Genomic DNA, 144,179 nt, shown 5'->3' on the forward strand with positions numbered 1-144,179 from the left:
GGATGAATTCCATGATGATTCCCTAGAGGAATTCTAGGAGGACTCTCTGGAGAAATTTCAGAAGAAACCTTTTGGGAAATTCCTGAAGGAATCCTTAGAGATATTTCTACAGAAATTCTTGGAAGAATCCCTTTGGGAACCCCCGTTGGGAAAAATCCCTGAAGAAATTTTTTGGAGGAACCTTAGAAGAAATGCCTGTCGGAACTTCTGGACAAATTCCTGTCGGAAACCCAGGAAGAATTCCTGAATACATTCCTGGAGGAATTCTTGTGGAAATTCCTGGAGGAATTGCTGTAGGCATTTCCCAAGAAATTCCTGAATCAATACCTGAAGGAATTCCTGGAGGCATTTCTAAAAGAATTCCTGGGCTAATTCTGAAAAAAAAACCTCTTTATGAATTTCTGGAGGAAACCTTAGAGAAATCTCTAGAGAAACTCTTGGAAAAATCCCTGGAGGAAACCCTGGAGCAATTTCAAGAGAATCGTCAGGATGAATGCCTGGAGGAACTTCTGGACAAATTCCTGTTGAAAACCTAGGAAGAATTCCTGGAGAAATCCCTAGAGGAATCATTGGAGAAACATCTGTGTAATAATTACTGGATGAATCCCTTTGGGAGAAATTCTTGGATTAATTCCTGAAGGAAACCATGGAAGAATTACCGGAGGAACCCCTAAACAAATCCTGGAGGAATTCCTGCAGAAATTCCCGAAACAATTTCTGAAGGAATCTTTGGAGGATTTCCTGCAGAAATTCCCGGATGCATTGCTGTAGGAATTTCTGAAAAAAAAATCGCAGAGGAATTCCTGGACCAATTCCTGAAGGAATTCTTGGTGGGATTTCTGGAGAAGTTCCTCGAGAAATGCCTGGAGGAATAATTGAAATTATTCCAGGATAAATTCCAGGAGAAATTTCTGGGGTATTTCCTGACGAAATCCCTGGAGGATTTCCTGGAGGATTTCTAAGGAAATCATTGAAGTAAATCCTAGAGGAATCTCAAGAGGAGTTCATGCTGGAATCCCTTAAGGAATTCTTGGAGTAATTCCTGGAATCCGGGAGGAATTTCTGGGGTATTTTTTGAAGGAAATTGCAGTAATTTCTGTGGACATTCCAGGAGGATCTCTAACATCAATGTCTGGAGGAATTTTTAAAGGAATTCCTGGGGTAATGCTGAAGAAACCTCCTGATGAGTTCCAGGAGGCATCTTCAGAGAAATTTCTAGAGAAACTCTTGAAGAATCCCTGTAGGAATTCTAGGAAAAAAAAAACCCTGGAGGAATCCCTTATGCAATTTTTGAAGAAACCTCAGGAGGAATGCCTGGAGCAACTTCTGGACAGATTTCTGTCGGAAACCCAATAGGAATTCCTGGAGGAACTTTAAAAAAAGACACGGACAACGTCTTCAGCTTTCGGCTGTACAGACTGTTTTAAACTTAACATTAGACAACGGATAACGGAGCATGCACCAGTGGAAACGGGGAAGAAACTATTCTCACGAAAAGTTTCAACGCCCGAAGCGGGAATCAAACCCTCACCCCATAGCATGGTGCGATTATAAGCTTGGTGACCCTAACCGCACGGCTACGAGGCTCCACTAACAACTTCTGGACAAAATCATGATGGAATCTTAGGAGGAATTCCTGGAGAAATCCATAGAGGAATTCTTGGGGCAATTCCGTGGAACTATCCCTGGGAAAATTCCTAGAGGAACACTTGAATTAATTCCAGGAGAAATCTCTAAAGGAGTTTTGGAAGGAATCCCTGGAAAAATTTCTGAAGAAATTCCTAGAGGAATTTTCAGATGAATATCCAGGAGGAATTTCCCGAGGAATTCCAGGAGGAATTGCTAGAGCAATTTCTGGAGGAATTCCAGGAGGAATTCTTGGAGGAATTTCTGGAGGAAATACTGGAGAAATCATCGGAGGAATTCCTAGAGGAATCTCTGGAAGAATCCCCAGAGGAATCCCTGAAGAATTCCTGGGGCAATTTTGAAGGATTCATGAAAAAATTCCTGGCGGAATGTCTAGAGGAATCCCTGGAGAAGAAATTCCTGGTAAAATTTCCTGATGAATCCTTGGAAAATTCCCTGAAGAAATTTACCTGGGCTGATTCCTGGAGAAATTCTTGGCGGAATTCCTGGAGTTCACAGAGAAATGCTTGGATGAAATCCTTAAGGAATGCCTGAAGGAGTACCTGGAATAATTCCTGAAGAAATCCCTGAAGAAGTTTCTAGAGGAATTACTGCAGGAATCCCTGGAGGAATTCTTAGAGTAATTCCTGGACTAACTGTGATTAATTCCTGGGGGAGTTTCTTAAGGAATCCCTGGAGGATTTTCTGGAGAAATTCCTGGAGGAACTGCGATAATTATTTCTGAAGGAATTCCTAAAGGGATTCCTGGGATAATTCTGGAGGAATCTCTATAGAAATTCTTGGAGGAACTCCTGGGGGAATGCCTGTAGACATGCCTGTAGGAATATCTGGAGGAATCTCTAGAGAAATTCCTTAAGAAATTTCTAGAGGGGTTCCTGGAGGGACTCCCTGCATAAATTCCATTAGCAATCCCTGGAGGAATTCCTGGAGAATTTCCTTAAAGACTCACTGGAACAATTGCAAGAGGAATCCCTGGTGGAATTCCTGGAGGAATCCCTAGAGCAATCTCTAGGTCTAGAGGAATTCCTGGACGAATCCCTGTAGATTTTTTAGAGGAATCCATGCAGGAATTCTCAGAGGAATCCTGGAAGAATTCCTTGAGCAGTTCCTGGAGGAGTTCCTTGAGGAATTCCCGGAGGAATCCCAGGAAGAATTCCAGAAGAAATTCAAAGCTCAATTTCTGAGGTTATTTCAGAAAGAGTTTCTGAGCAAATCTCAGTACTGAAGAAATTTCTGAAATCCTGGATTAACTCCTGGAGGAGTTTCTGAAGAAACCCCAAGAAGAGTTCTTGCAGGCATTTTTAAAATAATCCCGGAAGTTGTTCCTGAAAGAATTAGAGAAGGAATTTGCGGGTGATTCCCTGCAGGAATTCTTGGAGAAATTTCTGAAGAAACCCCATGAGGAATTCTCTAGGAAATCTCAGGAAAGCTTTCTTAGCGAATTCCTGGAAGTATTTTTGTAGGGATCCCTTAAAAAAATCTGAAGAAATCCGTGTCTGTAGTAATTTCTGGACGAGTTATTTAAGGAATACTTGTATGAACCCCTAAAGAATGTTTTGTTCGAATGTACGAAACTCCTGGATTATTTTTAAATAATCGCTGGATATAATTTTCTGAAAGAATTTTTTTAATAAATTCCTGCAAAAATACTTCGAATCATTCCAGATGGAATCATTGGAGCAAAATCTAGCGGAATTCTGGAAGGAATGTATGGAGAAATCCCTGTAGATATCTCTGAAGAAATTTCTTGAAGGATCTCTGTAGAAATTCCTGAAGGAAATCTCAAAGAGGAGGAACCACTAAAGATATCCCAGGACAAATGCTCGAAGATATGCCTGGGTGAGTTCTTGAAGGAATCTCTTGAGGAATCCATGATGGAATCGCTACAACAAGCTATGGAAAAAAATCCTGGAGGAATTATTGACACTCATATAGTTTACGAGTCATTTTGATTCCTTTAAACTGCAATGCCGATTTGCATATTCACATATCGCGTGCCCATCCCGCTTAAAAGTCATTACAAGTCAACCACCACCCCCCTCCCCCTCCCTGGGCCCCATCCAGAAAAAAATCCTAGCTACGCCAATGAGGGCCGTGTTACTCTCAGCATGGATGAAACTCCCTTCTTCAAGCCTCGGGGTCTGCAAGACACTCGACATACTCCGGAAAAAACAAAAACACTCGCAGATTCGATTAATCAAACTCCTTCTATTCTTACTCTCGGGTACCCTTTTATTTTTCCTTCTCAAGACGTCCTACTTTCCTTAGTCTCCATTTCTATCCTTTCCCTTCTACCTTACTGGCGTCCACCCTCAACACTGGACGCTGCCTTCCTTTATACGCTTAACTTTTCTTCACTTATTCGGGGCCCCGCGCACTGCAACGCCTGCGCCGCTCCTCTCGTCTGTCCACTGGCTCCTTCTATCCTTTTTGGCCCTGGGGCGCGGGCGGGCAATTCTTCTCCTTTGCTCTCTCTCGTTGGCTGCAGCCTCTCGCGGGCCTTCCTTCTGTTCCATGCGCCCTACTGTGGTGACGGACTCGTGGCTTCAGTGATCTCTGGACTCACTGGAAAAAGGGAAAAAAGCCTGGTTCGTCGGCGCGCTTGGTGGTCGTATCGGAATCAGGACCGTGGGAGGGGTTTTGGGGGTTAAACAGCCCCCATTTCCAAAGTTCCGTGAACTAGGTGCCCTTCCGCCTTTTGCTGGAATTACGGAAAACTTCTGCCTTGTCGCCTTCCTTGTGCACACCCAAGTAACACACTTGTCACCGAAGAGTCACAGCGGCGCAGGTTTTTGTTGTGCAGAAGTTACTGTGACTTACTTCTAACAAATACATATTTACGTCGCCGTTACTCTTCGGTGGCAAGTGTATTACTTGGGTAGGCCTGATGAGGATAAAGAGCTGATGCGGACACACTACAAATCGGCTAGTAGGGCCTACGCTGCGGTAAAATGGTCTCGAAACTGCAAAGATTGGGTTAAAAATAAAACCCGCGAGGTCCTGTGGACATAATGGAGGGTTCACAATGGCGGGTATTAGGCACTGTACGGATGGGCTACGTTCGGGGTAGTAGTTTACCTGGAAATCCAGTATTCCTTCACACTCCTTTTCTGCTCCTTAACTTCAATTTCAAACTTCAACTATTGTTTAAATTTTTCCAACTATCTTCGCACTTCAACTGGTCGTTACGCAGATCACCAGGCTAATGACCAGTTGGATTAAAGTTCGTTGATCCCGAAGCCCGTTGGCCACCCAGTTCAGCTATCCTATGGCTACCCATTCATGCAGTCCTGTGCAGCCTGGTCGAGGCTAGCGGAACTATCGTCGTCCTTGTATAGGACAGTGCAGTGAAGGCTGCACCTGCAAACGTTTTCTTTTTTTTAAACAAACTTAACGAATACTATAACCAACGTGACGCTCATCAACACTGGCCATTACACTGACACTTGTTACAACGCTTTTCACATTCTCAAGCCAACTGGATCTGTAACGAACATCACTCTTGAGGAATTGTTGTCCGGCATACTTGCAACATGCCCTGCTCACCGTATCGTTCCGGGTTTGGCCACCATGTGAACGCTGAGTTCTCGCGTAGAGTTCAGTATGCTCGTGGTTCACTCTTCGTCGCCACACGACGTTCTCCTGCACACCTCCTAACAGGCATGCATATGCTTTACGACCAGGAAAAAAAATAAGGAACTGAGAATCAAAGATCAAATAGCGCCCCAAACTTTTCGTCTAAAATAATGTGTGGTACCGGAGTTCGGCACAGTACAACCTTGAGCGTTGCCAGACATGGGTAAGCTCAATATAGCCCCCCTAAAGGACTGCTGGAGTACCTACAGTAAAAGGAGCCATCATCGACGAAGTCGAGAGCAGCATATCGGGTACGTGGAAAGGGGATGACGGCACGTGTGGTTCGACGAGGAGTGCAGAGAGCTTTTGAAGGAGAATTATGCAGCATGGGTTTTAGTTATGTAGAACTTGGAATGATACAAATAGAGGTGTAATCAACATCTGTAAATTTGCAAAGAAAAAGATGGGAGCTTCCTAGTCTAGTCTAGTCTAGTCTACGCATAAACAGCCATTAATTGAAAGAATCCTAAAAAATGATAGAATCAACTAATTCTACAATTTTTCATGTCATTATTTTTTTTTATTCTTAACCACTTAACCCAGCGTTTCTCAAACTATGAGACGCGACCCACTGGTGGGTCGCGGGCTGATTTTTAGTGGCTCGTTTTTGTTTTTTTTTCCCTTACTTCCAAACTTTTATACAACGAGTCACAGTCCTAGGCCTATCAAGTATTGAAATATTCCGGGAAATACGACCGATATTCGAATGATCTCTCGATGCGTTTCGGTGAAGGACGACAAGGACTAGCATCTAAAACAACAAAAACAATCAAAAACGATTTACCGGCCAAGTTATTAACCAAAGAGAAAATCGATGAAGAGAAATTGATCATTGTAGATACGCCCGTATGATACTAAGAGCGATATATGTATATTTTAAGAACTTCGTCAAAGTTTAGCTGCTCAAATCCAGAAAATAAATGGCTTTAATAAAATAAGTTAAAGAAGTGTGTACGAAGGATAAGATTAAAACTTTTAGAAGGACTTATCTGACCATCCTACAGTACTATTTTTCTTGACATACCGTAAATATAGCGTCGCTTTATCAGCCCAATCTATTCAATGGGTTTAAAAGCTATGTACGAGAAAAACGGAAAAATGACAACGCGTTGCGCCTTCATTTGAGAAAAAATCGTTGATAACTGCAGAAGCATAAAGTGGCCATCATATCTTTAATTAACTTTATGGATATTTTATGTTTTCTTTATTCCTAAAATGTGTAACAGAATTCCTAAAAAAATGTGAATGGTTCATCAAAAGTTCTGACGCAAGGTTTACAGAAGCAGATGTCTTGTGCAAATTTACCTTATTTTAACTATTATCAGGAACGAAACGAATGTTAACCTTCACATACCCGACCATCGACAACTCATTTTCAAAATGCTGGCATTTCGTCAATTTTCATCCGGTTTTTTATGAAGTCGCCCTTAATCGATCATAAATTGGTGCTAGTTTATTACACTTAAGTGGTCATGTAATATCCGGAACCATTCCGGAGATATTCCGGATTGTACTGGGGTCAGGGGGTGGGAGAGAGGTATGTTTTTTCAAAATAGCTAAAAGTGATTATTTCGTGTGTTATTTTGCTTGAGAGGCCCCCACGGAACTTGTTTCAGGTATTCCGGAGCGGCCATATGAGTTGCTACATAGGTCAGTCAACTTTTTCAGCCCCATTCTCTTGAAATCATGAAGTTTGGAACGTCGCACGGCATGTTTTGGTTGCAAACCAGAATGTCCCCGATGTCACCCCTGTGCTAGATGTTCCGGGGTGGCTATATTATTTGATACATACTTCAGGGTATCATTTCTAAATCAGTCATTCGAAATCATGAAGTTTGATGTGTCGCACGACACACGGTGTCAAAACTTCGATTATTATCGAACTTTCATGTACCTCGGATTTTTCTTCATAGAATGTTAGAATTTTGGCTAAAATGTATAAATGCAAAATTTGAAAATATCCCATCGGGGAAAATTTGAGTTGGCTGAGTTTTTGGCTATTTTCCATGGGATCGAACCCATGGCCATCCGCTTATGAAGCGAACGTGCAGCCACTGCGCCACGGGCCCAGGCTCCTTGTCATTATTAATGTACTGCAACATCGGAATTGCATTACAAGCATCAAAGTGGTCAGACCTACTGTGCAGCGTTAGTGGTTTTACAATAAAGCCATTGAGTGGGGACCGTGGGGACATCTCATACCAACCGCTCAGCTTTTTAGAATACAAAATACGTTAAAATCGATGGCGGTGACGATGTTAAGAAGGTTAATGTCACCCCTTACTACTTCGCTTCCTGGGATGGAACACAGGTATTTAGTCCGTGTCCTAGTTCTTACGCCTAGCCTTAAGCGCCTTAATTTGCTCGCAGGGATGAAGATGGGAGCTTCCTGAGAAAAACTCATGAACGAAAGCTGTTTTTCTTGGAAGCTGACCAGTCCCATTTAAGTAACGATGGGTGGAGTCAGGGCCGGATTAACAAATGTGGGGGCCTGGGGCCAATATGTCGTGGAGACCTTTCACATAAAAGAGAAAAATGAGCCAAAAACTCACAGCACTTAACGGCAAACCCAGATTCCTGAAGCCGGCCTTCGCTGCTGTTCCGATTTCCGATTGACACAAGAAACCGTTGAGCGCATTATGGGCGGACCATCAGGTGTAGTGTGTTCTGACGTGCATTGACTGTGATCAAGGATAGATAGCGCAACCATACAGAGTATTGTACTGTTTTTGATTATTCTTATGGTGTTATCCTTATTGTGATGCTGTCCAAATAAATGCTTGTTTAAGACATTGCCCCTTTGAATTGCTCTATGCGTCCACAGGTCTTGAACTTTGAAGGAACATAACTGGAAAGAATTTGGACTCTTTGAAAATAAGTTTTGCGAACAATACTCAGCAGTAATGAAGGAAACAGCATCTGGTGACGTCGCATAATTCAGGGTTACACTAACGAAAACATTTATTGTTAATAACACACGGCGAGCTGCGTTGGGCTGATCACGTTGTAATGGTAAGTAGAATGACTGACGAAGAATATTTCAGTAGATAACAAGGGAGAGGTCGGTGACTTTGTGGAAGACTGCGTACGCAATGGCGATTTTCATAAGAAGTGGTCCTAAGGGCAATTGACGTCCAGGAGGACTGAAACTGATTGACCCAACTTCAGGTGAAGTTGATTCCCACCAAGCCAAGCATCCAGGTACAATCACCGGGCTTTCAGGCGTTAGTTAATAAATAAATGATGTGATAGTGTACAAATTTGAGTTTTTATTATGATTATATTATTGGATTGGTGAGATTAGAACTCTTGTTTACGGTAGATTTTAACTGCAAAAAGCATTCCTTTTTTTTCCTCGACGATTGGATAGCTTTCACGGTCCTCAAAGGATTCTGGAAACATGTTTGTATAGTGGTTGTCTAAACCATTTCTGATTTTACATTATCTTTTTTTTTAAGTGGTTTGTTATTAACCTTCCGTTAGTCGCGCGGTTGACCACAACCGTTAGCACCGCGATCATGCTGAGTACAAAAAGCGTTTATTTTTTTTAATCGTGTTGTACAAAATATAACAGCTCAATCAGTCGAGAATTAACTCCTCCTCTCCTCTTCTTGGCGTAACGTCCTCACTGGGACAAAGCCTGCTTCTCAGCTTAGTGTTCTATGAGCACTTCCACAGTTATTAATTGAGAGCTTCCTCTGCCAATGACCATTTTGCATACGTATATCGTGTGGCAGGCACGAAGATACTCTATGCCCAAGGAAGTCAAGGAAATTTCCTTTACGAAAAGATCCTGGACCGACCGGGAATCGAACCCGTCACCCTCAGCATGGTCATGCTGAATACCCGTGCGTTTACCGCCTCGGCTATATGGGCCCTAGTCGAGAATTAAACTACATTTAATTTGCAATATTTATGTTTTCATTCTTCTATATGTTATCAAAACCATCAACACAACAAATCGCGAGAACTAAAAAAATACCGTAGCCCACTCAATTTTCGACAAGAGCCGTTTTCATCGAATTTGTTATTGCAGCGTCCCAGAATAATTACATGCCAACCCGTATCTGCACACCCATCGGCAACAGAATGTTCAATGTTAAATGACACTCCGATGGCGCAATATTACTCACATTCGCAGAAAAGCTCCGCTTGCTCGTTGTTGCCGAAAACCACTAGATAACGATCAGCAATTTGGCGAATATGACAAAATTTCATTCAATACCGTGTTTTCCCAACACGACACGGGGTCTCCTTCCTTATTTTGTCTAAATTTTCATTTCCTCGTGGCAGGCAACATGCCATTCAAAAAAGGCCCTTCCACCGACCAACTGACGGGGTGATTGTCGTTGACTTCAATTACAACCTGGTCGGGCTCAATTTCACTTCCCTAACGGCCACCATACGACACCTTTCCCCCGAAACGAGTCGCCCATTGCTGCCGCCTACATGGGCAAATTCTATTTCTCACGTGGGAATGGACTGAAAACTGTGCTTTCTCAGTTTGCTAGTTTACCACAAAACGGGGCCCGATGAGACCGTGTATGTGGAGTTGAATAGAACTTTATCTGACATTTTATCATTAAACACAGAACCGTGGGTTCGTTGTTACCTTCATCGGCCAATGACGAGCACGCAGACAGCACAAGAGGAAGATACTCCCAAGCAGTACGTTCGGGTCCCAGCTAAAAATTATTAGTTCACCTGTACCATGCACAAGCATTCTAAATAAGTAGATATCGAGAAGAACTTTCAACTATTCATGGATGTTGAGGTCTTGAAATTCAAATGGAGTATGCAGACAAACGAGACCATAGCATAACAGCCCCGATAAAAATGAACCCTACTACTGATATACAGATTTAGCACATGACAGTCAACATAGTTTAAGGCTATAGACCGAAGCGGTACTCTTTTCATCAGCACTTCTGTTCGTAATCACTGAAAGGTAGTGTATACGTAGGAGTCCTTTCTTCGTTAACTTAATTACTTTTCCCGTCTGCTATTGGAGCTAAAATTGTCATCAAATAGAAACCGGATGGCTGCCTAATCGTCACACAGGATTCGATACGATGAAATTCGTTTATTTTGGGGATGAGTACCTAAATGATCATAGTAAGTTTCGTTGTTCAACATAAAACACACTTCTTACTAAGCTGAAAATTCATTGTCTAAATCATTGTGGTTCAAAAAGTTGTGTGCAAACGTTCGTAATAACAGTGAAAAATAATACAGGTCGGACTCGATTATCCGGAGTCGGGTTTTGGCCCATCCCAAAATAATAGCTCGCAAACGGAATGCTCTATGAAGCTGAAATTTTGACTGATTACTAATGAAAGTTGGTGTAAAACTGTCAAAATTTCAGCTTTATAGAGCATTCCGTTCCTCAGATATATGTTTGGGAAGCATCGGAACCCGACTCCGGATAATCGAGTCTGACCTGTACTTCCGTTTAGTCACAGTCAGCTGGTTGCCATAACTTTATTGGAAAATATATTTATGTTCGTATCATGTTGGCAAGATGAATGTACGACTCGTGCGGAAAATATCATCACTTTGTAATTTGCTTCATAAAAAATATTAGTAAAGACCGGAATGATTTGTAAATTTCACTGCAATTCTCTTGAGGATATCTGTATAAGCTCAAACATAGCTATTTAATAACGGGATTTACCAAACAGCGTAAACAACTGCGTGCCTTATTTTTTGCTTATTGAAATGTTTCATGTAATTGCAAATAAAAAAACAATCACAACAAATACGCAGAAATTCTTTTACCGCTGTTTAGTAAATCTCCTTAAGATATTAAGAGACAAATACACCGTCTACGACCTTGCGGCCTCTACAGTCTGAACATCACCACCATTTAACAACGGACAACACATATCACACCCAGTGGAGAATTTTCCGTTTGACGAAAAGTTTTCCCCGACTGGAGCGGGAATCGAACCCACACACCGAGGCTTACGAGACACTTAAACGACTGACGTCGCTAACCACCCACTGAAGCCCACACATGTATGACATGAACCATGTCGATGAGCACCGCAATGGCTATGGGCTTTAGAACAGAATGTCGAAGGACAAATGGTCGAAGGACAAAAGGCCCAAAGACAAAAAGTCGAATGGACAAAAGGTCAAATGGGACAAAACGTTGAATGGACAAAAGGTCGGATAAACAAAAATTTAATAAAAAAATTAGTTGTCGTTTTTCTGTCAAATTTTGATCACTTTTTCATGTCTTCAAATTTGTCTTTTGTCTATTTATCCTTTTGTCCATTCGACTTTTTGTTCCATTCGACCTTTTGTCCCATTCGACCTTTTGTCCCATTCGACCTTTTGTCCCATTCGACCTTTTGTCCTTCGACCTTATGTCTTTCGACCTTTTGTCATAGATTCGATCAACTACCGAGCTTCTAAAATAGAGTGGAGAAGCACTGGTTAGAGCACTACACAGGGTCATTACCTAGATTTGAGATAAAGAAGTATTACCGGAGGAATGGATGGCAGGTATCTTGTCCCCCCCCCCCCCCCAAGGGTGACAAGTTGAATTGCGGGAACTATCTGGCGATCACACTACTGAGCGCTGCCTACAAGATACTCTCTCAAACCTTATGCCGCCGTCACTCACCGATTGCAAGAGAGTTCGTGGGGCAATATCAGGCTGGATTTATGGGTGAACGCGCTACAACGAACTAGATGTTCGCCATCCGCCAGGTGTTGCAGAAATGCCGCGAATACAACGTGCCCACACATCACTTGTTTATCGATTTCAAATCGGCATATGATGCAATTGATCGAGACCAGCTATAACAGATTATGCACGAATACGTATGCCCGGATAAACTGATACGATTGATCAAGGCGACAGTGAATCGAGTGATGTACGTACAGTGTATCAAACAATTGCCCGTACAGCAATTTTTTGGTCAAAATAATTTTTCATTCAAATGATCATAACTTTTTTATACATCAATCAAATACGCTGAAATCTTGATCAATCATGAACCATATAATAAAGCTCCATTGGTAAAATTTTGAGCGAGATCGAATAAGTTTTCTGAAAGTTATAGAACTTTTAGTAAAACTTTTAAGATTTTTGAACACATTTTTAAAACATTATATCTCAATATGTACTCGATGAAACTTTTTCATTTTTTTTTGTAATACAGCTGATACTTAAGGCTTTCATATGCAGCTTCGTTTGAGGTTTTATATTCACTACAAAAAAATGAAAAATCTGTATATGTTCAGAGTGTCATTTGGAAATTTATCATATTTTGATCAATAGAAGTGCCAAGTGTTTTCAACGTTTTGAAACTCTCTTAATATATTATTTTTATACAGGACCTACTAAACTACATATGAAGAGTAGGTCCTATGTATTTTTTGTTCAGTCAATGCACTTTTATTGGTGGAAAACGTTTGGCAGATTATATGTGCAAAATATGGTGAATTTCAAAAAATCATCAACTACATAAGCACATTTTTCATATTTTTTGTAGTGAATATAAAACCTCAAAAGTAGCTGCATATGGATGCCTTAGGTATCAGCTGTAACACAAAAAAAAATTGAAAAAGTTTCATCGAGTACATACTGAGATATAATGTTTTGAAAATGTATTGAGAAATCTTATAAGTTTTACTAAAAGTTTCATAACTGTCAGAAAACTTATTCGATCTCGCTCAAAATTTTACCAATGGAGCTTTAGTATACGATTTATGATTGGTCAAAATTCCAGCGCTTTTGATTGATGTATAAAAAAGTTATGAACATTTGAAAGAAAAATTATTTTGACCAAAAAATTGCTGTACGGACAATTGGGTTTTTAAATTAAGAAAAATGTATCGATTTTTCGATTTTATACGAAAGAGCACCTTTTTCTGAGCCACTATGATTTTTTTCAGATTTTTAGAACTTTATTTTGGCACCTAAAATCAATTTCAAAGAGATTTTTTTAAATCACCTTTTGACAGCTGGGCAACTGTTTGACAGCTCCACCCAGTACAAAATGCGACGAGGGGTGATTCGACAAATCGCTCCCATACAAACTTCAAAATGATTTTTAAATAGGTTCCCGGGCACCAAAATACATGAAAATTTGGATTTCGGCTCAGTTTTGCATGCAGATTCAGAATATGGAATTATCTCAACACTGCTAAAGAAGCCAATTGTTTGATACACTGTAGTTCCAGTATCAGGGACATAATCTCGTTCCTTTTGAATCTCGCAGAAGTGATGGTCTTTCGAGCTTGCTGTTTAACGTTACCTTAGAAAGTCTAATAAGGAGATCAGGGATTAACACAAGTGGAACGATTTTCACGAAGTCAGTTCAGCTGCTTGGTTTCACTGATGATATTGATATTACACCTCGAAAATTGAGACGATGGCAGTACGTTTCCGACTAAAGTATGAAGCCTGGTGAATCGGATAACTCATTAATGTGTCAAAGACAAAGAACATGATGGTAAAGGGCTCCAGGGAGGAATCAGCGCGCCCGCCACCCCGAATTTATATGGACCGTGATGAAATCGAGGCGGTTGAAGAATTCGTGTACTTGGGCTCACTGGCGACCGCCGAAAATGGCACCAGCAGAGAGATTCAGAGACGCATTGCGGCAGGAAATCGTGCTTACTTTGGACTCCGCAGAAATCTACGATCGAATAAAGTTCGCCGTAACACGAAGTTAACCATCTACAAAACGCTGATTAGACCGGTCGTCCTCTATGGGCACGAAAAATGGACCCTACGTGCAGTAGGGAGTTTTCGAACGGAAGGTCTTGCGTACCATCTACGGCAGAGTGCAGATGGAAGACGGGACTTGGAGAAGGCGAATGAACCACGAGCTGCATCAGCTGCTGAGAGAACCATACCGCGAAAATCGGGAGGCTACGGTGGGCGGGTCACGTCATTAGGATGCCCAATAGCAACCCGACTAAAATGGTTCTCGAGAGTCATCCGACCGGTACAAGAAGACGTGGAGCGCAGCGAGATAGGTGGATCGACCAAGTGGAGGACGATCTGCGGACCCTACGCAGAGTGCGGAACTGGAGACAAACAGCCGTGGGCCGAGTGGAATGGAGACGGCTACTATGTACAGCAGAGGCCACGCCGGCCATAGTCTGATCGGTATAGGCGAAACTAGTGGGGGTGCCGGGGGTGCCAGGCACCCCCTAGAATTTTGATGCAGTGCTGTGAGGTAGGGCGATGAATGAAGAATGGATGAATTAATGATTTTTTTTGTTTGTAGTGCACCCCCTGGCAAAACTCCGTAGTTTCGCCCATGCAGTGATCGGTAAGGTAAGTAAGTTGACTATGTCATGCATTTTTGTATAAAAATCTGCTTTGAAATAAACAGGGTACAAAAATTTCGTCTCTTCTTGCAGTTTTTTTGCTTGGTAGTCATCTAATTCATTAGGTAATGCTAGTATTATAAGTTTAACTTCAGAGGCGTTAGGATACGATTTTTTTTTCTACACAAGATTATTTATTTCAGCTTTTATCAATCCTTTTGACGTTGAATAACGTCCTTCAGCAACATATAGGGGTGTAACTTCAGAAAACCAAAAATCGGCCGCGTCACGAAAAGTGGTCAGCTTTTGAACGCCAATAACTCAGTCATTTATGAACGAATTTTAAAAATTTTAGCACCGATCAGACGCAAATATTTCCAGCAATTATGTCAATTAATGACAACTATTGATTTTCTACAGCAAACTATTGAAAATTTAGGAAAAGTGAACCCATGTTTTATCCAGCCAATCACGTTCGAGCACAGATTAAGAGTTTTTCGATCGAGCGCCTGGCAGTATAAAAGCTATTTCTTCTTCCCCTCTTCCTTCATTCTTCATCAACACCTCGAGGGGAACGCATCGGCAGAGAGCTGTGCAGTTTGCTCCGTTTGCGTTTTCATTTAGTGTTCTTTGTCAAGCCGAGCGCGGTGGTCGGTGCGGTGCGTCTTCGCGCGCGGCAGCTCGAGCGGAGTCGTTCATCGGATCTCAGAGAGGAGGAGCACAGCTCGGTTTGCATTTTCGCTCAGCATTCTCACAGCACGCTGTCGACCGCGGTAGACGGACGGACGCACCGACGACAACCGAGCAGCAGCGGCGGTGGTGGAATAATTTATCATTTTCCCAGTTCGCAAGGGGATGGGCGCCGACGACACGGAAGCAACGCTGTTTGGTTTTGTGAAATCAAAATTAAACAGCCCTTATTAGGGCTACAATTTTAAATTCCACGTGAGAGTTGATTCTAATTCCTCTAGAAATTGAAGAAATGCAAGTGCAAACATCTTGAAGCCTACTTCGAGAGCACCGCCGAACACGGTACAAGCACCGCCAGCAAACCTAGCAGCAGCAGCGGCGGTGGCTTATTAGCATTTTCCCAGTGCGGTAGCGAATGGGCATGGCAACAACTGGGAATATTTTAACCGCTTGATATCGAATCTATTCTAAATTCAAGATACGGTGACAAAAGCATAAACTTATACGTACATATTAAATCTGCTTAAAATTTCTTCAACTTTGAAAAATGGCAGGTATGCTGGAAAATGAAAATGTTAACCAGCGTTGCCAAATTTCAATAAGAATTTTAGAATTTCAAATATCTGTAATCTTTAGAAACTTTGGTCGAAAATACATAACTTTTGTCCAATATACTGTCAATCTTCACTAAACATTATAATATTGGTTTATCCTAAGCCTACATACTGATTTGGAAATAATAATAATCATTTTAGTATATTTTAATACTCCGCTATAATAAATTATTGCAGATAAATTCGTATGGCATCGTTGAATTTTACTCCCCTCACATCTAACTAATCACGTTCGAGAGAGGAAGCCAGGCCATTGTGCCGTATAAAAGCAAACTGCTTCTTCTCATCTTCCATCATTCTTTCTTGACCCGTCGAGGGGATCACATAGAAGAAGAGCTAGCCAGTTTCTCCGTTTGCGTTTTCCATCAGTATGCTTTGGCAAGCCGAGCGCGGTGGTTGTCGGCTGTTACGCTCTCCTTCGTGTCGTTGTACGCGGCGCCAGTGGAGCAATCAGCCAGTTCAAACTGGTGCGCGGCAACAACGAGGGCTTGCTTTTGCCCCGAGTTTGCGCAGCATCGCCATCGCAAAACCCCCATCGGAATCAACGCCACCGATGCCGTTCTGGATTTGGTTGGCATAGCTACCGATTTTCACCTCATGCAACAATTGAACGATTATTGTACAACAAATAAAATTAAACAGCCTTTCTAAGGGCTTCAAAAATGTTCCTCACAAGAGTGAATCGAATAATTTTCTTAGACGACGCGTCGGGTCACAAATATGTCAAAACCGACTAAGTCTTAAAACCGTAGCATAAACTTTGCAAGCGGAATAGTGGAAATATATTAGATTGTTGTAGCATCCTTGATATTTCCCAGCTAAATTTCAATGTGTTTTGTGTCCGCAAAAATTGAACATTTCTATGCCCATTTTTGCCACACAATCTAGAAAAAAACTGCATGACATCTAGACATTCTTAGTTATATAATTACATATTGGTAATTCCAGTCCACCAATTAGCAAAAGCTTAATGATTTGCATTTTTGAATGATCTGTTGGATTGCATCTGTTTAAATTTCTATAAAATGAACGGTTACCAAGACAATTCTGTTATAGGTGAAGATTTTTAAATGGTTTTGAAAAATTCGTTTATGGAAACATTTTAAAACCAACTACTACGCGGAACAAGTCTTGTCGCGTCCATTCTAAATTTCTATATATAAACCTGCACAAGCAGAGAAATTGTGCCAGAGGATTTGAAATCTGCATCCATTTTCTTCGCAAAATAATTACCTGTTAGCATCCAAGAAATTTAAAGGTCTAGCAAACTGCAGTTGGCCCACTGAAATTATACTGCAAATTGACTCAATGTATTTCGAGAGCAACAACATAGTTTAATGAAAGAGAAACTAGTTACGCCTACCAGTACCTGGGCTGTCCATAACCAAGAAAACCTAGTGCTGGGCTAGTACACAGGTTTAAATAGTTCTGACGTTCGATTTGAATAGGTCGTATCTGTATAGGAATCCCAGCAAATTTACGACCTATTCAAATTGAACGGCAAAGTTCATAAGGAATGAGTCGGATCGAAAATAATGATACATAATAAACTCCACTATCAATTGCCGTCTACAATCAAACTAAACTAAACCAAAATTTCACATCACAGTCTTTATCAATGTTAATACAGCATTCAATAATCGAAACTAATGCATAAACGGACGTTATTCAACGTCAGACTTGCGGTCGTGTCTAGTATACAACCCCTCCAACTTTTTTTTGATTTTTTTGTCTGTATTAACGAGATTTTTAACCCTAGGCTAGTTCATCTCGGGCCCTATTTTGATGTTTAACACTTAAACTACTGAGGGGGTAAAAACTCCCGCGAACTACCAAGGGTCCAAAAAAAGTCGGAAGTCCAACTTTGACAAGGCATTTCTCGGCCGTTTTTCAACAGATTTTAAAACTTTTTTTTTGCGATGGAACCGGACAGGTTTCAAGAACAGCGTCCATCTTAAAGATTTTAAAATAGATGCGTCTACCCAAAGTTATTAAGCAAAAGGCACTTCCTACTTTTTTAGAAAACGCCTTTTTTGTACACTTTGATCAATAAAATAAAATTCAAAGCGATGACATATGATTTTTTCGACCCTAAATCATGCGTACAGCCGGAGTGAACATGTTTATGCAAAATAAGTGATTTTTCAGTACACTGATATTTTAAATTACTGAAAAAACTGCTAAAATACCCTATTTTTCACATAAAATAAGCAATAAATCAAAATTCAAAGCGATGACATATAGTTTTTTTAGTCTTAAATTGTTCGTAGGATTGTACTGGACATTTCTGATTAAAAATAAAAATGTTTTAATTACACTCTTATTTTGTTTTACCCGAAGAACTATGAAAATTCCATATTTTTTACAAAAAGTAATCAACAAAACTAAAACTAAAACGATAACTTGCAGTTTTTTAGTCTTGAAATGTTCTTAGTAGTTTGGGAGATATACTTGAAGAATAATAGTGATGTTTTCATTACACTCATATTTTGATTTACTCAAAAACCATCGAAAATACCACATTTCTCACACAAAGTGGTTAACAAATAAAAATGGCATACAATGCATTGCTGTTTTTTGCCTTGAAATTATCCGTCAAAGAGTTCGGGACACATTTGATGAACAACAGTGACGTTTTTATAACACTCCCAATTTATTTTACTCAAAAAGTTAAGTCCTCGGGGAATTTTATTTAACAGGGAAATCTTTTCGAAACGTTCGAAAGGGTTCGAAAAGTCGGTACAAGAGGGAAATCTTTTTTTAATTTGTTTTAATTTGTAAATTTTAACAATGCTAACTCTGCGCTGTTATGAGATTTGCTTTCTTCCCGTCCGTTACCAAAGCTAATCACTGACTATATTTCAAGATTGACGTAGTTTCTCTCAGGCCTAGGGCTCACGGGTGTTACTGGAAGGTCCAAAGAATATGATTGGCAAAGTTTAGACACAATTAAGAATATACAGAAAAAAGCTCACCAAATTATACGAGTTCCAGTACTCTTGAGACGAAATTATCGACATATATCTGCGTCTCCTGAACATGAAGTAGCAATCACCAAAAAATACACGTAAATCCCATACAAATAAAAAAAAAAGTTACGAACTTTACTGGTATGAATAAAACAAGTTTTCCAAAGTTAAGGTTAAGATATGTGTCTTTAACCCTCTAATACCCAATCCCGCCTTATGACGGGGTATAGTTTGAGCATTTTGTTTGTTTTTTTGCTGATATTTAAGACTGTTCTGTATATTTAAAAATGGTTCTTGGTGTATTTTGAAGCGTATTTACATTTTTTTAAAATCATTGAAAAAATGATGTTTTAGTCACCTTTTAGAAGTCATTGTTTATTTTGTATTGAATCGCTACAATTAACATATTTTAAATTTTTCCCAAATCATTCTATCCTTGTTTGATAGTTTAAGGGAATCGAATACACTCTAAAATTATTTTCCTTAGAATTACACGGAAAATAAAATTTTCTGTGAAAAAAAAATTAAAATAATTATATTTCAACAATAATCATAAAATCTCAAAATGTTTTGATTTTAAAAAATCCGTTTCTTAAATTGGCTTCCAGGAAAAATGTAAAAGTGTGAGGATGTTCAAAAATAAAAATTAGAAAAATCAAAAACTGAAATTCACGAAATCGAGAATTAAAAAGAATCATCTTCCAAAACATATTTAAATCGATTTTAGATGACGAAAAATGATAGATCAAAATCAAAAATTTGGGTATTAGAGGGTTAATTGAGAGATTTTCAGCTCGAGGGCGTCCCATCTGTTACTTTACAAAAGTTTGTCTAGTGTTTATTTCTTTCAAATATGAGCATCTATTACTTCTTCTTTGTAGTAGGAAGTGTCAAACAAATATTTTCCCGAAATGCTGAAGGTTCTTACTGGAAGCGTGTCGTTCCGTGAAGAAGTTGAAGATTCTTCTGGAAGATTATTCGAAAAACAAGTTAAATGAAGAAAGAATCTGTTCAACCGTGCTAGAGGAATAAAAAGAGGGCTCCTATATCTAGCACTCTAGCAGCTATTTTTGGTATGCTGTCGATTTTGATACGATGCTGCAAATTCCATGTATGTACAACTACAAGGATATTTCCCGAATGCAAAATATGTTTTTCCGTTTTTAACTGTTTCGTTAAGTGTGAGTATGACGACAATATCACTATTATTTATTAAATATATTAAGTGCATTCTTACGAACATTTCAAGACCAAAAAACTATATACTATCGCATTAAATTTTGATTTCTATTTCTATAGATTTTTTTTTTCCTCCCCTGTTGGGGAATTTAAGCCACTGCGTCCAATTTCTATAGATGTATGGTATTTCTGTATTTTCAGTGAAATATAATACGGGTAGCATTGAAAGATCACTGTTGTTTATCAAACAAGTCTCTTACTTCAATACGAATAATTTCGTGACATTGATTGCCTCCAATTTTTATTTGTTGACAACTTTGTGTGAAAAATGCGGTATTTTCCTAGTATTTCCAGTGAAATAAATTATGAGTGTTATAAAAACATCACTAGTACTGTTCAAATTAATCCACTAAACTACCACGATAAATTCAAAGTATTAAAACTACATGTCATTGATTTAAAGTTTGGCTAATTGGCTTTTTTGTGTAAAAATGTGACATTTTCGTATATTTTTTGATAAAACAAAATATTAGTGAGATGTAAACTTTGAAATTTTATCAAAATCATGACCAGTACATTCTTTTGGAAATTAAAGGGCAACAAACTACATGTTATGGCTTTAAATTTTGGTTTATTGACTATTTTGTATTAAAATAATGGTATTTTTGTAACTTTTTGAGTAAAATAAATTAAGAGTGTTATATAAACGTCACCATTGTTCATCAAATATGTCCTGAACTCTTTCACGGATAATTTTAAGGCAAAAAACTGCAATGCATTGTAAGCCATTTTTATTTGTTAACCACTTTGTGTGAGAAATGTGGTATTTTCTATGGTTTTTGAGTAAATCAAAATATGAGTGTAATGAAAACATCACTATTATTCTTCAAGTATGTCTCCCAAACTACTAAGAACATTTCAAGACTAAAAAACTCTTGAAAAAACTACAAGTTATCGTTTTAGTTTTAGTTTTGTTGATTACTTTTTGTAAAAAATATGGAATTTTCATAGTTCTTCGGGTAAAACAAAATAAGAGTGTAATTAAAACATTTTTATTTTTAATCAGAAATGTCAAGTACAATCCTACGAACAATTTAAGACTAAAAAAACTATATGTCATCGCTTTGAATTTTGATTTATTGCTTATTTTATGTGAAAAATAGGGTATTTTAGCAGTTTTTTCAGTAATTTAAAATATTAGTGTACTGAAAAATCACTTATTTTGCATAAACATGTTCAATTCGGCTGTACGCATGATTGAGGGTCGAATGAATCATATGTCATCGCTTTAAATTTTATTTTATTGATCAAAGTGTACGAAAAAGGCGTTTTCTAAAAAAGTAGGAAGTGCCTTTTGCTTAATAACTTTGGGTAGACGCATCTATTTTAAAATCTTTAAGATGGACGCTGTTCTTGAAACCTGTCCGGTTCCATCGCAAAAAAAAGTTTTAAAATCTGTTGAAAAACGGCCGAGAAATGCCTTGTCAAAGTTGGACTTCCGACTTTTTTTTGGACCCTTGGTAGTTTAGGAGTTAATCAACCAAAAACCTATATACTCAACTTTCTCACCATATTTTGTGCAATAATTTGAACATTTCCAACAATATTTCTGTACCATATTTTCAAAACAACTAATCTAGCTTACATTTGAGTATTTACATGAAGCATTTTACCTAAATAAATTGATTTATAATCGTTTCTACTGTTATTACAAAAAAATGTCCCGATAACATTTTTTTGTAATATTTCTCTGAATTTCACAAATAAATAAACTTTAACTTTAATTATCTTGCTAACACGTCATAAACTAAATGCCTTGTGGTATATTATCGAAATCCTAGTCCCGAAATTCCAAAAAATCTATTGAAGACCAATATTTCATTTACCTTGGTTTAACGAATGTCTAGGCAAAAATGTCGTTTGAAGGATTTTACCCTCGTTTTTGTTTCACTGTATATGAAAGTGTGATGTATCACCTTTTTACAAAACAGTACTAGATATAATACCACTGCGATAAAAAAGTTTTATCATAAAATCTTTATTAGTTTCCTGACACCTTTTTCCTATTTTTGGGCCTCGGCTAAACTAATGTCTATCACTGTATTTTCTATAAGCTTTTAACTGCATTTTACAGAAAAAAGTGTTTTTTTATATAAACTGACGAAAAAGTTTTGGTCGATGAGATTAACAGTCTAGATTCTTCCGCAAAGTTCTGTTAAAACTAGTTGCAAACACATAGAAAATAGGTTGTATTACTGCTCTCAACTTAAATTTTAGTACATCCAATTTCGAGTGACACTGCTTTAAGTTTTAATTTATATTTCAGTTCAAAAATGTTTAAACATCAGATAAAATTATAGTTTTTTGGAAAAAAAATCATCTACACTACTGTATGTGTCTGGAAAATCTCTGTAATAAAGAAGTAATAAAAATATTAAATAATTTTAAATTTAACGCAGGCCTATAGAGTAGATGAATTAATAATTGTTGATACATTACTATTTTGAGGCCTGAATGTGAGAGCTTGAAAGCATAACCAATGCTCATGAAAGCAATTTACATATGCATGACTAAATTAGTGAAACTTGTCATAATATGCTTTCTTTCGAATATTGTTCCATGAAATCGTGTTTAGTAGGGTAAATGTACCAATAGTGGTGCTATTAGTAGCTCCTTGTCGAAAAATAATTGAATAAAATTGATAATACCACAAAATAAAAAGTCTGAAAACGTTAATCGGTAGTTTTTCACTTAAATTTGCTAGGAAAAATGTAAAAACCATTGTATATTTCAGTTTTTGCTAATAAATCACTTGCACCAACTATAGGTACACGGTTCCTATTATGGAGGTAACATTTAACATTGGTTACTATAGTGGCGCATCCCATTGAATTCTTATGGGACCCACCACTATAGGAACACTACCACCACTATAGGTGCAAAGGAGCACAAAAATTAAGGAAAATAATTATTTAAAATAGGTTTTTCGGCAAATCCTGAACACAAAACTGAATTAATGTTTTTAATTAGTTATGATGCATCTATTAAAAATGTTATTTGCAAGCTTTTTGTTGGAAATAGTGCTAAATTGGCACTACCACCACTATTGGTACTACCTCCACTAAGGGAGCTGTTACCCTAATAAAGTAAAATGAAATTTCTGGCAGCAAAATACTTTTTCTTCTTGTAAATGAATAATTTCTGGTGATTCACCGTAGATTCCACGTATTCTCATAAATTGCCCTTGCAATCACACCACCGTTATAGGCAAACGCATTGCCAATGCACTTCCCATCGTGTGCGAATTGCAAATAGTTTGCCAGTTTCCGCTTCCCGAATTTTCTTTGTTTCATCAGAAACAGCTTTATGTGCCTCTAGCTCCAGTTTTTTTGGTTGGTTCGTTTGGATCTAGCCGGTATCCGCTACTGCCATGGTGTTCTGGATACTTTTTTTTCTATTTCCGCACAGATCATAAAACTGCATATCAAATAAGCCCTAAATTGTAGCGATTCCTGTGTGCATTGTGCTGCTTCTCTCGTTGCTCTTCAGCAATGTGCACCAAGAAATGCTCGTTAAACCTCTCTGCCGATGCTGGTGCAACACGGCGTAGGCAACTACAGCTTGCGTTCGTCCTCAGTAGGCTGGATCAAAATGTGGATGGGTAAATGTAAACTTCTCAGTAAATGTGCCCGGTTTGCTTTAATTTTCAGACATTGTACAATTTTTCTTGAAAAAATAATGCCGTGGATTTGTGGACCTTTTGCTGTCTTACAAAATTGACCATTCTAATCTCCAGACTGTTCCAAATAATGATAAATGATACATTTAAATTCTCATCCGAAACATACTAATATCTACAAAGTAATAGTTTTGATATTCTCATCAATGACGTATATTCCTGAGCTAAATAACACATTTTCAGACTACGGAAATTCAAATTAATCAATTATGTTCCAAATATATAATACGATTCCAACAAATAGAACCTGTCTGATATTGCCTCATCACGGGGTAGATCACCATCATCGCCCGGACCGAAAGGCATGTGCGAATTTTCGGTTGTGCATATGTTTAAAGTTATTCTTTTGACGAGATTGCTGTTTTTCGCGTTAAGGGGTCCTCTCATTTCGGTGCACATTCCCGGTGCGATATTTGCTATCCCGTTGGCAGAAGGGATTAGCAGTGAAGAATGTAGAAGGCTAGGATACCACCGTTCGGTATGCGGGCAGGCACGTGGAACCTGAAACGTGGAGCGAAACTTTCGTTGATTTTCTTTAGCAGGATAAAATCCGCCGAAAACGAAATGCAAGATGGAATGCTTTGTGTTGGAAGTCCTAAAATCTTGTGGGCGGCTCCATCCATTGTTCAATTTTCGAATATGAGCCGGAAGCATTCAGTAAGGTATGAAATTTCTAATAAAATAATCGTTAGGACAACGATACATTGAAGTTTAAAGATTAAATTTTAAAGATTATTACTATACAGAAAATATCGCGTTCAATTTTTTCCTCCTAATTTCTCTCAATATGCTGGCTTGGCTTGTACGTACAATCATAATCAGAGAAAGGAATTCACTAAACAGCGTAAAAAGTTGCGTAAGATATGCTTATCTCCTAATTGAAATGTTTCATGAAACTGCGAATAAAATAAATGAAGATTGCCTTGGTGGTTGCGATGCTTACGCACGAAAATATTCACGTAGCGCCTTACACTGTTTGGTGAATTTCCTTAATGTGAATTTAGGTCACCCTTTGAAAATATAGATACCCAGTTCTGCATTGCAATTGGAACATGCTTATTGCACGGAATCCACTGGTGTTGCAGAATTGCGTCAATTTTCTCCTGTATCCGGTATGGTACAGGATCACTTTGCTCTTTGCACAGGACATTTAGATCGACATGAGATCCTAATAATGAGAGAATAACTGTGGTCAGATTCATATGAGGAATACCAACAAGATCCATCTCGGCTACACCAAAACCGAGGCCAATCTTTTAGCAAACTGTAAAATGTAATAAGAATCAAAGTGTTTTCCTTTGATTACTAAAATATGCTGTTCCACTAGTTGGAAGCATTTAATACCAGAATTCAGTTTTATAGACCTTTTGCCGTAACGCAACACGCAGAAGTGATCTACCTAGATTCTCAGGGGAGCCTCAATAGATCTCAGCGACGTTTCAAGGGGGGAGGGGTCTAGGTGGTCAAAGACGATTCAAGGGGTCTCAATGGCGTTCCTGTGGGTGTCAGGAGGGTTTCAGGGAGTCCCAAAGGGCTTTCAGGGGGTTTCAGAGGGGTCTCAAGGGTGTTTCAGGAGATCTCAGGGGTTTCGAACCCATGTTACACACTTGTCACAGTAGAGTCATGGCAGCAGCACAGGTTTTTGTTGCGTATAAGTCACTGTTATTTACTTATAGCAAGTAAGTATTGATGTGTTAGGAGTATGTCGCAATGACTTTGGCGCAACAAAAACCTGCGCAACCGTGACTTTTAAGGGGATCCAAGGGGATTTCGAGGGGCATCCACAGATCTCAGTAACGTTTTTAGGGGTTCCAGGATGTCTCAGGGGCGCTTCAGGGGCGTCTCAAGAAGTCCCAGAGGGTTTCGGGGATTTCCAGAAGGTCTTTTCAGCGCTTCATGGAGTCTCAAGGGTGTTCCAGGGAGTCTCAGAAACGTGTAGAAAGTTTCAGGGGTAATAGGAGGTCTAAGGGGCACTTCAGAGGGGTACTCAGGGCTCTTCAGGTGGTCGCAGGGGTAAACTAATACTTAAATTGAGAACCACTGAAAACCACCATATCAATTCACAGCATACATAAACAAACCATCATAAAAGCAAACCCCCATAAAATTCATAGTAACAAATATAGAAAATTATTTAATCGCAACAACTGTGTTTATAACTGCTAGCTAATTTTCATACTCAATAGTCTGTATCTTGGTTTTCTTATGAACGATTAGGCCAAAAGCTTAGTCAATTTTGTTATAGTAAAATTTTGCTTTTTTCGGAGCACTTGCAAAAAAAATAAAAACTTTGTGAAATGTTAATGTTCAAAATAATAGCAGTATTTCGTCCCCTTAATGCTAGAACTGGGTAACTGGTTTTGCGAAATTGCAAGAAATTTGTTTATATCTGAACGTTCACAGTTAGAAAAAATCACCGACTTCGCTAATATTTTACAGAAATCTCAGCCGTTAAGTTTGTTTTATAAAAAAAAATCGGTGAAGGTAGCAACTGTTACTGAAGTTCGTTAGAGTTTGACAGATAAACGATAAAATTTTACCGAAATTTGTTTTTTTTTTACAGAATCCATTACCGAACGCTCAGCGGTTTTGCTTTTGGTAAAAATTACACAACACAAGATTGTCAATTGAAAATCCGAAAACACGTATTATTTAAACTTTGAAGACCAACAAAGAGTTTGTTTTATACCAGGATAAGTTTTATCAGCCATTTTTATCTGCACTTTCGAAAACGAGTTACCCTGTTCTAGCATTAAGGGGAAGATTTGTTTTAAATTTTTCTGTTCGGCAATTATTTTCGCGTATCTGTCAAAGGATAAGCAAAAAAGAGCAGAATTAATAGGTACAAAACTGATAACACTCAATCGAAGAGGGTATTTTGCTTGGGCAGCATCCTTTTCTAACGTAACGCTAAAATCGACATTTTCTCCGCCCCCGCCCCCCTCTGTTTCGCTTTTTTTTTGTATGAAAATCGGAAACGCTCTGCCATACTTTTTTCGTTGTAAATCAAAACAATAACCACGAAAATGTATTCACTGTATTACATTCCTTATGTGGAATGCAGTGAATCCATTTTCGTTGCAAAAATGTTTGACTTGAACGACAAAACTGCTTTCAAATGTTTGATGATGACGATGATTTCAATGACGAATGGTTCAACGATAAGGTTGAAAGATTCGTCATTGTCAAAATCGTCATCATTGAAAATACGAAAGCAGTTTTCTCGCTCAAAACATGAATGATTGCATTGAAATAGTATTCACTGTACTCCATTCTGCACCCGTAATACATTTTCACTGCGAAAATTTCAGTTTTGAAGTTCAAAATTTGAACTGGAAAACGGCTTTCGAATTTTCAATGATGACGATTATGTCAATGGCGAATCTTTCAATCTTAAAAGAACGGCTTGACTACAAGGCATCCGCTCAACGGCGAAAGAGATTCACCGACACCGCTGATCGGTGTCGAACCCAATCGTATACTAAGGAGTGTATTGGAAATTAACTATAAATGTTCAAAATTTTCTATCTCGAAGCATGATTGGGTTTTTTTTTTATTCTGGTTATTCTATCAAATCTTCACAATACGGTTATGCTTAGCACAGCCTGAAGAAATGTTTTAGAATTTCTAGTATTATTGAAAATATGGAGTACGTCACACAAAATAACAATATGTACAGAATGCTATGTTTTTATTTATTTAACGTTTCAATAATTTGTAGCGAAAAAAAAAATTGTACGGGGAAAATGTGGAAAATAATAATAGTTATTAGCAGTTATAATTCTTATTTTCGATTGAAAACTCTCCAACATTTAGAAAATGGTCTGTACCAAAACACACCTACTTTTTGGTCGAACTTTAAAGCTATGTTTAAAATATCTTCAGAGGTTATAAAACTCCGTTCTCTGGTAAAACTTCCTCTTCAATAAATTTCAATACATGCCCAATTGAAAAAAAAAAAATGCGAATTTTCAACTAGGGTATTGGTTCTCTGATTGACCCTTCAGCGCGAGCGCTGTTGTAAAAAGTACAACACAACCAAAAAACCTCGCTCGTCGTATACAGCGAGAGCGCGGTGCAGTTTCGGTTGCTTGATGGCGCGCGTCCTGGAAAGTTAAGCATGTAGCTTCTATTTTCATCCTACGAAAAACAAAGGATCGAAGCGTTGTTTGTTTTGTTTCATATTTTTGTATTTTTTGTTGGAAGTGAGCACGCATGAAAACAAAAAGAACGGAATCAATCGGTGCCGGAATCGCTTGTTTTCGAATAGGATGAACATGGGAACGTGAGATTACTGATGGCACACATACCCTATATGCATTTTTTATTTGCGAAATCGTTCTATGGAAAAGAGTTCCTCAAAAAATGGTCTTTTTCCGTTTGTAAGAATTTCGCTAAAATGCGAAGGTATTTTTCCTTGATTTTTTTTCCTATATCATAGGCATTCTAAAAAAGATTATTTTAGCGCAAAAATAAGAAAAAAATATGAATATTTTGCTATAGTTTTCGTAATTTCAAATTTTTAGTAGTTGTACAAAATTTTAAATACATATTTGTCATCTTTGAGACAAAAGTCTAAGTTAAATGATTATATTTTTGAAAAAAAAAACGAACCGCAATTTTCAAAAATTTATATAGCATCTTCAAAAATAATGTTATGTTTATTTCGAACGGACTATTTTTAAGGCTGTTGTGAACATTTACAGTTAATTTTTGATACGCTCCTTATTCGTTCGTGCGGTTGCATCGATGATGTCGTGGAAAGAAACATTTTCGCTCGCTGTTGGCAACGGCTCAAGGCTACTCGTCTGTGTTTTCTCAAAATAGCGAGGTTGGTTTTAAGAGAGTTTCAGCGGGTACCAAGAGGTCTCATGGGCGCTTCATGGGGTATCAGGGGCTTTTCAGAGGGTCCCAGGAAACTTCAGGACGGTTCCAGGGGGATTTAGGGGGTCTCAGAGGGTACCTAAAATACTTCTAATACCCCCTGAAACCCCCCGAAGTGCCTTAAAAACCCATTTAAACAACCAAAAAAAGGCTACTGATAAAACACCCCCTCCACTCCTTGGGAACTACCCTTAAAATCTCTTCAAGCACTCTTAAATGTCATAAATTTTGGAAACCTCCATAATAACTTTAAACATTCCTGAAACCCCGTAGAACCTCCTGAAACTTTTTAAAACGCTTCTAGTATTATTGAAAATATGGAGTACGTCACACAAAATAACAATATGTACAGAATGCTATGTTTTTATTTATTTAACGTTTCAATAATTTGTAGCGAAAAAAAAAATTGTACGGGGAAAATGTGGAAAATAATAATAGTTATTAGCAGTTATAATTCTTATTTTCGATTGAAAACTCTCCAACATTTAGAAAATGGTCTGTACCAAAACACACCTACTTTTTGGTCGAACTTTAAAGCTATGTTTAAAATATCTTCAGAGGTTATAAAACTCCGTTCTCTGGTAAAACTTCCTCTTCAATAAATTTCAATACATGCCCAATTGAAAAAAAAAAATGCGAATTTTCAACTAGGGTATTGGTTCTCTGATTGACCCTTCAGCGCGAGCGCTGTTGTAAAAAGTACAACACAACCAAAAAACCTCGCTCGTCGTATACAGCGAGAGCGCGGTGCAGTTTCGGTTGCTTGATGGCGCGCGTCCTGGAAAGTTAAGCATGTAGCTTCTATTTTCATCCTACGAAAAACAAAGGATCGAAGCGTTGTTTGTTTTGTTTCATATTTTTGTATTTTTTGTTGGAAGTGAGCACGCATGAAAACAAAAAGAACGGAATCAATCGGTGCCGGAATCGCTTGTTTTCGAATAGGATGAACATGGGAACGTGAGATTACTGATGGCACACATACCCTATATGCATTTTTTATTTGCGAAATCGTTCTATGGAAAAGAGTTCCTCAAAAAATGGTCTTTTTCCGTTAGTAAGAATTTCGCTAAAATGCGAAGGTATTTTTCCTTGATTTTTTTTCCTATATCATAGGCATTCTAAAAAAGATTATTTTAGCGCAAAAATAAGAAAAAAATATGAATATTTTGCTATAGTTTTCGTAATTTCAAATTTTTAGTAGTTGTACAAAATTTTAAATACATATTTGTCATCTTTGAGACAAAAGTCTAAGTTAAATGATTATATTTTTGAAAAAAAAACGAACCGCAATTTTCAAAAATTTATATAGCATCTTCAAAAATAATGTTATGTTTATTTCGAACGGACTATTTTTAAGGCTGTTGTGAACATTTACAGTTAATTTTTGATACGCTCCTTATTCGTTCGTGCGGTTGCATCGATGATGTCGTGGAAAGAAACATTTTCGCTCGCTGTTGGCAACGGCTCAAGGCTACTCGTCTGTGTTTTCTCAAAATAGCGAGGTTGGTTTTAAGAGAGTTTCAGCGGGTACCAAGAGGTCTCATGGGCGCTTCATGGGGTATCAGGGGCTTTTCAGAGGGTCCCAGGAAACTTCAGGACGGTTCCAGGGGGATTTAGGGGGTCTCAGAGGGTACCTAAAATACTTCTAATACCCCCTGAAACCCCCCGAAGTGCCTTAAAAACCCATTTAAACAACCAAAAAAAGGCTACTGATAAAACACCCCCTCCACTCCTTGGGAACTACCCTTAAAATCTCTTCAAGCACTCTTAAATGTCATAAATTTTGGAAACCTCCATAATAACTTTAAACATTCCTGAAACCCCGTAGAACCTCCTGAAACTTTTTAAAACGCTTCTCAAATACCTTGAAGCTCTCTGAGGCACCCTCTCCTTTATTGCACGTGAATCCTCTTGAAACGTTCCTGAAACACCTTTGATATCCACGTAATGCCATTGTAATATTAGCAAAACCTGTCGAAACTCCCTAAAAAGCTCTTTAGATCGCCTGAAATAACCCCCTGAAATGCCCCTGAAGCCCCTTGGAGCCCCTTTTTTTGGGCACTCTGGAAACTTCGTGGGGTTTGGCCCCCTCACAAATGTCCAGGTGCAAGACTTGTTCTGGCAAGCTAAGTTTCGTCTTGAAAGCCCTGACTTAATTTATGCATAAAATTCCATTTTTCTTATCCACCCCCAACCCATGGCATAAGCACAAGTTCCAGTGTTACAAAATTTTCTTTTTAGTATTGTATTAAGTCGCTTAAGCTGCTTTATTGTAGTAATGCGCACTATAACTCGCATTAGATAAAGCTTCAAGTCATATAGCATTATTGATGTTTCACTACGTATATCGCCTCCACTTTTGTACGCATAAGGCACTTTTGTTGAATCATATGTGGTGTAGATTTCACGGATAAAAGTACGAGTGACATGGTCATAAACTTCGTTATAGGTGCAAATTCATTGTCCGGGTAGATACTACGGGGTCTGCTTTGAACATCTTCTTGGGTGATATTTGATAGTGCCCCGTGGACCTGTTTGATTTCATGCTACGGATGGCTGTTTCTATCTTGTTGAAGATTCCGAGCTAGCTTCTGAATTGAGAAGTGTAATATGTCGAACCCTTGGCGGATCATGCGTTTCAACTGTTCAACTGGTTCGACTAACAACTGCCTGTTTTTGACGGATATCGTAACATGTAAAATTCTGTGACATATGATTCACAAAATTGGAGCATGGGATACCACAGAGGTTTACATAACATATCGTATTAATGTTATGAAATATCATGTAAACTTCCATTATCTGTCATGTAATTCAGCATTACTCAGAGTAATTACATGACAAATAACATAAATTTACATGATATATCGTGTAAACGATTATTACATGAAGTTTGCATAAAATTTACATGACGTGTAAATCTCATTATTTTTATCTGTGCATGTTCAAATCATTGCCAGTCAATCAGTACAAAGTCTTTCGCTTTCGATTTGTTGAACGTTTGTCAGGTATGTTACCGGCGGGTAACATTTGCTGTATAATATTAGCTTGATGAGTGCGGGAATTTAGGGAAACTTATGTGAAGGTGGCGCAAACTCCAACGGTCGTTTTGTTTCTCGCGCCTGGGCGGTGATGCGCGCGCGTATGAGGATATCCCGCCTGAGTACGGTGGGTGGCTGTCTCCACTGACTGAACCACAACTGGGTGGAGGCGGAAAAGGAGGACCCGAGAGAGTGAGCGCACCTTCGGAGGCGGAGATAAACTCGGTGAGAAAAATAGTCGTCAGCTGTTAGACAGCAGCAAAGTAAAGCGGTGAAATATATTGGAGGCTGTAACCCTCACGTACGTAATCCTGTCGCGTTTTGGTGAGGAAAAAGTGTGTGTTGGCCAAGCTAAGCCAAAAGTAGGCCAGTTGCAAGGCTGTGAATAGGGGAATTTGCCTCGCGGGACCATCGGGGACACCCTTGGATCACGACACTCCATCGTCCACCGTATTACGGCCTAGTGCGACACCTCGTGGCCCGTGATCACGGCCCGCCAGTCGTTAATCGTATAGCTGGGTTGTGCTCATCGAGGGCCTTGCCCCCTCAAGTAATTTGCCACATTTTCGGCGCTCGGCCAACCCAGGACATCTTCCGGCCGGTTCGTTTCACCATCGCGGCCAGCCGGTCGAGGCTCGGTCGTAGCAAGTCGTCCAACTCGGACTGAAGTTCCATTCCACGTGCCCGAAGCCATCGCCATCCCGGCCATTCGTTCAGTGGTGGCCATTTTGGTCCCAAGCAGGGTTGGCATTGGTCACGAAGTTCACTAGAGTGCTTAGTTCTTACTCTAATGATGCATCTCCTTCGGACGTGATGTTAGCAACCATAGATCATACACGAAAAGAAATTTCCATATGGAATGTATTAGAAAATGTTATACATTTTTGCCATTTCGTTTTTCTTTTAAAACTTATTTGAGAGTGTAATATAAATCATAACAAGGGATGAATAAAAAGTATAAGTTTAACTTATGGATATCATGCATTATTTGTAATAAATGCTATTAGACGTGTTATAGTATGCATTGGTCAAACCTAATAAAAATTATAATTGTTTATTTTGATTTAGATTCTTAATATTTTACTGTTTTTTTTATTTTGGTTAAAATAATAATAATAAAGTTTTGAGTTCTGCTCACACAATTGTTTTATTTAATATTCTTATCAGCGGTCAACATAGCGCATTTGAAAAAAAAGCTCCGGCAAAGCATTATGATCTCGATTGCGATTTTATATCAGCGCCTTCTGGAAGCCATAATGCCGATTTTGCTGGAGTACTCGTTACCACCGTTGCTCCGCTTTTCGTACGGATTGAGGGATTGAAGTGGCTGCACCTCGCCTACTAATGGTTCCTGACTGTTGTCTTCGAGTGGAATAAAGAGATGCCACCGTTGAACTGCGACGACAACGTGGCCAGGCCTCGGGCCAGGCAGTGATTGTTCCGGGAGTTGAAGAACGATCCGGTGTCCATCATGGTGTTACTGGTGCTGCTCCTCTTCATCCAACATTTGGTTTTGTTGGATATGGTCCAGATTTCCGATACTGCTGGAGGGCAGCCATTGGACATGATGAGGCTTCTGGCAAAGATGATTCCGCTGTTCCGGACAGTGTCCATGGTGATTTTCGGAATGCTCTGTCGAATAGAAAAGTTGTATGAGCTATAGCTATAAAGATGATTTAATGATTATACCTACCGTGATCTGCAACTGGTTGTATGCAGAGGCTTACAAAATAATTAAAAGGTATCAAAATGGCTTCCTCCTTCCTCCGTTGACGACGGCACCGTTTGTTTGTAGTGGAGCAAGTTTTCAAAACCAAACCTTGAAGAGAATTTATTAGGCAAATGTTATGCTTTTTAGCCATAACACAAAACTTATACATGATATAAGTCAATGTTATAGTTAATATTATGTTCTTGTATGAACATAATTAGTTATTGTAATGAAATTAATTACAGCGTATCTAATAACAAATATGAACTGATCTTTATGAATAATATCATTGAATTTCTTTTCGTGTATACGCACGGTTAAACATCACGACCAAGCAGCCATGGGCAACCGTAGCGATTTTGTCATTATGTTGAACTTCACTCCCAAAAACTGTCAGGCGTTTGACCGTCAGTCGGCAGCTAGGTCGGATGTATAGGGCAGTGCATGGAATGATCTCCTTCTCTTTCACTCTTACAGAAATTTTGTAAACAACAAGGCCACGAAACGTCAAAATCCCATACAAAATCAAAACAGTGCGGTGCCCTATACCTTGATAACTTGGTCGGCAGTATACCTGGAAATAATAGTTTAAGTTGTTTCAAAGTATTGTGCTCATACTTTCCGATGCGTGGAAGTTCTTCAGGTAATAAAGATCAATTATGCTCTGCAAATTGTATGATATTTAAATGCCCTATATTTGTTTCCAGCCAATCCAGTCTATCCCTCCGCTCGGCGTCCCAGTACATTGCGAAGTGCAGAACTATTTTCAGTGAATCCCCACCTAACAGCAACGGAGTGCCACCAGGTCATGCCAGAAAAATTCTTAACGGCGCTGAATCGAAAGAATGCCGCAAGAGCACACAAAAGTTCGGCTCGATTATAGGGTCCTCACCGGTTGCCAGCAAAGACTCTAATTGCCAGCATCATCACTGCAAGCTGGCGGAAGGAGGCGAACAGTGCTGATAAATTAACAATATAAGCTATTTGAAACGTCTCATAAAATGCCTTATTATTCGGGCTGTATGTACATAGTTATTTCAAATAAAATTTAAATAAACGTGAATACTCTTGTGATTAGATTACCAATTCGTTTGAAAACACATAAATCTGAAATTTTCTATTATTGTGCTTTATACCCGCAATCTGTGAAGCAAACACCAGAAAGAGAAAAATAGATGAGTGGCGAAATTTATTTGTACAGTATAGACTTTAGTCACACCCGCCAACAGTTTACGAAACCAAAATGTATGGACGGTTCCAACTCCAAGTAATATTACATTACGCCGGGATCGGGTCAAGTGCCGATCGGGCCCGGACATTGACTTCTCTCCAACGATATAATGGCTATGCTATCATTATAAATGAACGATGTCCCAAATCCGGCCTGGGCTTTGTGGTTTTATTCAGTTTCTACTAGGACTTCTAAAATGTATTCTGTTTAGTAATGAAATAAGCTGCGGTATGCAAGCATCAGGTTTTTTCTTCTGCGGAACAGAACCTCGCGACCGTCACTTCAGTACGCGGCGAGGGTCAATGTTGGGAAAACTTCGATGATTTTTTCTATGGTTGCAGCGCGTAACGCGAAGTAACCATTCAACTGTCGTTCGCCAACCTACGAGCTCCCGAGCAACGCAATCAATGATTTTATGAGCCTAAATACTAGCTGAACCCGGCAAACTTTGTCTTGCCTACTGCGTTTTTTGACGTTTCAAGTCCCCGTTCAAAATGTATAAAAACCCGATTTGCAAAAACTCTCTCAGAGTTTCCCATTGCTCATGTGTACATAAATGTGACAGCGAGCCTCCCACCAAATTGTCTCCCAGCTCTTCAAAATCGCAGTGTGCTGCGTTGCTAGGAGGCTCACGAAAATCTGGTGGGTGCGAGCCAGGCACATAGCTCCCGGGGAGCTCGTCTCATGCGCTGCGTGATCTGTTGGTATCTAAGGTGGAAAACAACTTCTTGGTAACGAAGAACCTCAACAACTTTTTTCCGTACACAAAAGAAGTGTCTGGTTGGTCTATGCGATACGACTAGGGACTCTCAATGCAAAGGTTAGGGTTTCAATTCTCGTTCGTTTAGGAAGTTTTTGTCGTGAAATTTTCTAATTTAATCAGCGCATGAGACGAAGCTCATGAGACACATCTTGAGAAAAATGAGGCGCACAACTTTCAGTCTCAAAATGTACTGTGCTCCTGGGAGCTTGCATGCAATGTGGCTCCCGTACATGGGACTACAGCACGTGTACATCAACTCTGAACTCTCTGTTTTCCCATGTGTTTTGCCTCATAAACCTTTCTTGGGTGAAAACTAACAGAACAAACTTAGACGATCCGAATCGGACCATCCGTTCGCAAGTTATGCGCGGTCCCACGTATGCCACTGCATTTTAATGTATAGAAGATTGCGATTGGGTGACTCTGATTACAAAACACTGTCGTAGATTATATGAAAATGACTGCCAACGGTGACCAATACCAAGCCTGGTCCCAAGCCCCGGAAATTCCACGTGTCCGAAGCTCCACCACCGGCCTGGTCACCTGCTACCGGCCACGCCAAGAACATTTCCTCCGGTCGCAGCCATCACCCTACGTTTCACGCCCGGCCGTCGAAAGCCGGCCAATTCACGCGCCCGAAGGTCTGTCTCCCCGATCCCGGCAACCCCGGCTGGATCATCTCGGGCCGAAGCCATCACCGGTGTAGGGTTTTCTCTTGGGGGTTTCGGTATTGGTTTGAGTATTTGAAGCTTCCACTCCGGCAATGGCTGATACACTTTTCGGCTTGGTGACGCACAAGATTACTCGCACGCGGACGCACAACGAACACACCGTTTACCACAATGGTCGCACAACTTCTGAGCTACGGTTCTCACTCAACTGAATAGCGTTCGTAGTCCAATCGTCGTCGCCGTCGTTCGTGCAGTTAAACAAGGTAAATATAGAACAAGGTTTTTACATTTCTCTTCAGACCCTACATCCCACCTTTTCTTTATTTGATCGCATAAGCAATTCCTTAACATCAATATGTAACATAATCTTTAAGTAACTTTGATTCCGTCCTGACTCTTTTTGAAGCCCTAGCTACCTCATCAGTTGAAGTACCCTCCCTAAGAAGTGGTCCTCCAGATTGCTCTACAGTTCGTTCAACATGTCCACTTGGCCTTGGAGACTGATCAACAGTATTGTTTGTGTTCGCCGGTATGACTTTCAAATGAGCAGCACTTCTCCTATACTCCTTTCCCGATTCAGTCGACCGAATCACTACCTCAGTACCCTTCTTGTGAATTACACTAAATTCTTCAGGACTAAATTCAGAACTCAGTTTATTGTCCTTTTTCATCCGTTTTGATAGCACATGATCCCCCACTTCGATAGAACTAGGCTTCGCTCTACGTTGATTATCCGCATACACCCTACCCTTCTCTTTTTCCAACTTGTCTCGATCACTAACTTCATCTGCATCTATTGTTGTCGCCGGAACATAGGGTAGTTTTGTTCGCATTTTGCGGCCAAACATCAGATCCGCCGGAGCTTTTCCGGTAGTTGTATGGCTAGATGAGTGGTACATCATCAGATACTTCCGTAGTTCCTGTCTCCAATCCTGGCCAAGCTCTTGAGCTATGCGCAATCGCTTTAAAATAGATCGGTTTTGGCGTTCCACCTCTCCATTCATCTGCGGCCAGTAAGGAATAGTGTTCTCCAAGTGAATACCAAACTCATCGCAAAAATTTCGGAATTCTTCCAAAGAGAACTGTGGTCCGTTGTCAGCACAAAGGATTTCGGGTATTCCGTATCGCGAAAAAATAGTCAGTAATTCTCTGATAGTAGTTGAGGTCGATATTTCTAGCATTTCTACTACCTCGAGATAACTGCTGTAGTAGTCCACACAAACCAACAAATTCTCTCCGTCTGGTAGCGGACCAAGAAAATCCACCGCAATGTGCTCCCATACTCTCGATGGTAGTTCCTTTCTCCTCATTGGTTCCGGTACGCTCGGCGCTGATACCAAAGCACACCCTCGACACGCCTTAACGAATCGTTCAACATCAAGGTCCATTTTCGGCCACCAAACGTTTGCCCGTAGATTTGCCTTCATAATCCTAATACCCGGATGACCTTCGTGGGCCAGCTGCAGAACTCTTCCACGTAGATTATTAGGAACCACAATTTTATCACCCCGCAATAGGACGTCGCTCACCATACACAGCTCAGAAGAAATTACTTTGTACGCCAACGTCAAATCTTCCAGATTACCCGAGCTTAACGCATTACTAATCTCCGAAATTTCGGGGTCATCAAGGCTCTTGTTTTTTATTTCCTCCCACTTGAGAGCAATCATCTTCGCAGCCCCTGTCACTATTTCGTTTACCATTAATTCCTCTGTTTCATCAAACGGTGTCGGAACAAACGTCGATAGGCGAGATAGAACGTCTGCAATATTAGTATGTCCTGCAATGTGTACGATTTTGTACTGAAAGCTTTGGAGACGTAGGACCCATCGTTCGATACGTGCACAAGGGCGAGACAAAGGTGTAAATAGAAAAGTCAAAGCTTTACAATCCGTCACCAGATCAAATACTTGGAATCTTTCTACGCTCCAGACAAGTGCCAACGCTTCCTTTTCTGTCTGACAGTACCGTCTCTCCGTATCTGTCAGTGACTTGGAAGCATAGCAGATGACACGTGAATTCCCGTTGACATCTGTTTGGATGAGCACGCCACCAAGAGCATATGGACTCGCATCGGCTATGACAGATGTTCTGTCCATTTGCTTATAAAATCCCAACCTTTGAGCATTTGCCAAACTCTGTTTTACGACACGGAACGCGGATTCCTCTTCCTCGCCCCAATGGAACTTCACACCTTTCTTATTTAGTCGCCTCAGAGGCTCATCTAAGGCTGCCAAATTCTGTACAAACTTCGCCATGTAGTTGGCTAGCCCGAGGAAACTTCGAACCTCACTTTCGTTTCGTGGTTGACGAAACGACATGATCGCATCCCGTTTTGAGTCCGAAGGCATAATTCCTTGTTGATTGATATTATATCCAAGGAACTCGAAATCCGTTACGCGGATCTTACACTTTTCCCAGTTGAGAATTACGCCTTTTTCCTCAAACCTTTCTAGAACCTAAATCGATATTTAAGAAAAAATAAAACAATAAATATAAGAAAACAGTCATTAGTTGTAAAATAGTTATTTATGTAACGAGTTGCAAAAAGTTGATTTTTTCAGTACGAGGCGTACAGTTATCCAACGAGGCTTGCCGAGTTGGATAAATACGAAGAGTGCTGAAAAAATCGAGTTTTGCAACGAGTTCCATACAAAATTTTATGCAATGATTTTTTCATAATGCAACCCATTTGAGTTGCATAATGTTCATAATGCAACTCAAATGAGTTGCATTATGAACATTATACAACTATTTTTCATTATGCAACTCATTTCAGTTGCATAATGAACCAGTTCGGAAAAAATGGCCATTATGATACCAAAATGAGTTATATAAAATGGATATTATGATACTGAATTGCATAAATTATTCTTTATTTCACGCCTTCGTTAAACAAATACCTTCTTGAGTCGCAAATCATGCTCTGCAACAGAGCTTCCTTCTACGCCGACATCGTCCAAATACCAATATGTGCCCTCGCAATCAGCCAGAATCTCATCCATTTTTCGCTGAAATATTTCCGGAGCCGTTACGAGACCAAACGGTAGACGTTTGAATCGATACAGCCCACGATGCGTAATAAACGTTACAATGTCTCTCGATTCTTCTTCTAATTCCAATAAAAAGAACGCATCCTTAATGTCAAGGACACTCCAGACCTTTCCTTTACCGATTTTGGTCAAAACATCATCAATAACTGGCATAGGATGTCTTTCGCGGATAACAGCTTGGTTGACCCGACGTAGATCAACACACAATCGAATTGTCCCGTTCGTTTTGTTCGCCACCACCAAAGGCGACACCCACGTTGCTGGTCCGCATTTTGGTTCGATGATGTCTCTGCGCAGCAGTTCATCTAGTTTATCATTAACTGCTCCCTCCAGAGGGATTGGTATACGTCGTAGTGGCTGGAACACTGGAGTAATCGTTGGGTCCATAGAAATGCGAACTTTTGTACCGGATATCTTGGAAAACGGTGAGAATTTCCCTTCATCATCTGTTACTCGGTTTGTCTCTAGTCCAATCTTCAAAATCCCCAGCTGCTTCGAAGTCGTATCGCCTAGCAAGTTCCGCTGTCCATTGAGAATCACCAGAAACTCTGCTTCGATGGATCGTTGGCCGAGCTCAATCAGCGCTTGGAAGGTCCCCAAAATTGTCAGAGGTTGGCTTGACGCATACGCCTTCAAAATCTTGCTGCTTCTTTTCTCGCATTTCGTTACGTCAACTTTTTCGGCCTTAAGTTTCTCCCAGGTCTCCGATGTTATTAAGTTGACATCCGATCCGGAATCGACGAATACCTCGGTCTTCACTCCCCCAATCGTACAACCAAAAACATTCGTTTCGCTTCCAGCATAAAAGGTATAGTACACCTTCCTTTCAGCTGCAGTGCGATGGGGTACCGGTTGCGATGCTGGTTGTGGCACTGGTTGAGGTTCCAGCTGCATAGGACCGGAAATGCCATTGTGCATGTCTTCTACTATTTGCACTTTCCTCGGAGGAATTGAAGAACTCGAATCGGAAGGATGTTTACGACAGACATTCTCGAAATGCCCTAGCTTCTTGCACCGTCGACAGACCTGATCTTTCGCAGGACACAAAGGCGATCTTGACAAGTGACCCTGTCGACCACAAGCAAAACACATCCTCATGTCCTTGCTCACATTCGCAGCAACTGACGGAAATCGGTTAACGATTCGCTCCTCTCGACGCTCCTTTCTTGATTTCATCATGTTTTGCACTTTAGAAACTTCGCCATATCCTGATTCATTTCCTTTCCTCTCAATCTTGAACTCCTGCTCTTGAACACGAACGCTCTCAATAGATTCTCCGAGTGCTTCGATATCGCACTACGATTGATCCTTTTCAAGAATTTTTCGTCGCAGCTCGTGGGAAATACAGCCTTCTACAATAACGTCAACCAACATTGTTTCCTCCAACACACTCCTAACTTCCTGAGAGTACTTCTCCAGTCCACAGTCCTTTAATTGCTGGCGCAAACGAAGCACATAATGTGCAAAACGTTCGGTAGGCCCCTGTTTCATGCTTCTAAGTCGATGCCTTTCTAGAACGTCTTGTTTGCGTGGTTTGAAATATGCATCCAAACGCTCCACTGCAACATCGTACCAACGCTTCTCCAGCAATACTAATGGGAAATCTTCGGTGCCCTCGAGTGTACTGAAAACCTTCTGTAGCTGTGGCCCACCCAGATGCAGCATCTTGGAACGCATCATTCTCTGATCACGTACTTGGCACGCCTCAAAGTAATACTCTAATGAGCTCTTCCACTCTTGCCATTCTTTGGCAAGTTTGCCACCTTCGATTTGTTCACATCTGAACATAGGGATTGGCCGGATTTCTTCCATCTAAAAAGATAAAAGACAAACGCGGAATCCACATTAATGTTGATAATCAACTTTTACAATTTCAAAATGCATCTTGTGATGAGAATAAATCATCATTAAAATAGATTTATCTCTTCTCTTGTTCTTTGCAAAACAAACATCATACAGTCGTCCGAATCATTCCCAGCCCAAATCTCAGATATTCCTCCCCTAGATCCTCGTAGGCATTCCCGAATTTATAATCAGTCACTTTTAGCATATACATTCAACTTGCGATCTTTGTTCGCTTCTACAATTGACTCGCATAAGCTGATCCCCTGAGTACACTGCCGCAATAACTTTCTCAAGCTTCTTGATATTAACCGCTCAAACTGGGAACCCTTCCACAGTTTACTTCCAGGCCCTTCTGGTGCAAGGCTTCGTGGAACATCAATCGGGCACCCTGCCACGATTAATTTCCTCAACTATCAGGACACTAGAAGCTCAAGCTGGCATTTTAGCTCAGCGCTCTATTCTAGACCCAATACTATCGTCTTGATTCTAAGAAATAAACTGGGAACCCTTCCACAGTCCATTTCTCAGGCCCTCTGACGCTAGTTTTATTAACCGGGCACCCTACCGCGGCTCACATCTTCAGGCCCCCTGGCACTGATGACTCCAAATCGAGCACCCTGCTGCGATTAATTTTCTTATCTCTTAAAACACTAGAAGCTCAAGCTGGTATTATACCTAAGCGCTCTATTCTAGGCCTACTCCGGGCATTCCGCCATGCCAACGATCCAGACCCGGATAAAAACTAACCATAGGGTGTTTAGTGAAAACCATTCATGCACCATACAGTGTACCAGCTACAATAATGTATATTGTAATGAAATGGTTCACTAAAAGCTTCGCACATTGTAGCTACTATACATTTACATTCGATTTTTATGTAACAATATATTATACTGTTTTTTTTACGTTTGAACCATTCACTTTTCCGAAACATTATTTTTCCGTGCATTATTAATTATTTATTCAGTTTTAGATTTTTTCCTGCTTTGTTTTGTTGATGTTTGTGACTTTTTTGATGCAAAGGAAAGGAAAGAAAAAAAGTGAATAAGTTGAAACATCAATTAAAAAGTAAAAAGAAAATCGCGTTAAGTACTGTTCCTTTGAATTCCACTAAGAATCAAAGGAACAGTACTTAACGCGATTTTTTTTACTTACGGATATTCCCCTAACAAGCCCAGGTTAATCATCATCATTAATTTCAAGTCAATAAAATGTTTAAATAAGTAGTAAACCAGATCTCTTAAGAACTGCAGATCCAAGAGATTTGGTGGACTAGGTATGTAGAGTGCGATGAGAGGAATACGATTGACGTACTTCATCGTAGAGCCATCTTTAACATATGGAATGGACTGAATACTGAAAGAAATTCTAATATAGATTCGTCTGTGGGTTCTTCGTTCGTGCAGTTAAACAAGGTAAATATAGAACAAGGTTTTTACATTTCTCTTCAGACCCTACAACCGGTCCGAGCGCTCGGTACTGGAAACCCGGACTGCTCCCCACCGTTGCCACCGCCACTGCTCCAAGCTGCCACTGTCGTCGCTCCGCCGCCCGCCACCGAAGTCATCCGTATCGTCAGTAAAGCGTGTCTGCCCAGGGACGGCGTTCATACGAATCTACAATAAACCGGTTAACCGTGAGTATTGCTATTATTTAGGATCCTGCACTCCGAAAACTCCCCCTTCGTCCGTTCGCCCTGAGACCCGGTTCCAGAAGAGGCCGTGAGAGCACACCCCAGAGGCTGCCGCCGGCTCAGACCAGCAGCCTGGGGTTTTGGGCCGGTTTCCCTCTGAAATCGAGCCGAGAGGTTCCGGGGCCAAAAATAAGGGTCTTATAGGTACCGTAATCCGGGGTAACATTGATCAGAATTGTCGATCTTTTTTGAATAATTCTCTTGTTAAAGCAAACTGTTGGGCTGCATCCTGACAGCTCGAAGAATTTTTTCAACGTGATTTACTACCCGATTGCTGCGATGGATTTTGCAACGCATCGAGTCACAACCGACGAGAGAGGGAGATGGATTCAACGCGCCCGACGCGCCAAGGGCGCGCGGTCGATGAGAGGATTTGGCGCGCACGAAGCGTGCAACGAGAAAAATTTTCAGAATTGAATTGGCGTTCGTCGCGAACGGTTTATATACTCGTTTTTTTTTGTTAATTATTCAAAGTCAAATTAAATTACTATGTAGAGGAAAAGTGAATATAGTTGTTAAAATCAAGCTAAGTATCTTTAAGTGAAGACAAAAAAAATCCTCCGAAATTCCCCGTGGTTCCGCTCAGTTAAGTTGTTCCGTCGTCGTGGTCAATACAGTCCGCTACCGTACATGAAATGGTCCTACCGAACCGGATGTTCGATGGATTTTAAGTGAAGTGGAATTTCGGAAGAATTGGGGAAATTAAGAAGAACGGCCGAAGTGGAAATTTGAAGAAAAACGTGATCCGGCCGAATGTGGAAATTGGTGCTTTGCCACCGAAAAAATACGAGCTGAAGTGAAGTGAAGACGCCATCTTGGCAAGTGTGCATGTGCGAACAAGTCGCCGGCCCAATCAAGTGGTGAATGAGCGTGGAAAACGCCATCTTGAAAAAGTGAAGTGGTTGCAGTGAAAAAGTGACCGGGAACACCCTTCCGCCCCAAGCACCGTGATTATAGACTTGGCTGTTTTCCGTGCTTGGTTCGGGCATAAGGCTCGAAATGTTCCGGTGATTCCCTGGCCATGACGAAGCACAAGAGCAAGGATAAAGCTCCACCATCTGCAGCAGAAAACCAGCAAACCCCCAGCGTGAAGAAGGATAAGAAGCAAACCAACCTAGAAGCAGCGATGGCGCAGGCAGAGCAGCTAAGCGTTCTCGTTCACCTTCGCGGGTTGGCAAAAGGTAAGCTCACTAGATTATTCAATAACCTCCCTGACGATGATGATGAAGCGCCACAGTTAAGTGAGGCACAGATCCGCCACTATCAGGCTTATTCTGCGCGGCGTGTGAGGTGAGACGAGTCGAATGAGGTGACAAAAGTCGACTCGCCCCATTTGATTTACATTAGTCGTCTCACGTCACGTGAGACGAAACCGTCCGTCTCACCTCACACGCCGCGCAGAATAAGCCTGTATGTTAAGAAAGTGGAGGCAGTGCAGAAGGAGTACACCGAGGTCCATGAACGAATCCTTGCGCTTGTTCCTGCCGATAGCAGAGACAGCCACGACCAACACTCAGGCTTATTCTGCGCGGCGTGTGAGGTGAGACGGACGGTTTCGTCTCACGTGACGTGATACGACTAATGTAAATCAAATGGGGCGAGTCGACTTTTGTCACCTCATTCGACTCGTCTCACCTCACACGCCGCGCAGAATAAGCCTGACTATGTGGAATTTGACGAGCTTCAGGATGAAATATCCGTGAAGCTGGAAGAGGAATTGGCCAGGTGTGCAAACACCATGCCTATGTCAAGAGCTACCTTTACCCCTGCTCAAGCTCCCATTCTTGTTCATCAACCCCTCAAGATCCCAATCCCCATTTTTGACGGCCGCTATGAAAGCTGGCCTAAATTTAAAGTAATGTTCAAGGACCTGGTGGATAAGACTCCTGACCCCCCAGCCGTCAAGCTTTACCATCTCGATAAGGCCTTGACGGGAATTGCAGCTGGGATAATAGATGCCAAGACCATTAGTGAGGGGAACTACAACCATGCCTGGGAGATTCTTGAGGAACGGTATGAGAACAAAAGGCATGCCATCGATAAGCACATCCATGGCTTGCTACATCTCAAGAAAATGTCCAAGGGAACCTATGACGAGCTAAGAAGTTTGCTGGATGAGTGCTCCAAACACGTCGAGAGCCTGAAGTTCTTGGAGCAGGAGTTCCTAGGAGTCGCGGAGCTGATTCTGGTCCATGTGCTGGCTGCGGCCTTGGACAAAGAGATTCGACGACGCTGGGAGCATACGGTTAAGCACGGTGAGCTTCCCACGTATGATGCAATGATGGAGTTCTTAAAGGAGGAGTGCTTCACCATGGAGAGGTGTGATGGTCCAACAACGAAGGCAGCACCAGCTCAAGCGAAAGTTTCCACTGGAGCCGCCAGATCAAGCCAGAAGTCAGTTGCAGCAGTCACGACAGCCTCGGATCCGAAGTGCGACTTTTGTGGTAAGGGTCATCTCAACTTTGCTTGTCCGGAGTTCAAGGAGCTTCCCGTTCAGCAGCGGTTGGCCAAGGTCAAGGAGCGTAATGCGTGTTTCAACTGTCTGAAGCGCGGACATCGAGGTAGCAGCTGCCCGTCGGATAAGACTTGTAACCGATGCAAGCGTCGGCACCACAGTCTGCTGCATGCAGAGGAGAAACCGAAGCCAGCTGTCTCCGAAGATCCGCAGTCGAAGCCCGCCCCCCAACCGTCGAAGAGTGAAGATCAGCCGAAGCCACCTGAAGAAGCCACGTCCGCCAGCTGCTGCAGTGAAAAGGTGTTACCCCACCAAGTGTTCCTTCTAACAGCAGTGGTGGATGTTATTGACAAAAACCACAAAACCCACCCCTGCCGAGTTTTATAAGACAGTGCTTCGCAAGTAAATCTCATCTCTAAGCAAATGGTTGAGTCCTTGGGGTTGAACACGAGTCCGTCTAGTGCCGTCGTTGCTGGGGTAAATGACACCAAGAGCCACGTTTCAAGAAGCAGTGTTGTACACATCCGGTCAAGGTATTCAGGATTCAGCGCCAGGCTTGTCCGCACTGAGCGCATGAAAATTCTGCTCTTTGGATTTACACCATCAAGCACATCATAAATTATAAATCTTTTCATCTTATCAGATAGAAGGACGTTGAAATATTGTAAATGTCATTTCGAACTGTCAAAAAACCGCACCGCAGAGCCACACGGAGCGCGCAAAGAGATTTTCACCCGGGTGAAAACACTCTAGTGAATTTCACTTTGAACGGCCCGTGCGGCGCTGCGGTGCGATTTTTTGACAGTTCGAAATGACATTTACAATATTTAAACATCCTTCTATCTGATAAGATGAAAAGATTTGTAATTTATGATGTGCTTGATGGTGTAAATCCAAAGAGCAGAATTTTCATGCGCTCAGTGCGGACAAGCCTGTCAGCGCCAACATTAAGTGTTTGGTGGCTGAGAAGGTTACGTCGGATTTGCCGTCCTCGACCGTCAGTATTCGGGAATGGGAAATTCCACCTGGTGTCCAACTGGCTGACCCACAGTTCTACCAATCGGGAAGGGTGGACTTGCTGCTAGGAAACCAGTTATTCTTGAAGCTTCTTATGTCTGGAGAGGTTCAACTGGCGGACAATCTTCCTTGTCTGCGCGAGACCCAATTGGGCTGGGTCGTAGGAGGTGTTTGCGATGACGCGATGTATGGTTCCATAGTTCATTCGCACTCACTAACAATTGAGGAGTTGAATCGTACCGTCCAAAAGTTCTGGGAAGTTGAGGAGGTTTCGAGCGTGCCGGTGCCATCAGAGGCTGAAGAGTGCGAACAGCATTTTCAAGCTACCCATCGTCGTGATGAAACGGGACGATATGTTGTCCAGATGCCTTTGAAGGAAAATGCTGCCGAGTTAAGCGATTGGCCCTCAAGCGGTTCTACATTCTGGAAAGGAGGTTCGCACAGGATCCAGATTTGAAGCAACAGTACGCGGAGTTCATGGCTGACTACGAGCGGCTTGGGCACTGTGAAGAGATTAAGGAGAGTGAAGATTCTGAAGGTTTTAAGTGGTACCTGCCTCACCACGCCGTCTTGCGTCCGTCGAATACTACGACCAAATGCCGAGTAGTATTTGATGCCTCGGCCAAGGTGAATGGACTTTCTTTGAATGACGTAATGATGGTCGGGCCGTTGAACCAATGCGCTCTGGATGAAATTTGTCTTCGTTTTCGAATTCCCCGCTATGTCCTGACGACGGACGTGGCGAAGATGTACCGTCAGGTGCTACTGGACAAGAGTCACCGGCGTCTGCAGAGAATATTCTTCAGGTTGGATTCGTCAAGTCCGCTCCGAGTGTTTTAGCTGAAGATCGTTACATACGGTACGGCGTCTGCGCCTTTCTTGGCAACAAGGGCGTTGCTGCAGTTGGCAAAGGATGACGGCCATAAGTTTCCATTGGCTGCAGAAATAGTAAAGGATGCCCAAGAAGCGCAATCGCAGTTGATCCAAATGTTGGAGGGAGGAGGATTCCATTTGCACAAGTGGGCCTCAAACTGCTCGGAACTGATGGACTCCATACCGGAAGCAGAACGCGAGGAGCTGGTTAGCTTTGAAGAAATGGAGGTCAACGACGTGATCAAAACGCTTGGTCTGCTTTGGAACCCGTCTGCCGATGAATTGGTCTTCGTCGCCAAACCGCCTCCGGACATCAAGAACCCCACGAAGCGTCAAGTGCTATCGTTGGTGGCAAGCATGTTCGATCCGCTGGGATTGGCTGCGCCAGTGATCGTCGTCGGGAAGATGCTGATGAAGACGATATGGTGTGAGAAGATCGATTGGGACGAAGAACTGAATGAAGAGTTGAAAAAGTGTTGGAACTACTTCCTAAAGTGCGCTTAAGTGATGTGAAGAAGATCCAGATTCCTCGTCAAGTGGTGGCCCCTACAGCTTCCGCTTTCGAACTCCATGGATTTGGAGATGCTTCTCTGGAAGCATATGGAGCCTGCGTCTACATAAGATCGGTGGTTCCAGGAGAGCCCCAAGTGGTGAAGATTTTGACTGCAAAGTCAAAGATAGTGCCAAAATCAGTGCTAACGATTCCACGCAAAGAACTCTTGGCAGCATTACTGCTGCATCGTTCGGTGAAAAAAGTGATAGCCACATTGAAGATGCCGTTCCGGCAAGTGGTACTGTGGTCGGACAATCAAATTGTGCTTGCGTGGCTGAAGAAGAAACCCGAACAGTTAGAAGTGTTTGTAAGAAACAGAGTGTGTGAAATTACCTCTAACGGAAATGACTTTGAGTGGCGGTATGTGAACACTGCAGACAATCCGCTGACATTGTGTCCCGCGGCCGTTCCGCCGAAGAGCTAGCCAGTAGTGATCTTTGGTGGAATGGTCCAGCGTTCTTGAAAAGTGAAAACTATGATATGAACATTCCGGCACCGTTGCCTGACGAAGACGTTCCTGAGCTCAAGCCTACTGTAGTCGCAAGCGCTATGGTGGAGCCTGAAGTGCTGCCTGTGTTCGAGAAGTTCGAGAATTTCCGCAAGCTGCAGCGAGTGGTGGCTTACGTGCTGCGCTTCTGCGGGAACTGTAAAGAAAGCAAGGAGAAACGGGTGGTATCAACATTTCCAACGATAACCGAGATGCAAGCTGCTATGAAGGTAATAGTACGGGTAGTGCAGCGTCAAGAATTTGCCCAGGAAATTGCCAAGATGAAGTCAGGTGAGTCTCCTAAAAATCTTAAGAGTTTGAACCCCTATTTCGACGATGGAGTCCTGCGTGTGGGTGGTCGTCTGCGCCACTCAACTCTGCCGTATCTCACCAAACATCCATGGATTCTGCCTCACCGGAACGCCGTGGTTGAAAGTTACATCCGATGTGTCCACCGCGAAAATTTGCATATTGGACCTTCCGCATTATTGGCAACTTTGCGCAGACAAGTTTGGATTTTGCACGGTCGCTCTGCGGTGCGCAAAGTTACTCGCAGCTGCGTTCGCTGCTTCAAGGTGAATCCCACTACAGCTGACCAGCGCATGGGAGATCTTCCCTCAAGCCGTTGTGATCGAGCTCCCGCGTTCCAAAGGGTGGGATTGGACTTTGCCGGCCCTTTCTTCATTAAGCAAACTGGTAGGAAGGCTGCTCCGGTAAAAGGGTATGTTTGCGTTTTCTTCTGCATGGTGACCAAGGGGATCCACCTCGAGGCAGTTGAGAACTTGACGTCTGAAGCATTCATCGCTGCGCTGCACAGATTCGTGTCCCGTCGTGGCGTCCCGGAAGAGCTGTGTTCTGACAACGGGACCAATTTCGTAGGGGCCAAGAAGGAATTGCACGAGTTGTTCAACCTGTTTAAGGAGCAAGCAACAGAAAGAAAGATTTTTGAATTTTGCCAACCAAGGGAGATTCGTTGGAAGATGATTCCCCCAGGCGCACCTCATATGGGTGGCCTTTGGGAAGCAGGTGTAAAGAGCACAAAATCCGTCCTGAAGAAAACTTGCAACACCGCTTCTCTGAATATGATGGAGTTTTCAACGCTACTCTGTCAAATCGAGGCCCTCCTTAATTCGCGGCCTCTTTACGCCCACTCGGAAGATGGCATGGATCCGGAACCCCTAACTCCGGGTCATTTTTTGGTTGATCGGCCATTGACCGCAATTCCTGAACCCACGTACGAGGAGGTACCAGTCAACAGGCTGTCCCGCTGGCAGTACGTGCAACTTCTACGAGACAACTTTTGGAATCGTTGATATCGTGAGTACCTGGTGGAACTTCAGGTACGAACAAAGTGGACCAGGAAGACTGCCAACGTTCAGCCTGAAATGGTGGTGATGATCAAAGAAGATAACTTACCGCCACAAGTCTGGAAGATTGGAGTCGTCGATAAGGTTTTTCCTGGAGCGGATGGCTTCACCCGGGTTGTCGATCTCCGGACTCGATCCGGAATACTTCGGCGGCCAATTCACAAGCTGGCCCCGCTTCCAATCCTGGGTAATTCTACAGCTTGATTCACCGCCGGGGGGTGGATGTTCGGGCTGCATCCTGACAGCTCGAAGAATTTTTTCAACGTGATTTACTACCCGATTGCTGCGATGGATTTTGCAACGCATCGAGTCACAACCGACGAGAGAGGGAGATGGATTCAACGCGCCCGACGCGCCAAGGGCGCGCGGTCGATGAGAGGATTTGGCGCGCACGAAGCGTGCAACGAGAAAAATTTTCAGAATTGAATTGGCGTTCGTCGCGAACGGTTTATATACTCGTTTTTTTTGTTAATTATTCAAAGTCAAATTAAATTACTATGTAGAGGAAAAGTGAATATAGTTGTTAAAATCAAGCTAAGTATCTTTAAGTGAAGACAAAAAAATTCCTCCGAAATTCCCCGTGGTTCCGCTCAGTTAAGTTGTTCCGTCGTCGTGGTCAATACAGTCCGCTACCGTACACAAACGTTGCATGTTGTGTATTTTTAAAACAAGTACTGGTCCTCTGAGTATGTGCTAAGCTACTCGAAAAAATATTGTAAAACTTTAAAACATGTTTAAATAGGCTTTTTATTTGAATTTTAGATTTTGTTGATTTGGGGTAACATTGATCAGGTCAGTGATCAATGTTTGTTTGTGTTGAAAATACACTTACTTACTAAAATCGGGGTCGCTGATTTCGAATATGTTATCCAAATTCTTACAAGTTATGTACTTTATGAGTTATTTTAGGATTAAAATCCTCCAAACCGCGAATAACGCCTAAAGGTAGGCGATGACTTAAGGAATTGATAGCTCAATTTTAATAAATCGTATATTTTATTGAAAAATAGCATTCTCATCAAAGTTTCGTTTATTAAATCCAACTCTAGGATATCATATTGAAATACTAGAGTGATTTCGAACCTCATATTACATCTAGTATTCATGTTATGCATGAATGTTTGACAATGTATCTCATTGCGTTACCAAACACAGTTATGGAAAAATCGATTTATTTCAATGTTTATGAAATTCAATTTTCATGAATTACATGTCATTTATTAGCTAAATAATAGCAGATAACGATATACTATTCGATAGAAGGAAACGGTTTAATGTAAAATGCTTGTTTGAACATTTCATGAGGCCGGTCAAGCCGATCAATGTTACCCCGCTGATCAATGATACCCCGTTTTACGGTATCAGAAACAACAGGTCGTTTTTCCTAAGGTTTCTTTTCTGCCAATCCACACAGTTCGAAAAATAAACCATTAAAATTATGACGGATCGGATGTAATAAAATGACCCCGTCATATATGATGGAAATTTTTGTGCGATGTTAAAAATACATTGGAGATATCTGTTAGAAAACATAAAGACAAATTAAGCTCCGATCGAGAATTGAACTCAGATCCTTGGGGTGTGAGTAGCACGCTCGAGCTCTCTCGGCTATCTCAGCTTGTTGAATAACATCCAGTCAATGTTAAATTGCTTCTACCATAATGCACGCATTCTCGCCATGCTCCGGCTGCTGCAAAGAGCACTGAGAGAGGCAACGGGGAAACCGCCACAGCTGCGAGCAGCCGTTCGTTTAGCTGATGACGGAGAGTGGCTGGCATGGTTTATAGCAGATGCATGTAAATATAAAGCGAATATGCTTTAAAATCTGTAAACAAGCCGTCTGACCAGCAGCGGGCTGCTCGGCTGACGTTAAATGTTGGTGATTTACATTTTTCTTTCGCAAATTTCAGTTGATCTTCAATTTACATGCTTTTTAACTTTCATATTTTTTTTGCTGTGTAGCTTAAGTTAGAAGGAAAACAGTGCAACTCTTTTCTAGCGATCAATGTCAACGACGGTCCCGGAGATGTATGAGGCAATAGAATAACAATAGGAAGATATCTACACAGATGAATGGAATGAGATTTACACGCCATGTATAATTCAATTTAGTCATGCAAATTTCATGGTGTTATGTTTATATGATGATATATCATCTAAATTTGTGTCATATGTCATGTAATTAGTCTGAATCATGCTGAATTACATGACATATAATGTAATTTTACACAATATGTCATGTAAGCTTCTGTGATACACTCAAACCTCCATTTAGGTAAAATCGTGTCCAGCTAGTCATTTGAATGACAATTCCGAGCTGAGAGCATCCAAAACCCTTGCAAATTCCCCTGAAGCCCCTCCCCTCCTGCGGGGAATGGAAGGCCTCTGAAACTCCGCATGACCTCTTTTAACCCTAAAAGGGATACCTTCATGACCTCAGTTTCGTCACCTCGCTGAGTGTGTTCCATCAAAGACGAGCTCCAATGGACCCCAGGTATCCCTTTTAGGGTTAAATCTCCTAGTCACTCTCCCTTCTTAAACTTCTTTGCAACCTTGTACTCCATTTAGGTAATAAACTGAATCCATTTAGGCAATGAATCCATTAAGTTAAAAATTCTATTTAGGCAGTCCCGACTCATTACCTAAATAGAGGGTTTGGTGTATCCTACGCTCCAATTATGTATGTGCATCATGTCACAGAATTTTACACTACTTTTTCGATCTGTGTAAGTATAAATCACAATTAGTTAAAGTGTTTCGCGATAAAAAAAAAACGATCAATTCTGACTATACATGTCAATGGCTGCTCCTCCGTGATTGATCTGAACTGGTACCAATTGCACTGAGATCCAACTGAATAAGAGGCTGGGACATTCCACTTATTCTCAAAGTGCAATTTTAGCAGCTCATGCATATTTGATCAATAACGGCGCCGGCCAAGTCCTTATAGTCAGCTGGGAAGGGAAAGGAATGTTAGAGTGTACTGGTTGTTGCTACTAGAGACCGAGAGCACTCTGCGTCCCCACAACCCGCACGGACTGGGGTATTTTTAGACGGAAAGGATGGAAGATCTGGGAGTCACCGTTGGGTCGGTGATGCGATCCATGGATAGGGGATATTTATAGTGTTCATGATAGATTGTGTGGTGAATAAGGTGAATAAGGTCAAGCGGCACAGCACGCTTTGGTTGCATAACTTATAGGCGTTATATATACACTGTGAGTAGAAGTTGGAAGGGAGGGAAACGACTTTTTTCAATTCGTTTCTGGTTCTAGCGATGGAACATATGAATATACATGAGTTGTATATGCAGAGAAGAGAGAGCGAGAGAAAGTGGATAGAAAGATACAAAGTAGGATGAAATGGACGGGCCAGGGATTGAACCCATGACCTTCTGCATACGAATCAGAAGCGGTAGCCACTAGACCACCAAGCCCCACAATTAGTTAAAGTGTTTCGCCAAGAAGAAGTGGTGGTCATTACAAACCCTGAATCACAGAACAAAGCCGAGAACGACAGATCATATCTAGGGATATTTTAAACACATTTTAAACATGTGTGTGGCTTCCCAGTTCCCAGGTCACGTACCCTACTCCACAGCTTTTTTTGTCTAGCTCTTGTGATCCGTCCCACAATCCATTTTTCACATTTAGCAACTAAAACTCACAATCATGCAACGTATGGGCATAGCTTCTAATGAAAATGCTCTTCTTATGAACAATCACCGCATAAAAACGCCATTAGCGCCCCTGCGCTACAATCCTTCAACGCTGATGCGACAGGCTTCGTATCCAGCTGACATTTATCTCTCACCAAAATGACATTATTACCATTTTATAAGAATATTTGTTGGCATCGTTTCTGTGCGATGTACGGGTCGTGTGTTGCGACATGAATTCACCATAATACGTCAGAGTGGAGGCGCCACAGTCGGAAATCAAAACCTCAGCACGGCACACGACGTGACATTCGTGTAGCGTGGTATTCCAATGGAAATGACGAAAAGCTGCTTGCAAGAATGATAAACCATTGCATATCATTTTTCCCATAGGCACCCGCGTCGCAGAAGCCTATCTCATCTCGCCGACGACGTACGGTGGCGGTATGGGTTGTCTTCAAAGATTTATCGTATTTATCTGATTCTGCTAACTCTTTCACTGACTTGGAGGCGGAAGACACATTCAGGTCAGAGGACATCAAAATGCGCTGTGGGCCTAATGGTACGACCTACAATTCCAAGGATCACGACCCGATTCTCATCGGAAGAAAGTTCGCAACATTTGGAGTGGCTGTCAGTTATAATTACTTGTTTTGACGGATTAAAATGGAACGAACATATACATCCTCAACAACAGCTCACGGGCAGCCTATCTGCTCGGTATTCGTTCGGTGGTGCCACCGTGTTTGAAGTGTACCGTCATGGTGTCAGACAAGTGTAAAGGAATGGCACATGACACTTTAGTAAGGCCTGGTGTGGTAATATGCTATTCCTAGTCGGTAAGGAAATTTGTTCGAACATGTTTCGAAAGCAATATTGTGGTTTTGAGAACATCTCATCATAGTTTATGTTGGATGTACGGATGTTGTATTTCTTTTTCTTAATGACCATCTTGAAAAATATGCAACAAAGAAGGTCGAAGCAGCGGCGTCATGGTCGTGATTTTTTCCGCAGTCAAGTTCGCAGATTGTGAACAATCCCCGGTACCCACTTTACGTAATTTATGTTTAGTCCCTTGCTGTCAGAGCTGTCAGATCGGTGTAACACGCTAAATATAATTTACACAAAAGGCAATTTACACGGAAAAAAATACACGGTAATGAATATTTATTGGGTACCGGACTGGACACCGAAAATTTAATGGTTTTCTTTGGTACATCGAGGTCTTGAAATTAGTCTATGGTCGAAGCATCCTTTAACCCGTTTGACCCCAGGTAAAAAATAAAAGTTCAATAAATCGTCAACAGCCCATTTCTCAACAGAATTTAACCAAATTTTGACACAAACTCGCACAACACTATAGTTTTGGAAATATGCGGGATCAACATTTTCTTGGACTTCTGGAAGGAGTAAGTCCGGTGGGTTACTGGGTCAAGTCAGGCAAAAAAAAAAGCCAAGTACGATTTGCACCCCCATAACTTTCTTCTTAACGAAGTTGCCTAATGATAGTTGATGTTGCTATAGGTTTGAATTTGAGATTTTCCGATATCTTTTTTTTGGGTTCTTGAGATATTCAACATTTCTGAACCATCCAAGTCTATATTTGCGTTTGTTGTTTTCAAATGAAATTAAACACGAGATATTATTCCCTTAGTGACCCCATAGGTTATCGGACACATTTGTAGAACATGTGTTGTCCTTGTAGTGTTGTTAATATTTCCGGAATATCTCGATGGATTGTCCGAATCCGTCCTTACAAAACATGAACACTCGAAATAATCACCAAGGTTTATTTTCAATGATTTTTATCGCTCTTATTTGCACCAATACTTGAACATCTGTATAATGTTTGTGATATCAACGAACTGTAGAAATTTTGGACGATCTGATTGAAGTCATGCCTTGACTACAGAGAACCATGTAGATGGACTACAATTAGACCTAGTTGCATGCGGAAAACAACTATTAGTTCCAGAAACCAATACTACATCGAACAGGAGTAAGTAAAAGCCTCGACTAGATTCTTGGGTACCCGGGATGGCCTGGCTGAAGTCAGGCCTTGAGCTCATTGAGCTATACATGAAATGAAATCACACGTTTTACCTGTGTGGAATCTCTGTAGACTTCATAAACTCATATTCCACCATGTGTCAATAAAAAGGTCTCGCACAACTATTTCTAGGAAAATTTAATGACCGAAACGAAGTCATGCCTTGACTTGAAAGAACCACACACGGACAACAATAAGAGGTTTTTGCACGCGAAAAACAATGGTTAGCTCCAGATACCAATACTACATCAAACATGAATAAGTAAAAGCCCAGACTAGATTCCTGAGTACCCGGGATGGCCTGGCTGAAGTCAGGCTTTGAGTTCATTGAGCTGTAGATCAACTGTAATCAAGGCCTGACTTCAAGCAAGATATCCCGAGTACTCAGGGGTCTAGTCGAGGATTTCACATACTCCAGTTCGATGTAATATTGGCTTATGGAGCCAACCGTTGTTTTCTGAGTGCAAAAAATTCTTGTTGTCCATCTCCGGTTCTCTGATGTCAAGACATGACTTCGCTTAGCCCATCAAATTTTTTTAGGAATAGTTGTGAGAGAACTTTTCCCTGACATATGATGGAATATGAGATAATGAGATCAATAGATATTCTACTCAGGCAAAACATGTGATAACAGTTCATCCTATATTCATCGTATATTCCTCTTGTTTGATGTAGTATTGGTTTCTGGAGCTAACCATTGTTGTCCGTCTATGGTTCTCTCAAGTCAAGGCATGACTTCACTTAGGTTATCAAATTTTCATAGGAATAGTTGTGCAAGACCTTTTTATTGACACATGATAGAATACGAGTTTATGTAGTGCACAGAGGTTCCACATAGGTAAAACATGTGATTACAGTTTATCTACAGCTCAATGAAGTCAAGCCCTGACCGCAGCCAGGCCATCCCGGGTACTCAAGAATCTAGTCGAGGCTTTTACTTACTCCTGTTCGATATAGTATTGGTTTATGGAGCTAATCGTTGTTTTCCGCAAGCAAATATTTAGGTCTAATTGTAGTCCATCTACGGTTCTTTGTAGTCAAGGCATGACTTCAATCAGATCGTCCAAAATTTTTACAGTTCGTTGATATAACAAACATTATACAGATGTTCAAGGTGTATATAAAAGCGATAAAAATCATTGAAAATTGAAATCATTGGTGATTATTTCGAGTGTTCATGTTTTCTAAGGACGAATTCGGACAATCCATCGAGATATTCAGGAAGTATTACAGTACTACAAGGACAACACATGTTCTACAGATGTCTCCGATAACCTATGGAGTCACTAAGGGAATAACATCTCGGAATGTGCAAACTCCCATTGAAATACTTCGGTAAGAAGAAAGTTATGGGGGTGCAAATCGTACTTGGCCTTATTTTTGCCCGACTTGACCCAGTGATCCACCGGCCTTACTCCGTCTAGAAATTGTTGATCCCGTATATTTCCAAAACTATGGTGTTGTGTGAGTTTGTGTTCAAAATTTGGTAAAATTCTGCTGAGAAATGGGCTGTTGGCGATTTATTGAACTTTTTTTTTTACCTGGGGTCAAACGGGCTAAATATTGAAGACATCTTCGGAATAACAGAATAGGGCATTTTTTCCTTAAATTTTAATATTTATTCATTCAATAACCTGTCGACTATTGTCAATAATGTTTCAAAAATTACGATGCAATTGCTTTGGAAAGACTACAGCTCAGTCAAGTTAGTCTATGTTGAACATGCCTTATCTACACGACCAAAATTCAGAGGGTTCAGGGACGTCGTAAGGAATTGTACCTTAGCACCAAATGAAAAATGCTTTTTTCCAACAAGTTATTTCATTCCGAAGCAATGAATGCTAGAAATTAGATTTGTTTTTTTCAAGAATTTCTAAGAGTTTTGAGTGATATCAGCGCTCCGATGCCGCCACAAAATGTGTAAATCCGCATTGCATCGTAATTCACCATAGGCGCAGAATCAACCGTCATCATCCTCACCATGACAACAAGCCACTTCTCCTCCGAATCGAGACAGCTACGTGACGAAGAGCTGCGAAAAGGATACTGACCATATTTTCTACCATTCCACATGCGCTCGGCATGGCATAACCCATCGGAGAAGTGGCACGAATATTCGCATAACGAAATCTCTGGTGCAAATCGCTGCCTCACGCTTTGATAGAAGTCGTCAGCATCCGGCTGCTGGCTAGAGGCCCCAAATAATGGGAATGGGTTTCAATCCGGACATCTTCGGGATCTCAAATCTATAGAGAAGAGCAGTAGTGCGCACGGCTATTAAAGTTTTATTGGTCGATATTATTCTGATATGGTCCCAATTCCCAAATTAGAAAATATGTCGAACATGAAATGTTTGAGAGATCATATGTGCATGTGATTTGATGTTTGAATCATTCCGGGGTGATGTGTTCCTTCAGATGTTCAATCAGATGTAATTAGTAAACGACTGGAAAACACTTTCAACTGTCTTAATCTAGAATAAACTTAAACGCCTGCTTGTAAATCACAATTAAAGTCAACATATCGTTTCGGAGTGAACTAAATTCAAATGATAATTAACGCATAGCTGAAACTATTTATCTGCAAATAATTCAATTTGATTTCCTCAATTTCCTGGTTACAGGCAATGAATATGTTTACAAGATGCAATCACCGTTCATTTTCGCCCAGAAAGCAATCAATCTATCGAAACATGCTCATTTGCCGTCACGACAAGCTATCAGGCCCTGGAGACTTCTGCATTAATTGGACTAATTTCAATTTAAATAGCACACGACGGCATGTGAACGCCTGCTCAAGTGCATTCACCAGTCGGTAGGCGATTGTACGCTCTTGGGGCATGACCAACTAATTTTCTTTACTAAGGTATGTAGCAGCTGGTGCAGGTACAATCTTATGTACATTACCATTGCACAGCCTCAATGCATCAATCTGAGCATAATTGATTCACCCTTCAGCATGTTGAAAGTTTCCCATAGCATTTGAAAGCAACCGGAGATAAAATGAGGAACACAATTGGGTATTTACTTAGGTATGTCAACGTTTTGATTTTTGATTTTGATTTACCCGCCAACGCCGGAATTGTGCTACATTTTACATTTTTTTAAGCATCTCACAACAAATGAAGTAAGTTGAAGGATAGTATCTGTTTGATTTTTTTGTTAGTACATAATTAACGGGTTATCTAATGAAAGTAATTTTTTTGGTTTTATATCCTTCAATAGTCGCGTTGTTGTGTTCTGTACGACATGAGCATGAGCATAGATGACCGCACAATTCAAGTTGCTTCTTCGCGATTAACCAGGGCAATGTTGCACAACGAACCAATGAATAGGCTTGGGACTAGCTTACCATTCTCAATTTGCACAGTTCGACAGCATCCAATTTCAGTAATGTGAATAACGGCGTTGGTCATCGTTCATCATTGCAGTCATAGAGGAATGTTAGAAAAACAAAATTAATGTTGTTATAGAGACCGAGAATCGCTGCATCTCCACGTTTGTTTCAGGAAAGAATTTTCGTTAGTAGGGTAGGTTATTTTATTAGTCTAGGAGGCACCTATGGTTGGTGATGTGATCTGACAATCGATCAATAAACACTATGTTTCGCGCACAATCGAAACATGTTTACTATAATAAATCCGGTCGCGCGTCTCCAGCAGAAGCTTTTAGCCCATTTCACGCAGGAATCAACTGAACGCGACAAAGAACAAACTAATAATCCAAGCCATATTCATTCACATTAAGAAACAACACAATACTAAACACTCAACACCCGCGCATCTATTGTTTCTGTTTTCACGCGAAACAATGGCGAACGCGATCAATTCTAGGCGAACATTTGTAAACGGCTTATCTGTTTTGCGTAAAACTAACATGTTTTTGCAAGCCCGTGCACAAGGGGGGGGGGGATGTTGGGTGGTAACCCCCCATCCTTACCGACGCTTCTTACACTAGGCGCCCCTCCGACTTTTGCCGAAATTTGAAAAAAAAAAAACCCATTGCGCCACTTCTGTGCACGGGCCTGTGTTTTTGTCTCGGTAAGGCTTATCTGCATCCACCCCTGATCAGAAAGAGTGTTCTTCAAGCTATCTGTTAAGGGTGTTGATGTGCGTGGGTGGATGCAGATGGGCCCTGCAAAGACAGAAACATGTTTGTTTACAAAAAGCAGATAGGCCTTTTTCAAATGTTCGTCTAGAATTATGCTGCGATACTCACCCCATGCAGGTGCAATGCATGCACAGCAAGGACCAACACAATACTTCTTCAATAGTCGTGCTGTAATGTTTTGTACAACACTGGAAAAAGGCTCGCATAATATACACAGTATCAGCGTTTTTATTTTTCACTGAAATATTTGATATATTCATTAAGTTCCTACTTAATGCAAAAAAAAATGTTCCAAATTTCTCAAAAACACCAGTAGCAACAAACCTTAAGCAAACGAATATCTTAATGAATGTTTACTGCACATTTTTTGACAAGCTTTGCCAGGTGAATGATAGAATGAGCTAAAAAAAATTAAATGTGTTCAGAATCGCTAAGACATTGTGTGTCAGTTCTTACCTTGCGTAAAAAAAATAAAAAAAAAATAAATTTGTTGTTTGTTTTCAGAAAAAATGTAGTCGAAATGGCTTTATTGATTTTTCCGTAATTTTGATTAAGGTATTTCTTAGATAACTTGTTGGGAAAATGAATAAGTTATTAAAAAAACATCTTTGTACAAATGGAAATACGAAGAATAAAGTAAAATGTAAGAAGTCGATTGTTCTTCAAAATTTCATAACGATGGAAAGAAAATGCAAATCTGTGGAGCAATATATGCTGCATTCTGGAAAAATGGTAGAAATTATTAGAATAGTACAAAATGTATTTATAGTTTCTGAAACAGTTTATAAATCGTGACCAAGCAATATCTCACTAACAAGTATTTCTTCCTACGGCCTTTGGTGGCGGCGCACAGTGGTCCAGATTTGAAAATACCAGGCAAACATTGCCCGATCTTAGAAGTCTACTAGCTTTAGCCTGAATGAATGTATTATAACAAGTATTGTGTTGTTCTTTGCTGTGCATGCATCGCTCCTGTAAGGGATGAGTATCTCAGCATAATCGATCGCGTTCGCTATTGTCTCGAGTGAAAATCAAAACAATAGATGCGCGGGTGTTTAGTGTTCAGTATTGTGATGTTCTTTGTTGTACATGCGAGTGTCGAGAAATAGTGTCGCACGATTGTATCGTTTTAGCGATAGGTCGACGGATGCTCGAATGAATGATTGATGATGGGTGAACAAGCTCTTGTTTTTCTTTGAAAGATGCAGTAAATTTATCTGTTAGTTTAAAATCATCCTTCAGATATTTACTCAACAACAACTGCAAAGTTCGTCACTTCAATGTCGGCCAAATTTTTCAATTAAATTTGTGTTTAAAAAAAATCTCCTACATTTTTGTACAGTTCGGCACCTTACGGTGCTGGCCACACTGATTTGATCCATAGTTATGCGTCAGTATTTTGCCTAAGTTTGTGCGGTCCGTCACTGTCAGTGTCGGCACAATATTTTGTTTCAATATACCGATTTCATGGCAAGTAGCATCACTTACCAAAGTGTATCCCTGATCTATGTAACTATCAATCCCTCCCTACTAACAAAACTCCTTCCCGTGACAACTGTGGAGGGTCCAGTAGTACATACAACCTCTAGTAGCAACAGTTGTCGAACTAACATTTCTTCCCTTCCCCGGTAGACCGTAAGGACGTGGCCGGCGCCGTTATTGACCCAAAAAGGTTTGAGCTCTCGAAAAGTGTACATTGAAGATGGTGGCAAATCCCAAGCCCCAACCAATTGGATCTCTGTGCAATTTCGCTAGCTCAGGTCAATCACGGAGTAGCAACTACGAAGTGTACGGTCACCAATGCACATGCTCATGCTCATGCTCATGAATGTATTGGAACATGATTAAGTGCTTAACTTCATATTAATGGCATTTTCATTACTTGTTGATTCGAACAAAACCCGAGTAAAATAATAAAGATCAATCATAAAATAGTCGATCTCCAACTTTTCGTCGTCCTCTTTGTTTCTTGGAAACGAACGACGCCGGGCCAAGCAAACGCCAACAGGGAAAAGCTTTTATTTGCGGTGTAGCTCAATTGGTAAGAGTGCTGGATTGGCAATCTAGAGGTTCGTTGTTTGATTCCTGATGTAATTATACTTTTTATTCAAATCTAGTTTTTGTGTTGCTGGGGCAAAATTAACTTCGTTCCTCGTAACATGGGTAGATCACCTTATAATGGTGCGTTACGGCATAAGATCTACCATAACAATTTTTGATCTTGTAATTTTTTAGCTTTGTTAATTTAAATGCAGGAAAATTCCAAGATCACAATTTGGTCTACTTTTTTTATATTATGTTTGTCAAGCGGGCAACCCTGCAGTCGGGACAACGGAAGAGTCAAGATCGCCATATCATTCGGTGACGGGTCGCCGTTGTTCGCGTCGTTTTTTTTCGAGCCGAGTGTCATAATGTCGCGGGCGGGGATGTTTTTTTTTAGAAAAATTGTTTTTTTTTTTCGGATTGCCAACTTTTTTTTACTCGTTTTACGCGATCTTGTTTTATTTAGTTTTTGTTTAAAATAAATTGAGATGTTTTTTGTTGTTGTTTAACGCGATTTTTTGTTTTTTTTTCTTTTCTTTTGTTTTGTTATTCCTCGAGCCGTCATTTTTTTTCCTCGCGTTTTAAACATTTATTGCAAAGTTCCGATGACCCTGGAGGGATCGGTTCTGTTTGGGCTTCTCACTGAGCAGAAACATAATTATTACAACAATAAATAGAAAAAAATCTCTTTAGATTGCCGGCTTTCAAAAGTTAAAATTGTAACCAAGCAAACAACCATTGCCGTGGGTCCATCGCCAGCTTTTCAGGCGAATCCTTGACCTACATAAAACATCTCCCAACCACCCACTCCGTAGTACTTATGGGAGTGTCACTGAGTCGGAGGCCTCTTAAATAAGTGCTACAGCAACATTTCCTTCCCCTATCCCAAGTTACGGTAAAGATGGGCGTGGCTGGGAGTAATGGCATTTGTGCTCTTGGTATTCTTGCATAAGATTGGAGCGAAGTTAACTCCCCAGCCTTGTTCCGAAAAGCAATCCAAGCAAGATTAGTAAAAGGTACATGAATGTTGTTAGTATCCAATCTACGAAGTATACCGTAACTACACTAACACTAACACTAACGCTGGGGCAACATTAACTTCGTTGGCTAGGCGCACTTGGTCGAAGAGCGAAACAAAACGAATGCAAATTTTGTTTTCTTCACGAAGCAAGCCCTTCATAACGGTTTGCTGACTAAACTGAGTCTTACGATGTGGAACAACCAACGACGACTGCCTAGTTTTCGTTCTCGTCGTCGACTTTTCCGATCGAACGGCGACGATTTTCAGCCCTGGCTATCACATTTCATCTCCAGGACTAAACATAATTGCGTTTATATAGTATAAAAGAATATGTCAAAAATAGATGCAGACATTTTCCTTCCATAAAAGCACTGCCGGTCAGTGGGCGATGGGTTGTATATACACATACATACATAAACACATATACAACAAAAATTTAACAATAGTTTTATTGAAAAATTGATCGCTTACTATACCACTTGCAGTTTAATAACGTTGCTTTAAGGAACATTCCTTAGAGCAAAAAAATGTTTCTTGTGGAGGTCTCTACATACTTTTCTTAGGTGTCAAACTAACCTTCCTTTCCTCTCCTTCAGCTGTTGCAAGGACGTGGTTAGCTTGTCTTAAAGTCAGTGATTAGCCCCAAATCTCTGTACTTTGGCAATTTACATAACATTAGTCTGGCATCAGTCTGGCACTGTACCACACACGATATTGTACGACTTGCTTAATGCTAAAGCTAATGCTAATGAGCATTTCCAGCTCAATGCACACATTGCGTAGACACGACCTTTTCAACTCAAATGGAAATTTGCTCATGTCCAATGGGTGAGCCAATATGTTTGGATGGTCAATATGTTTGGGATAGGCAACCTTTTTTCTCTCATAAAAAAGTTCAAAACGCCGTTACTTTTCATAGAGTGCATCAAAAATTCTCAAATTTTGACTGTTTGTTAACCTACTATATGTACATCATTGGTGCAATTTCGAGCTCGATTGGTTAATCTTTCGTGAAGCTATTATAGTTCTTGGTAAACACTTTTTTAGACCACTTATATTTGAACTGTCATATCTCGGAAACCAGTGAACAGAATTGAATGAACTTTTGAACGTTTATCAACAATACATTTTTACAATTTAGTTGTCTAAAAAATTATGTTTAACCAAAACGGTTCTAACTTCGCAAAAGATTAACCAATCGAGCTCAAATTCGTACCAATGATGCACATATAATAGGTGAATAGTCAAAATTTGAGAATTTTTGATACACTCTATGAAAAGTTACAGCATGTTGAACTTTTTTGTGAGAGAAAAAATGTTGCCTATCCCAAACATTTTGTCATTTTTACCACGAGTAAAATACTACGCATCACTTGATTTACTAAAATACGTTGCCACCTATTCAGGAGATGCGAAATACATGCTTGTTGCAAGTTACCACATCTGTGGGGTAACTTGCAACACATGACATGAAGCTAAGTTAGCTACCATTAAACGGCACTAACATTCTAGTACTTGGACATATTATGAGTTTTTGATGTAATACATGAAAAATGAATTGAAAAGATGTACAGTAGGCCTGTCCACCTTTTCAAAAATGTTCTCTGATTCTTAAGTCCACCCCCATATTTTGATTGGCATCCTAAAAGAAGTAACTGGTCAAAATTTCAGCCAAATCCATCAAATCAATTTTGTGCTTTTCGACTATTTTTGAACTTCAAAAACTCATAACTACACTAAAACATGTCAAAACTTAATTCTTTCGGCAGAAATTGAAATCTTTACTTGTTTGCTTCTTCTTCTCCGAACAACGTGTGCCAATAAAATTGAAGGAAACATGTGTAATTATCACATTTGTGATCAGAAAAACCTTAAAAAGTTGATTTTTTGATAGATTTGGTTCTGGAACACCCTAATATACGTAATAAGTTTGATATTTTAAAACAGCATCATATTCTCTCATGTTTTTTGGTTATTTGCTTCTTTGACACCAATGCTGTAGGAGTTGAGCAAAAAATATTAAAATTCGGGAGAGCCAAATGTTGCCTAAAAGCCAAACTCATGCATCCGACACATCAAATCGCGGTATCTTGATTTGGCAAAAAAAAAAAGTTTCCGGCCATATTTGGGACAACCGGTAGTGTTGTAACATCACAATATCAGATCATTCGTATTTACAGAGTGTTACACTGCTACATTTGATCCTTGTTTAAGTTGACAAATGTCGAATGAGCGGGGTACGAATTAAAAAGTGTTGCATTAAAGAGTGATGCATACGCGGTGTTTGACAGTAGGTACATCAAATAAGGCAATCCATGACGGCATATCGCGATGGGGGTGACAGCTGAAATTGTAAACACAGTGTACGTGCAACTTACCAAATTTTCGTCGAGTGTTCTCAGTGCTTAACAAATTCCTTTGTGATCAACTGTCACCCCGATCGACGAATGTCAAAAATACATGGTAAACAAAGAAAATCAGCTGATCGCATCTGTCTCATGGATTGCCTTAGACCAAGCCCACTCGTGGGCTTCATACTACACACGCAACAGCACGTCGTTAACGATTTTTAATTTCGTTATCCACCCATTTTCGCACCGGTCGTTCATTTCCATGTAAGTGTAATAATGATCGGTCGCCTTTGCGCACCGGTGGTCTCTATTCTATCCGTACCATCGGTTTTTTGCACTTCTGTAAATCATCGCAATATTTTGTGTATTTCTATGATGTTATTGCAAATCTTATTCAGTATAATAACCTGTGTTCATATTTTGAAAGAAGGGGTTTTGGATAAGACTGAAAACAGTTAGTAAAAATTGAACTCAAATAAATAATTCCCTTGGAGATTTGTACCAGTTTTGGTGCGTTTAAAGATAGTATTTTCTCAATAATGTATGATTGTATTTAATCTAGGAATTCAAGCAATCTTTTTTCAAATGTTGTGTTTGTTGCTTACTGTATGACTCGTAGGTTAGATTTTTATCTTAAATAATATCCATCTCTTCGATATCCATGTTGCCTTTCTCGCAAGAAATTTATCTGAATTTGAGATTTTGAGCATCTTTTTAATAATTAGGTTTATTGAATAATTACATCCCTTGCATTTCCAAAACATTTATAACGTAATTGTCTCCTTTACAACTTCGCGTAGGTCAAGATTTTTGAATCCTGGTCATAGTAGAAGCTGTCTTCTAACAGTCTGCGATAAGTTTGCGCTACCTTTTTGCCTTTCTCGTACACCAAGGTGTACCGAAAGGCTATATGTTCACTCCCAAAATGAAATTTTGATAGAACCCCCGGAGGGCCAAGTCTTATATACCAATCGATTCAGTTCGACGAGTTGAGATGATGTCTGTGTGTGTGTATGTGTGTGTGTATGTATGTATGTGTGTGTGTGTGCGTGTGTATGTGTGTATGTGTACAAAAATGTCACCTCACTTTTGGATAGTAAATATCATCCGATTTCAACGCTTTAGGTTTTAATCGACGCGGAATATTGTCCCATTGTTTCCTATTGAAAATAGTTTGAATCGGTCCAGCCGTTCCGGAGTTATGGACATTTAGGTGTTCCGGACCGGTACCCCAGGAAGGGACCAGATATGAAATTGCAACAAACCCATGCATGCGACCCATCAAACCACGGCATTTTCGTGCATCTGGTGAACGGTAAGCAGGAAAATAGTCGCAGACTATATCTGAACCGGTAGTGTTCCGGAACTGGTTTCGGGTGTCCCGCCGGAAGTGGCCAAATATAAAAGTGTACCAAACCCATGCATGCGACACATCAAAACGCAGCTTTTTGTATAACCTGATGAACGGTAGACAGGAAAATAGTCTAAGGCCATATCTAAACCGTTAGCATACTGGAACCGGTTCCGGGTGTCCCGCTGGAAGTGGCCAAATATAAAAGTGAAACAAACCCATGTATGCGACACATCAAATCGCAGCTTTTTCTATAACCTGATGAACGGTAAATAGGAAAATAGTCGTGCACTATATCTGACCAGTAGTGTTACGGAACCGGTTTCGGATCATATCTGAACTGGTAGCATCCCGGAACCGGTTCCTGATGTCCCGCCGGAAGTGGCCTAATTCATACATGCGACACATCAAATCGTAGCCTTTCCGATAACTAGTACGATCAGCAAGAAAATAAGCTAAGCCCACATTAGAAACTACGGATAGTGTTCCGGAATCGGTTCGAGGTGTCTCGCTGAAAGTGGTCGAATGCAAAAACAAACCAAAAAAATATTCGCGACACATCAAATGGCATTTAAGGTATCCTGATGAACGGTTTCAAAGAAAAAATATCCCAGACCATGCTTGGGAGAACTAGTAGTGTCCCGGAATCGGTTCCCGGTGTCCCTCCGGATGTGGTCAAATGTAGAAGGGAACCGAACTCCATGCATGCGCTTCATCAAATCGCGGTTTTTTCGATATGCTGATGAAAGGTTATTAAGAAAATCAGCTGAGATTACGTTTCACAACCGGTATCAGGTGTCCCGCCGGAATTGGTCAAATGTAAAAATGAACCATGTAAATTTTGCGGAACCGGCTAAGAGTGTCCCACTGGAAATGGACATATATAAAAGTGGATCAAACCCATACTTGCGATATCAAATCGCTTTTTTGTCAATAACCTGATGCGTGAATAATAAGAAAATAGGCACAGTCCACAGAAGTTACCACCGGTAGTGTTTTTAAATCCGGGTAACCTGATTAACAGTTTTCATAAACTAGTGAACATAAGGTAGTGTTCCGGAATCATTTTCGGGGGTCTCGCAAGCAATACAAAATAGAGTGAGACTACATAAGAGGCTACCGATGGTGTTGCAGAAGCAGCGTTGGGTGCTTCAGCGGAATTACGAAAGTGAACAAAATCAATGCAAGCGATGGATATGTGTAAGAAAATCAAAAACCTAAGAAAAACTAAAGCGATCTCATTAAATCACACAATTTTAGATTCCTGAGACGTAAATTTACAGTAGGATGGGTCAACGTTGTATGGAAAAATTAAAATTGAAGCGCATCAGCCCCAAACATTCTTTGAAATCTTTATTTGCGTCTAAAATTACTGTGCAAAATTTTGATGCGACTCGAGAGCGCGCTCTGTAATGTGGTTTATATTTGAATGTGATATAACATTGGCAATTCAAATTACTACATAACAAATTTTACATGGATCTTGTAACCAATGATAACAAAATATAGCATGAAGTGTGCAGATTAAACTTTGTCAAAATGATCTGTGAAAAAGTTAAATCCTGGCTAGTAATTGTCATCTTGGTATGAATCAGCCTCCAGTGAAGATTATCAAGCAGTCAACTAAAAGGTCTGATACTTTCGGCTCTGCCCATACGTTGAACATAACGTAAAGCCTGTATCCGCAATAATCGGGACACAGAAATACAGCTGAAACTCTGCAATAGATACATTAAAATTGTTCAAATTTGGCCAAATAACATCTTCAGATGTGTTCATTTCACCTACAAAATTTCAGTTGAGTCGGTGCAGTTCTTTTTGTTGTAGCAATGAAAGAGTAGAATGTGCGCCATTGAATTTTGTACAGCCCCTAGTTTTGCTAGTCAGCGCTGTAACTTTTGAATTTGGCAAAAGAAATAGCTGAAATTTTGAACACAAATCTCTCAATCTACATTTGTTGCATAGGCAAAATTTCAAAAAAATCGATGCGCTATTAACAATTTTATAGTCGAAACATGTATTGGGACTGAACGTGATTTTAGCCCCTCAGACAGCAATTAGTCAGCAACATTTATTGTTTCGATTGTACTTTTGAAAGTACTATACCAATAATCATCAAATTTTGCAGGCATAATATACACATAATCAACTACTTTCTGTGAAAATTTCATGGAAATTGGCAGAGAAATTTAAAAGTTATGAATAGGCAAATATTTAACATGAAAAACACGAAAAAATTTCACCAAGATTCACCCCTATCAACACCAGTATTTTGCAAACCAATTGATCAAAGTTGATGAAATTTTGCAGTGTCTTTATAAGTATCATAACTGCTAACGAGATTTCATAAATATCATCATCGAACTAGGAACTGTAACGCAAAACAACCATCTATTATGCGAATGAAAATTGGTCTGTTTGTTTTTCATCCACAATTAAAAGTAATGCATCGATTTATATAAAATTTGGCACACATAATAAACATGCACCAAAGAGTTTTCAGTCAATTATTTGGCCAATTTTACCGATTCATTACAGAGCTACAGCTGTACTTCTGTGTCCTGATTATTGCGGATACAGGCTTTAGGAATAAGTGCCCCAATTCGATGATGACCTTGAATTTCTAAATAAAGTATTCTCATGATTCAGAAATTCGTAGATGGTACAGTCCCAGATTATTAGTACATATTCGACGAGAAAGGCACTATCACCACTAGGTGGATTAATCTAGGTTTTTCATTAACGTGTATTTTAACTTCAGCTTATTCTATACTCAGTCACAACCTTTTAGTTACAAAGCATCAATCGGAAATCTTAATATATATTGCGATCATTTGGATTTGGTATATGAATATTTTGTTGGAAGCAGATTCTATGCGCTTGAAGTAGCCTGCGTATTTGTCAAAGTACATAATGATCCCACTCTCCTTTTTGGCACTTCATACAACAATTGATGTATTTGAACATCCAACACCTTGCTTTTTCTATAACGAGGAACCTACAATATGGCAGTCCTGCACACCGCCTATTTTAATTGATGAAACTTGGCAGCTCGACTACATTTTTTTAGATTATTATCGGTATGATTAAAGTTTGAGTTAGGTACAGTCAAAGCATCTTTGAAAAATCGTAACTACTCTTATCTAATCTTATACATACGCAGCCAGTACGGAATCACCCTGGAAAGCAATCGTGTTACTTTTTTTTGTCAATATTGATGCTTGCAGCATATCATAGATATGACACATGCATCAAAGCGGCCAGGTCTACTGCGTTGTGTTTGCGCGCAAAGATGATTCTTCGAAATACTTGGAGTACAGAATATTTTCTTTCGGCAAGGTACTTCTCGAATTTACAGGGGAGGAAGGATGCGTGGACATATTGTGCCAAACGATCCAGATAACATGTTGATGAATATGTTTTAAGTATATGAAAATGTGGATAAAAGAGCTGTGAATAAACGTGTAATATTGGAAAGATCTCCCCAATTGTTGGGTTGTTTTTATAGATCTAATGTCGAACCTCCTATTCTGAATGATCGGTGTTATTCACATGGGGTCTTCGCAGATTTTTTTTCTGCTTTGCCTTATTGTTTCTACAAGGGTGAAGTTACCCATTTCGCACACTTTCTTCCTAATGTCTCGTTTATTTAATTTATATTTTGAAATTTATATTTAATAAACCACCCACTAACGACCACCATTTTCAAAAACAGCAATCAAACCAAAACTCCTTTGCCTTTTTCGAAATATTCACGACAAAACGAAAGGCGAGGCACAGCTCTTTCAAAGCAGGGGATCTCAGCCCGGAAAGTGAAGAAAAACCTTGTGATCACTTATTACCGTCAAATATGGTATCTTTCCGGGTTAGAAAATACGCACATCTTCTCACCGGAATCTGCGATGGATGACGATAATTTTGGAACTTGTCGGAACGAACTTCGCGAGTTATTTATTTGGACATTTTTCTAAATGTGCGAAACCAAACTTTACTTGCTGCGTAGCAACCCCAGCTCAAACATGTACGTTTTAAAATAGCAAAACTCACTGAATCACTATACATTTCTTCAAATATTAGTTTCGAAACGATCGGCCGAATCAAAAACTAAAGGTGTAATTATGAACAATCGTAACTATTTTTATAAGAAAATCAATACATTTTCGTTACGCATGATCCTAAAATTGGCGAAGAAGGGAAAACTTTATTCATAACATACTTAAGCAAAGCTTGTCAATTTAAACCTATTATTTTTCTGCGTTTGTATTGTCACTCATCACAATTGTAGATATTGTTTGGTTGAAAATTTCAAAGCAAGTAAAATAATTTTTTTAAATATTTGATGCAAACTAAAATAAATTCCTACCTATACACAACAAGAAAATCATTCTCTAGAAACTATATACCTGGCAACAAATCCATACTCATGTTCTTTCGTCTCCTCTTTACGCTACCCAGAGAGCTAAACGCGAGAGAGCGCACGAGCCTACGGATAGAGACCGTACTTTGCGTGTCTCTATATTCTAAGCCCTGCTACGAACCGTACGTAAACTTTTCGCTTTCGAGCCCTACTTAGCAGCGACCGGTGCCGTTCGCTTTTTTGTTCGGGGCTCTACTTAACGTTAAAACGCTTGATTGAGCCCATGAGTGGGCTTGGTCTTATAGCAGCTTTTTTGTTAACACGATGATTGATTCGTAAGAACATAGCCTCAGATCAAATTTTAGACAACCGGTAGTGTCTCGAAACCGGTTCTGAGTGTCCCACTGGAAGTGGTGAAATGTGAAAGTGATCTATATCCATGCGTGAGATAAATCAAATCGTGGTTTTTAAATAACCATATGAACGTTAGCAATAAAATAGTCTCAGACTATATTTGAGAGACCCGGTAGTGCTTCGGAACCTGATCCGGTACCGCATCGAAAATAACCAAATGTACCATGCGACACATCACATCTCGGCCTTTTAATAATCTAATCATATAATAACAATAATCAAGCGATAAAAATGTGTAAGAGAATAAAATTTTGACAAATTAAATCCACATACAAACAGACGTCTCACTATACTCACTACCTATCGTTCTTGTTTTCAACTGTCATTATAATTTTTTGAAGATCGCAAAGTGATCTTTGATTGTGTCAAAAGTTTAGCTTGTTACTATCGTCTTGATATTGATCAGTCTCCAGTGCTAGTGAAGGTGCTCAGGCAGTCAACTGAGAAGTGTGAACATAGGCGCTTAAGTTGGCATGGTTTGTCTATCCCCTAATATTTACTTACTTTTATTTTACCATACAAAGTACCATAAACAGCATTTGACCACCCACCGCCCTCCACCCCAATAATTTTACCAAATTGACGCGCTTTAAAGAGAACATTTGATGATGCGTACACTTTTACCGAAACGCCACCCTTTCCCTCGCAAAAAAAAAATCGTAGCTTATGAACGGTCCTTGACTGCTCCACGTGCCGCTTCTGCAATTCACAATATTCGCGCTGATGAACAGCTGAACTGAAGAGCAGACAAACGATGGAAACGGTGGAACTGCAAAATTTCCCCAAACAACTGAACGGCGCATGCTCCACCATTTGACAGTGGCCCCGATAAGGATTTGGGAAATTTCCCAGGGCTGTTACAACAAGAACCGATGTGACAATTCCTACGAAGCGCTGAAAATTCTGTTCCTATGTTTTGTTACCATGTTCTGGCTGTCTGATAGAGTAGTGAAATTACTGCTGGATAAGAAAAGAAGCTCTCACTTTCGAAGCTTGTGGTATTTAGTGAAGAAATAAACCTTCCCAAGTTTAATGGTAACCTGTACGACAAGAACTAATAAGGGTGTGTTCATAAAGGGTGTCTTCCTGTGACAGTGAAAGTGGTAATTCTGCTGCGGGCCAAAATTATGGAGGCTTTGACCTGGCGTGGTTAGAAGTGTCATTGAATGAAACCAGCTCATGAATAAATAGTCAAGTTTGTGTTGATGTTTGAATGAATTGCGAAAAAAGCAAGCTCTGAGCATAAAAGGTGCACCTCTGTTGGCCAAATTAAAAGTGAATTCGCTGTTTTCAAAAGGATGCTTGCAATCGATAAATTGATTTTTGGGGCTCCCTCCGGATGTCTCGTCACCGTCCGAAGGTTGTATGTGTTTACGTTTGGAGCTATTCGTTTGCTGAAATGCAATCAGGATGCGAAACTGCCTCGAAGCCGACAGTGTTCTATTGAATAGTTAATGAAAGTGAGCCATAATTCATATTCCTGTTATCGATTGCAAGACGACTGACGCCAAGCCAAGTGGAATTCTTACACAAGCTAGTTCGAACAGCATGATAAAAGGGGTGCGAATCGTAGAATGAAGTTTCTGCTATGACATCAGTGCTATTCCGTCGGGCTTGGGGCGTGTTTTGCTACAATTAGACGCTCGCTTTGTGCTTTTCCCATTGTAGTTGGGCATATAATTGTGTTGTAAAGTTGTGCGTGTTCTGGGCGAGTCCAGTTTTAACAGACTTGCCACTTCAAATTTGCTCAAAACTGGAGGATGAAATTAGATCCTCCGGAACGGATCTAATCAACATTAACGAGTCATCAATGTTTCAGGTAAAAATCACTGACAGGTTTCTTAAGACGAAACTGGAATCATTTCCTCATTATTTTGGTTTTTGATTTTTTATAAAATAACGAAGCAATATTTTCAAAATCGGTTTTTCGTGCACATGTAGAGTATGGGTCAAGGCTGATCGGGTCCGTATGAAGTTGACCATCAATATTAACTTTTTTTCTCGATCTGCCTAGATAGCTGTATAGTGTCGGTAGCGGTTGTCACAATTGGCTAAGAATAACACTACGGACTGCCTGTTCCGGTGGTAAGAGTCCATTAAACAGGTGACCCCTAATTCATGGTGTGATGCGGCTATATCCCAAGTAACAATCAGCAGGCCTTCAAGGTTTATTCATGTTTTATCCTGGTTTTATACGAGCATGTCAAAAAGCTAGCTGTTCTAAATTAGTTTTATGTGGTAGTTTTTTACTTTGAACCTTTGGCGTTCCATAAAACTATCATATAACTTCTGCTATAAACATCTTCAATTAAAGACTTGCAAGTAGACATGAATTGGTTTTATCACTTATTATATACCATTTCAATAAAACTTGCATTTGCGGTTGTTGTCGGAGAGATTTTTTTTTGTAAACAAATACACAAAACTGTGAGGCAACGCATAAAACCAACAAAAGATTTCGTGGCCGCAACATAAACCAAAAAAATGCTGTGACAAAACCGCTAGTTCTATCATGAGCTCAGTTATGACTACCTCAGGAGGGTTAGCCCTATTGGAGGAATCATCAGGAACACAGAGTTTTATCAGAAAAATATGTCGCCTAGAAAAATTATTACTCAATTTTATGATTTCACGTACTGCTTAAGATCAAATTAAACCATACAACACGTTTCCGTCATTTTATTTTGTCAGAAAAATTACATAATGTCTTTTAAACTCCGCTGTGTTGAAAAAACCTTTTTTGCACCCAATTCCACCGAGTAAATTAAATGCATTTAACTTCCAAATTATGCATAGTTTGTGTGGCGCACTTAGTTTTTGTCATTATCACAGTCACATTCACCACAAATTTTCCGTGGCATGTCTCCTGACACGTATTAAATAGGAAAACAAATCTGAATTCCATATCTGCATCTTTCCAATTGATGGCTGGATAAACAACCAAGCATAATTTGTTCTGACGATCGAACATTGAGAGTGAAAAATAATCAAAACAATTATTTGACAAGTCAGAAGAAGGTTTTATTTAGAAGATTGATAAAACTATGATACAACCCGAAATCCTAAGCCGGTTTGCATACGAAGCCCTGTAGGCCCTAATAAGATTGGGCCAACTAGCCAGAACGTGAGGCATACAAGAACTCGAGAGCATTTTCAAGTCGGCATCAATGGTTTTATGCTTTGGGTTTTTGAATCGCTAAAAAACTTTGATAAAATTTAAATTGTTACTTGGGAGGATTATTAGTATGTTGTTTATCTATATATATATATATATATATATATATATATATAATGAGTTTGAAGTCCCTTTGAGGCAACACAACTCATGAACGGCTGAACCGATCAGGATGACTCTTGCATGGTTTGATTCGTATTCGAGGTGGCTGTGTTTATAAGTAAAAAAAAAGTTACAAAAATGAACTGAAAAACTAAGAAAATTGATAAATTATTGAATTTTCATGACCTGGGAAGAAAATCAACACGATCGAAATAAAACCAATCTAGAGTTCCGTGCTGCAATGACCTTAACAATTGTCAAACCACAACAACTTGGCAAGACAAAGTTTGCCGGGACAGCTAGTTAGCTTTAATTATAACCTATATGCTGCCGTGAATCACAAGTCAGTCCCATTTGTAAAAAGTAGGCATTGAGAAAATGGACTCTGAAGTTTTTAAATTCGATTTCCATGTGAAATTTAAAAAAAAATCGCCATAAATCGAATACTACTGCGATCATCATGAAACTTTTCACAAATTGTTTTAAACGTGAAAACGTAACTGCGAAAAATTTAAAACTGGCTAAAGCAGTGTTCGATTTTATACAGCAGGGTACACAAGTTCGTAATGAGACTGACTTGCGATTACCTTTCATTATGGGACAATCTGACTTGGCGTTGTTTTTCGATTTTACTGAACAATTTTTATTTTTATTCATACAGCTGAAAGATCATCCGAAGAAAGATCGAAAACTGCCATTAACTCAATTTCGCCCAAAATGCAGATGGGACTGACTTGCGATTCACGGCAGTATGGCTCTTCGCATTTTGCGTTCTTCACAGTGTCCTCTGTGTATCTTTGTCTCTGGCGTTCTTCAATCGATACCGAATTGGTTTTTAACGCTGATCTTTTTTCTTGTGTTGTGATTGTAAGAGTTTGATCGTGCCTAGTTTAAGTAGTGGCTATGGTTATGACAGCTCAGATCAATGTTCAGCATAAAAGAACAGCTTTGGTCCAAGAACCTTACTTTCGTAGGGGGATTTCTATGTAGATGTATTGCTTTAATTAACACCTATATGGTTCCGCATTTTGCGTTTGATCCATTGTTTGTTACCTTCGGTAAAATTGAAATGGCAATCTCGCATGTCATGCCTCGAGCCCCAAAATATTTTGATAAAACTGATTGTTTGCAGCCTTGCTATTCCCAAATCGTGGTGGGATTATACTGTCAAGTTTATTCCGTAAGTGGATAATGCACCGTATGAAGATCAGACCTATCAATTTGACTTCTTTCTTCTGAAATGATTAGAACGCTTTGTCGAGCATCACACCCGTGATGTTTTTCTAGCAAACATGCCTCTCCATAGGAATCAACATGCTTACCAAAACGGAAAGTCCACTGTGATTTGTTCACAGAATATTGTTTACGATATCGGAAAAGCATTCATTCAAAAACAATTTTGTTTGGGTGTTTTCTTGGATTTCCAGGATTCTTTTGAACACGTACCTTTCGATTCCACATTAGAAGAGGCACGGATTGTCCTTTTTATCTTTCAATGATTTCCAATTGGAATAACCAAATGCTCAAAAACCAACATCTCTTCTTGACATTACGTCAAGCAGCGATTAGGAAATTGCCCCCATGCGGGAGTCTTGTCACCATTTTTGAGGAATCTCGTACTTAGCAGAAACGCAATTGAGATAACTCAATGTGGTTCTCCTACTTATGATTTTGTCCATCACAAGCCTCAACAGGCTGCTTCATTTGTATATCTTAGCTGAGAATCCGACTGAGGAACTTTGAATCATTTGATATGTAACTACCCTATTTTTACGCAACTGCGTTTCTGAGTACTCGGTAAACACTTGATTAAGTATAACTGACCTAAGAAACCGGAATCTTCAGGATGTTCTGTTGTTATGAACCCGTTGTGGCAAGTAGCTATAGGCTTACTTTACGCTTTATGCGTTTGTACAGTGCCCTTTTCAAGGCGCTGTTTGAACCCGTTGTGGTACGCTTATGCGATTATGTCGACCATATTCCCTTACCTTTTCTTTCCCTAACCCATCCCTTATCCCTCCCTTCGCTCTCCCTCAGGTAAATGATGAATAGGCTCGTATTCATGGCGATGGCACAAATTTCCCAAATGGAGGAGAACGTGCCTCTGGAGCCGACCTACTGATACCTGATACCTGATGGGTCAAGGTATCTTCTGAATTTTTTTGTGGTGGAAAAAGTTTCCCATTTTTGCAGAAACCATTTTTTTGTGAAATTTTATTCAAAAATGGTTTCTGCGAAAACGAAAAACATTTTCCACCACAATCAGGAGATACCTCTAGAAAATCTAGATACTCTACATGTGTACGAAAACCGATTTTGAAAATATTGCTTCGTTATTTTATAAAAAACCAAAAACCAAAAAGTGAGAAAAAGGATTCAGTTTTGCCTTAAGAAAAGCCCACACGGAAATATTAGTAGTCTCATAAAAAAGTGTGATATATGTACATGAAAGGGTGGGTTATGATGAATATACGGGCAAAGTAATAAGTAGAGTACTCATACCTTAACTTTATACATCGTTTATTGTTGAACATAACTTGGGTATTAGAACCCTTGTTCAGCCGAGGCCCCTATATTCACCCTATTCAAAAAAAAAAAGAAACAGACGATGTAAGCACCGATTGTTATCATGGAAGCACTTTGTTTAACCCTCTAACACCCAAATTTTTGATTTTGATCTATATATCATTTTTCGTCACCTAAAATCGATTTAAGGTACACCGGGGCACGTTGAAACGGGTGGGCAAGATGAAACACGAAGCTTTGAAACAGATTTCATTACAATTTGGTAATTTATCCTTCGTTAAAAGATTGTTTGAATCTTAAACTATGCGTTATGGCGATCAAACTGTTTATTATCATTAGAAAACATCATGTTAACCCGCTGTTTCATCTTGCCCCACCCGTTTCAACTTGCCCCGGTGTACCTTAAACATGTTTTGCAAGATGATTCTTTTTATTTCTCGATTTCGTGAATTTCAGTTTTTGATTTTTCTAATTTTTATTTTTGAACATCCCCACACTTTTATATTTTTCCTGGAAACCTATTTGGGGTACGGATTTTTTGAGATGAAAACATTTTGAGATTTTATGATTATTACTGAAATATTTTTTTTTTCATAGTTAATTTTATTTTCCTTGTAATTTTAAGGAAAGTAATTTTAGAGTGTATTCGATTCCCTTAAACTATTAAACTAGGGTAGAATGATTTGGGAAAATTTTAAAATTTGTTAATTTTCGCGATTCAATACAGCATAAACAATGACTTCTAAAAGGTGACTAAAACATCAATTTTTCAATGATTTAAAAAAAATGTAAATACGCTTTGAAATACACCAAAAGTCATTTAGAGATATACAAAATAGTCCTAAATAACAGCCAAAAATTTAAACAAAATTGATTTTCCACGAAACAAAAATTACAAAAATGCTCAAACTATACCCCCTCTAAAGGCGGGGTTTGGTATTAGAGGGTTAAGGAAACATTCATTGAGAACGTCACGTTCAAATTTGGAATTTTCGACCGGTTCAACACACGCCGACTGGAAGACCCGGTCTGTGGTGAAAAGGTTCTTCGTCGAGGAGCTAGAGAATCGTGCTGCGAATATTCCAGAAGGTGGAGGCGTAGAAGATCAATGGAGCTACTCACCCGGAGAAAGCAGTGCATCACAGATGGTACCTGGAGGAAGATAGAGCAGCGAAGTAGGCCAAAGCCGCGATAGAGCGAGCGAAAACACGAAATGCCAAAGCCGTGCTCGTCAGCGCTATTCGGCTCTCGAGAAGGAAGTGAAACGCTCATGTAGACGTGACAAAAGAGCGTGGGCGAACTCCCTAGCCGATGAAGGCGAAAAATCCGCAAACACCGGCGACATCCGTCTTCTCCACGATGTTTCACGTCGCCTTAGTGTGACTAAGATGAATGTTACGATGCCCGTGAAAGACACGTCTTTTTTTTTTTTTTTCCTTCTAAACCATAGGGGGATAAATCTGCTCATCAGACACCCTAACAGGAAGGTTAGGGTAGTGTGGGGATGAGGCCGTCTTCTACAATGCCGGTAGAAGCCAGGACTACTCTCTCCTCGACCCACTAAAACACATTCCTATGGTCGCCAAACCCTACGTCTCTCCGGAACCACCAAGAAGGTATTGCTTCAGAGAGGGGCTAGTGCATATCGCACCCTCAAGGTTAGCTGCCGTAGCCTAGCAGCAACGAACATCGATGACTCGCACTGGAGAGTCCATCACGATAGCATGCTGGCGCTTAGCCAGTTTCCCGAGTGGTCCTCGCCACTCCCTTTGTCCTCGGAAGGCGGGCAGGGTCAACCCCGCCCGCGCCCTACTGCTGAGCGGACATCAAGAACTGATGCCCACATGCAACCCGATCTGACCTGCTGAAGGCAAGGGTATCACTACCCTTCAGGCCTTATCAGCTGCATCCGTAGGTTGCAGACAGCAGGGTCTCACCTACCCCGACCCTTGCCGGGGACCCCTTTCCAACCGCGGGCTCAGATCCAACCCAGTAGACTGACGCCACGACAGCACCGCTACCGGGACTTCCTCTCCGCGGCCACTTAATCGCTGTAAGGGTCGATCTCGACCGCAGGGCACCGGTATGACCTACGAAGCCGACTTCGAACCCCTGGACCACCTCTTGTACTGCATCTGGACTAGCCATTCTCCGAGTCCACGCGCCACCTCCTTTGTAGCTCCCAGACGATATGGGTGATAGCCGTTGAAACGGCATTCCAGCTAATCTCATCCCTACACATTCTCTGGACCAAGTTGTCCGGAGTTGTGTCCTCCCCGCATGTGGCAAGCATGCGGTCACGCATTTTGCGAAAACGCGGGCACACGAACAAAACGTGTTCCGCCGTTTCCTCTAAACCATTGCACACTGGGCATTCGGGAGAATCCGCATGCCCGAAACGGTGTAGATACTGTCGGAAGCAACCATGACCTGTAAGGACCTGTGTCAGGTGGAATGAAACTTCCCCATGGCGCCTATTAATCCAACTATCTACCCTCGGTATCAACCTATGGGTCCACCTTCCTTTGGTGGAACTGTCCCACGCGCGCTGCCATTTGACCATAGAGGCCATCCTGACAGTCTTGCGTATGCCTCTTGTGCCGCGCATTTCGAAGCACTCCATATCCTCACTGATAAGAATGCTGATGGGCACCATACCAGTAATGACACAGAGAGCGTCGTGTGACACGGTACGGTACGCGCTTGCAACCCTCAGACACATAAGCCTGTAAGTACTTTCCAGCTTCCGTCGGTAGCATTCAGTACTTAGCGCGGACCCCACGCCGGGCCGCCATACCTAAGTATGGACGTAGCAACACTAGCCAGAAGCTTGCGCTTACTGGCGTACACCGCTGAGCTATTGGACATCATCCGGGACAGTGCCGCAATAGCTGTGGAGGCTCTTTTACAGGCATAATCGACGTGGCTACCGAAGGTAAGCTTATCGTCGATCATCACGCCCAAGTGCTTGACAGAGCGCTTCGACAGGATAGTGCATTCTCCTACACTGATCTCCGTCTGCTGCGCCGACTGCATGTTGTTAACAACCGTCACCTCTGTCTTGTGGTGAGCCAGTTCCAGTTTTCTGGACCGCATCCACGCCTCCACAACCTTGATCGAGTGGTCGGTAGTCAACTTCACCTCCTCGATCGTTTCACCGTAGACTTCGAGCGTAATATCGTCGGCAAATCCGACAATCACCACTCCCACTGGGTACTCTAACCTCAACACCTCGTCGTACATGACATTCCATAACACCGGACCCAGGATGGAACCTTGCGGGACTCCTGAGGTTATGTGAAAGCACTTCCGACCCACCTCCGTGTCGTATACTAGTACGCGATTCTGGAAGTAGCTTCCGAGAATCTTATACAAGTACTCCGGTATCCCCAGACGCAAGAGCGCATCAGCAATAGCAGCCCAACTGGCGCTATTAAATGCATTCCTTACATCCAGAGTCACTACCCCGCAAAAGCGAATTCCCCTCCTCTTAGACTCGAGTGCTTTCTCGGCGGTTTTTGTAACCGACAAGATAGCGTCTACGGTGGACCTCCCCTTCCGGAAGCCATACTGGTTGCTCGAGAGACCATTTACGCCCTCAGTGAACTTCAACATTCTATTGAGGATGATCTTTTCGAGCACCTTCCCCGCCGTGTCAATCAAGCATATTGGTCTATATGCCGACGGGTCTCCGGGTGGTTTCCCCGCCTTTGGCAATAGTACCAGGCTCTGCCTCTTCCAAGCTTCTGGGAAAACTCCCTCGTCCAGGCATTTCTGCATAGCAGACCTGAACATCTCGGGAGCTTCTGCAATAGCTACTTTTAAGGCCAGGTTCGGAACTCCGTCCGGACCTGGGGCCTTACCTACGCTAAGGGACTTAGCTATCCCCGCAAGTTCCACATCGGTGACCATTTCCTCATCGCCAGCCCCAGTCCCCGGCTGTCCTACGAAAGGAGGCCAAGGACTAGGATCATGACGCGGAAAAAGTCCTCCAATGATCCCCTCCAACATCTCTGGAGATTGCTCTGTAGGAGCCATCACACCTCTCGTCTTGGCCATAACGATCCTGTAGGCATCACCCCACGGGTTCGTATTGGCACTCTGACAGAGACCCTCAAAGCAGGCCTTTTTGCTTGCTCTTATCTCGGTCTTGAGCGCGGCTTTTGCAGCGGCGAACACCACCCGCCGTTCGTTTCGCTCTTCCTCTGATCGTGCTCGCTGCATCCGCCGCCTAGCCCGTAGGCAGGCGCGGCGCAGGTCCGCAATCGCGTCGGTCCACCAGTAAGCCGGTGGCCTCCCATTTCTAGGGTGGACTCTCCTAGGCATGGTCGCATCACACGCACGTGAGAGCACCGCTACCAGCTCGTCGCCGTCCAAACCGAGTAAGTTTCGCTCACGGCGGAGCGCTTCCCTAAATACCTCTTCGTCGAAGTATGATGTCTTCCACCTGCGAGGGCTTGGCCTTGGCCTAGCCGCCTCTTCTTCTAACCACTGTCTGCTGTTGTTGTAGTCGATACTGTAGCGAACCGCCAGGTGGTCGCTGTGAGTGTAGCCATCATCTACTCTCCAGTTCGAACTACTTGTTAGGCCAGGACTACAAAAGGTCACGTCAATAATTGACTCCGCTCCGTTTCGACTATAGGTAGTCTTGGTACCGACGTTAGCCAAGTCGACATCTAAGATGGCCAGTGTTTCTAGCAGGATCTGACCCCGCTGGTTCGTGAAACGGCTTCCCCATTCCACAGCCCAGGCATTAAAGTCACCCGCTATTACCACCGGCCTTCGCCCTGTTAGCACGGTCGTTAAGCGGTCCAGCATTTGCGTGAACCGCTCGATCGGCCACCGCGGAGGCGCATAACAGCTACAGAAGAAGACCCCGTTTACTTTGGCGACCACGAAGCCCTCATAGGTAGTAGACACCAACTCCTGAACGGGGTATTTACCCGTCGTCCATATCGCCGCCATTTTCCTGGTCCCGTCCGAGGCCCAGTTGCCGTTGCCGGCGGGTACTCGGTATGGGTCCGAAATGATGGCGATATCCGTCTCCCACTCAGAAACCGCCTGACAAAGCAGTTGCTGAGCCGCATCACAGTGGTTCAGGTTCAGCTGCGTTACCTGCACTGTGATTTGTTGCTCACTGCGGCTTTCTTAAAGGCCGGGCACCCTGGACCACCCATCGCATGTCTGTTTTTCGAGGTTTTCCCGGTACAGATCATGCAGATGGGCGGACTCGTGCAGCTTTGGGCCTTATGACCTTCAGCGCCGCATCGCCTACACAGTTTGCGCCTGTCGGGGCCTTTGCAGTCCCACGACTTGTGTCCTGGTTCCAGACACCTGAAGCAAACCTCAGGTGGCTCGTGGAATGTCAGGTGACAAACACACCAGCCCACCTTAATACTCCCTACTTTAACGGACTTTTTAACATCCGCCACAGGTAGCTGAACCAGAGCTATCTGCAAGGGCGTAGCCAGCTTTTCGGCCAGGGGGGGGGAGCACCCTTACACTGAAAACCACTTTGCAGTAACAAGGAGCTCAAATACTTCATCATTTAAATAAAAATAAAAGTGAAGTATGAAATATGGGTGATTAACAGGAATGGTTCAATGGAAGAATCATATATGATTATAATGCTGAGGAATTTCTCAAGATATTGCTTTAGGAATTTTTTAACAAATGCCATCATGAATTTGAATTTATCCAACAGTTTCTCCAGAAATTTCTTTAATACTTTTCCAGGTTATTTTAATGTAGATATTCCAGAAGAAATTACCTTCGGAAAACTTGCAGTAATTCCGTTGGGAATACCTTCAGAAATTTCTTCAATAATTCCTCCAGAAGTTTTATTACAAATTTCACCATGCATTCTTTTGAGAATTTCCCCAGTAATTCTTTACAAATATCATTCTTAATTCCACCAGAAATCCGTTTGAGAAGCTCCAGAAAATACTTTAAGAATTTCTCCGGGAATTCTTTCAAAAATTCCAATCAAACTAAGATTCCTTTCCTTGAGGAATACCCTAAAAAATTTTTGGAGAAATTTCTTCGAAAAATCCTTTAATGAATTCCTTCGGAATTACGGGAAAAAATTCGTTGAAAATTTCTAAAGGAATTCCTTCGGAAATTCCTGGAGGAATATCTTTGGAAGTTGCTAGAGGAATGCATTCGGAAATTTTTAAAGGAATCAATTAAAAAATAATTTCAGGAATTTATTTCGAAAATCCATGAGGAATTCCACCTGAAATTCCTTGACAAAATCTTCAGAAATTTCTTGAGGAATTCCTTCATTTCTAAAGCTCCTTGGGAAATTCCATAAGATATTCCTTCGAGAGTTCTTCTACGATTTTCTTTAGAAGAATTCTTCGGGAATTCCTTGAGGAATTTCTTTGAAATAGATTTAGAATATTCCTTGAGGAACTCCTTCGGAGTTTTCGTGAGGAATTCTTCTGAAAATTCCTTGAGGAATGCCTTCAAAAATTCTTGGAGGAATTCAAACGGAAATTTCTGTGAGAATTCCTCCCAAATTCCTGGAGCAATTCTTTCGAAAATATTGAAAAAAAAAATCACTAAAAGTCTTTTGAGATATCCCTTCTGAAATTCCATAAGGAATTTCTTTAAAAATCTTTCAAAACTTCCTTGAAAAAATATTTCGAAAATTCCTGAAGAAATGCTTTTTGTGATTTTTTATTTCCTAGAGGAACTCATTCGAAAATTCTTTGAGGAGTTACTTTAAAATGCCTTGATAAGGAAAATTCGGAATTTTTTTTTTTTTTTTTTTTTTTTTGTCTGTATTAACGAGATTTTTAACCCTAGGCTAGTTCATCTCGGGACCCACTTTTTACTTCCCTTCCGAAAGAAGAACCCACATTTTTGTGAGTATGTCGGGAGTGGGATTCGATCCCAGGTCCTCGGCGTGATAGTCAAGTGTTCTATCCACCACACCAGGTCCGCTCCACAATTCGGAAATTGTTAAAGGAGTTCGTTTGGAATTTTTTTTTTGACATGTGTCTGAAATGTCTTATGGAATACCTTCGGAAATTTTGTGAGAAATTGTTTGATAAGTTCATTGAGGAATTTTTTTCGGTTTTTTATAAATCTTTACGAAATTCCTCAAGGAATTCCAGCGAAAGATCCTTGAGAAGTTTCTTCGGAAATTCCTCAAGAAATTCTTTCAAAAATGTATTGCGAAACTCCTATGAAAACTTGAGAATCTTCTTCAAACATTCCTTCAGAAACACGTTTGGGGATTATGTGAGAAAATCCTAAGGAAATTTTTTGAGGACAACCGTCAAAAATTTTTGGAGGAATTCATTCGGAAATTTTTGGAGGTATTTCAAAGCAAATCCATAAGAATCCATAACAATCCATAAGAAATTCAGGAGAAAATCCTTTGAAAATTCCAGGAGAAATTCCTTTGAAAATTCCTGGAGGAATTCTTTCGGAAATTCCTGGACAAGCTCCTCCGGAAACTCATGGAGGAATTCTTCGGAAAAATCCTGGAGGAATTCCCTCGGAAATTTATGGAGGAATTCCTTCGAGAATTCGTGGAGGATTTCCTTCAGGAACTCCTGGAGCAATTTCTTCGGAAATACCTGGAGATATTCCTTCCAGAAATTTCTGGAGGAATTCCTTCGGAAATTCATGGAGGAATTCCTTCAGAAAACCCTTGAGCGATTCCTTCGCATAAGTCCAGGAGGAATTCCTTTTGAAATTTATGGAGGAACTCCTTCGGAAATTCGTGAAGGAATTCTTGGAGAAATTCTTTCGAAAATTCCTGGTGGAATTCCTTCGGACATTCATGAAAGAATTCCTTCGGAAATTCCGGCAGAAACTCCTTTGAAAATTCCAGGTGAAATTCCTTTGGAAATTCCAGGTGAAATTCCTTTGAAAATCCCTGGAGGAATTCCACCGGAAATTACTGCAGGAATTCCCTCGGAAATTCCAGGAGGAATTCCTTCGGAAATTGCTGGAAGATTTCCTTCGGAAATTCCTGAAGGAATTCCTTCGGAAATTTATGAAGGAATTCCTTCGGAAATTTCAGAAGGAATTCCTTCGGAAATTGCAGAAGGAATTTCTTTGAAAATTCCTGGAGGATCTCCTTCGGAAATTCCTGGAGAATTTCCTCCGGAAATTTCTGAAGAAATTCATCCGGAAATTCATGGAGGAATTTCTCAGGAAATTCCTGGAGGAATTCCTTTGAAAATTCGTGGAGGAATTTCTTCAGAAATTCGTGAATGAATTCTTTCGGAAAATTTCTGGAGCAATTCCTTCGGAAATTCATGGAGGAACTCCTTCGGAAAATGCGTTAGGATTTCCTTCGCATTCCTCCTGGAGGAATTCCTTCGGAAATTCATGGAGAAATTCCTTCGGTATTTCCTGGAGGAATTCCTCCGGAAATTCCTCGAGGAATTTCTTCGGAAATTTGTGGAGGGATTCCGTCGGAAAATTTCGGGAGGAATTCCTTTGGAAATTCATGTAAGAATTCCTTCGGAAAATTCTTTAGAAATTCCTTCGCAAAATTCCTGGAGGAATTCCTTCGGACATTCATGGAGGAATTCCTTCGGAAATTCCAGGAGGACATCCTTTAAAAATTCCAAGAGGAATTCCTTTGAAAATTCCTAGAAGAATTTCTTCGGAAATTCTCGGAGGAATTCCTCCGGAAATTCCTCGAGGAATTTCTTCTGAAATTCGTAGAGGAGTCCCGTCGGAAAATTTCTGGAGGAATTCCTTCGGAAATTCATGGAGGGATTTCTTTGTACATTCATTCGGAAATTCCAGGAGAAAATCCTTTGAAAATTCCAAGAGGAATTTCCTTGAAAATTCCTGGAAGAATTTCTTTGGAAATTCCTGGAAGATTTCCTCCGGAAATTCCTAGAGTAATTGCTCCAGAAATTTGTGAAAGGAATTTTTCCGAAATTTTCTGGAGGAGTTTCTCCGGAAGTTCCTGGAGGATTTCCCTCCGAAATTCCTGGAGGAATTCTCTCGGAAATACATGTAGTAATTCATTCGGAAAATCCTACGCAAAATTCCTGGTGGAATTACATCGGAAATTCATGGAGAAATTCCTTTGAAAATTTCCAAAGGAATTTCTCCAGGAATTTCCGACAGAATTTCTCCTGGAATTTCTGAAGGAATTCTTCCTGGAATTTAAAAAAAATCCTTCAGGAATTTCCAAAAGAGTTTCTCCAGGAATTTCCAAAGGAATTCCTCCAGAAATCTTCAATGGAATTCCTCCGGGAATTTTTAAGAAATTTCTCTAAGAACTTCCGAAGGAATTCCACGAATTTCAGAAGGAATGCATCCAAGAGATTCCGGAGGGATTTCTCCAGGAATTTCCGAAGAAATTCCGAAAGAATTCCTCCAGGAATTTGTGAAGGAATTCCTAACGGAATTTGTAAAGAAATTCCTACATGAATTTTCGAGGGAATTCCTCTTGGACTTTCCAAAAATAAAATCCAAAAAGACTTTCCGAAAAAAATCTCCAGGAATTTCCGAAGGAATACCTCCAGGAATTTCTGAAGGAATTCTTCCAGTAATTTCCGAAGAAATTATTCCAGCAATTTTCGAAGCAATTCCTCCTGGAATTTCCAAAGGAATTCGTCCAGTAGTTTCCGAAGGAATTCCTCCAGGAATCATAAAAAACATTCCTCTAAGAAATTTAAAATGATTTTCATTCCAGGAATGTCCTAAGGAATTCATCCAAGGATTTTCTCAGGAATTTCTCTATAGATTTCTGAAAGAATTCCTCCAGAAATTTCCGGAGGTATTCATCCAAGATTTTTCGAGGGAATTCCCCAAGGAATTTCCAAAGGAATTCCTCCAGAAATTTTCGAAGGAATTTCTTCAGGAATTTCCGAACGAATTCCTTCAGGAATTTCCGAAGGAATACTTCCAGGAATTTGCGAAGGGATTCCTCCAAGTATTCTGAATTTTTTTTAGGAATTCCTCCAGGATGCTTTGAAGGAATTGCTTCACGAGTTTCCAAAGCAATTCCTCCCGGAATTTCCGAAAAAATTCCTCCAGGAATTCCATAAGAAATTCATTTTGGAATTTCCGAATGAATTCCTCCAGGAATCTCTAAAGGAATTCGTCCAGCAATTTCCGAAGGAGTTCCTGAAAGAATTCCTCCAGAAATTTCCGAAAGTATTCATCCAAAATTTTTCGAAGGACCTCGCCAAGGAATTTACGATGAAATTCCTCCAGTAATTTCCGAACGAAGTCCTTCACGAATCTCCGATGGAATTTCTCCAGAAATTTCAGAAGAAATTCTTCCAGGATTTTGCGAAGGGATTCCTCCAAGAATTTTGGAAGGAATTCCTCCAGGAATTTCCAATGGAATTCCTCCAGCAATTTCCGATGGAATTCCTTCAGGAATTTCCGAAAGAATTCCTCCAGGAATTCCTAAAGGAATTTCTCCTGGAATTTCCGAATGAATTCCTCCGGAAATCTCAAAAGGAATTCGTCCAGCAATTTCCGAAGGAATTCCTCCCGGAATTTCCGAAAGAATTCCTTCAGGATTTTCGGAAGGAATTCTGCTAGGAATTTCCGACGGTAGTTCTCCAGGAATTTTCAAAAAAAATCTAAAAAGAATTTCCGAAAAAAATCCTCCAGGAATTTCTGAAGGAATTCCTCCAGGAATTTCCGAAGGAATTCCTCCAGGAATTTCCAAAAGAATTCGTCCAGCAATTTCCGAAGGAATTCGACCAGTAATTGCCGAATAAATTATTTCAGGAATTTCCGAAGGAATTCCTCCTGGAATTTCCAATGAAATTCGCCCAGCAATTTCCGAAGGGATTCCTCCCGGAATTCCCGAAAGAATTCCTCCAGGAATTCCTAAAAGAATTCCCCCTGGAATTCCAAAGGAATTCGTCCAGCAATTTCCGAAGGAATTCCTCCCGAAATTTCTGAAAGAATTCCTCCAGGAATTTCCGAAGGAATTCCTCCAGGAATTCCGCTAAGAATTTCCGATGGAATTCCTGCAAGAATTTAAAAAAAATCCAAAAAGTATTTCCGAAAAAAATCCTCCACGACTTTCCGAAGGAATTCCTCCAGGACATTCGGAAGGAATTCCTCCAGGAATTTCCAAAAGCATTCCTCCAGGAAGTTTGGAATTATTTTGTCCAGGAATTTCGTAAGGAATTCACCTAAGGATTTCCTCACGAATTTCTCTATAGATTTTTGAAAGAATTCCTCCAGGAATCTCCGAAGGTATTCAACCAAGATTTTCCCAAGGAACTGCCCAAGGAATTTCCGAAGGAATTGCTCCAGGAATTTCCGAAGGAATTCCTTCAGGAATTTCCGATGGCATTCTTCCAGGAATTTGGGAAGGGCTTCCTCCAGGAATTTTGGATGGAATTCCTTCAGGAATTTCTAAAGGAATTCCTCCAGGTATTTCCGAAGCAATACCCTCAGGAATTTTCGAAGGTATTCCTCCAAGAATTTCCGAAGGAATTCCTGCATACATTAAAAAAATACGAGGATGCAGGAGAATTTTATTTTTACTAGTCAATAACAGCTCTGATCATCTAAGTTTTTCGGTTAAGTTAAAATATAGTTGATCGGTCAGGGGGGGGGCCACGGCCCCCCCCCCTGCCCCCCCCTGGCTACGCCCTTGGCTATCTGTGTCCCTGCTGGCCCCTTCCGCAGCCTGACGGCTGTGGCGGCCACCTGAACATCGCACTGTTGCCGCAGTGCCGTGACGAGCTCTTCCGCTTCGGTGATCTCGTCTAGGTCTTTGACCTTCAGAGTCGCCTCATGCGTAAGAGCCCTCACCTCCACTCCATCTCCAAGGACCTCTTCTGCCAGCCTCTTGTAGGCGGCGCCCTTGTGATCCTTCTGGCGCTTAAGCTCCAGGATCATTTCGCCGGCCTTTTCGGGCCCACCCTTCCCAGCTTTCCGGGAACCCTGGCTGGGGTCCGACTTTCCAGCGTTACCACCGGCTTTCGGGGTTATTATACGCCTGGCCTTGCGGGCGCCGCCAGACAGCTCCTCACCTGACGGCTGCCTCGCCCGCTTCTGCGAATGCTTGTCGCTTTTGTCGCGAGCATTCGCTTCCACTCTCTTCGGACTACCCGCGAAGGAGAAGACCTCCGTTTGTGTAAACTAAGACGCTTTCTCCTTTGCGGGTTCCGCCGCTGCTGCAGCCAGCAACGCAACCGCGTGCTCCTGCTTGGCATTATCGACAGACGCCCTAAGCCGAAGCAAGGCCGTTTTCAGGTCCTTGCTTATATTCGACTTAGTTGTCGCAAAGTCGATAATTTTGCCGAGCTGCTGCTCAGCTACCTCAAATGCGGGCCGTCCTTTTTCTGCAACTTGGCTGATGGCCCTCAGCAACCATGCTCCGTCCATGACCTCCGCCGGCTGGCTTGCCGTGGAGTGGACAGGAGCTCCCACGCTTGAGCTGCGTAAGCAGCTTCCAGCACCTGACTCCTCGCTTCTCCTTGTCGGAGACCTCATCAACCCGCTTCTTGCGAAGGGGTTGATCGCACCGCTACTTCCACCTAAGTTATTTGATTTTGAATTCTTGCTCATTGTTCCCACGAGTTGCACGAGAAATAATGTCCACCACGCCAGAGCTCTGCATTAACGCGGTAAGGGACAGCATACTGTGGGGGGTGCCCAGGTACCCCACAGGCTCCGTTAAAGATCGAGCATCTTTTTCACCCCCTCGATCACTCATTCCTCGGCACGGGTCGCTTGACACCTTGAATTGGGGTTAGTAGTCCTATTCTTAGCCGGCAACTACGCGGCTGACTCGCAAGCGGGGGGGTGCGTCAGGCCCCAGGACATCCGTCCCTGCTGCCCCATGAAAGACACGTCTGGACACTGTCCAGTGGACAGTCACTGCCCGACCCAGCTGATCAGTTGAAACGCTGCGCTGGTTCGAGCACTTTGGAAATCTTTTTCAAGTGTCGGCCACGCCATCAACACCTCAGCATGATCCGCAACAAACATTGATAGGGGAACTTACATATTTTCGGCCGTTTTATTCTCTTCGTCTTTTTTTTTTTGAAACCTATGGGACTCAAAATTGGCTTTAAATCTTTTTCAAACAAGCTGAATTAAACGACCAAGTTTCAAGTTATTTTTCCAACAAAAACCCCTTATGACGAAGAGAACAAACCTGCTGATAATACCCTTGGTTATCCTGTCTATCAACCATTGATATAATTTTGTTCCATTTTGATATGCCTTTCTGTTCTGTCAGTGTTGGTAAACTCATACTCAAAGCACACTCATGAACCGCTCCTGCGTGAGCAAACTCGCACGCGATTCTGAATCGTTTTCTCACGCGTGAGAATTTCATGCAAAATCCTGCACTCACGAGTCAAGCGCCGAAATCTCGTTCGCTTGTAAAACGAATCCAAATCAATTTGAACGGCATTAAATGTTGTTGTACGCTAGATTTGCTTTTGTTCTATCATACAATCCTAAAAACTTCGATGTAAACATTAAGAACACCAAGTAAGTAAGGAATGAGTGAAATCATGAGTCAACTCATGCATGATTTTTTCGTCGGTTAGTTTGTCGAGTCAAGAATCGCGCGTGGAACAACTCAACCGTGAGATTTGAGAATTTGAGTTTTTACCAATACTACATACCTACTTACATCCAGCTTTTCTACTGTCTTGAGGAAATGCGACACTAGACAACATATTAGCATACTACGCGTAGTGGGACAACCAACGACGGCTATGCGAATATCGAATCCGCCTTCCATAATACGATGCAACAACTGCGGAAGTGCTCATAAAACTGAAAAGCGGGCTTAAGCCCAGAAGAAGATAAAGACTTGATGTTCACAAAGCTTTCATGGGCTAATTTAGCAACCCAGTCAATAAGAATTAATTGGACTTGGTCCAAACTTTCCAAACATTAGCCTAATCTTGGTACAAGTTCTTAAGCAGAGCTTATGAACACGATACCTCTCATTTGTTCCATCCAAATAGCAACTAATTATATCATTCATAACTCCCAGCAGCACTACCTGGAACACGTTTTGAGGATTTCGCATCAACTTTAATCAAGAATGGAAAAAGACAAACACCACCCTCCCCCCAATTCCCTGCATAGGTTCATCAGCAGCAAGCTCCCTCAGCGAGCGCAGTGGACAAAACCTGACAAAACATCGAGCCCAACATTTTGAATAATTCAGTGTCTCATCAAGCATTAGAATAATCCCACGATGATCAGCTTCGTCCTGACTCTCAATCTGTCGTAGCTGGTGTATGTTTTGCGGTTGCTTATCCTGTAGGATAAGAGGGGCGAGAGGCGCGTTCGTGCTTGGCTCAAAAACTTTTGCGGCCACTTGGTGGAGCTAGATTCGAAAGTTTCTGTAACGGTACTGATCCAGTCATGTTCGTCGTTGGAGGTATGCATCGCAACCCTTATGAGAGTAATCATGTGCATTCAAACAGTTCGATTTATGTTTTCTGCTTGAATATTTCTTTAGGCTAAAATTAATCAGGTTTGCCAACACGCAGAAAAATGGCGCTTGTTTAAAACAATAAGACGCATGGTTGATTTTCAAACTGAGAAGTTACTTATTCCAAAGTTATATTTAATTGTTTTCATTTAGAGTTTATCGATAAAAACAACCGATTACCATCATTTAATATAATGTCAAAAAATTTCATTCGTTTCAACAAAATAAAAACCATAAACATGGTCCGAAAGCACTCACACATCTATAAAATGCTTACCCCAACATCGCCACAACGAAGAAGGTGCAGCAAATTCATCACGCCAACTTCCAAGTGCAGCTTTGGCCGTGATGGATAACGCGCAGGTACTCACGACAGCATCCACAAAAAGTTGATCGGTTTCGCCGTTTTTGTCTTTTTTTAGTCGTTCTCCTCCCCATCCGCTTACCGACGATCTAAAAATAGATTTCCGAGCTGCCGCAGTTGCTACCGTCACCAACACCATCACATTCCGGATTTGTTAGTGGCAAAAGTGCAGTCGTTTGAATCAATCCATTATTTCATGTTGAAAATACCATATCTCTGTTTGTTTGAACAAACTGTCAAAAATTTCGACAAATGAAAATATTTGTATTATCAAACAATAGAACAGTTCAGTTTAAACTAGAAATCAGATTGTCGCTATAGTAAACTGAAAAATCGGTTGATTTGAACTAGAATTTAATTGTGTTTACAAATTATTTTTCTGCGTGAATAAAAATTCAACACAAAATTCAGCTGTAAGGTCCCGTGCACGAATTTTAAGCATACCGCTGGCAGTGTCGGGTCTACCACACATCGTTCATTTTGCTACTACATTGGAGGTCAATCGATCGAAAAGGTGTATTCGACTGCAGCCCACTTGAATATAGAGGAATTCCACGGAGTCATGTCAGTCGATCCTGAGCGACCATTTCAAAAATATCTGAAACTTTGCACAGTTTTTCAATTTCATCTAAATCGCCATTTTTCGATATCAAACCTTCATATTCACTCACGACTAACTTTTCAAAAGGGTGTATGCGAAAATAGTTCAAAAATATTCAAAAAGCTGTACAGCAAAAACGGATTGTTCGATTGTTATGAATTTTTCAGCAAAGTTAGATAACTAAATGATGATTCCTTAGAAAATATACACTGTAAAAAAATTCTTTTTTTACATAAAAAAAATATGATATTTGTCACAAAAACTCAAATATCTCAAAACCCTATCTTTTTACCAACGTCAATTTTTTAGGGGAAATGGCCCATTATATCAGCTATCTACCATAAAATTTTGGTGATGGTAAACTGATAAACAAAAAAGTTATGAAATTTCAAACGTTTCAGATTTTTTACATTTAGTAACAAAAAAAAAATTTTTTCTGTGTAAATTATTTCGAGAATTATATTTTGATGCTGATTTTATTGTAAAGGCTACCGCCTGAATTAAACAAGTTGTTTCCATGATATTTTTGTTTGATTATTCATAATTACTATAGTATCTATTTGAAACTTAGACACGATCCAGTGTTGCGGTCAAAAATATTGAGAGTGTCATACTTTTTATTGTACGTGACTGGTGAAAAAATCCCTTGATAGTGTTGAAAAGCTGTTGATTATAAGAAAAATGGAATTAAACTTATTTTTAAGACGAAAGCTGCATAATAAAAGTTTTATATACGCGTATACGTCTAGTTTATCTGCAAAAAATACCACTTAGAGAACAGACTTTATGATCGGAAGAATGCGAGTAACTTCAACAACAACAAATGCATGAGAGGTACATACCACAGACAAATAGACGAAACGCCTAGAACAATTTTCGTGAAAATCCATCGCCCAGTTCACACTACCACCACCTGGTGGAAATGTTACACGAAACACTGCGTTGTGCAATATCGTCATCAGAAGGCGCGAGTGTGAAACGTCAAACGCAAAGAAAAACGATGGGCACTCTTCTGGTTATGAAAGCCACAACCAAGATTCAAAATGATCGTTAAAGGCGTGGTCAATGAAAATTTCGTTAGTGTTACGTTTGTTTGTCTGTATACATACCATGACAATGCTCACGAAAAAGCAAAAAAATACTACCGCTATGAATATTAAAAATTTTATAGTAAATTTTTTCTTCAGCCAAGCACCGCGAAGCCATGGCAAGTGCACCGCAGCACTTCAAAAAGTCTTGCATATTCAAATTTAAATTTAAATTCATTTCCCATTTCATGAAAAATAACTCGAATTAATTAGAACAACTGGACTATTGGAAGGTGCATCAAGGGATTGAGAATACAATTTCCATTATTCCAGCCGGCGAGTTAAACTCGGATCCAGCAAAAATCGTCTCAGATATTCGCAAAGAATCATGAAACAAATCTGCCAAAATCTTGGCCAAAGCTCTCTAAATAAATATTATTCTTTTTTTCCAAGATCTCGTAATGTATATTTACAAGCACCCTACAAGGCATCTCCAATGTATCTTCAATGAATGCGTCAAAACAATGTCAGAAGAAATCTTACAAATATTTCTGTGGTTTTGCTTAATACCAGAGAAGGAACTATCACTGTTCTCAAAATCAGTTAATCAAGAATTCTACTGATAACGTATTTATGATTTTCATTGAAATCTCCTTACGAATTGACAAGAGCCTGGAAGGAATTTATCAAAAATATTGTCAATATATGCCAAAGTTCTGAAAAAAAAACAAATAAAATAAAATAATTCATGTGTCTTGCTAGAAATTTTTAAGAATTATGGTAAAAGTCTTGGAGAAACTTTTATGAAAAAACCACACTAGAAATAATACAGTAGAAAGGACTTCCCCGAGGTTCTTGAAAACAAAATACCACTAATTCAGCTGAAGATTTCATTAATCGTTTATAATGATCTTGTCTGTAAGTTTTCAGAAACATTCCTGAGCAAGAAATTATCCATGTCAAATAACTATGTCACTTCACTATGCTCCGATAAGTGATGAAAAACGTAAGACAGTGCCATAATTCGTGGAAAAAAATAATGACGAGTGTATGCACCTTGGAAATGCTGTGAAAAATACGACAGCCTTTTGACGAATTTATAATTGTTTTTTTTACCAATAATGAACTTGTGCACCGTTTAGCGATTTATTTTAAAAAAGTGCACCGTGAGCCGAAATGTCTGAAACCCCCTGATCTAACGAACAACATGAACAGGCGCTTTCTCAAAGGTCTTCAACTCAAAGCTCTCTTGTAGACCGTTTGATGAAAAAAAAATGTTCAAAAGAGTTACGAAATCTCACCGAAAGCACCATAGATAAACTGAAAGAGATTGGTTATGCGTTATGCCCAAATTGAATACAAATTTACGCATTTGCACGTCCTGCCGTCTAGACTTTGACAAACGAGCCATCTGTATATCATCGGTAAAGCAGGGCGCAGGAAGTTCGAAAACGACAACAACTGAGAAATTGCCAGAAGTGCTAAGTGCAGAGAGTTATGCCACCGTACCATCAGCGACATCTGTTTAAACAATTTAATCACGCCCCTTTTCAAAAATGATTTGAAATATACTTCAACTTATGTACCCATTTCAATATTTTTAACGTTACAAAACATGCTTTCAACATTCATCTTGAAGAAGAGGGAAAACACTTGTCCTCAAATGTAACAGCAAATTAATGAATAAACGACTAATGCGCGGAGGGCGTGATAAAATCGGAACATTACTGTACATATAATATACATAATACATAATAAAAAAAGCTTGTTTTACTCACGCAACGCCATTAACAATAAAATCAGCATCAAACTGAGATTTCCGGCTGAAAAAATTTACACTAAAAAAATTTATTACTAAATGTGAAAATTGTGAAATGTTTGAATTGTCATAACTTTTTTGTTTATTAGTTTATCATCACCAAACTTTTATGGTAGATTGCTAATACAATGGACCGTTTTCCCTAAAAAAATACGTTGGTAAAAAGATAGGGTTTTGAGACATTTGAGTTTTTGTGACCAAAATGATATTTTTTAATGTTAAAAAATATTTTTTTTTCACAGTGTATATTTTTTTAGGAATCACCATTTAGTTATCTTACTTTGCTGAACAATACAATCAGATCATCAAACTGCGATTTCTGATCGAAATAATTTACACAGAAAAAAATATATACCAAATGTGAAAATTGTGAAATGTTTGAAATGTTATAACTTTTTTGTTTATTAGTTTACCATCACCAAATTTTTATGGTAGATTGCTAATACAATGGACCGTCTTCCCTAAAAAAATTACGTTGGTAAAAAGATAGGGTTTTGAGATATTTGAGTTTTTGTGACAAAAATGATATTTTTTAATGTTAAAAAAGATGTTTTTTCACAGTGTATGTTTTCTTAGGAATCACCATTTAGTTATCTAACTTTGCTGAAAAATTCATAGCAACCGAACGAACCATTTTGGCTGTGCAGATTTTTGAATATTTTTGAACCATTTTCACATACACCCTTTTGAAAAGTTAGTCGTGATTCAAAATAAAAATTTGATATCGATAAATGGCGATTTAGATGGAACTGAAAAACTGTGCAAAGTTTCAGTTCAATAGAAAATCATGAATTAAAAAATTTCCTTAATTTTGATGCTGTTGCTTGGAATCGCTCTATAGTGAAGAAGTGGATGAACTGGAATTGGCTCACTTCAAATCTAAGATGGTGGTTGTTAACAACAGAAATTTGGAACAGCAAGCGGTCGACAATCAATAAGCTTACCTTCAATAGTCACGATGATTATGCCAGATGATGTCCAATAGCTTTGCGGTGAATACCAGTAGGCGCAAGCTTCTGTCTGGTGTCGCCGCTTTCATATACTAAGGTATGGCAACCCGGCGCTAAGTATACTGAGAGCTACCGTGGTAAGCTGAAAATTACGTATAGGGTAATGTGCCTAAGGATGACAAGGACGTACAGTCGTGTCACATGATGCTCGCCTCAAAAGGAATACGCAGGACTGCCAGGTTGGCCTTTATGGTCAAATGGCAGCGTGCGTGTGACCAAAGGAAGCTGAAGATTGATTGCGAAGGTAGATAGATTCCACCTGACTCAGGTCCATTCGGGCCATAGTTGTCCTAGAATCTTCACCGGAATGGCACGCTTAGAGGCAACGACGGAATACGTGTTGCTATTGTTTTCGCGTTTTCGCACTATGCGTGACCACATGTGGTGGGGAAAAGACCCCGGACATTGTGAAGACGACCTTGGCTGAATGCCGTTTCTTCGGCTATCGCCCACATCGTCTCAAAGTTGCAGAGAAGGAGACGCATGGACTCGAGGATTTGCTAGTGTAGGCGTTTATCGAGAGGTGGTCCAAAGGTTCGGAGTCGGCCACGCAGGCAATACCGGTGCCTAGTGGCCAAATTCGAGCATTCTAACAAACCAGTAGCCACGCGGAGAACATACTGGAAGCGTCGCTGTTGTGGCGATACTGGGTTGGATCCGCTGTCGCTGGGCCCGTCAAGGTCCAGAGGAGGTAAAGGCCCCATGGTGGTAATTCCTCCTGGTGTTATCTGATAGGGTCTTACGTGCGAGAAGTTCAAATCTCTGTTCAGGCGGTATCAGCTCTTCATATTCAATTGTGCAGTTAGAAGCAGGCGTGGCTTTTGCCCCTGTCCAGCTTCCTAGGGAAAATGAAGTGGTACCTACGGCCACACGGGAAGCAGGTAATGCGGCAGCACATTAAAAGACACACTACACAACAACTTCCACCACAAGGTTGTACAGACTGAACATAACATACACTAAACATAACTGATGAAATCCTGGGAAGATTCTCTACAGAAAACTTAGAGGATTCTCCGCTGAATCCTGAGAGGATTCTCCACAGAACCCCCAGATAGGATTCTCCATAGAATCCCGAGAGGATTATCCTCAGAATCCTGAGAGGATTCTCCGCAGAATTCTGAGAGTATTCTCCACAGAATTCTGAGAGTATTCTCCACAGAATTCTGAGAGTATTCTCCACAGAATTCTGAGAGTATTCTCCACAGAATCCTGAGAGGATTCTCCACAGAATCCTGAGAGAATTCTCCACAGAATCCTGAGAAAATTCTCCACAGAATCCTGAGAGAATTCTCCACAGAATCCTGAGATGATTCTCCACAGAATCCTGAGAGGATTCTCCACAGAATCCTGAGAGGATTCTCCACAGAATCCTGAGAGGATTCTCCACAGAATCCTGAGAGGATTCTCCACAGAATCCTGAGAGGATTCTCCACAGAATCCTGAGAGGATTCTCCACAGAATCCTGAGAGGATTCTCCACAGAATCCTGAGAGGATTCTCCACAGAATCCTGAGAGGATTCTCCACAGAATCCTGAGAGGATTCTCCACAGAATCCTGAGAGGATTCTCCACAGAATCCTGAGAGGATTCTCCACAGAATCCTGAGAGGATTCTCCACAGAATCCTGAGAGGATTCTCCATAGAATCCTGAGAGGATTCTCCATAGAATCCTGAGAGGATTCTCCACAGAATCCTAAGAGGATTCTCCACAGAATCCTGAGAGGATTCTCCACAGAATCCTGAGAGGATTCTCCGCAGATTCCTGAGAGGATTCTCCACAGAATCCTGAGAGGATTCTCCACAGAATCCTGAGAGGATTCTCCACAGAATCCTGAGAGGATTCTCCACAGAATCCTGAGAGGATTCTCCACAGAATCCTGAGAGGATTCTCCACAGAATCCTGAGAGGATTCTCCACAGAATCCTGAGAGGATTCTCCATAGAATCCTGAGAGGATTCTCCACAGAATCCTGAGAGGATTCTCCACAGAATCCTGAGAGGATTCTCCACAGAATCCTGAGAGGATTCTCCATAGAATCCTGAGAGGATTCTCCACAGAATCCTGAGAGGATTCTCCACAGAATCCTGAGAGGATTCTCCGCAGATTCCTGAGAGGATTCTCCACAGAATCCTGAGAGGATTCTCCACAGAATCCTGAGAGGATTCTCCACAGAATCCTGAGAGGATTCTCCACAGAATCCTGAGAGGATTCTCCACAGAATCCTGAGAGGATTCTCCACAGAATCCTGAGAGGATTCTCCACAGAATCCTGAGAGGATTCTCCACAGAATCCTGAGAGGATTCTCCACAGAATCCTGAGAGGATTCTCCACAGAATCCTGAGAGGATTCTCCACAGAATCCTGAGAGGATTCTCCACAGAATCCTGAGAGGATTCTCCACAGAATCGAGAGAGGATTCTCCACAGAATCCTGAGAGGATTCTCCACAGAATCCTGAGAGGATTCTCCACAGAATCCTGAGAGGATTCTCCACAGAATCCTGAGAGGATTCTCCACAGAATCCTGAGAGGATTCTCCACAGAATCCTGAGAGGATTCTCCACAGAATCCTGAGAGGATTCTCCGCAGATTCCTGAGAGGATTCTCCACAGAATCCTGAGAGGATTCTCCACAGAATCCTGAGAGGATTCTCCACAGAATCCTGAGAGGATTCTCCACATAATCCTGAGAGGATTCTCCACATAATCCTGAGAGGATTCTCCACAGAATCCTGAGAGGATTCTCCACAGAATCCTGAGAGGATTCTCCACAGAATCCTGAGAGGATTCTCCACAGAATCCTGAGAGGATTCTCCACAGAATCCAGAGAGGATTCTCCACAGAATCCTGAGAGGATTCTCCACAGAATCCTGAGAGGATTCTCCACAGAATCCTGAGAGGATTCTCCACAGAATCCTGAGAGGATTCTCCACAGAATCCTGAGAGGATTCTCCACAGAATCCTGAGAGGATTCTCCACAGAATCCTGAGAGGATTCTTCACAGAATCCTGAGAGGATTCTCCACAGAATCCTGAGAGGATTCTCCACAGAATCCTGAGAGGATTCTCCACAGAATCCTGAGAGGATTCTCCACAGAATCCTGAGAGGATTCTCCACAGAATCCTGAGAGGATTCTCCACAGAATCCTGAGAGGATTCTCCACAGAATCCTGAGAGGATTCTCCACAGAATCCTGAGAGGATTCTCCACAGAATCCTGAGAGGATTCTCCACAGAATCCTGAGAGGATTCTCCACAGAATCCTGAGAGGATTCTCCACAGAATCCTGAGAGGATTCTCCACAGAATCCTGAGAGGATTCTCCACAGAATCCTGAGAGGATTCTCCACAGAATCCTGAGAGGATTCTCCACAGAATCCTGAGAGGATTCTCCACAGAATCCTGAGAGGATTCTCCACAGAATCCTGAGAGGATTCTCCACAGAATCCTGAGAGGATTCTCCACAGAATCCTGAGAGGATTCTCCACAGAATCCTGAGAGGATTCTCCACAGAATCCTGAGAGGATTCTCCAAAGAATTCTGAGAGGATTCTCCACAGAATCCTGAGAGGATTCTCCACAGAATCCTGAGAGGATTCTCCACAGAATCCTGAGAGGATTCTCCACAGAATCCTGAGAGGATTCTCCACAGAATCCTGAGAGGATTCTCCACAGAATCCTGAGAGGATTCTCCACAGAATCCTGAGAGGATTCTCCACAGAATCCTGAGAGGATTCTCCACAGAATCCTGAGAGGATTCTCCACAGAATCCTGAGAGGATTCTCCACAGAATCCTGAGAGGATTCTCCACAGAATCCTGAGAGGATTCTCCACAGAATCCTGAGAGGATTCTCCACAGAATCCTGAGAGGATTCTCCACAGAATCCTGAGAGGATTCTCCACAGAATCCTGAGAGGATTCTCCACAGAATCCTGAGAGGATTCTCCACAGAATCCTGAGAGGATTCTCCACAGAATCCTGAGAGGATTCTCCACAGAATCCTGAGAGGATTCTCCACAGAATCCTGAGAGGATTCTCCACAGAATCCTGAGAGGATTCTCCACAGAATCCTGAGAGGATTCTCCACAGAATCCTGAGAGAATTCTCCACAGAATCCTGAGAGGATTCTCCACAGAATCCTGAGAGGATTCTCCACAGAATCCTGAGAGGATTCTCCACAGAATCCTGAGAGGATTCTCCACAGAATCCTGAGAGGATTCTCCACAGAATCCTGTGAGGATTCTCCACAGAATCCTGAGAGGATTCTCCACAGAATCCTGAGAGGATTCTCCACAGAATCCTGAGAGGATTCTCCACAGAATCCTGAGAGGATTCTCCACAGAATCCTGAGAGGATTCTCCACAGAATCCTGAGAGGATTCTCCACAGAATCCTGAGAGGATTCTCCATAGAATCCTGAGAGGATTCTCCACAGAATCCTGAGAGGATTCTCCACAGAATCCTGAGAGGATTCTCCACAGAATCCTGAGAGGATTCTCCACAGAATCCTGAGAGGATTCTCCACAGAATCCTGAGAGAATTCTCCACAGAATCCTGAGAGGATTCTCCACAGAATCCTGAGAGGATTCTCCACAGAATCCTGAGAGGATTCTCCACAGAATCCTGAGAGGATTCTCCACAGAATCCTGTGAGGATTCTCCACAGAATCCTGAGAGGATTCTCCACAGAATCCTGAGAGGATTCTCCACAGAATCCTGAGAGGATTCTCCACAGAATCCTGAGAGGATTCTCCACAGAATCCTGAGCAGTGTTGGTAAAAACTCAAATTCTCAAATGTCATGCTTGAGTTGTTCCACGCGCGATTCTTGACTCCCCAAACTCATCGCCGAAAAAATCATGCATGAGTTGACTCGCGATTTCACTCATTGCTTTTTTTCTTGGTAATCTTATTACTTACATCGATGTTTTTAGGTTTATATGATAGAACAAAACCAAATCTATCGTACAACAACATTGGATGTCGTTCAAATTGATTTGGATTCGTTTTACAAGCGAACGAGATTTCGGCGCTTGACTCGTGAGAGCGAGATTTTGCATGAAAATCTCGCGCGTGAGAAAATGATTCAGAATCGCGCGCGAGTTTGCTCACGCAGGAGCGGTTCATGAGTGTGATTTGAGTGTGATTTTACCAACACTGATCCTGAGAGGATTCTCCACAGAATCCTGAGAGGATTCTCCACAGAATCCTGAGAGGATTCTCCACAGAATCCTGAGAGGATTCTCCACAGAATCCTGAGAGGATTCTCCACAGAATCCTGAGAGGATTCTTCACAGAATCCTGAGAGGATTCTCCGCAGATTCTTGAGAGGATTCTCCACAGAATCCTGAGAGGATTCTCCACAGAATCCTGAGAGGATTCCCCACAGAATCCTGAGAGGATTCCCCACAGAATCCTGAGAGGATTCTCCACAGAACCCTGAGAGGATTCTCCACAGAATCCTGAGAGGATTCTCGACAGAATACTGAGAGGATTCTCGACAGAATACTGAGAGGATTCTCCACAGAATCCTGAGAGGATTCTCCACAGAATCCTGAGAGGATTCTCCACAGAATCCTCAAAGGATTCTCCACAGATTCCTGAGAGGATTCTCCACAGAATCCTGAGGGGATTCTCCACAGAATCCTGAGAGGATTCTCCACATAATCAAGGATTCCCCACAGAAGGATTCTCGGCAGAACCCTGAGAGGATCCTCAACAGAATCCGAAGAGGATTCTCCACAGAATCCTGAGAGGAATCTCCGTAGAATCCTGTGAGGATTCGCCGTAGAAACCTGTGAGGATTCTCCACAGAACCCTCAGAGGATTCTCCATAGAATCATGAGAGGATTCTCCATAGAATCGTGAGAGGATTTTCCACAGAATCTTGAGAGGATTCTCCACAGAATCCTGAGAGGATTTTCCGCAGAATCCTGAGAAGATTCTCCACAGAATCCTGAGAGGATTCTCCACAGAATCCTGAGAGGATTCTCCACAGAATCCTGAGAGGATTCTCCACAGAATCCTGTGAGGATTCTCCACAGAATCCTGAGAGGATTCCCCACAGAATCCTGAGAGGATTCCCCACAGAATCCTGAGAGGATTCTCCACAGAACCCTGAGAGGATTCTCCACAGAATCCTGAGAGGATTCTCGACAGAATACTGAGAGGATTCTCGACAGAATACTGAGAGGATTCTCCACAGAATCCTGAGAGGATTCTCCACAGAATCCTGAGAGGATTCTCCACAGAATCCTCAAAGGATTCTCCACAGATTCCTGAAAGGATTCTCCACAGAATCCTGAGGGGATTCTCCACAGAATCCTGAGAGGATTCTCCACATAATCAAGGATTCCCCACAGAAGGATTCTCGGCAGAACCCTGAGAGGATCCTCAACAGAATCCGAAGAGGATTCTCCACAGAATCCTGAGAGGATTCTCCATAGAATCCTGAGAGGATTCTCCACAGAATCCTGAGAGGATTCTCCACAGAATCCTGAGAGGATTCTCCACAGAATCCTGAGAGGATTCTCCACAGAATCCTGAGAGGATTCTCCACAGAATCCTGTGAGGATTCTCCACAGAATCCTGAGAGGATTCTCCACAGAATCCTGAGAGGATTCTCCACAGAATCCTGAGAGGATTCTCCACAGAATCCTGAGAGGATTCTCCACAGAATCCTGAGCAGTGTTGGTAAAAACTCAAATTCTCAAATGTCATGCTTGAGTTGTTCCACGCGCGATTCTTGACTCCCCAAACTCATCGCCGAAAAAATCATGCATGAGTTGACTCGCGATTTCACTCATTGCTTTTTTTCTTGGTAATCTTATTACTTACATCGATGTTTTTAGGTTTATATGATAGAACAAAACCAAATCTATCGTACAACAACATTAGATGTCGTTCAAATTGATTTGGATTCGTTTTACAAGCGAACGAGATTTCGGCGCTTGACTCGTGAGAGCGAGATTTTGCATGAAAATCTCGCGCGTGAGAAAATGATTCAGAATCGCGCGCGAGTTTGCTCACGCAGGAGCGGTTCATGAGTGTGATTTGAGTGTGATTTTACCAACACTGATCCTGAGAGGATTCTCCACAGAATCCTGAGAGGATTCTCCACAGAATCCTGAGAGGATTCTCCACAGAATCCTGAGAGGATTCTCCACAGAATCCTGAGAGGATTCTTCACAGAATCCTGAGAGGATTCTCCGCAGATTCTTGAGAGGATTCTCCACAGAATCCTGAGAGGATTCTCCACAGAATCCTGAGAGGATTCCCCACAGAATCCTGAGAGGATTCCCCACAGAATCCTGAGAGGATTCTCCACAGAACCCTGAGAGGATTCTCCACAGAATCCTGAGAGGATTCTCGACAGAATACTGAGAGGATTCTCGACAGAATACTGAGAGGATTCTCCACAGAATCCTGAGAGGATTCTCCACAGAATCCTGAGAGGATTCTCCACAGAATCCTCAAAGGATTCTCCACAGATTCCTGAGAGGATTCTCCACAGAATCCTGAGGGGATTCTCCACAGAATCCTGAGAGGATTCTCCACATAATCAAGGATTCCCCACAGAAGGATTCTCGGCAAAACCCTGAGAGGATCCTCAACAGAATCCGAAGAGGATTCTCCACAGAATCCTGAGAGGAATCTCCGTAGAATCCTGTGAGGATTCGCCGTAGAAACCTGTGAGGATTCTCCACAGAACCCTCAGAGGATTCTCCATAGAATCATGAGAGGATTCTCCATAGAATCGTGAGAGGATTCTCCACAGAATCTTGAGAGGATTCTCCACAGAATCCTGAGAGGATTTTCCGCAGAATCCTGAGAAGATTCTCCGCAGAATCCTGAGTTGATTCTCCACAGATTCCTGAGGGGATTCTCCGCAGAATCCTGAGAGGATTCTCGACAGAATCCAGAGAGTATTTTCTACTGAATCTAGAGAGAATTCTCCACATAATCCTGAGAGGAATCTCCGCAGAATCCTGAGATGATTCTCTACTGAATCCAGAAAGGATTCTCCACAGAATCCTGAGAGGATTCTCCGCAGATTCCTGAGAGGATTCTCCACAGAATCCTGAGAGGATACTCCACAGAATCCTGAGAGGATTCCCCACAGAATCCTGAGAGGATTCTCCACAGAATCCTGAGAGGATTCTCCACAGAATCCTGAGAGGATTCTCCATAGAATCCTGAGAGGATTCTCCGCAGAATCCTGAGAGGATTCTCCACAGAATCCTGAGAGGATTCTCCACAGAATCCTGAGAGGATTCTCCACAGAATCCTGAGAGGATTCTCCACAGAATCCTGAGAGGCTTCTCCACAGAATCCTGAGAGGATTCTCCACAGAATCCCGAGTAGATTCGCCACAGAACCCTGAGAGTATTTGCCACAGAATCCTGAGAGGATTCTCCGCAGATTCCTGAGAGGATTCTCCACATAATCCTGAGAGGATTCTCGGCAGAATCCTGAGAGGATTCTCGGCAGAATCCTGAGAGGATTCTCCACGTAATCCTATGAAGAATCTCCGCAGAATCCTGAGATGATTCGCCACAGAACCTTTAGAGCATTCTTAACAGAATCCAGAGAGGATTCTCCACAGAATCCTGAGAGGATTCTCCACAGAATCCTAAGAGATTTCTCGACTGAATTCTGATAGTTTTCTCCACAGAATTCTGGAATGGAATCCTTAAAGGATTCTCTCTAAACCCTGAGACGATTTTCAATGAATTTTAATGAGTTTATCAACAAAATCAGGTGGTGTTTCTGTGGTGAATAATTTCATAATTAATTGACAAACTCGGCATATTTTTTAACAAAATCTCGAGGCTTTTCAATTGCATCTCTGTTCTGGCAGCACTGCGCGGGAGCCGGTTACCACACGGTATGCTTTGGACGATGAGGCAAAGGTAAGTGTCGGTTGACAGGTGTCAGAATGACAGAATGGAAATGACAGATGAAATGACAGGAGTAAGAGGGAAGGAAAGATGTCAACAAATTGTAAATAAAAACAAATAGAAGAAGTAGAATTAACTGCAGATTGAGATTATATTGAATTGCAAGTGAAGAGTAGGATTGTGGTAAATGTAGCCAAGTTGAAGAGTGTTTGAGCCAGGTTTTAGTGCAAAGAATTTAACCGAGGTGACGCAATTGGTCAAAAGATTACAATTTGCAAAAGCCCGTAAGTAAAAAGGGAGTAATTGAATGAGTGAAAACAGTGGAGATGATCGATGTGCTATTTCATTGAACAGGGTCCGGTGAAGTTACAGTTGTGACTCAGCTTACGCGGACGGTTAACGTTGGACGGCGAACAACACCCACGAACTCTATTAAGGAAGGGACAAAGTAGTACCTGTAGAATTGTAAGTAGAGTGGATTTAGTTTAAACGAAGGTATTTTAATTTGAATTGAAATTAGGAACTGCGACAACGATATCTTGTTGGAAGGAAGGCATTAACAGGAGAGAAGCAAACTTAAAATTGTAAGTTGGACTAAATTATAGTAATTGTATATGAATAATTAACGAAAACTGAATATTTAAATTACAGTTTGATCTGCCAAAATAAACGGCCGATTCGCAAAAATTGTTTGCCCCATTTGATCCGAACAAAATCAAAAATTTTAAAATCGGATTCTTCGAAATGGCTTCCTCACCTTCCAAGTCCGAGCAATGTTTGTTCTGCTCGATGACGGAGTCGATGTCTGAGGACGTAAACTGGGTCCAATGTGGGAAATGTGAACACTGGGCACATTTTTCTTGCGCTGGTGTTGACGAAGGGGTTGTCAAAAGTGATTGGCGGTGCCCACAGTGTCTCCCAAGTAGTGCGCAGCAGCTGAAAGTTCCGGATGCAGCGGCCAAGAAGCGGAGCAAGAAGTCCGGCCAAAGAAGCGATGGAGGGTCCGACCTGGGAGCTGGCTCTGACGTGGATCCGATTGAGAAACAGTTGGAAGAGGAGCAACTCGCCAAGGAGAAGGCCTTCGCAAAGCAGATGGCGGCGCGAAAGAAGCTACTCGCTCGGCAGAAGGCGTGGAAGGAAGAGCAGCAGAAGCAAGAACAGGAGATGCGTGAGCTGGAACTCCAGGTTCAACGCGAAATGGAGGAGCAGCAGTTGGAGCACGAACAGAAGTTGCTGGACGCCCAACTGGCAGCAGAGCAAGACTTTGTGAAGAGGCGGGAAGCGATTCGGAGGCAGTTTGCGAACAGCGTTAACCGAGTAAACTCGTTGAAAGGCGAAGCTTCGGAAGACCATCCGAAGAAGAGGGTGAAGGAGTGGCTGAAGGATCAGCCAGCGGCAGTCGACAAGCCGTCGACCGCAGATTTTCGTGGAGCGTACCCGAAAGGAGACGAATCATTTGGAGCGGGATGCTCGAAGCATGTTGGCAAGCCAAAGCCAATGTCGAAAGTGCCGGTGATCACTGGCACAAGTGAGGACAGCGACAGTAGCAGCGACGAGTCGTTCGAAGACGTTCGTGCGGAGAGCAGCCGGCGTGCCAGTCTGCGGAGGAACAAAGTTGCTAACGGGCCGGGGCCCAGAGTTGGCCGAATTTATGGAGAGCAGGTTGACGATCGAACGGATAGTAGTCGGCGTAGCAGCTTACGGAGTAGCAGAGTTGCTGACGGGCCGGGGCCAAAAGTATTTCGAATTTCTAGGGAACAGCTTGCTGCTCGGAAAGCGGTGTCTCAACACCTTCCGACGTTCCGTGGAGAACCGGAAGTCTGGCCGCTATTCATAAGCAGTTTCGAGCATACGACGGCGGCATGCGGATTTTCAAACTTGGAAAACTTGAAGCGGTTGCAGGACTGTCTACGAGGGGACGCGTTGGAAGCAGTTAGAAGCAGACTCGTCCTTCCGGATTCGGTTCCGGACGTGATAAACGACCTGAGAAATCTTTTTGGACGACCAGAGAAGCTGCTTAAAACGTTGTTGGTTAAAGTTAGAAATGCTCCAACTCCGCGAGCAGATCGGCTAGAGACGTTCATCAGCTTCGGAATTACTGTGAAACAGTTATGTGATCATCTAGAAGCTGCAGGGATGAAGGATCACCTTAACAACCCGATGTTGGTGCAGGAATTGGTTGAGAAGTTACCTCCGAGCTACAAACTAGATTGGGTCCGATATAAGAGAGGGAAGGTGAACAGTCCGCTGAGGATGTTCACAAACTTCACAACAGAAATAGTTTCCGATGTTTCTGAGGTGACAGAATTCTCTACACTGTCACTGAATGAGCGCGCGCGTGGGCGAGAGATTCCAAGAAGGGAGTTTTTGCATTTGCACGATTCCGAAGAAACGTTTCGCGAAGGTCCTCAAAGTGCATTTTTCGGTCGGATCTGCTGGATATGTGGTGAAACTGATCATCTAATCAAGAACTGTGAAGAGTTCAGAAACATGAACATCGCAGAGAGACTGGAGGAAGTCGAGAGGCAGGGGCTCTGTGGAATTTGTTTGAATAAACACGCTAACGATCGCTGTTTTTCGAGAATTCAGTGTATGATACGGAACTGCCGAGGAAGCCATCATCCTCTTTTGCATCGGGTGGAAGAATCGGTGCAACTTCAGAAATCGAACTCGGATTGTGCTGTTATCTTTCGGATGGTTCCAGTAACGCTACATGTCGGCCACCGGAGGTTCGACACCGTGGCATTCCTGGATGAAGGGTCCTCTGCTACGCTAGTAGATAATGCGGTGGCTAAGCGACTAAACGCAGAAGGAGTTCGTGAACCATTGATCGTTACATGGACGGGAAACATCAATCGATACGAAAACGAATCCAGAAGCGTTGAAATGATGGTGTCTGCAAGGGGTTCGACGGAGAAGTTTCCACTGTTTAATACACGCACAGTAACTGAGCTGCAGCTACCAAAACAGGATGTTCGATACGGGGAGGTGGTTAGGCGTTATAATCATCTCGCTGATGTGCCAGCGGAAGATTCTCTGGCTGGAGTGCCCACCATTCTTGTCGGGTTGGACAATCTCCATCTATTTGCACCGTTAGAGTCAAGGATTGGGAAGGATAGAGAGCCGATAGCCGTGCGATCAAAATTGGGATGGACAATTTATGGACCTGAGAAGCGGAAGGTAGTTAGGAACACATACGTCAATCTACACTCTGTTCGAACCATAAGTGATCCCCGGATTAGTAAAAAGGATCCTATGGACGCTACGCAATCAGCTTCGATTACTGGACCTGAATTGGAAAAAGGAGGAAACGATGAGGGTACAACAGAGATAAACGTAAAGCGAGTTTGCACCTACCGTAAAACAGATCGATCGGGAAGACGGAATCTTCGGGCACATAAGTTCCAGGGAATGAACGTGGATGGAAAAAAGCGAACCAAGGAAAATACTTTAGCGGATGTTATTGAGGTCATCGCCATCAGCAGGGTTGAATTTGTATCAGGAAGCAGAAGGAGAAAGACATGGAGAATTAGGATACGAGGTCGAGAGTGTGAAACAAAGGTGTTCGGTTCGTGGAGTAGTAGAGGAAGCCATCCCATCCGGCGACGGAAGAATCCGTCAAACGTGGCTGCGTACCAGCACTGGAGAGTACAAACGAGCGACAGTAAAGCTGGCCAGAATGGAGATGAGTTGTGGTAACCCTGAGCCGGATGAATCCTCCGGGGCAAAGTTACGGGCCGGGGAATGTTCTGGCAGCACTGCGCGGGAGCCGGTTACCACACGGTATGCTTTGGACGATGAGGCAAAGGTAAGTGTCGGTTGACAGGTGTCAGAATGACAGAATGGAAATGACAGATGAAATGACAGGAGTAAGAGGGAAGGAAAGATGTCAACAAATTGTAAATAAAAACAAATAGAAGAAGTAGAATTAACTGCAGATTGAGATTATATTGAATTGCAAGTGAAGAGTAGGATTGTGGTAAATGTAGCCAAGTTGAAGAGTGTTTGAGCCAGGTTTTAGTGCAAAGAATTTAACCGAGGTGACGCAATTGGTCAAAAGATTACAATTTGCAAAAGCCCGTAGGTAAAAAGGGAGTAATTGAATGAGTGAAAACAGTGGAGATGATCGATGTGCTATTTCATTGAACAGGGTCCGGTGAAGTTACAGTTGTGACTCAGCTTACGCGGACGGTTAACGTTGGACGGCGAACAACACCCACGAACTCTATTAAGGAAGGGACAAAGTAGTACCTGTAGAATTGTAAGTAGAGTGGATTTAGTTTAAACGAAGGTATTTTAATTTGAATTGAAATTAGGAACTGCGACAACGATATCTTGTTGGAAGGAAGGCATTAACAGGAGAGAAGCAAACTTAAAATTGTAAGTTGGACTAAATTATAGTAATTGTATATGAATAATTAACGAAAACTGAATATTTAAATTACAGTTTGATCTGCCAAAATAAACGGCCGATTCGCAAAAATTGTTTGCCCCATTTGATCCGAACAATCTCAATAGAAAAATATCGTGAGGATTATTTAAGTCATTAGAAGATGGTTTCCTCGATGAAAATGGTTATAAAAATTCTTTGTTTTTTATTTTGTTAAGTTGCATCCAGGATTTTCAAATTTGAGCATATTTAAGGGAAAATTTGGCAACACCAAGCTTTTGATATAATAATAACTGATTGGTTTAGAGCAATTGGTAAATTAGTCTAACTATTCTGCGTACATTTTTGTTAGTATACTCATACTAACTTACTTACACATACTTTATGCCCAAGACAGTCAAGAAAATTTTCATTACGAAAAGTTTCTGGACCAAGTCGTTATGTTAGTATACTTCCGGAACCGGACCTACAAATACATCACTTCGACAGCATGCCTTACCAAATTACATTTCTAATGGATTGCCAATGAAGACAGTAAAAATCGAATCAAATGGTTGAGTGGTTGTTTGTATAAGGATTATTTGCTTCCGCTTACAGAAAATTGATGTTCCATTTGTCTTTTCGCCTTGATTTGTTCTGGCTAGTAGTGGATACTTCTGGAGCTTTCTTCACTCAACCATGGCAGCCTAATTAGGCCGCTAAAAGTTTTTCTTGATTAAATTATTGCGAAGCCAGAGCCAGAGTGCCGGCCGAGCGGGACAACGACCAGGCACTACTCGCTTCGAGAGGAATCCACAGAGAATGCTTACGAAGCAGGAACAAAAAATTACAGCCATAAAAAATCTGCACTAATGGATGGGCTTGAATTGAATCGTCAATGGGCTGCAAACGCTCTTCCGAAAATTAATCCATTTAAAATTTATTTGTTTTTCCTGCGTCGGATCGATGGCAAATGGCAATTGGATTCGGAGAATCTATTTGATCTTGTTTGGGAGTGATCCAACTGTAGTTTGATTTATTGTTTGAAATAACTTAAAATTTGTATCAAGAGGGTGCCAAGTATTTACCAACTGATTCTTTTTTTTTTCTTTACTTCACAGGCATGCCGACTCTGGAACCTGAGTATAGCCAGTGTATTAGCTCTCACACTGTCTAATGTGTTTCTAACCGTACGACTACTCCACAATGGTGACTGCAGCAATCAATATAGCGCCAATGTTGAGGACAGTGTTTCGCTGGTTCCACGAGCCCCGATCCTCACACCGGCGACTTGTCTGGAATACGTGCTGGCCGATTCGCTCACCAACAATACGGATAAGGCCGTTTTCTCAGGGCTAGATCTTCGCCTCGGGCGGTGGGATTCCCGGAGACTGTACAAATTTTTCGATTTTGCTGTGATTGGTGAAAAGTACCCGGAGCTGTCGGAACGGTTCAGTGTTTGTTTAGCCACGCAAAGCTCACTGGAGAAAATATACTCGTTAGTTCAAGTCTCTCATCATTGGTCCGGTCCTATTTCAACAGCCATTTTTGCTGCTGGAAATGATGAACTCTATCTGCTACAAATTTACCTATCCTACTTAAGAAATTGCTTCAAAACCATTCGCGAACGAGTTAGCTTTCATCTGGCTTTGCCAAAGGATCGCGCTCCGACTCATCTCAAAAGCATCCACGTGGGTGACTTCACCAAGTTCGATTGTGCCAAACCGGAAGCGACGTTGAATGATCTGATCAAACTGCGCAAAGTGGATACCAACAAGTGGCGCATCAAGAATCCCTACCCTCAGAATCATCTGCGCAACGTCGCCCGCAAAGGGTGCCAAAGTACGCACGTTTTCCTAACGGACGTCGACATCATTCCGAGTGTAAACTTCGCCGAACACTTGGACAAGTTTCTGAGAAAACAGCGACCGCCGCACCACCCGACGGCGTATGTGGTGCCGACGTACGAGCTGGACGAGCGGGTTCGGTTTCCTCGCAACAAGACTGATCTGATACGATTGGCCAACAAAGGCCTAGCACGACCGTTTCATCACAAAGTTTTCATCTACAACCAGTTTGCGACCAACTTTTCGAGGTAAGTGGTTGATATGGAAATTAAGCTCCAAGAAACGGTTTCAAACATCTGCAATCATCAAAATCTACTTCTCCGCTCAAAATTACTAACAGTTCATTGATAATGGTTTCATCGATATCTAGATAGTAAGTAGACTGCAGTGATAATTATTCATAAACATTCGTTGAAAACTGCTATTGGATTCTTGAAAAACGATGATGGTTTATTTGCTCTTAATTACCAACTCTGAACTAAGTTGCAGGTAAGAGGGGGACGGACGACACAAACGAATAAATTACTGCTTTGGAAATAATGTCCCCACATTGTTACGCTATCAATGTGCATTTGCAATCTACCCAGCATACCTAAAGTCAATTACGAACAAAGATTCCCCATAAAATTGTCTTTATTCAATTGCAGAGACTTTCCGAGCACTCAATTAGTATCACCCAACGCAAATTGAGTGGGCACCAGACATTGGGCGTACAAAACGCAAAGGAATTTCTATTATAAGTGAGATGAGAATCAAGATCGCCCCATGCATCATTATTCTTCAGAATCAATTGACATAAGCATCATCTAGCCAGAGATGTTTCGGTTCGAACTGCACTTTATTTATTCAGGTCAATCTCGTTTTCACAACATGGACACATTTGAATCGAAGAAAGTGAACTTTGCATCCGAAAGGGTCCTATTGAGAAATTTGAACAATAAGATTCAAACTCAACCTCGGTACCAAACAGTATTATACGCCCTTCAGTATTTTTGATCTGCCGCTTTCTGGATACCAAATGTTAAATGGATCTCATTTACAAAACATTCAAAATAAATCTGCTTGTTCTCCGTCTGGAGTGGCTTTACAAGAAGACAGTTTTATGCTAGCAGTTATTCGGAAATTACAAATGACACGACTAATGTTCCATTAGACCACGTCATACAAACATCTTTATTCGATTTGCACTCTCAGTGGCTCCATTTACCGGTTGGATGATTATTTCAATCCTGATTGTGAGATTGTCCTAATTCTCCATTCATCGGTGGCTGATTTCATGATGTGTTTGTCCATCGTCACGTTTCACCTCGGAATGTGTCTGTTTGTCGTTTCCGCATTTATCACCTGCTAGTTCGGCACCCCATTTTAAATGTCAACAATTAGGGTGACTACTGCAAACGGTGTATCATTTTGTAATAATATGCATCATGACAAATTAGATAAATGCTGGCGCTTGGTATTTAAAATGAACTGGTAATAAAAAATCGAAAAGCGGCCCTGAACTTATAGAATTTTGAACACAGACGCTAAAATCCAAAATTTATAATTGTATAGCTGTACGTAACAACTGATGCATTGCTACTTAGAAACAAAATATATCCTGCCCAGAATATATTCAAATTACAATGCGGAGCTTCCTTGGGTATTGAAATAGACATATCAGAAACTCTCCTCTCCCCACCCCGGGGTAGTATTTACGCTTAACTCTTATTGATGTTACAAACGCCCAGCATCCTATTTGTAGGACAGTACTTTTGAAGTGAATGCTTATCTTGAGAATTACACAAAAATTCAGCAAGGTTTTCGAAGGAAGTAGTTCAGATGATCCATACCTACGTAGAACATGGTGAGCAATCAATTCAGTATTGGCTAACTAGGTTGCGTAAACTTTACAGCAAAGATTACCTAAGCCCGTGGCTTATGATGCCAATTAGCTTAACCATATGGCTTAAAAATTAAAGTTTTTTTTCGGTGAAGATGTATGTGAATCTTCTATTGAAAGCTTAAAGCTTATTAAAGCTTTTCTCATAAGATAGTGGTGTAGTATAGTATGTTTCATTTGATAATACACTACCCGTCATAAGTACGGACTCACGAAAAGTATTGCAATAATATTGCATCACCCTGACTCACCTCGATATCTCCAAAACCTAAGGACTTACAAAGATGCTGTCTTCAGGAAAGTTATTCAGAAGTCCAAAAGCAACAACTTTTCTGAAGGCGGCATTTTTGTAGGTGTTTTGGTTTTAGAGACATCGAGGTGAGTCAGGGTGATGCAATATTGTTGCAATACTTTTTGTGAGTCCGTACTTATGACGGGTAGTGTATCTCAGCCCAACAAAACGATACTATTTTGGTGTTTTCTGCAAATATGTTTATCAGGCTAAACTTGGTCCTTTAATGTAATTGTTAGTAAGAAACTCTGCTAACAGAAGGCAAAAAATCTACTGTTGCTAATATCCCTACTAAGTGAAGAGATACAAAGATGGCGTCTTCAATTAAAAACGATTCAAATGTATAAGAACCAAGCGTTGAAATGATTCCATAAAAAATACATACTAGAAGGGATTCATGATTAATTTACATCACGGTGTAGCGGTATTTGATAGAGATCCAATAAATTATGTTTATCTTATGAGTAAGCAAAGCAAAACGAATAGCAATATAGAGTCAATATCATTTAGAACGAACAGCAGTATATTTCATTACTTGCATGCAATAATGAATTTAGATCACTCACGAATAAACCCAGTTTGCTCCGCGGAAGTTATCGTTCACTCACTTGGAGCGTATGGACTTATCCACCGATGAACCGAAATCATCGCGGTTCGATAATTTTGACACTAGAGCGGGGCCATTCCCAATCAGAATTGTTCAATTCAGATTGGAAATCGTTCAATTCTGATTGGATACGACCCCGCTCTAGTGTCAAAATTCTCGAACCGCGATGAATTCTGTTCATCGGTGGATAAGTCCATATAACTCATCTCACCAAACATGCGCCAGGGTCCGTTGGGATTGGGTAACATCTCCCGTCGGGATCACTTGTCGTTTCTTTTAAAAGAATAAGATGTAAATGTAAAGAATTGGACCGAGCTAGCTTAATGCGAAATGCTTGAGAGGGAAAAGGACAAAATCACTGATCAGCTCAAATGGTAATCGGGAACCGACTTTTGATAAGATCGTTCCTCGATTTCCGGTACGAAGTCCAAAACCCAAAAGACGGCTTTACTGAGGCATCTCAAGTTTTGTCTCGTCCACTTTGATCTGACCCGTGGAAGAGGCAGGAGTGTGAAGTCTTTTATAAGTAGTTTCGCGGTGTGATTGTTCATGGTCTGTAAAACGTGAGAAGTGTCTTGTGATCAGTGTATTAATTGTTAGGTTTTTCCCTCCCGATAGGTATATAGTGCTAAAGTAATAAATTAGCTAGGTTGTGCGGTGCTGTGCGTGATTGCCAAAGTTAAAAAAGGTAAGAAGAGAATGAACGCTTCCTGAACAAAAACCTCACCCCGTCGAATAGCCGTTCGACGGCTTTTTATTTGCTAGTTTCGTTTCCCGCACCACCAACCTCCCCGCTCGACACACCGCACTGATTTACGCCAGAATTCCACACTTCTGACCCCACGCGCCAGCTTCGAAGTTTCCTAACTGCCGGCTGGAGTTAGAAGGGAGTTTGCGTCGTCACCATCGCACTCCATCAGAGCGATTTTCCCGCCGTGACGCAGAATTCACTGCGCCAGCGGCCCTCCCGGTGTCACCAACCAGCGCCATTCATTCGCGGCCCCCTTTTGTTCATCCGCGTGAGCCAGCGTCGCATAGGCGACGCGAAGGACGGGGCGACGGTACCGGCAATGCAGAGACGGTAAAGCAGAACCGACTGTAGGGGAAAGTGGGGCAATATGCCATTTTTCAAACTTTCATCGTTTTCAATGATATACAGCTTCATTTACTAGGCTTCCAAAGTGTTAACAGCAACTAGACAATATTTGCTCGATACTTCAGCAAAAATATTTACTAAACTAATGTATTTTCATCGATTTATAGCGGTTTCAAAAACTGGTTCGTAAAACGGAAGTGGGGCAAAAAGGCCACCTGCCATGGGGTAAGATGCCACTTCATGAAAACGTTCAAAAATTACGTCCATCATTTTTCGGGCATTTCTGACTCCCTTTGCTCCTCTGGTCTGCTATTTTCGTATGCTCAATACATGGAGTGTCACCCCTCTCCCCGCTAAACGATGGTCGTCATATTTGAATGACCCCTAACATGAAAAGCTTAGACATCAACAACCATGCGCCTCCATGTGTGTCTTAATCTGCTTGGAAACACTTGGCTGGTAGTAAAATCACCAGAAAACCTTAATTGCAAGCACGAAAAACCGGAAGTTGATAGTTTTCATTGGGAAATCGAAAGATTTTCCATGGGTATGGCGGCTTAGCTTCTTGAAGAATGTTTTATGTAAACATATCTTGACACCATTCACCTATAGTAATGGTCAAATCACATTGAGGAATGATTTTATGAGTTGGGCCATTTTACCCCATCTTGGCATTTTGGGCTTTGTTCCCCTAAGTAGACCGCCACTATTTCTATATTGATGGAAGAAGCCAAGTGAAGATTGTGTGAGAGTGGGAAGCGTTCGAGAAGCTAAAAATAGATTGATAGGAAAGTAGAAATCCGCACAGATAGGAGAGAGTAATAGGGAGAGGAAAAGTGAGAGTTTTGATAATGTGAAGTGGGCACCCGAGTAGAAATGTAAGACGGATAGAATAAATGTTATTAGAAGTTTTGGTGTTTCTCTAAATATTTGCAAGTTATTATGTTAGTTTGAGTCTCCCGTTATTGATGCACTGATTGTAGGATAGTTTTCACGTTCCGTTCTTGTTGTTGTAGTTTTGTTGAAGTTTTGATTCTCCAAGTCGGACTGCTTGGGATACTCAGTCCTCCATTTCTGTCCTGAAGCGTGTAGGTAATTGTGGTCGAGACGGACTTGGCCTGTGATGAGATCAGTCGTCCACGTGCCTTCTGTATCGGTAGAAAGTCGCGTTTCTGGTTATTATTTGGGTCGGTCAGCCGATAGCGTTTTGAGTACTTTTCAAACGTGGGATATTTTGCTAGCTCGTTCGGTAGTTTGATTCAAAACTGAACTCGCCATGAGGTTTGAGTTTGCCGGGCAACTTAGAACGACAGGTGGTCCTCTTCGGAGGTGGCGCATAAGCCACTTGTTTCCCCTTCAACCCGAAGTCCTAGTATAAATTCCCTGAGCCGCCTCGTGCCGGCTACAAATCGGCGCCCAACTGCAAGGTTTCAAATTACGTACTATTTTTGTTGAGTGTTATCTAAATTATTTGGGTTAATTGCAAGTTTATGTTCGTTAGTTAGACAGTTGTTTAAAAAAATAAGTAAAACCGCTTTTTCGTATTTATAATTCCTTGGTGATTGTTGAGTGAGTTTGTTATTTGTTTTTGGAACATTTTGTGGAAATGGCTGCCAAATTCCCTCGAGCAGACCATTTAACTAATGAAGAAGTAGACTACGAGCTTACCATTCGAGGTAGACGTGAGGAAATTTAAGACGATTTAGGTGCTAAACATCGTCTGCTAAGAAACTTGTTTTTTGAAGATGTTAAAGAGAACAGAACTCACACGTCTCGTTCCACAATGGATCAAGAATATGACCACATTACTGGAAAACTCGATACTCTAAACCAAAGGTTACAAAAAGGTTCCGATGATAAAAGTATATCAAGGCTGAAACATTATCTTATGAGAGTTGAGCGTTGCGTTGCGGATGATCCTCGATCGTCACAATTGAAGGAAGAACTATGTCAGGAGATCAGTTCCATGTTGAAACATTTCGCTCCTAAGGACCCTTTTTACAAAGAGCCATTGAATCTTGGCCAAGTTGTGGGAGCTGTAGGTGGCATTTCTTTACAAGGCCATATGAATGAGACAGAAAAAACCGGAGGATGATAGTTTGCAAAATAAGCAAGATGAACAGGGAGAACCTCGAAATACTTCGACAGGCGCTTTTCCTAAAGCCGTAACAGACAAAGTTAGCTCTTCACCACAAAAATCAACAGTAGATGAAAATGAAGCATTACGAAGACAGATTCAGATGTTGGAAAAACAATTAGCGGAATTCCGTGCCAATGCACAAATCAACCTTGGTGATTTGCCAGGCCAAGGTAGACCTAGTAATAGATTCCAATCAAATGATCTCGTTCACCAAGAGCATATGTCCTAGGGTCAACCTGAAAATACTTCCGGTTTAGCACAGTTTAGAAGGAGGGATTATAGAAACGGGGAAACGGCAGGAAACTGGAGAAGTGAGCAAAGGCCTGATAGGTCACGAAGGATCAGTTATAACACAGTTAACTCAGAGGAAGATAACAGGAAGGAATCTGATCAGAGAAGAAACAGAGGAAGTCATGGATTTTTTCAGGATGGGGATAGGAACCAAGTTAGACACAGAGCTCATGAACTAGAATCAAATCTGAATCAAAGTAGAGGAAGTAATAGAATGTACGTAGCGTCAGGTATTGAACAAGGCCGGACAAACAATAGTAGATCTGACATCCGTAATAATGTGCCTTACCAACCTTTTGAGGAAGACGAAAATACTTACCCACACTTTCCCAGACGTCCAGCAAGTGAAACGGATATTGTAAATGCTGACAGACGGATGGAAAAATGGCATCTAACGTTTAATGGTGACTCTCGGCAAGGATCATTAGAAGACTTTCTTCAATTAAAAACGATTCAAATGTATAAGAACCATGCGTTGAAATGATTCCATAAAAAAAATACATACTAGAAGGGATTCATGATTAATTTACATCACGGTTATCTTGGTCGACAATGTATTATTGTATTTGCCACACATTGTACAAATTCATGCAATGGCAGGCAAAGAAAGCCCTCCAATTATTAACTGTGGAAGTGCTCTAAGAACACTAAATTGAAGAGCAATGCGAACGTCGATCCATAAAGAAGAAGAAGAAGAAGAAGAAGCAATTGCTCCCTAGATTCATAAATTTCTCTAATGGAGGAAAACGTTCCTCTGGAGCCGATCTACTGGCCTCCCTAGATTTTTTAGGGATTTTCTCGGGTTTTGTTAATTGATACCTTCCGAGATTTTTATGGATTTCTTCCAGCACTTATCCCTGGCCTGGGTTCGTACAGTGATTCTCTCGGGATATCTTCATTCATCATTCCTGGGCTTTCTTTAGTGAATTCTCCTGGAGTCCACTCAGGGATTCTTCGAGGGTTTTGTCAAGGACCCCTTTGTATTTTTTGTGGAACTGCTCCCGAGATAACTTCATTGATTTCTACTGAGTTTCCTTTAGCGATTCCTGTGCGGATTCTGTAAGAAAATACTTCCGGTACTCATTTGGGGATATTTTCCAGAGATCCCTACAATGATTCCATCCGATTTTTTGCAGGGATTCCTCCCAAAGTTTCTCCTGTGATTCCTTCCGCGATCACTCACGGATTATTGCCGGGATTGCATCATTGATTTTTATTTTCATTACCTTTTCCAAGGTTTCCTTTAGAAATTTTTCATGAGATTCATTTGAGGATTCTTGCAAAGATTCTGCCCGCGATCCCTTCTGCGATTCGTGTATTGATTTCTACAGAACTCCTTCCGGAATTCCTCGCAAAATTCCCAAAATTCATTTAAGGATTTCTTTGGAGAGTCCTGCTGGATTCATTCAGGTTTAATTCGGAGATCTCTCCCGATTTTTTTTTCAGTGATTCTCTCAAGGACTCTTTCAATGGATCCTCAAGGGCACCTTAAGGAATTTTCACTAGAGTCCTCATTGATTTCTTTTCTTATATTCCTTTAGGGATTTCTCCCGAATTCCCACTGGCATTCTTTCATGTATTTATCCCGAAATTTATTTGGGAAATCCCTCCAGGGATTCCTTCAGGGTTTCCTCCGGGATTCCTCCAGAGATTTCACCTACGATTCTTTCATTGATTCTATCCATTTTTTTTTAAGTTTACGTCAGGGGGTTTTTCATGAATTTTTACCATTTTTTTTAATTCAGGAAATCTTTCTGACATTCTTTCAATGTTTAATACAAAATGTTTTTTGGGTTTCGTTTATGGGTTTTCGCGTGGTTCATTCACATTGTTTCAAAGATTTCTCCAGCATCTTACAACTGACAGAGGCTCCTCTTTAGATTATTGCATCCTCTCCTCATGGATTGCTCGTGGGATTTCTTCAGGAATTTTTGCCAGGGTTCATCCTTAATGCTTTCAGGGTTTCCTGCCGAGATTTCTCGTAGGATTTCTTTCGGAATTCTTTCGTATAGTGTGGCAGGCACGAAGATACTCTATGCGCAAAAGTTGAACTTAGAAAATGTTATTAGGAAAAATGGAGCAATACAAATGCACACACCTAGAAAATACCATGTAATTTTAAGTGTCCTGAACCTGACATATACGAGCATCTTCAAAAACACAAATTTAGAGGTTAAAACATGTAAATTTACGTCTTTCAAGACACCCCAAAATAAAACTTATTTTTTCTTGGCGTCTAGCAATCGCTAGAAAGAATTTGACAGATGAAACATAGAAAAGAAAAATATTGTCATGCATGGGATTCGAACACATCCAGTGCTGATCGTGAGCCACATCGCTTACCTCTCGGCTATTTCACCGAGTTAGAAGGAGGCTGATGAACGTGATACTGATTCTACGTTTCTGGTGAAATGGATTTGTTGACATCTACCGCAACCAACCAGCACTTACATGATGCGCGTAAAATTGAGTCCAATTTGTGATTCAGTCTTGAAAACGTTTACGTGTTTTGGTGATTCCGTTTCGTGGAGTTTTCAGAATTTCTAAGTGTGTACAGTGGAGCACTACAAATGCGTAATAAAAAAGGATATCACATACGGACATATACAACACATAACATAATTTTTGTCTTGTTACCCTTATGGATAACAATTTCCGATAACAGGATGACGAGGTTTCATTAATGTTGCTGGTACATCAGTCTATCATGTAATCGTATTTTCTCTGGCAGGTTCTCTTTTGTTCGCAGCATTAGTTGCTTTCAAAGCTTGAGTTTTTTTTTTATTCTTCACTTAACCTAATTTACAGCTCTTTTGTCCACTAGGGCACTGCGTGAGCGATTCAAATTGGCGGCTGCACTTACACTTTGTACAGCGCCTTAATGTATTCTATTCTAATTCTAATTCGAACTGGTAGCTTTTGCGCTGCTATCACTTATCTACCCTGTCCATGGCAGAATGATGAGCACGATGTTGCTGTGTGGCTCTTGTTCCATTTCCAGGCCGATTGGGGGTCCATTATGAGTTGCCGTTAGCCGATATCCAAGTTTCCGGGTCCGTCAGAGCATATGCTCAGAAGAGGGTCAGGTGTCAGCCGCTGTCGAGGGGAAGAGCAACTGACGAAAAATTGCAAAAGTGCCGGGGCTGGGATTGAACCCATGACCATTCACTTATGAAGTGAACGTGTAGCCACTACGCTACGGGCCCCTGTCAAGCTTGAGTTTTGTCTTTAGGGATTTCTAATCCTAAGGGGGCACCCTGATTCAGGTTTCAATACGAGACGCTAACATTTTGATGTTCCTGTTAGGGAACGATTCACTTAATTGATAGGGGCCGTGCACAAATTACTTCACGCTTTACGGGGGAGGGAGGATTTTGCAGAACGTGACAACTCATACAATTTTTATTTGGTCCCATACAAAAAGTGTGACATATGGGGGAGGGTGGGGGTGGGTTTGGAAAAGGACGATTTTAGCGTGACATAATTTGTGTATCACCCCATATTTGATTTTTACCCGAAATTACCTAAATACAGGCCATCAAAAATGAGATTGCTCAGATCCCATGGTACTCTCTTACTCCAGAGCACTATAAATGTACATTAAACTTAGGAACATGTTTACAAGTTAAAATAGCCCAGTTAACACAAAAATAAAACTTGTAATAATTTTCAAATGTTGAGAACTTACATTGAAGAATATTTTGGAACTACATAAAAGACTTTCAATTTCTCACTGCTGGTCTGATATGCACGGCTATGTTATACTGTTAATATAAGAGATTGATCAATCAACAAACCGAAATTTATGTATTCAGCCCACCCTAATCGTTACCGACACCGGCTCATCAGGCGGTTATCACTGGAAATGGATGTGATTGCAGCTGAGCGAGCGCATGATTCTAGAATTAATGATTGCATTTGAGGCGATGATAAATTGCGTTCCAAACGAGTGCCCCCACTGGTTATAAATCTTTCGGTGGCTGTTTCGTTTCCTTCCGGTTTCGATCTGGGAGCTGACTGACTGACGACCACGGAGGGTGTTGATGTCTGCGTCATCAAACGGACCAGCTTCTCTCGACACCATCGCCATACGCTTGAGCGGATCCCCATTCCGAGAACGACCGAAACCGATCATCACCATCAACTTTGGACGCTAAAAGACAAAGAAATAAAACCCCGTAAAATGAACCTCGTAAAAGCGGAGACGAGCAAGCGTGTAAACAGGAAAGCTTTCACCCTTCTCCGATGGGCATCGATTTATGTGGCCTTGTCTAACCCCAAAAAGCAACCAGAATGGGTACTTTCCAAATGGGACGGGTCATGCGGAACGTGAAAAGTTCGGGAAAAGCAAGCGACTCTTGCAAAACCATAAAACAAAGCTTCCGTGCCTGCCAGTTGATGCGTCGCATATTGTGCTGTTAAAATCAATTTGCTACCCCCTAGGTATCCGCTTTACGACTGAAGCCCCTAAAAGTCACTGCCAAAATCACTCAATATAATATACAGGAAGCCGATGAAGCTGTTTGGTAAAAGTGAATGGACATGTAGCAATAGTATTCAATTCTAATATTTGTTAATAAAAGTTGATAACAACAACTTGTAGATTTTTTTTACTATCGTACAAATTGGTACGAAGGTTCTCAGAATATAATGATTTTTGTTCACAGGTAGGGTTCACACATATATGAACAGAAACTAAAAAAAATCAGGGTCACAAACATTTTCCACAGACACCACCAAAATAATAACTCAAGAAAGATTTTTTCAATTTAATTTTTACGTAACATTACCACCCGGACGGATCCGGTCGTGTTCGGTTCCGCCTACCAGCATGTACTTTGTTTTTGAGGCATTCACCACCAGTCCGACCTTTGCTGCTTCGCGTTTCAGGCGGGTGTACAGCTCTGCCACCGTTCCAAATGTTCTGGCAATAATGTCCATGTCGTCCGCAAAGCACACAAATTGACCGTATTTTGTGAAAATCGTTCCCCGGCTGTTGAGCTCGGCTTGTCGCATCACACCTTTCAGAGCGATGTTGAAGAGTAGGCAAGGAGCCCATCACCTTGTCGTAGTCCCCAGCGATATTCGAATGAACTGGATAGTTCACCCGAAACCGTTACGCAGTTTTTAACACCGTCCATCGTTGCTTTAATCCAGTGGTCAACAAACTGCGGCCCGCGGGCCGCATGCGGCCCTCCACCAGGTTTTGTGCGGCTCGCGAACTGATTTTGAAAGGTAAAAGAAAGTGGCCCACTCATAGATTTCATAATTAAAACCAGAAATTTCACCATATTTTGAAACATTCATGAGAATGAAAATTGACTACTAAAATTTTGCCAATATCATGGAAAGCTTTTGAAAAGCAGTAAGATTTTTGAAAGTTTTACAAACTGAAAAGACTACTTAGTAATTTGTTTAATTTAACGAAAACAAAATTAAAATTATTTTCGTTTCGTTTTTAGCGGCGAAAAAAGCCTTGATTTCGATGTACTTTATATTCATCACTTCTATCAGGAAAAATACAGAAATACAGGCAATACAAAATTTATGCCTACAATTTCTTTTAAAAGGAAGTGCTGTCCAAATTTTCGGTATTTCGCTTAAAACATCAGGGATTGGGCAAGATACTCCTCATTGCCCTAGCTATACTTTTGAGCATTCTTCTTAGAATATCTGTTCTAAATTGGCTACAAAAGTTGCACACATTGCGCAGAAAATAATGTCTGCAGGGGTTTCTTCATTGACTTCCTAAGAAATTACACAAGGAAAACTTATAAAATAATCAATGATTTCCACAACAGTACCTCCAGGTATTCGGAAATTCCTCAAAATTCACAAGATGTCTCAAAAAACCTTACAGTTCCAAGGGTTCGTTATATTTTCAGGAAATCCCTAAGCTGCAGTAAAAAACTCCATTCGGAAATTTGTCAAAACTGGATCCAGGGGTTTTACAAGAATTTTGTCTGTGTTCGTGTCTAGGACTTTCACAATTCTGCACCTCTAATCAGCGCTGTAAGTACGCTGTAAGTTTATCCACAATATTCTTGAAGAGATCCATATTGTTCTAGCCAGCGTCGCTATTGCTTATTTTTGTACGACTTTTAAGCAACTAGTTTGAAATAATTTGCTCAACATTATCAATAACAAAAACCTAAATATTACGGTTTTGAAAACTCTGCTTTCAATTCCCTACGGTTTTCAGAAATTTTTCAAATGCTCTTTTTGGTTTTGTATTGAATCTTGAAAAAGTATAAAAATAATCTCTTGAATGACTTGTGGCCCGCAGTCTCTTTTGAAAATTCAATTTTGGCCCGCAAAGACAGTTAGGCTGAGGATCACTGCTTTAATCAGACTAGTCAGCTTACCAGGAAAGCCGTTTTCTTCCATAATTCTCTGTTCGTAAGTGGACTGTATTTTACGACTTCTCGACATAGGCGGACCGACGACTTTCCGAAGAGACCACTTAACCAGGGAACCAGAACCGGAATTAAAACACCAGGCTTAACGTTTCAAACTCTATTTACACTATTTACATTTGATTTGATTTGAATTCAGTTTTGCTTCTTAACTGCGTCAACACACGTCTTAACACGTCGAACGTACGGCGAACAATAATTTTGCCTGAGGATAGGAATTTTCCTCCTTTTGCGCCCACTCTTCCTTCGCGTGATCCTTTCGGGCGGTTGCAGTTGCTTGCATCACATGTTGTCTTTCGCGCAGCTGTGTGCTGCTGGAATCGCGCGCCTCAGCAGGCTGCGGCTGAAGGTGCACGGAGAAAATTAATCATTCGTGGCGATCGGCCCGAACATCCTCCCCCGCGGGACCCTTGTTCTCGTTGGCCACACGGTTGTCCAGTATAGGTAGAGGGGCCAGTTTGTGGATCGGACGCTTCAGAATACCGGCCTTGGTTCGAACGTCCACCATACGGACTAATCCATCCGCTCCAGTGTAGGCTGCTTCGATTTTACCCAGCTTCCATTGTTGGGGCGGTAAGTTGTCATCCTTGATAACCACCACCGTACCAGGTAGAATATTCTCCTTCTTCTTGTTCCACTTCTGTCGTACCTGTAACTCCAGCAGGTACTCGTCGGACCAGCGCTTCCAGAACTCTTGACGCAGGCGCTGGACGTACTGCCATCTGGAGAGCCGATTTTCCGGGATTCCATCGTAACTGGGCTCCGGAATGGCAGTCAGAGGGCGATCGATCATGAAATGACCGGGAGTCAACGGCTCGAGCTCCGAGGGGTCCTCAGACGGAGCGTACAAAGGCCGAGAGTTGAGCTGAGCTTCGATCTGGCACAGCAAGGTCGAAAACTCGGACATCGTCAAGAGGCTTGACTGGCACTTCTTCTTCAGGATGGTCTTGACGCTCTTTACTCCTGCTTCCCAAATCCCACCCATGTGTGGGGCGTTCGGGGGAATCATCTTCCATTCGATCTGCCTGGTTTGGCAGAACTCGAAAATCTTGAGCTCGGTAGCTTCCTGCTTAAAAAGCCGATAGAGCTCGTTCAGCTCGTTGCGAGCACCGACAAAGTTTGTCCAATTGTCGGAGAATATCTGCTCAGGGACACCACGGCGAGAGACGAATCGCTGGAGGGCGGCTATGAACGCGTCGGCCGATAGATCCTCAACTACCTCCAGATGTATGCCCTTGGTGACCATACACACGAACACGCTGACATATCCCTTTAGGGGAGACGCCTTTCTTCCTCGTTGCTTGATGAGCATGGGCCCCGCAAAGTCAACGCCAACCTTCACGAAAGCGGGAGCCTTGTCGCACCTTGCGATGGGAAGATCCCCCATGAACTGACTAGCACACGGAGGGTTGAGCCGGAAGCACCGCATGCAATTTCGGGTCACCTTGCGTACAGCAGAACGAGCTCCTAGGATCCAGAATTGCCGGCGGAGCTGTGCCAGCAGCGCCGACGGTCCGATGTGCAGATTCTCACGATGAACAGCTTGAATCAACCGTTCGACGGTTTCATCGTTCTTAGGTAAGATCCACTGATGCTTCACCCCGTACGGCAAACTTGAATGTCGCAGTCGTCCACCGACGCGAATCACTCCATCATCCAAAAAGGGGTTTAATGCTTTTAATCTTTTGCAGTACTCACCGGACTCCATAAAGGCTACCTCCTTACCAAAGTGTTGTGATTGAACTACCCTGACGATGACCTTAAACGATTGGCGCATTTCCAACACGGTGGGGAAACGCTCGGTGGTTCTTTTCTTGACTGCCTTCTCCTTAGCATTCCGGCAAAAACGCAAGACGTATGCCAGAACTCGCTGCAGCTTTCTGAAGGACTCATACTTCTGGAATACTGGCAGCTTCTCCAATGTCACCACCGCTGAAGCTACAGTGGCCTGCCGCAAATAGTTCGACTTGAATTGATTTCCAGTAGAGTTAATCTCACTTACCCGGTTTCGCACAAACACTTCCAAATGTTCCGGGTTCTTCGCTAGCCAAGCTAGCACCACTTGATTGTCTGACCACAACAAAATGTCACGAAAGGGGAGCGCTAATGCTGCCAGCACTTTCTTCACCAATCGGTGCAGCAAAAGCGCTGCTAGAAGTTCCTTTCTTGGTATGGTCAACACTGTCTTCGGAACGATCTTTGATTTTGCGCAGAGCAACCTCACTACTGCAGCTTGACCAGGTGCGATTGACCTGATGTACACACAGGCACCGTAGGCCTCCAAGGTTGCATCCCCAAATCCGTACAACTCGAAGGCAACGGCTCCAGTGACCACGACGTGACGGGGAATCCGAAGGCTGGTAACACCTCTTAACGCATTCAGGAACTCTGTGCACTTTTTCTTCAGCTCTCCTGAGAGCTCTTCGTCCCATTCCAACTCTTCTTTCCAAATGCTCTTCATCAAAAGTTTACCGATAACGATGACCGGCGCCACAAGACCCAAGGGGTCGAACATTCTTGATATGAGCGACAGCACTTGCCGCTTTGTTGCACTATTTTCACACACTGTTGGAATGGAGATGAACTGCAGAGCGTCCAAAGTTGGGTTCCACATTAGTCCCAACGTTTTAATCACTTCACTTGAACCACTTTCGTCGATGCTGACCAGCTCGTCCCGATCGCTTTCCGGAATCCGCTCCAGCAACGTAGGATTATTGGAAGCCCACTTATGCAGATGGAATCCACCGGCCTTGAGCAGGCCAATCAACTGCACTTGAGCCTCGCTTGCTTCATTCAGGTCGTCAAACCCAAACAATGCGTTGTCCACGTAGAAACTATTCTTCACGATGTCAGCAGCCACAGGATACTTGAAGCCTTCGTCGATAGCCAATTGCAAGAGTGCCCGCGTTGCCAAAAACGGGGCGGAAGCCGTTCCGTAGGTGACTGTTGTCAGCTCTAGTACACGAAGCGGTTCGGAAGGAGTTTTCCTCCAGAACACACGAGTTAGCGGCGTATGCCGCCGATCGACGAAGACTTGTCTGTACATTTTGGCCACGTCAGTAGCCAACACGTGGAGCGGGAGACGGAATCGAAGAGAGATGGACTGCAGATCGCTTTGAATGATGGCGCCAATCTTCATTACATCGTTGAGCGAGCGACCAGATACCTTCGCCGATGCATCGAACACCACACGGCACTTAGTGGTAGTATTCGATGGCCGCAGCACAGCATGATGAGGTAAGTACCACTTGATGATACCTGATGGATCTTCACTAACGTTCACTTCTTTGCAGTGCCCAAGACTCTCGTACTCGCCCATGAAATCCTGGTACTGCTTCTTCAGATCCGGATGTTGCGAAAGCTTTCGCTCCAGCGCGTGAAACCTTCTTAATGCAAGCGGCCTGGAATCTCCCAATTCGCTCACGGACTCCTTCAGCGGCAGCTCGACGATGTACCGCCCGGAAGCATCCCTACGATGAGTCGCTTTGAAGTGCTCCTCACACTCCTCTTCTTCGCTGCTACGCTCGACGACATCAGCTACATCTTCAACTTCCCAGAAGCGTTGAATGGACTGGCTTAATTCGTCCATCGTGACTGTGTGCGAATAAACTGCTCCATCAGATACCGCACCTTCTTCGAAGACTCCACCAACAACCCAACCAAATTGGGTCTCGCGAAGGACAGGAAGTTTGTCATCGAAAGTAATTTCTCCGGGTAGCAACAACTTAAGGAACCATTCGTTACCCAGAAGCATATCCACCTTGCTCGGATGGAAAAAGTTCGGATCGGCTAGATGAACACCAGCGGGAAGCTCCAACGCGCTGATATTGATAACCGATGATGGCAGATCTGATGTTACCTTGTCAGTTACCAGACACTTGACCTTGGCATGGAAATCCCTGTACCTCGACGAAAGATGCACCGTGCCACTGTTGGATGATTGGGTCTTCGTACTGTTGACCCCGAACATTGTGACGTTCGACGAATTCAACTTCAAGCCCAACTTATCTGCCACGGACTTCGTCACCAAATTGACTTGAGACCCACTGTCCAATAATACTCGGCACGGATGCGGCTGGTAGTTTTTGTCCATTACGTCCACTACCGCCGTGAGCAGCAGCACTTGCTGCGAGTGGGTGGCCACGCTAGAACACGTAGCTGTCGTCGACGTTGATGATGATGATGATGATGAACCTTCTTGCTCTGGAACTGGCGGCGGGGCCAACTTGCTTGGTTGATCTGCATCTTGCTTGGGCTTCTCCTCGGCGTGAAGGAGACTATGATGCCGACGCTTACACTTCTGGCAGGATTTGTCCGATGAACAGTCGGCGCTTCGATGGCCTCTTCGTAGGCAATTAAAGCACACGTTGCGCTCTCGCACCTTGACCAATCTTTGCGGAACAGGAAGAGCCTTGAAATCAGCGCACTGGTGATTGGCGTGTGCCTTTCCGCAAAAATCACACTTTGTTTCCTTCTCGCTTGACGAAACGACTGAGTGGGCTTTCTGCACCGACGGCTTGTTGGATGCAGACACGGACTTAATGGGAGCCGATGATGACTTCTGGTTGCTGGCTTCAACCCTCTCCAGGATGAAGGTCTGCTCCTTCAGGAACGTCAACATCTCGTCGTAATCGGGAAGCTCACCGTGCTTAATGGTGGACTCCCACATATGGCGCACGTCGTTGTGCAATGCTGCCGCCAGTAGATGAATCACGAAATCCTCACCTACTCCATCGAAATCTCGCTCCAGGAACTTGAGACCTTCCACATGCTTGCTACACTCGTCGACCAGACTCCGCAGCTCCAAATGGCTCTTCTTCGTCATGCGCTTAAGATTCAGAAGACCATGAATATGAGAGTCGATAGCGTGACGTTTGTTCTCGAACCTCTCTTCCAGAATTTGCCACGCGTGGGCGTAGTTGCCTTCGTTGATCGTTTTGGCATCGATGAGACCGGCTGCACTACCGACCAGAGCCTTGTCCAGATGATACAGCTTGACTGCCGGCGGATCTGGACCCTTATCCACGAGATCCTTGAACATGGCCTTGAACTTTGGCCAGCTCTCATACCGACCGTCGAAACTGGGAATCGGCATGCGAAGTGGTTGATGGATGACAACCGGTGCTTGCTGAACTTGTTGCGCCGCAGTCGTGGCAGCAGCTGCGGCTGCCGCGGTGGCTCTGACCTTGTTGAGCTGATCCTCCAACAGAATTGAAACGGTGTCGTGAAGGATATCGAACTCCTCGTACAGCTGCTCATGCTGTTCGTAGTCATCATCCGACACTTCGTTCACGATTTGATTGTGAGCATCTTCGTAGTCCTTATGGGCTGCTTCCACCTTCGCCATGTAGACTTTGATCTCAGCTTCCGTCAGCTGGACCACCTCCTCTACATTTGGGCGAATAGTATTAAGGATACGAGTGAGCTTACCTTTGGCCGCGCCGCGGACACGGACGAGTCGTTGGATGTTTTCCATGGTGGCCAACTTTTCAGTCAACCTTAGCTTCTTCTTCTGCTTCTTGCTTAGCGGTGTGGTAGAATCCAGAGTAGACTGCCCAAGTGCAGAACTAGCTCCAGACGCCGCCGATTGCTGCTGCTGCAAATCACTTTTTTCCGGCATGCCACCGTGGACACCACTTCATGTCAAGCCCAGTGCTCGACGTTGGTTGGGAACACAGCCAAGTCTATGCTCACGCAACCGGATTCCACTAACGGACACAGTGGCAGAACCGAAACACTATCTTCACAACAGCCTTCTTCACTTAACAGGGTTTAGCACCCTGGGAATTGAGCACTTAATTGCTCGCTTCAATCAATTTCTTCGATGGAGTAGACCATCAGCACTTTCCCAAAATGGCGCCCGCGCACTAACATTTGTTCTTCACAAAATGGTGACGTCACACCAGCACTGTACTTCGACGGCGGCCATTTTGCTCACACCGACAACGTTAGATTTTTCCACGGATTTCCGACTTTTTCGGATTTTTGCTTCACTTCTTCACTTCCTGGTTCTTCATCCGGTTCCGGAACAGTCGGAAAGGCACTTCACTTCACACGATCCGGTTCGACTGGACCAAATTTATGTTCGTAAGTGGACTGTATTTTACGACTTCTCGACATAGGCGGACCGACGACTTTCCGAAGAGACCACTTAACCAGGGAACCAGAACCGGAATTAAAACACCAGGCTTAACGTTTCAAACTCTATTTACACTATTTACATTTGATTTGATTTGAATTCAGTTTTGCTTCTTAACTGCGTCAACACACGTCTTAACACGTCGAACGTACGGCGAACAATAATTTTGCCTGAGGATAGGAATTTTCCTCCTTTTGCGCCCACTCTTCCTTCGCGTGATCCTTTCGGGCGGTTGCAGTTGCTTGCATCACATGTTGTCTTTCGCGCAGCTGTGTGCTGCTGGAATCGCGCGCCTCAGCAGGCTGCGGCTGAAGGTGCACGGAGAAAATTAATCATTCGTGGCGATCGGCCCGAACATTCTCCATAACTCTGCGCGGTCGATACTGTCGTATGCCGCTTTGAAGTCGATGAACAGGTGATGCGTTGGGACCTGCTATTCACGGCATTTCTGGAGGATACGGTAAAAATCTGGTCCGTTGTCGACCGGCCGTCGATGAAGCCGGCTTGATAATTTCCCACGAACTCATTCGTTTTAGGTGACAGACGACAGAAAATGATCTGGGATAGCACTTTGTAGGCAGCATTCAAAATAGTGATCGCCCTGAAGTTCTCACATTCCAAATGGTTGCCTTTCTTGTGAATGGGGCAGATTACCCCTTCCTTCCACTCCTCCGGTAGCTGTTCGGTTTCCCAGATCCTGACTATCAGCCGATGCATACAGGTGGCCAACTTTTCTGTGCCCATCTTGATGAGTTCAGCTTCGATACCATCCTTACCAGCTGCTTTGTTAGTTTTGAGCTGGTGAATGGCATCCTTAACTTCCCTCAGCGTGGGAGTTGGTTCATGTCCGTCATCCTCTGCACTGGCGTCGTTGTTTCCTCCGTTGCCTTGGGCTCCCGTGCCTACGTTCTCCACGCCGTTCAGGTGATGATCGAAATGCTGCTTCCACCTTTCGAGCACATCACGTCCGTCCGTCAAGAGGCCTCCGTCTTTATCCCTGTATATTTCGGCTCGCGGCACGAAGCCGTTGCGGGATGCGTTGAGCTTCTGATAGAACTTCCGTGTTTCTTGGGAACGGCACAGCAGTTCCATTTCTTCATACTCCGCTTTTTTCAGGCGGCGCTTTTCCCCCGAAAAAGACGGGTCTGCTGTTTCCGCTTCTGTTTGTAATGCTCCACGTTCTGTAGAGTCCCTCGCTGCAACATTACCGCCCTCGCTGCATTCTTCTCCTCCAAAACCGTTCTGCACTCTTCGTCGAACCATTCGTTCCGTCGATTCCGTTCCACGTACCCGATGGTGCTCTCTGCTGCGTCGTTGATGGCTGCTTTCACTGTACTCCAGCAGTCCTCTAGAGGGGCCTCATCGAGCTCGCCCTCGTCTGGCAACGCGGCCTCGAGATTCTGCGCGTATGCTGACGCGACATCCGGTTGCTTCAGTCGCTCTAGGTTGTACCGATGCGGTTGCCGGTACCGTACATTGTTGATGACGGAGAGTTGAGGGCGCAGTTTGACCATCTTCAGATAGTAGTCGGAGTCGATGTTGGCACCACGATAGGTCCTGACGTCGATAATGGTGGAGAAGTGCCGTCCGTCAATCAGCACGTGGTCGATTTGAGATTCCGTCTGCTGTGGTGATCTCCAGGTGTAACGATAAGGGAGGCTGTGTTGGAAAAAGGTGCTACGTATGTCCATGTTTTTGGAGGTGGCGAAATCAATAAGTCGTAGGTCGTTTTCGTTCGTCTGCTGGTGGGCGCTGAACTTTCCAATCGTCTGTCTGAATTCATCCTCCAGGCCTACCTGAGCGTTTAGATCTCCTATGATGATCTTGACGTCGTGGCTTGGGCAGCGATCGTACTCGCGTTCGAGCTGCGCGTAAAATGCGTCCTTGTCATCATCAGTACTTCCGGAGTGTGGACTGTGCACGTTTATTATGCGAAAGTTGAAGAATCGGGCCTTGATCCTCAACCTGCACATTCTTTCGTCGATCGGCCTCCAACCGATCAACGCTTGGTAGCTCTGGTAGATGGTATGATTACCTCTAAACGTTCGCACCATGGATCATGTCCAACGCACCTCCTGCAGCGCTACGATGCCGAACCCGCGGTCCTTCAGTAGATCGGCCAGTATGCGGGTGCTCCCAATGAAGTTGAGAGATCGGCAGTTCCACGTACCGAGTTTCCAATCGCAAGTCCTTTTTGTTCGCTGGGGTCGTTGCCGTTGGTATCGGTTCGTTTTGCTGTTGCTGTTGCTAATTTTCCGTTACATTGTTTTTCACGGCTGGCTCGTAGGGCCTGACACCAACCCCCTACTATCCGGAAGACCATAGTGCACAGTTGAGCTTAGAGTCCTTCCCTGGCACTCGGACGTTGATCAGCCGCCCCTAACATGGGGATCAGACGCTGTTGTGAGCCGCTCCTCCTGGAGAACAGATGCTCAGGTTTGCCGAAGCAAACCCCCCTTCCCTGTCAGCCTACGACCAAATTTCCCACCGGGATTGGTTATCCGATCTTCCCTAAGGTTGCTAATAGTTTCCGGCCGGTACCACGAGGAGGTAGGGATAGGAGTTGCTGGGCAGAGGCTAGTGGATAACAATGGGATCTGAATTGTGCAGCATACCCAGCCTTTACCGTTCCAAACTAAATATTTATATTATTATTTTACTAAATAATATAAGGAAATCGGGGCAAACTGGGTGGCTTGAACAAACTTACGTCAATAAATAATACCAAAAAGTCTTATTTACGATGCAAAAACTATACGATTTCTTTGAAATATATAAGGGATTTGGGGGCTAAATGAGCTCCGTAGAGCACTTTTCCGTCGCGTGCGGTGGATGAAACCGGTCGATCAATCGATTCCCCAGGCTTTTGCCATTCGGAAATGGTTTAGTTCGATGTCGCTTGGAACAAAATATATAGAATTATTAGTCCGTTTTGGTCGGACAGTTTTGTACTGCGCATTACCATGGAGCACCTATATGACTTCGAACTGGCTGACGTTGCTCTCTTAGCTAAACTGCGCTCTGATATGCAGAGTAAGCTCAATGAACTTGCCGATCACTCCTCGGTGGCAGGTCTCACCATCAACGTCAACATGACCAAATCGTTGGATGTTAACACGGTCAACCCTTCCAGCTTTATGGTAGCTGGGCAATCAGTGGATAATGTTGAAAGCTTCCATTTGGCTTGGTAGAAAAATGGCGGCCGATGGTGGCACTAGGATCGACTTAGGTGCACGGATTAAGATGGAGAGGGCTGCTTTTGCGAGTTTAAGAAATGTATGGAAATACAATCAGATGAGTCGACGCACCAAAATCCGAGTTTTCAACTCGAACGTGAAATCTGTACTGCTGTACGCCAGTGAAACTTGGTGTGCATCAGCGGAGAACACTCAATGGCTGCAGGTCTTCGCCGATAGATGACAATTGGATCTTCTGTGTGGAGCTCCTTCGGCGATGTCATCAAAAGCCGATAGTGACAGAAATTCGGGTGCGGAAGTGGAGTTGGGTCGGCCACACTTTAAGCAGGGGCGGATACGAAATCTGCAAGCAAGCGTTAGATATAGATTGTAACCTAAAAGGGCATCGCAGTAGATGCAGGCAAAAAGGATCATGGCGGCGTAGCCTCAACAATGAAATAAAGCAAGTTGACAGAAATTTGACCTGGTCACACGTCAAGGCGATGCGATAGCTGGCAATCGCCCATGATGGAGATCTTTAATTCAATTCGGCCCTCGTCACCATCGTGGGTGCTCGAGAATGAGACTATACAGTGGTAAGTGTCCAATATAGGTACACCTGCCCAAAGACAATACCGACTATTAAAGAACGAACAATAAAGCCTTCATTATACACGCGAGTGAGATATTTAAACGAGTATGCTATTCTGATTGAAGTTCAGAGTTCGGCAAAATTTTTATTAAACCTGTTTTAAATTATGTTCTGAAACAGCTGGTCTCTGTGTAGTATCATGAAGTGTTTCCATATACCATATCTGCATATGTCGTTGTTTAATATTTACAATTTTTGTATGCTATATAGAGACAGCACTAGCATCCCCACTGCAAGTTCACCATCTCAGACATGATTATGGACTGTCACGGAGTTTCAAGCAACACCAAAATCTGCTTTCCATACTGAAGCAACGTGAAACAGCTGTACACGCTCTGCACTGCATGGGAGTAACTCTTTTTGCTCTTCCGGTAGGATGGCCACAGCGCGGAACTCTCGGCTGATCAACAAAATCAAATAGTTTAATGCAAAACAAGCGGTTGGAACGGTGCCAAAAAGATGTCCACCTTCTTCATGAGTTTTCTCTGAAGCTCAGCACCCCAGAGTACCAATAAGTAAAAGTAAAATACCGCTAGGAGACAATCTTTTGCAACTTCTTATTGAAATGCTGGTACCTACTTGAATTATGGTTTGGTGTTCTCTTAAAATGGAACCTATGTGCATGTAAATAAATGATGTTTTGGTGCTTGGTGTATTGTTGTCATACATTTGAATAATACATGGGCGAAGATTATTTCCAAAGTTCTTACACTCGCGTCGCATATTGGATACAAAACTGAAAAGAAATAACAATCAAAGAGAATTTCAGTTAGTTTTTTTTCTTTTTAATAACGCCTTATTGTGTGGTTAGGTGGATGGCGTGTTTCATGAGTTAGTATACATATTTTAACGATGTTTTGACTGCAAGTCACAGTGGCTAGTATGCTCTGTTTTTACTATTCTTACCTTCATTGATTAAGTGCTCAATTCATAATTAATTCATCTTTGCAAGGGTCTAGTATGAATTGAATGATAACCCATGTCTTTGCTTTTCATGTCATCTTAAAAAGAATACTTGAAAGCCCCCTTTGTGAAGTATTCATGAATCATAATAAAAAGCGAACCCATAAAGAAGAAAGTCTCCCAAATCGAAAATCTTCCTTCAAAGTCAGTTTACTCAACTAGAACCAAAAAAACGTGGACAAGGCAGGCCAAGGATAACGACCCATCCCGAAATCACACTTGGATGAATTGAAAGGAAACAGCTAAATAAGACATCCTTTCGTCCCGCGCGTGGTGCCCGGTGTCGTTTGGCCCCTCAGCAAAGTGAAAAACAATGCACCACTAAAATCTCGCCTGAAAAACTGCGACAGGAAAAAGCATTCTCCCATAAAGTCTGCAATTTTATGGCAGGCCTCATTGTTCGGTTTCTGGTGGTCGTCGTCTGCCAGCTCTGCGTTGTTGTCGATGCTCATGTTTTGGCCAGGCCTTTGGAGCCGGTCCCGCGTTCGACAGGGATGGCTAGAAATGCCATTGACTGTGAATACTGTGAAATCGCGTCATCATTTAAAGGCTGTTTTATCTTTCTTTTTTGGTAGTTTACGACTTTTGTCTCATGGTCGTTTATCAATGGCCGGAGTTTTAACCAAACAAAGTAGATAGTGAATGTTATTCTAGTTTGTTCAGCCCCGAAAGCTATAAAAATGAGGAACGGGAGATGGCCAGGATGATAGTTTGGAAGGTTGTTATAAAATAACATTTTGAACTTCAACCCGATACCTCAAATAAACTGAATTATTATCAAAAGAGGCTTAGCTAAAATGTATGTAAAAAAATGTAACGAGGTCAAAAATATGTATGAGGGTGGGTAAGTACGTTGATATGTTTTAAAAGGATTCTATTTGTCTTTGGTGCACACTTAGAATATTTTTTTTTTTATTCTTAATCACTAACCTAATTACAGCTCTATTGTCCACTAGGGCACTACGTGAGCGATTTCAATTGACAGCTGCACTTACATTTTGTGCAGCGCCTAGATGTATATTCTATTCTACTTTATCGAACTGGTTGCCTTTCTGCTGCTTTCACTTTTCTACTCTAAGCATGGTAGAAGAATGAGCACAAGGATGGTGGATGGCCGTTGATCCTTTCCAGTCCGATTGGGGGTCCGTTATGAGTAGCAGTTCGCCGATGTCCAGGTATCCGGGTCCGTTTGAGCCACGGGGCTCAGAAGAGGGTCAGTGCCAGCCGCTCTCGGGGGAAGAGCAACTGACGAAAAATTGCATGTGCCGGGGCTGGGAATCAAACCCATGACCACCCGCATATGAAGCGAACGTGTGACCAACTACGCCACGGGCCCCGGCGTAGAATAAATTTTTGTAATTTGTATTTTTTTTGTTTATTGGGTACGTTAGCCTATTAGTTTTACAAAACATGCATCAGGTCAAGGAAACAGATGTGAGAAAATATACATAGGATCCAGAAACAAACCTAACAAATTGACTAACAATAAGTTAATACACATTTCTAAAAGTCTGATTTTGTAAATGAGTTTACGCTTCTAATTTAATCTTACGATCGCCGCTTTGAAAGCAGCTAGAGTTGGCTTCAGCTTCACTTGCAGAGGTAGACCGTTCCAGCAGGAAGCTCCGGCAATCATCACGCTCTTACCACTCGCTGTCGTATGTCTGGGGATGATGAACGACCGTGTTCGTTGCTGCTGCCCATGAGCTAGGTGATTCTGGAGGTAATCGGGCAGGCTGCCATCATACCCCCGTTTCATGAAGCTGCAGGTACGTAGATGGTAGTTGGTCGGTAGGTCGTGGTCCAGAATGGTGTTTCGGACGGCAGCTGTAGTATCCCGACGTCGCAGACCGTAGACAAACCGTACAGCCGATTTGAAACACCGATGAAGCTGTTCCTTAAGCGCTCCAGAAAGACCGTGATAATACACAATATCACAGTATGTCAATATAGGCATAATCACGGCCTGAACGAGCTTCCGGCGTGTTTGTGTAGAGAGAACTGAAGCAAATCGGCGGAATGTTCTTAAGGTATTATATACCTTTTGTGTCACATTATTGATTTGGTGAGTCCAAGTCATGTGTTCGTCCATTTCTAGACCGAGATTAGTGACTTTTTCTGACAGTGGCACAACTTCTCCGTTGAAGACGATGTCGGTTTGTGGGGCAAATGTTCCGCTTTTACTGAAGATGATAGCTTTGGTTTTCCTCGGGTTCGGATGCAAGTTATTCCCGGCAGCCCAGTGCGTAAATTACAGTATTCGGTGAAAAAAAATCACCGAAACTGGTCTGTAAACAAGCAAACTACAGTATTACGGCGAAATCGATGAAATTACAGGAGAAAATCGGTGAATTCCAAGAAATCACCGAAGAACCGGTGGAATCAGACAAATTCACAGGAGATCTGTGAATATTTTACCGAATAGACCGATGATGGGACTATTTTACCGGGTTATGGGTAGTACGCACCTGATAAGTGTTGTGAAGGATAGAGCGGTGCGATCTGGTCAGATATACTGAAGAAAAAAAGAACGAAGTAGGCAAGGCTTATAGATCAATTGTCATGTTTTCGACAAACCGGATCAGTCTTTCAACGAAGCTTATGAAGTGAAGAAGCAGAAAACTTGCTAACATGAAACTGTCTTGAACCCCCGGTCACAACAATGGCGTAGTCGAGTCTCCCAACAGCGGGAGTATGATGCCTCAAGAATTTTCAAAAAGGAAAACCTGGATCATTAAGCAATGAGAAGCACTTAAAATAATTGGTAAATTTTATGACTAAAGGGATTGATTATGCACTTGAAAGACAGTGTTTATACTAAGGTGGACTCCGATAGAGAAGGCGGAGTTCCACAAATTCTAAAGGGCTCTGATAGAGAAGGCAGAGAACCCTTAAATGGACTTCGATAGAGAAGGCGGAGTACCACGAACAATACAGGGCTCTGATAGAGAAGGCAGAGACCCCTCTAAACCTGGCTCCGATTGAGAAGGCGGAGTTCCAGAAAGCGACAATTGGGAAGAGGTTCTGTGAACTCCGATAGAGAAGGCGGAGTGTCACAGAAACCGCAATGGGCTCTGATAGATAAGGCAGAGGACCCACAAAACTATACTCCGATAGAGAAGGCGGAGTACGAATAGCGTAGTATGATCTCTGATAGAGAAGTAAAAGCCATCAAGATATGGAATATTTGAATGAAATATAAATTTTTAACTTACTAAGGATTCACCGTCTGAATAAAAGGTACTCGACAGCACAAATGCTATTCACCACATTGAACTATGACGAAGGTCGATTGATACGTATAAAGAACGCGATAAGTAAACGAAACTAGAGGTTAAGGTTCTATGTTGCGTTTTGGTATGATCTGTCTAACAATGGCAGAGTGGCTGATGGCTGCGGTATTAAACATGTGATTGGATCGTAATTAATTCTCTGGATAAGATTGTTTTCAATTTTTTTTTTTCCTTCCTAAAATTCAAAGGACCAACAAGGCAGGTGTAGGAAAACATTTCTGAAACATTGACTTTTGATAATTGTAAAAAAAAAGTCAATGATTACTGTGATGAGATTTGCTTGTGCTAAGTAAATTGGAATAACTTTTGGTTCAGAAATAATCAAACATTGTGGTGAATAGCAATTGAAACTATAACGATTAAACTTGAAGGTACTTGTAATAAATGATACGGTCCTAACTTAACTCTAGTCGTGCATTGGGATCATTATGACCCAGAGGAGCACGCTGAGCGTATAGCTTGGCAGCGGGGTGAGTGCCAGCTAATGCACAAAGAAAATTAAACTAAACCTGAACTTGATTGGCCGCCGTAGTTGTTGTATTGCCAGAACAGCTACACTCAGACAAGAACCAATAAAATAGCTACTTGGGACTGACAGGCATCTTCAATGTGTTGATATTGGTGATTTTCTATAGTTAGGCGAGAATGGAACCTGCTACGTCAGGTTGCAAGTCAGTGTGATAAAGGGGAAGGATGATTTTAATCGTTTGCCCACAGTAGACCGTTGAATCCTCTGCGTCTGCTCAAGTTTATGTGTATCTCAGAGTATTATAGGGAACTGGATATATTTGACAGATGGTTCACACATTGGTGCGTGGATGCCAGGTGTAAGATGGTAAATTGTGTGTAGACTACTCTGAATATGATTGATGGATATTGTGCTATAAAGTTGGAAGGAAGGGAAAAGGCTTTATTCGATTTATTTTTGGTTCTAGCGATGATCTTGAACGTATGGATATACATTAGTTCTATATGTTGAGAAGAGGGAGAGAATAAGTAGAAATGAACGAGGTAGTGAGAAAGTGACAGACTAGGGATTGAACCCTTAACAAACATGTATGTATGTGTAGCATAACGAATGCATGAAAGTGAAAGAAATTAATAAAGAATATATAAAATATGATAATTGGTTGCAGTATAAATGAAAATGAAGCGGACTTAAGCATAGATGGATAAATGGTGCGAATAATCATAAAGAAATGTATGTATTCACTTAAAAAGGGAATTGGTCATAAACAAATCGAATGATGAAATTAAATGATTAATGTTTAAAATTGTTAAAATACAGATAAAGAATACACAGGACAATTTCCTAAAATACATAAATTTCTTTGCTGAAAAAGAAGAGTTTTTCAGACAAGTTACAACCTGTTCCAACCAATAAGTGTAGAGGAGGGAAGTAATGTTGTGAAGGATAGAGCGGTGCGATCTGGTCAGATATACTGAAGAAAAAAAGAACGAAGTAGGCAAGGCTTATAGATCAATTGTCATGTTTTCGACAAACCGGATCAGTCTTTCAACGAAGCTTATGAAGTGAAGAAGCAGAAAACTTGCTAACATGAAACTGTCTTGAACCCCCGGTCACAACAATAAGTACTGTGGGAAAAGATAGGCCAAGGAACGCTGTTAAAATTTCTTGAGCAGTCCGCAGCTGGAAAGAAATGAAAATTGTGTAACGCTCGTAACGCCTGCCGGGCAAATCAAATGGAGCTGTCACTTTTCCTTGCGGAAAAATATTCCGTTCAATTATTCCTCAAGGAAAAGTGACATTATTTCCCATACTAATCAGTTGTCAAAATTCCTTTGGTAATTAGAGGGATTTTTTCTGGAGTGCTTTTCTTATCAGGTGCATACTAGACTTTATGTACAAAAGGCTGAAATAACAAAAGGCCGAATTACGAAAGACTGAATCACAAAAGGCTGAAATAACATAAGGCTGAAATAATGATTCGACTAGTTTTCAAACGGCGAGCCTAAAGGCAGTCATGCGAGCCTAAAGGCAACACTAACATCACAGACAAACAGACATAACACTCTAATTATTCATATCGTACACAGATATAATGATCTTTATGAAAATTTGCTAGTTGGCCGACCACTCAGCCCTGACACTTGCATTGGTTTTGCATGAGTTTGACATTTGACGCACACTACCGCTCATTGGTTGATGGTTCATTGGACGAACATGCTTCCGTTACTATGTTCGAAATCGGAAAGCGTTAGGAATGTTTTTCCGCCCTAAAGTATACATTATTGTTCGCCTACATAACTATAACAGTATTTCTCCAAAGAATAGCATATATTTAAAAGAAGGAAAAATCTCTGATCACATTGTTGGCAGCTGTTATGGCAACCAATCTCCATAACAGCATGACTCGAAAGAATAGCTCATGCTCAAAGAAGGAAAAATCTCCGATTGAAATACCATCACTCATTTTTTGTGTTAGTTGGTATGCATCATTAGCCTCTTCACTAAGCATATTATATGACTAGGACTCATGTATGTAGCCGATCTGGTTAGTGAACGGGTAGTCATGCTGAGGGTGACGGATTCGATTCTCCCTCGGACCAGAAACTTTTTATAATGGAAAATTCCTTGACAACCGCGGACATAAAGTATCTTCCTGCCTGTCACACGATATACAAATGCAAAGTGGTCATTGGCAGAGATGGCTCTCAATTAATAACTGTTGAAATGCTTATAGAAGCTGAAAGCAGGCTTTATCTCAGTTGGAACTTTACGCCAGAAAAAAAAAAATAAGAAGAAGAAGTACTATAACTCATTTCCTGCATTTTTGCAATTTCAGCCTTTTGTGCATTCAGCCTTTTGAAATTCAGCCTTATGTTACTTTCAGCCTTTTGTGCATTCAGTCTTTTGTGCACACAGCCTTTTGAAATACAGCCTTATGTTAGCATCCCATTTTACCGTACTACTGTAAAATGCGTTTGACAGCCACGCCGGCAGCTTTGAGCATCAGTTCTTTTAGAATTTGCGCATCAATCCCAAGCAAGACTCTCTTGTATGTATAGTGGTAGCAAGTGTGGTTCCTGATCAGAAGGTCGTGTATTCAATCCCATGATCGACATTTTTATGAAAATAGATTTTTTTGTGCTCGCAAAAAATTGCCGAAAACTTGTGAAAAACTACCGTACGGTCGGTAATATTTACGGATCATTTGTAATATTTACCATACGTTCTGTGATATTGACAGTTCATTAGTAAACAAACATACCGAACGTTCTGCGATTTTTACGGTAAATTTGTAAAAAGTACCGAACGTTCCGATAATTTTGACAGATGCATTTTCCCGAGATTCACAGTACGTTCGGTGATTTGAAAAATCCCCGAGTTTTTTACCGTACGTTCAGCTGTTGAGATTACGGTAAAATTATACCGTAGTCCGTCATTTTTTCTGTGTGTGTGTTTATTTGCATCGTTAATCACAATTAACCAATTTTCAATGAATCGTGTATCTCATTTATCATTATTAATCTTAAACGATAATTTGTTCTAGAAGAAGCTTGAAATTCATGGAAAAAGCTGGTGATTAGGTTGTCCCAAAAAAATCGATGTTCGAAAAGTCAAGGTGCTCAACCCTTAAATAAAAGATGTACATAATTGAAGCATTTTTGTAGAACATTTCGATTTTCTAAAAAATCGTTTAGGGCTAGTAAAAGGTCTTTTTTTGAGCATTTTTCATCAAAATTTACAAAAAAATATACATGTACACTCCCGATCAAAAGTTGTGACCCCTCTCATAAACATGTCATTTTTAGGCCCATATCTCCGCCAATTTGCGTCCGATTTCAAAACCCAAGGTTTCATTCAGAAGATAATAAGTCAAAGAAACTTTGAACATAATTTAAAAGAAACTTTTTCAAAAAAAAAAATGTATGTAAACTTAACCCAAAGTTGCCAAATTTTCTAAAAAATGAATATAAACTTACGGCAGTGTCGCTGGAAAATGGGTCGACCAAATTTTAAGATGAGAGGGTAATATGAAGATATCAACAAATCACTTTTCCATGTTTTACGATAGTGATCCCAAAATTTTGGCCGATTCACCATTTTGAGGGGTGACCCAAACTTTTGGTCGATGACATGAAGAGTTAATTTACTTAACAATTTTTTCCTCTAGATTTTTTAGCTAAGTTCTGTGAAAAGCAATTGAATGCTAATAGAAAATGGGTCATATTACCGCTCTCATCTTAAAATTTGGACGACCCAATTTCCAGCGACACTGCCGTAAGTTTATATTTATTTTTTAGAAAATTTGGCAACTTTGGGTTAAGTTTACATACAACATTTTTTTTTAAAGTTTCTTTTAAATCATATTCAAAGTTTCTTTGACTTATTATCTTTTGAATGAAACCTTGGGTTTTGAAATCGGATGCAAATTGGCGGAGATATGGGCCTAAAAAAATGACATGTTTTTGAGGGGGTGACCCCAAACTTTTGATCGGGAGTGTAGATATCATTTTTTATTTTCAACCATGAAAGTTTATCTGATAGAACTATTCATATCCCGACTACAAAATTATATCAAGATTTTATCATATTATGTTATGATGTTATAATATTTTTCAGTAACTTATTGTGTTATAAACTAGATGCAGGATGATGTTAAAATAACTTAAATTGTAACTAAAACCACACTGGTCTTATCAAGATAATAACCTATTTTGTTATAATCAGATCAAAATTATAACAGAATGTGGTATGAATATTAGCTTTAGGATTTCTAGTTTCTATCAAAATGTGTTACAATTTTGTATCATTATTGTCCAAATGTCGAAGAATCAAAACTAAATTATATTACAATGAGTTGTCAAACAACATTTATAACATAATGTGTTATAATTGAGATATAGTACTTTAAAATCACCAAAGATGTTGAACATGATTATATCACAATGAGTTATAAATATCATGGTTTGTTATAATTATGTTATATTTTTGTTAGAACTTTCTAGTCGGGATAGGCTACTTCTCTAAAATAAAGATTTAATATAATTGAAAAAAAAAATTGTTTTAGAATTTTAATGAAAAAAGGTCGTTTAATTAAAATTGCTGTGGCGGAACCTCTAACCGATTTTTTAGAAAATCGAAATATTCTACAAAAATGCTTCAAATATGCGTAAATTTCATTTTAGAGTTGAACACAGATACCTTGACTTTTCGAACATCGATTCATTTTGGGACAGCCTACTGGTGATATTAAGCCCATCAGTTCCAGAATTCATAACTCTATCAAAAATTTAGACCTTTTGGTAAGAAGCTGATATATTCTAGGGAAGCCAAAGAGCTGTCAAATAACTGGGATTTCTGGAAAGCTGCTCAGAATTCCAGGAGCATGTTGATGGCTCAAAGGAGAATATGGCGATTTCGGGAAAACCCATTGGTATAGTGAGGCGAGGGTTCCAAACAGAAGCTGCGTATTTTGGTTTAAGCAAGCGCTGGATATTTCGGAAAAAGTGAGAATGAGGGAACGAAGCAGGGGTTTCTAAGGACCAAGTGTCTGCAATAAGAAGAAACTGGACTTGCTAGGCGATTTTTGGAGGTATAGGGTGGCTGTACCAATTATGGCACTACCTAAGGAGCAAAACTATTTGTACAAAAATAACGAGAAGACCAACGAATGTCATCAATATGTCAAAGGTAGCTTAGTTTCCATACTTTTCAGGAAAAATATAAAAACGGAGCCAAAACTACTTTTAGTATTTATTACAGCTTGTGCTTATGATAGGAACCCAGTTATGGCTACATTTTTTTTAACTTCGGTTTCTTTTCGCACTATTTCCATGCATTCCTTACGGGATTAGCCATAATTTGTACACTACGGCAAAAAAGGGTGCTAGGAAGCCGAAATTTTAAGGAAAATGATTTATTTCTACCAATTTGAGCAAAATGTGGAGTTCGAATGAGTGCAAACATCTTTTGTGAACGTGATCTGTTGATCACAAAATTTTTCTTGTTGATTTACATCGTTTAAGGGTGAAAATAAACTATGGCTAATGATTAGTACTATATCCATAATTGGAACACTTACCCTAATAGTGATTTTTGAAAAAGTTTAGTAGGAACAGGAGAAAAACAAGTGAGCGATTCCAGGAGTTTCTTCATACTTTAGGATTTCTCGAGAGATTTTAGATTTAAATCATTGCCAAGGTTTCGATCCTGTGGTAAGGATCTTTATCAGGACTCGATGTGAATCAACTTGTTTGAGATTCGTGTTTATCACACGGTGGAATGTCGCTTTTTGTTTTGCGTTTCATTGGACCCTAGCACTTCGATTGAAATGTTTGGTGGGT

At 41.7% G+C, this 144,179-nt stretch overlaps 2 protein-coding genes across 2 annotated transcripts; one reads left to right on the plus strand and one right to left on the minus strand.

Moving 5' to 3' along the window:
* Positions 1-48,104: 48,104 nt before the first annotated feature.
* On the minus strand, positions 48,105-49,871 carry LOC134291190 (uncharacterized). Its single transcript, XM_062858637.1, has 2 exons — positions 49,462-49,871; positions 48,105-48,956 (listed from the first exon to the last, which is right to left on the minus strand). The coding sequence occupies exons 1-2, from the start codon at positions 49,716-49,718 to the stop codon at positions 48,482-48,484; spliced, it is 732 nt and encodes a 243-aa protein (XP_062714621.1). The 5' UTR covers positions 49,719-49,871; the 3' UTR covers positions 48,105-48,481.
* Positions 49,872-71,629: 21,758 nt separating this feature from the next.
* On the plus strand, positions 71,630-111,189 carry LOC109402337 (beta-1,4-glucuronyltransferase 1). The gene is made up of 2 exons (XM_062860943.1): positions 71,630-72,585; positions 110,195-111,189. Exons 1-2 carry the CDS (start codon positions 72,577-72,579, stop codon positions 111,170-111,172), a joined length of 987 nt encoding a protein of 328 aa, XP_062716927.1. The 5' UTR covers positions 71,630-72,576; the 3' UTR covers positions 111,173-111,189.
* The last annotated feature ends 32,990 nt before the right edge of the window (positions 111,190-144,179 follow it).

The sequence above is a fragment of the Aedes albopictus genome, chromosome 3, assembly GCF_035046485.1.
Source record: "Aedes albopictus strain Foshan chromosome 3, AalbF5, whole genome shotgun sequence".
Lineage (NCBI taxonomy): Eukaryota > Metazoa > Arthropoda > Insecta > Diptera > Culicidae > Aedes > Aedes albopictus.

Coding starts and splice junctions, on each gene's coding strand:
- LOC134291190 (XM_062858637.1), bottom strand. CDS start 49,718: ATGCGTTGCAAAATCCATCGCAGCAATCGGGTAGTAAATCACGTTGAA. Junction 48,957..49,461: donor AATCTTCCAGACTTGTGGCG/GTAAGTTATCTT, acceptor CTCCTTAAACAG/GTTGAACAACTCGTGCAATT.